Source organism: Salvia hispanica, chromosome 3 (assembly GCF_029641045.1).
Source record: "Salvia hispanica isolate PSC_SH4W2 chromosome 3, Shi_PSC_v1, whole genome shotgun sequence".
NCBI lineage: Eukaryota > Viridiplantae > Streptophyta > Magnoliopsida > Lamiales > Lamiaceae > Salvia > Salvia hispanica.
Genome location: NC_142694.1, coordinates 57,074,070 through 57,177,057, shown reverse-complemented (window position 1 = coordinate 57,177,057; position 102,988 = coordinate 57,074,070). Strand labels below are relative to the sequence as shown.

Genomic DNA, 102,988 nt, shown 5'->3' with positions numbered 1-102,988 from the left:
AAAGTGCATAAAACCAATAATAAAAATAGCTACTACTACAATTTAATTTACACCATATACCAATTTATATTTTGGATAATTCAAAAGCAAATTTGGCTGCTTAAGGCCCACATAATCTCTAATAATTGCAATTTTCATTTGTTGGATTTAGGGGTCTAAAATGTTGAAGCGACTATTGTTTATTTTATAAGTAATTAAATGCAATTCAGTCCTCACTTGCATTTGGTGTTCTCATTCATTTCTCTTGCAGAGTGAATTTATTTTTGTCACAACGAGTTTAAATGGTAGACTAAATACGGTAAAGAAAACTATTATACGGAGTACCTCATTGACTCATACTCCCCACCGTCCACAAAAAATAAAGCAATTAGTATATGGCACGGGTTTTAATGTAGAATTGGTAAAGTAAGAGAGAAGGAGAAAAAGTAAGTGAGAAGTAGTGTTAGTGGAATAATGTGTATGATTATTATTGTTGAAAAGTTTCCACAATTTGTTCTACTTTTTGTGGACGACAAAAATGATAAATGTGCTCTATTTTTTTGGACGGGGGAGTATATAGATTATTAAGTTTGCGTAGTGATTGAATCGATGAGTAAATGAGCAAGTTCGAATTTAATCTTGTTTATAGCGATAGATTTTAGTAGTAGTATATTGTAATATACTAATGGAGTTTGTTTGTATTGGCAAATTTTTCTTTCCTATATCAACAAAAAATAGATATTCATGTTTCTTGTTCCCTCACAAATTCATACTATATGAATCATCAATCTTTAAACAGAATATGATCATGATATGATATAAAAAACTACTACTCCATATATATAAAGCAAAAGATAAGGGATTTGGTGAAACAAACAAATTGGCCTCATGGGGTTGTATAGGGACACAACAAATTTGCCCCAACATCCCTCCCTAAGGGCAGCATACAATAATGTGGCCAACAATAAAGATATACTATTCATATTCTCCTTTACTACATTAAATAATAAAAATGTTTAATGTGATACCGAAACACATTTAAGAGTAACAGACTTGCTATTTCTATATTGCAAACCAGTTTAGAGATCTGCAAATATTCTATTGAGTGGATAAAGTCAAATACACTATGCTTTGTCCAATTAATGCAAAGCTAAACTATATGTAAGTAAACACAAAATTTGTCATACTAATAAATCATTGTTGGAAACTTGGAATAATATGATGACATACATGCCCTCTACTTAAGTTATCATAGATATCTAGAATGAGCTAGTTGTAGGAATTTCAAAACAAAACAAAACAAAGACAAGAACAAGGAAACATTGGAGGAATAAATAAGCTGGCAAAAAGATTTTGTGTGTGGCCCTAAGATTGCCATTTTTGTTAATGATTTGGAAGAAATAAGAATATACTACTGTACTCCATTTTACTAGCCAAAAGAAATGCTATAAATTACTATCATCTCTTGCAATTAAAAAGCCTGAAAATCAACGCAGCCAAAACACCAGTTCAGTTTAAATAACTCAAATTCATGTCCTTACTATAAATAGCTCTCATTGTAACGGTAAACACCCAAGTATTAAAAATTCTCTAGTGAAAAAATTGATATATGTACTTATTACACGTACTAGTACATATTAGATGGATATATGCATTAGTCACAAATGAATCAGGTCAACCTGGTAATTGCTCAATTTAATAAAGTTTAATTCGAACTTAATTTTTTTAGAAAACTTTTAATCCAATACAAACCTAGCCTACTACTTTCAAACACAAACACGAACCACATACAACATGATATAATATGGGTTGATATAATGCAATAAAAACAATATAACGACCCAAACACGATTAGTACTATAATTTATACAATTAAAACGTGAAACTAAACTATTAAACTTGAGTTTTAAATATAATTTATATTTAAGCCTGATTTACACAAACTAAGAGAATAAAACTAATGTCAGGCCGGAGTGTGGGGGCCGCCAAGGCAACGGAATCACCTTTAGCTGCAAAGAGAATAAAACTAATGTATAATTTGCCATAAAAATAATTTAAATATTACTAGTACTTAGTTTTTAATAGATTATTATCCGAACTCAACTAAAATTATTTGAATTTTATAATGGATCAACCCGATAAGGACACGACCACAATAACACTTAACTCAAATCCATTCATTTTGTTATCTTTGTATGTAGTAAAATCTTGAGGAAATGCCGACCTGACCCACAATATCAGGCAAGAATCATGATTATGAAAACTCCTAACCAAACAAACGAATCCTTCGTTTTTGAGACCAAATCCTTCCTTGGAATTGGAGTTTCTTCAATTTGGACCAACCCCAATTACTCTCTTTTTTTATGCTTTTAATTCCATCGTCTACTCATTTACTTTTTTTTATGTATTTGAACAATTGCGATAAAAAAAAGTTTTGGCCAGTATTTTATTTTAGTTGAATTTTAATATACGTTGCTATATGTGCAAATTAAAATATTCGAATTCGTAACCGTGTAGTATTATACATCTTTCATGTCTATATACGTGAACTCATATCAGCTTATTAATTATTGGAGTCATCATATGTTGGGAGAGTAATTTTATTGCAAAAATTGTTCGAAGATTGATTCGTACATGCACGTTGTTAAGGTAAAAAGATTCATAAGACATTAAAATTCTTTAATTATACAGTAAAAGCTATAATCAAAATAAAATTTAATACTAGTAATATTAACATTTAGAAATTAAAACCATCCATATTGATATGTTGATAGTACAAGCTCTTGCATAGTTTATTATTTGTTCAGCTGTCAATGTGCATTGAACATTTTTTTTGACGTTTCACTATTACTACTATACTATATAAATGATAAATTAGTTAAAACATAAAAGATCGATTATATTACCTAATTATTCGTAATACATACATATACAATTAATATTTTCTTGACTAGGTACATAGTTAAAATTATAAAAATTAACGAAAAACCAAAATATTTCAGAAAAAATATATGAGTACGTGTATATGTGCTACAATGTATAAAAATTAATGGAAAGAATCAAATGCATTTTTTTAAGGAAATATATGATGCATTGCCAAAAAACGCTTATTAATTTAACAATTTCAAGTTTGGTTGGAACTTGGAAGGCAGTATAAACCTATAGTTTATAACTAGAATAAATAAAACCATATTGTTAAGTCAATCGTATACATATAATTAAAGTATTAAGATTTCATGCACAAAGCATATCTAATAAAGAAAACAGCAATGGAGGAAGGTTCAAAGCATCTCATTTGTTGAACTTTGTTTATCATTTAAGAAATCAGTTAAACAGCTCATCTTAACATTTTTTTGTTTTGTTTTGGAACAATACGAAAATCCCAACTATACCATAAATTCTTTAATTAATTATGTGTTTGATACACGAAACATGTCTACTACGGTTATTGCGTGCGTGTGTTTGAGAGAGTTTTGTAAACTTTATTAATAATTAATTAGCTTGCTTGTGTTTGTTTAGCACCTCTTATTATGATTTCAAACTTCTTATATTTACTTGATTCGAATCTGAAGGTAAGGTAATTATTTTAGATCATGAGAGCTCGAAAATGAATGAATAGTACTTATTGATTAAATCTTGTGTTTTTTAGGCATTTTTATCTTTTCTTTATCATTCTTAGGGCTAATAGGTTAGTTCTCGGGTTTTGAGTATATCTAATTTCGACCCGATATCCACCATTTTTAAAATACGAGCTTGGATAATTGGTGTAGAGATTTTTCGAATTTTAGGTAACCGGTTATGGATTTGTTCATATGTGTTTATAGTTATAAAGGTGTGTGATCAAATACTAACTAAGTTACAGTAATAACTAATAAACTAATATCAATTTTGTATGTTAAAAAGATCAACAGAAAGACATAAATTTATCAATATTCTTATGCTGATAAACTTATGTGTTTGTGTTGATATTTAAATTTACATGTTGTATTGATATAGTTATGTCTTTGTGTTGATAATTTTAATACACTAAATTGGAAGTTATTAGTTATTATTGTAAATTAGTTATAAATATTTTTATTTAGGTTAGAGTCATAGGCTCACTGGTAAATTTATATAATCACTTCATTTTATCCACATGTTTAATAAAAAATCTTAAAAAGTTTATCCTAATATCTTTAGAGGATCAACTTATGTTAGAAGTTTCATTATTTTGAAATTTATTAGTAGTAGTATCTAATATCCATTATACATATGTATAATCATAGCTAGTATCATAAATTCATAATAATAAGAAATCTAACACACCAAAACTGAAGCTTGAACTTTTACAATAGTCAATTAGAATTTTGTTGGTTTTAATAACTCATATACTTTATCACAATATAATTTATATAAATAGAATAAATTTGAATATAAATAGAAGTGTGCTATTTTTATGGGATCGACGAAAATAAAAAAAAATTCTATTTTTATGAGACGGATGAAATACATTCATCGTACAAGGTGTTTGTAATTCTTTCTTGCTCTAAATTTCAACATTTCTCTATTTTTTTTTTACCTCAGAGTCATGACCTACAAAAGGAAAACTTACACAAAAGTTAACTCGGAGCAATCTTGCTTTTTTTCTTAGTCAACCTATTTAGTTTATGACATCAATGATAGACCACTCATAGTCTCACATTTTCTATAATCAGTCATTTTTTGTGTTTTTCATAAACTGACTAAAGTTGTTTGTGCTCTTAAGTGACGTTCGAGGAATTCTTGAAAACTTACGTTTATCGTGATATTCAATTTAATTCCCCACTATATTTTTATTTAATTTATGTTACTAATTTCACTAACTACGAAAATAATTGATATAAAATTAAGCATGGGCTTGCCACATATTTACCATTTCCCAAATATGGATCCAATAATATAGAGGATCATAATTTGTTATGGTGTACAAAATTTGAAGACATTAAAGGATCATAATTTGTTATACAAATTACAAAATTTGAAGACATTAAAAATGTTCAAGTTTGACTGGTGGATATATTTTGATTGATTTTGATTCGAGACTGGTTTCAACTTCATATTCTCTTTCTTTTGAATTTAAACTTTTAATATAAAACAAAAGGGATAGCAGCCATTAAAATCCTGGAATCTAGTCAAATTTAGATCTATTTCATAAGGTTTGAAAATGAAAAAATATAGTATCACGAAAGTTTCCATTTCTTCTCAATTATCTCATTTGCATATGTCTTTACTCATACCCAAAATCACGTTGTTTAGTCATAATAAGAAAGGAAAAATTATTTAAATGCAAAGAAAAAATACTTATTAGTATAATGAAAATGTCCTTTTGCACATCGCAAAATAGGTCATTTTGTACACAATTGAAACAATTGACAAAATTTAATTCTTTGTGACTACAACTTTGACTAAAATTTGCCAATTAAATAACAATTAATATCTCAAGAAAAAAAAAAAGAAAGAAAATTTTTGGAAAAGTAAAGAAAATCATTTTTGGATTTGTTAGACAAATTTTATCATGGGCCCTTCATTATGACAAATAAGTAAACTCGAGTCAATGAAATTTGTCTCATTAATTGTTAGTATAAATTTCAACAATTGAGGCACTAGACATAGTGCGGATGTGAATGACAGTTTGAAACAAAGAATTCAATTAAACTTATCAATCTGCCAATTCAAAAAGCTATCGGATTTCTAGATGGTCAAAGCTAAAATTTGAATCATAACTTTTCGACATATAGATTAAGAAATTGTGTTAAAAAATAGGAGAAAAGAATAAAGTAGGAAATATAAAAAAGGAATAAAATAGGTGATGGAATAGAGTAAAAATAATTGAATGTTTTTCTTTTTTATAAAAAAAAGGAAATGATTTAATTTAGTTGTGACATCCCAAAAGGAATAAGAACTCAATTTAGCTGAGACAAAGGAAGTGACTTAATACTACCTCCATTCCACAGTAGTGGAACCATTTCTCCATCTCGGAACGTTCCATCATAGTAGAGCCATTTCCCATTTAGCAAAGAGTAACATTTACTCCCCAAGTTACTTTATAGCGTCTCTTAATTTATTATCTCTACTTTTCTCTCTTTCTTTATTATCTTTTCACTTAATATATTTAATATCTCTTTCTTAATTTTCATGCTGAAAAGAAGCGATTCTACTACTCTGGAATGGAAGGAGTACATTTTAAGAAGGTATATTCACCTTTTTAGAAGGTAAATAAGAAATATATCTTCTCAGTTTATTTCTTCTCTATAAAAATATTTTTATTAATATTAGAAGGTTTATATTTTTAAAGAACATACTAAAAAAAATATTAATTTATATTTTTCATTGACTGAGTGAGTAGCAGTAGTTATAATTAATTAGTTTTGATTGTTTCATTTAGCAATTGTACTTTCACGTGAATAAAAGTAATATTCATTCTAAGTGTAATATTTTCTTTTCGGTACGAAATTTTATTTAATACTATTTTGTGAGTTAAGTGGAGAAAAAAAAATAAGAGTGATAAAAAAATAGAGAAACTAGTATTTCTATTTTAACAAATATGTCTTTTAGAGTGGGTTGGTCGGACCGTCGGATATCACATAAAAGAAAATGTATCACTCAAGATAGACGGATGGAGTATTGAAAATCTCTTAAATTATTGTGCCATGAATGTCAATTGACTGAAGTGTGACAAAACGACCCAAATACTACATTTTTCTGCGTGAGAATAAAACAGCAATAACGACTAAAATAGTAGTAGAATGGTATAAATTTCAAAAGCAATTTCACAAAAGATTTTGTTGGAAACAAAATGACAAAAGCAACATCAAGAGTCAAGACGGCTGAGAATTTCTTGTTAATACAATATCTCACGTATTTTGAGGTAATCCTATATTAATCAACAAAGCATTTCTTCATTGTCTATTTAAGGTGTCGAATTTTTATGATTAGCAACACCAACATCAATTAACTGAGAAAAATATGAAGGTGTGGTGTGATAAATTATACTCCTACTTTCATGATATAATTTTGCAACGGAACTATTACTCGTCATCTCTATCACTTCGAACAAACTCGATTCAACAACTAAATTAACTTTTAGCTTCACTTTTTTAGTCTTTAAATTTAAAAACTTAAATAGCCTCATATTTACCTAATCAAAAAATACACATAATAGAAGAAGCAAAGGCCACAGTGGTTAGTTATTTATTCTTAATTTTATTGGGCAAATGCACTTTCTTATTTAAATAACGTACGTAGTGATATTTTAAGTACGTATAACAAAACTAAGAGATATTATAAAAAACAGATATTTATCTGCACTAGACCAAAAAATTGATTTTATATTAAACCAGATAAAAACTAACTTTACTTTTTCTTCTTTTTCATGCAGTAAACAATCACTGGAATAGTATAAAAATTAAATAATTTTAAAAAAAACGGTGATTAGTTAATTTAGTTTAGAGAAAATTGTTAAAGCCCACGTTCAAAGATTTAATTTTTCCACTATTCTTTTTTCTTTCCAATCTGTATTGCTTGCCTTGCAGTTCAATTCCAAGCTGGAAGTATAATGCAACAAAATCTTTGGTAGAAATCTGGTCAGATCTTGCCTTGATATTGCTTCATTACAAAGCTCCTCTTTCCTTCCCATTTTCTATCCTTCCTCACCTCAAACTACACAACCAAAGCAAACAAAAACATTACTATTGCAAAACAAAGAAAAAGAACTAAACTTTCTATTTTCTTGAAGAAGAAAAAATCCCTTCTTCCTCTCCTCAATCTGCTGCAATTTCTTGTGAATTTTGGGAGTGGAAGGAAATGGGCATGGCAGCAGCAGATGACCAGTTTCATGTTCTTGCTGTTGATGACAGCTTGATTGACAGGAAGCTGATTGAGAGGCTGCTCAAGACATCTTCTTTCCAAGGTGTTTGTGTGTGTTTTTTAGTTTTCTTGGTTTTTTATTAAGAATTTGATGGTGGGGTGTAGTTTTTATGGATTTTTTTTTTTGTGAAAGTAAAAGAGATTTGATTTTGATTGTGGGAATTTGGTTGTGGCAGTTACCACAGTTGATTCTGGTAGCAAAGCTTTGGAATTTCTTGGTTGGCATGGAAGTGAGAGAAACATGTTCAATGAAACCTCTATTTCTCCCAAGAATCATCAGGTAGATGTTGCTATACCCTCCCCCACCACCACCACCCCCTAAATTATTACCTAAAAATCTCTTTTTTTTTTCTTTTTCAGGAAGTGGAAGTGAATCTTGTAATTACAGACTATTGTATGCCTGGGATGACAGGCTATGATTTGCTGAAGAAAATAAAGGTATTTTCTTTATTTCCTTTTCTTCTTTTGGTTACTAGATTGGAGCAATTTATCAATCAACAAATTCTCCATTTATAGGCCTCACAGAATAAAATAGTTTCTGACAAAAGATTTGAAGTTTCTTGAAAAGTTGTCTCCTTTTTCTTTTTATTGCCACTTTGATTCAACTGAATATGAATTTTTCCCAGAATCTTGCAAAGCCCTGTTAAATTTATGCAATGATTCTTGTTTTTCGCTCGTTTTCATACTATAAAAATTTGGACTCTGTCAATGCATGACACACACTATCTGAGATTTAAATTGTTATGAATTTATCAGCATTATTTAAAGGAAATTGTGTGTTGCCTACAAATTGACAGGAATCTGCATTTTTGAGAGATATACCAGTAGTCATCATGTCCTCTGAAAATGTCCCTTCAAGAATAACCAGGTAAATTACTACTAGTATATTATTATTATTATTATTATTATTATTATTATTATTATTATTATTATTATTATTATTATTATTATTATTATTATTATTATTATTAAGAACAAATTGTATAGCATATGATCTTAAATTAATAACAATTGGATTTAATTGTTGCAGATGTTTAGAAGAAGGAGCAGAGGAATTTTTCCTAAAACCAATGAAATTAGCAGATGTGAATAAATTGAGGCCTCATATGATGAGAACCAAATTCAAGAATGAAAATGGAAAGCCAGAAAAGGAGGAAAAGGAAGAAAATGAGGAGATTATTACAATAGGAGAAGCAGATTCAGACATGGAGCAGCTTCAGACAGCACAATCTTTGCAACAAAAGAACATCGACAATGACGACGACAACAACAACAAGAGAAAATCTATGGATGAAGGGCTTTCACCAGACAGAACTAGGCCCAGATACAGTGATCTAACTGTGATGTCCAATTAATCTTTCCTTTAATTTTTTTTATTATTTTGATAGTCGTTGGAAGGAATTATATCTCCGATCATGACGGTTAATTCCACCGATTAGACAATCTTAGGTTGTCGAATTAACCTTTGACATATATTTTTTTAGTAGTATGATGAAGAGATATAAATGTACATGGTTAAACACAAATTATGCAAGAATCTTACTTTGGAAAAAATTTGGATCCAATTTTTTTAATTGATAAATGAATATAAATTTAAAATTTCGTCATAGTAAATTTAAATCTGAAACATTGGACCTTAAGCATCAGCCACACTACTACTATGTCAATACACGCACACTAATACCCAAATCTTTATTTACTAATATATATTAGGGGAAATGACAGACCAAATAAGTACTAAGGAATTATGTATCACTATGTTTTTATTTGTTTTATGATACTATTTGGGGCTTTATGTTCATTTTTAGATGATTAAATTCAAGAAAACTATGTCAAGAAATTTGGCATCAAACCACTAGCTATGGATAACATGTTTTCTTTTTTAAGTTGGCATAAGATATGATATTTTTATTTTCATCGTATGGCTAATACCTTAAATTAAATTTATACAATAGTCAAATTATATTAATCCGAAGAAGGTGAATTTTTTGTGGCATTATAGCTATTTTTCCTATGCGGTTGGTTGTTTGTTAAGTTAATGTATGACTTAGATAATTTACACCATATAATATATACTACGGTGTTCGGTTTCCAAGATAAAATAATACCAAAATACAATCTAGGATTGAATTGTGAGATTATTTTAGTCATAGGAGGTTAGCTAAGACTAATTATCCCATTATTATCCATCTAGGATTGAGTTGTAGGATTGAATCTCATGAACCAAACACACTACTAATTTGATCTCAGATACAATCTTTCAAACCGAACACCTCCTACATGTTGGGATTAGTTTAGCTTTATCGGATCTTTTCTTGAAAGGGATATGTGATTAAATTTATTAAGTGCTTATTAAACAGTACGTTTAATATGCATCAATGTAAATTATTGTGAACCCTCAAATATCACTCATGAGTTTTAAGTCCTAGTATTATTTAGATCATTATATACGAGTACCTCAAAATTCTCTTTAACAAGAGATTTTGAGTTCAGTTCTATTTTTATTCATAGTGTATTGGTCCTATTATAACGCTAAGTGTTACTAGAATATAGTAATCACTTCTTCCCATCATAAGTGATTCATATTTCTTTTTGAGATGTCACATATCTAAGTTGAGTCATTTTTTTTAGTAATAGTAAAATAATAACACAATTGCGATCTTTTACCTTATTCTCTCCATTTCTCTACTTTATTTTCTCTACTATTTTATTCTTTTCACTTAGCCGTTAACACTCTTGGGATTATTTTTTCTTAAACCTCATGCCCAAAAGAACTGCATCGTTTATGAGGAGATGGAGGGAGTATATATTAATATTATCCTCTCTGAAAAACGAAGTACCTAATGATGAAATATGGAAGAATAATTATTGATGTTATATGGTACTTATAAGTGATGTTCTCAAAAAACAAGTCCAATGAAATACTATGGTTGAGGTGTATTGATATTTGATAATATTTGAGACTTGAGACTTGAGACTTGAGACAGGCAAGTATGCACAATGGACCTATGCTGGATCACTACGAAAGCCCACACATTTTGATCCAATATTCAAAGATCTCTATGCGTTGCTGACATTATTATTATTATTTCTGAAATAGATATCAAAATAATTTTGGATGCATGTCTATTTTCTGAACTGAGGCTGAGGGATTTGGGATTTGGGATTTGGTAAATTTCTCCCTTTCTCAATTTAGCATCAAATACTATTTTTTATACAAAAATTACCTTTCACTGTAATTGTTGCAAAAGCTATATATATAGAATGTTATTCCAATGGAGTGAATATCTCTTCAAAAAAAAGTACACTAAATATATGGAATATATCATTAATGTTGTTTCACTGAAAATCAATATACGGAATATATCATTAATGTTGTTTCATTGAAATCAATATACGGAATACACGGAACAAAAAAATACACATATTTTTAGTCATCCATTTTCATAATTTGTTTTGTCACTCGAACCCCCCAAATTTATAAATGATCTACTACTTCCTCCGTGCCCTATGTAGCAAGGACACTTTTTCTGGTCACAAGATTTAACAAAGATCGTATTTAGTGAGTTAAGTAAATAGATAATAAAGTAATAGAAAGATGAAGAGAAAATAAAATAAGAATGAGTATAGTAAGAAAAAAAAAGTTGTTTTTTGCTTAAAAAAGAAATGATTCAACTTCAATGAAAACTGAAAAGGGAATACGACTCATCTATAGAGGGACGGAAGAAGTATTTCGTATTCCCTAAATTAAGCTACAGAGGGACGGAGGAGTATTTCGTATTCCCTAAATCACTCTATTTAGAACATCTTCAACCATTTACACTAACCTCAAACTCATTTTAGTGTTAATGTCTCATCAAATATGATTTTACTCCCACCATTTACACTAAACTCAAACATAAAATAATATTCTCTATATTATGTTTTTTTTACTCATAATATTTGAAAACTTTTAGGTTTTGGTTTAGTGTAAATCTAAAAATAATTTTTTTAAAAAAAAACCAAAAATGGTATTGATTTTTGAGTACTATTACCTATCTCATTTTAGGTTTTAGTATACCTTTGGAGATGGTGTTAGCGAAAAACATCGATATTGTATATTCATTTACTTCCATCTAATCAACAATTTGCAAATTGCAGATAAAATAAGAAATAATGAAATATAAAGCAGATTATCAATTAAATCTTTAACAAATACCAACTTGCATAAAAAAGTTGTACATTATCAAGTAATAGTGGTACGTTAATTGGAAAGCATAGAATATGAATGAATTCTTGTCTAGCGATTGTCACTTTCCTTTATAGACGAATTTGTCTTATGCCAGAACAGTTGACCACGCATTGGGTTGTACCCTCCCCATCCGAAGTTGTACCTAATCCTGTCATCCCGAATTTCGCCCTGGAATTATTGGTTTTTTGGGGAAATGAATAAAAATAAATGGGACCGCGACCGATTGTGGATTTGTAGGATAGCCCTCCATCACTTTCTCTCTCTATCATTTCCCCTCTCTCGTTGTCGCTGCCGAAACAAACCTGTGAGCTGTGACAAAACCCCAACAAATTACAGGTGAAATCAACATTTTTGCTTTGTAAACTTATGATTATTTTCCCTATGTGTGAACTGATTTGTGTTTGTGCATTAGCTTTTGTGTTTAATCACGCAAGAATTTGTTTATATCAGTGTGATCTTGTGTTTTTCCGTGATCCCTTTTCTTCTCTGCCCTAAAACGGTGCCTATTTTTGGTGTGAGTGTGTATTTGTTTGAAGGGCTATTTTGATCTTGGTTAAAGATTGGATTTTTACGGGGAATTTTATGTGGGAGTGTTGTTTGGGAAAGAGGGCATGATTATATTGTGGATTTGGAGTGATTTATGTCTATGAAATGTTTGTGCTTGTTTTGAAGGAGCTGTTTTGAAACTTTCATTGTAGTTTAATTTTTTGTTTGATGGGAATTAGGCTTTTTGTGTTTACTTATGGCTGAGACAATGAGCTGATTGATATACTTATGATTTGTTATACCTGATTAATGGGAAGAGAAAACGAGACGAAAACCAGAAGGAATGCATGTCGAAGCATTCGAATTAAAGTCTTGTATAAAACCTCATTTTTGAGATGGTAACGGAGCCTATTACGTTGCTCGGAAAGTTAATTCAGTAAGTTAAGAGTAAAAACTGATTGGATTATGCCGAAATTGAAATACTTGTGATGAACGTAGAGCCTTTGCTTCCGGTGCAAAATTTTGGGCTTTCTCTTTGCATGAATTAGAGTTGGTTAGTGCTTCCGATTAAAACTAGAACAGGGAAAGAAACGCCCGAATGTTATTAAGTGCTTGATTAAGTTGTCTTGATTTAGTTAATTCTGTTTGAGAAAAGTTTACTGTTAGTCTGAGTTACTGAGCTGATTCATTTTTGGTAAGGGTTTGTCTTGCACGAACCACATAATGTAACGACTTTTCTTGTTGAATAAGAAATTCATGTATTGTCAGTGATATATATGTAGGCTTGTACGCGACGGATCTTCTCAGAACTCTGCGGCGTTGCTTATCCTGAATTGATAGGCCAAAGTTGGAACTTGCAAAATGTCAAATGGCGAAGTTAGAAAAGTCTCTCTACAGGACATACAATTGGTATGTTTTATGGTTATTTTTGTTTTGTATAAACTCATTATTTGTGTGTCACTTTTTTGGTAACTATAACTGTCTGGATTAGAAAATTCAGCTATTAGGTTAAAGATAAACATGATCCGAACTGTATGATGGGTGGTCCTGTGGAATCATTCCGCATTTATAGCGATGACCGAAAAGGAATAATGAATGTGGAATCATCCACGTCATCTAACGAGAAGGAATAATGATATGATAACCATCAAAGACATATACTTTACAAGCTACAGCATTTAATGTCTTTGTCGGCATTTTAAAGCACTGATTTGTCAAGAAAAAACAGAAAAATTCCTCATATTTGTAGATCTCGTGCGCCCCTTTATTGGGTTCTGGCATTTTGTATATTCATTTTCTGCCATATGTACTAAGCTCATATTCTGCACTCGTATCAGGTTCAGAACCTTATCGAAAGATGCCTTCAGCTTTACATGAGCGAGAGGGAAGTCGTGAATACATTGTTACACCAGGCAAAGATTGAGCCCGGCTTCACTGAACTTGGTGAGTTTAATGTCCTTATTTATTTGTGTATCCTATCTTAATCTGCCTATTTTTCGAGCCTTACATTTTGCTATCAACTAGTTCCGTTCAGCTGTTAATTTGTTTTCTCGGGAAAATTGTCTGTACCTTATTGACTAAAAATTGTCTCCTTCCAGTGTGGCAAAAACTCGAAGCAGAAAACCAGGAATTCTTCCGGGCGTATCATCTGATGCTGATTGTGAAGGACCAGATATTAAGATTCAATCAGTTGCTCGAGAAACAGGTTGAACTAATGCGTCAAGTATGCCAGACCGGAGTCGCTTCCATGTCTTTGTCGAATGGATCTCAGATGCATTCAAGTAATCTCTAGCCGTTCAAATGAATTTTAGCCATTACAATGAATTTTAGCCGTTACTATTCTCTTCTTGAACTTATGATAACGTTTCAATCATTTGAACCATAGTTTTGTTTCTTTGGATTTTATCCATAGTTTTGTTTTTTTGGATTAAAACGATACTTTATTGGTTTGGTTGATATATGAATTTTGTTCGCACATTTCGGCAGTGCACAACAACTCGACTTATCAGGTTCGACAGCCAACCGGGCCACCTATAAAGCCAGAAAACATTCACCAAACCATTACATTACCTAATGTCTACATTAACGGCAAGTCTGCCCTGCAACCTAGTATGCAAGTTCCAGTTAACATGTCAGAACACACTGGCCGGATGGACATGCCGGAAAACATGCTATTAGCTCAGAATTCCAGTTCCGGAATCGTGCAAGGAATGAACGGTGTGATGATCAAATCAGAGGGCGGCTTTGCAGGTGACTCTCACTTTATGTTTGGCGCGGACAACAATCTCATTGAACCTCGCAACGCCATTGGAGAAGCTTCCGCTTCACATTTCACTAGTGGTGAGCCGAACGAGTCCATGATGGACCAGGAGACGAGCTCATTTGGATTCTTGGGGCAGATACCGCGGAACTTCAGCCTTTCAGACTTGACAGCCGATTTTTCCAATAGCACGGGTATGCTCTCTGTCGCCCTGTCTCTTTAAAACACAATATCATGGAGCATGTTCAACGCCTCATCTACTATCTTGACCCATCCAGATATACTTGAGAGCTACTCGCGATCACCCTTTCTGGGCACAGAAGCGAGCTTCTTGGACCCTCAAATCAGAGGCGAACTACAAGGTGCTATTTTCTGCATCTGAATCTGTATTTGTCACTCGGAAAAATGGTTGATGTTTTAAAAAGCTATTCGTTCGTGCAGATGTTAGGAGACTGGACACCATATCAGAGGGGTTGAGTTATGACGACTTTGCCAGTGACTGAACCTCTCGAATTAACTAGCAAATTGGTACGAGCATGAACGAGTCTCTCATCTGTGCAAAATCGCAATAAAGTCGCTCCAGGGCGAGGTGCTTATTCGGATACAAGTTTTTGTAAATACATTATAAAATTAGAGAAGCTTGATAATTGCTGACTAATTAGAGGTATTGTTAGGTTATAATTGTAGTCTTTCATGCTGTTCTAGCCCTAGCCCCAAGGTTTGGGACATGCTGTGTGTGTGTTTCTAGATATCAAAATCATGTAAAAAACTTATGTCAACTGTAATTATTTGCATATCTGCAATTAGATGAACTTGGATTGGATAAAGCAACAGTTTCACCTTGAATAAATTGACAAAACTATATAAATAGCCTGAGACAGGCGAGCTATGCAGGCCCAGTTCGTAGGGCTTGTTCAAGATCAGCAATCAAGTCATTGACGTCCTCAATTCCGACAGATATGCGTATCAGATCCTCAGTCAGGCCTCGTTCCTCACGCACTGCTGCAGGTATGCTTGCGTGAGACATAAAGCAAGGCAAGCTGATGAGGGACTTGACACTTCCTGCAAGTTTAAAACGAACGATATTGTGCTAAGAAAATATTTACTACATAGGAATGCGACCAGCAAGTCGGATAATGAACTCAGAGCAAACTTACCAAAGCTCACAGTTATGCTGAAATACTTCGTTGTCTCAACGACGTGCTTGGAGAGCGCCAATGATCCTGTTAGGAAACTCAGCACGGATCCAGCGCCATTCGCCTGCATGATGTGTGAAAAATTTATTATTTTATATACTAAAAACAGATTATTTGTTGTAAATGCATAAGAATACAAACTTTTGTTGTAAATTCATAAAACAGATTATTTTGTTGTAAACTACAAGAATGCGCACTATTTACAATAGTATAGATATATACAGCTCATATTAGTACCTGAGAGTAATGCAAAGCTCGTCCCGGGTGATCGGGAAGACCAGCGTAAAAGACCTTTTTCACACGAGGGTGAGACCTGAGGAACTCAGCGATCTTTTGTGCGTTTTCCTGCATATTCGATGCCTCATGAGTTAAGCCACATAATAAACAATTTTCGAGTCAGAACTCAAGTTCATCTTACAACCTGTTGCTTTTCGACACGTAGAGCCATAGTTTTGATGCCTCTTAAACATAGCCAACAGTCGAATGGAGCTAACCCTGACCCCTCTGCATTCTGAATGAAATATAGTTCTTTCGCCAAGCTAACAAGCATCAAAAGAAGTGAATCTATCAATCAGTAACTCAAACTCTTCATAGGATGATTCAAATTAATATATTTCGATTTTTTTAGAAAGTTCGTAAGATGGTAACTATACGCGATTCATAGACGAACCTTTCTCCTTTAATAGCAAGCACACCAGCCATGAGGTCACTGTGACCAGCGATGAACTTTGTAGCTGAGTGCATCACGATATCTGAAAATTGATCGGACATGCTAAGGTTCACACATCCGTACGTTATCTGAAAAGGTTACTAAAGACCATGTATCATCATTACCTGCTCCGAGCTCTAAGGGTTGAGACAGTACGGGAGACATGATGCTGTTGTCCACCAATACGAGAGCCCCATGGGCATGTGCAAGCTCAGCAATTTTCTAAAACACAATTAGGAGAAGAGGCAAACAAATTGGCGATGATAATGAAAAACACAGTAAAAATGGATTTCGAAATTGAAGCTGCTTACACGAAGATCTGAGATCTGCTGGCGGGGGTTTGTTGGACTCTCCAACCACACGAGCTTTGTGCGAGGCGTAATTGCAGAAGCAACCTCTTCCAAATTTGTTGTATCTATACGCCTGCACCATATATATCTTTAAGAGTTGCAACCGAATGGCTGAAAAAATAGTTCATTTGAAGGAAATAACAATACTAACTTAACCACAACTCCAGATTTTGGAACTACTCGTGACAATAAGCGATCCGAACCACCATACATATCACCACCAGAAACAATCTCATCACCTGACATGACATAAATAAAAATGACAAAATTTCATATCCTAAGCATAATTTCAGCCGCTTCAAGTGCATCTCAAAAGCTCGAAACAGTTCAGCAAAATAAAATATGATAGAATGAATCTTGAATTACATATTCCAAGGAAATCATGATTACACATATGCCCCATGATGTACCTGTTCCAAGAAGACGAGTAACAGCTGCTAAAGCTGCCATTCCACTGGTGAAGCATAGTGCTCGATCAGCTTTGTCGAGCTTCGCGAGAAGGCTGTTAACAGACAATGAATGTTTAGACAATGGTAAAGACATAGAGTATTGATCATTGCTAAAAACGAGATCCTCCTTAAAGTTGAAACCTTTCTAGGGCATCTCGAGTAGGATTTCCACTTCTTGTATAATCATAAGCTCCACCTTCTGTAGCCGAAGGCTGTGGAAAACCAGAGTCCGTTGCAAAACAAAAACCAAAGATTTAAGTGACTAAATTTACTCATAATGTGAAGCCGAGAAATCTTATCAAATTCCCCTATCACTTTACAGAAGATCAACTAGATCTAAAAAGGTTGTAGCGAGAATTCACCTGCTTGAAAGTTGCTGTTTGGTAGAGAGGCGTGCTTAGAGCCTCATAAGGATCAAAGTCATTGGAAAAATTCATCAACATCGTGGAAACACTCGGTTCCACTTGATGACTTGTCTGTACGATTTCTTCATCTGTCACAAATGCATAATCTATATCGTAAAGATTTAAATGTATGTTTTCATAAAACAGCTAGAATATTTAATATACAGCTACCGTTTGTGCATTCGGCAGCAACTCCATCAACCAAAGCAGACGTGCAGACATCCATCTCTTTGTCTCTCGAGCACTTTAATTTAAGGATCTGCCCACCAACAGGAAAATTTACCTTCCTGAGCACTGCTGTTTTGTGCTCATTAAGCAATGGGAGATGACCACTGAGAAAACCCTAAAGACCAATCAAGTGCTATATCAGAATTAAACGCTAGTTTTGGAGCCAAGTAAAACCTCAGAAGGAGTAAGAACATGAACCAAACAATCTAATACGAACACATTCTGTCACATTTCACCAGCTTAGGCTACATCAAATAGTTGTATTTGTAACAAGTTCATCACTATTAGGATAAAAACTATACTATAAATTGAGCTTATAACAGTTCAATTACACATGAATAAGACTTCAATCTGTGTTACGACTTCCCATCCGGGGACTATTCATCTCACAATTCATTAAATTTTACCACCAAATATACAGGTTCAGAAACAGGCATTGCCATTACAAATTTTAGGACGTAGCTCTACAATTCTAACTCCCAAGAAATTCAGTTCTCCATACCAATCCCTAATTTGCATTGAACATGTAAAAGCTTGCTGCTACCATATAACTCAACCTAACGAATTTGGAAAATTTCACCAATATTTATCATAACCCTCAAATCAGAAAACGATCTAATTCAACTCATAATCTATTTCCAGAGCATCACAACCTTCAACTGAGAGCTCCAAAATTTCATAAATTGGTTGAATTCTTTTCATACAATCAAACAAAGATCCTTCCTTTTGTAGCGCCCAATACAAAAAGTGAAAAAAGAAAGAGAAGGGAAGAGCACTTATTGCAGTGACGATTAGCACATGCACGCACGCACAAAGGAACTCATTCAAGATGATCACACATTAACAAAAGCTGGATAACAAAAAAAAAAATACTTACATTTTGATCTATTTGGTTGTTTTGAAGAGTGGCGAAGAATGATCTGAGAGATGGAGTAGCAGCCGCCATAGTCGTCTCTTCAAAGAGAAACTGTGGACAAGTATGAAAAACATCTCATATACTATATGTATGAAAACTATTTAGAGATTGACTGGAAACAATTGAAGAAAAATCCAAATGAATTAAAGAGAAAATAGTAAATAGAATGTAGTGTGAGCTACTATAATCAAATGACAAATTTCAATAATAAAGATGAAGTAAAGTTAGACCTTGAAACCTTAATCTACCACTAGAAGCATGGAGTTGTTAATTTGGAGGAGAAGAAGAGGAATAATATATCAATAATCAAATTTGAGCAACAAGATTCCCCTCACTGTTTTCCAGCAAATGACAAAATGAGAATCCAGGTCTCAAACAAATGGCATTAAATCTATAATTATTGAATTGGATCTCAGTACTAGTACGCATGGGTAACAAGTTACGAAAATTCTACAACAAATTCAATCTATTTCTCAATAATAAAATTACATGGAAAGCCATTGCATACCTCGGGTAATTGAGGAAGAAGGCGTGGCCAGGGGCAAGCAGCAGAGCGAGAGAAAAAATGAGATGGTCAGCGACGGTGTTGAGAATGAGGCGGTAGGATTCTGTGATTTTGGCAATGGTGGAATAGTGATGATGAACAATGAATCAGCCACTATCCAGTTTGGACTCCAGTAAACCTAATTTCGTGTACCCAACGGGTTGACCCGCTAGCCCGACGAGGACTCACAAACTAAATGGAGTGTATATTTTTCATTTAGAGACTTATTTTATTCTAAATAAAATTTAAATAGTACTCCCTCCGTCCCACAAAAGATGTCACATTTGGGGACGACACGGGATTTTAGCTACAAAAAAATAATTTAATTTATAATTTTTAATACTAATAAAATAATCAAATCACAAATCAAAAGTAAATTTAGCTCCAAGTTATTTTGATAATTAAAATTTTAATTTTAATTTTATGATTAATATGTACTCCTTCCGTCCCATAATAATATACACTTCTGGTTAGACACGGGTTTTAATACACAATTGGTAAAGTAAGAGAGATGTAGAAAGAAAAAGTAAATTAAGTATTGTTAGTTATTTAATTCTCCTTTCGTCTGCTATTACTAGTCTCATTTCTTGGCGACGCGGGTTTTAAGAAATGTAAGGTAAAGAGGGTGGAAAAAAGTTAATAGAATATGGATTCCACTTGCATATATTAGTTTTAAATGAAATGTGAGTGGAATAAGATAGAATAATGTGGGACCCTAGTAATAGAGAATCGGGACTCCTATTTACGGACGGACTAAAATATTAAAACGAAACTCCTATTCGCAGACGGAAGGAGTATTTAATTAACATAAAGAGTGAACTTCAAAATTGGTCCTTGAAAAATAAGGTTTGCATGTTTTGGGTTCGTGAACTTGAAAAAATATCACCAAATATCTTTGAAAAATCATATTATTAAAATAGCAAGTCCTTCTCAACTTTCTTTTTGTCATTTCGCCCGTAACTCCTTGAAAGTTTGTTTAATCTATTGAGAACAGTTTTTGGTCCTCAAACTTTATCAAAATATTAAATGTTATGGACCAAAATTGATACATGATTCAAAATTGAGTCTTCTAGTTATATAAAAGTCATGTATTGTACTCCCTCCGTCCCAGAGAAACTGGCATACTTTGAAAATGGCACGGGATTTTAGGAGGTTTTGTTTTGTGTGTTAAATGAAGAGAGAAAATATAATTTTTATATTCATGTGAGAGAGAACTTTTTTCAAAAAGGGAAATGTGACATCTTTTGTGGGACAAACTAAAAAGGAAAGCGTGTCATCTTGTGGGACGGAGGGAGTACATAATACTATACTCCATCCGTCCATATAAAATAGTCTCATTTGTGGATAATACGAGTTTCTATGAGAAATTGGTAAGTAAGAGACGATAAGAAAAAATAGATAAAGTAAATGAGATATGGACAAAAAATAGGTAAAGTAAGGAAGAGAAGAAAACAAATGGACAACACATGAAAGAAAAACTTTTCACTTTTAGAGATGAGACTATTTTTTTTAGACATCTCAAAATTGCAATATAAAACAGAGACAGTAAAATAAGCAATACGGATTGTAATTATATGTAGCAGCATACATTAAAAAATGTAATGCATATTTTTCACTTATATCTATTTATATGCACATTGTATTTCCATACAGTGTTAGTGAATATATGATTCCACGTCATTAGTAACGTACAATAATGGTATAAGTTGTAAATAAAATGATGTGCATTAGTAATGTGTTATTTAACTATTCTAAAATTAAAAAGTTCATACTTTTCAGAGACCGATTAATAAGGAAATAATTCATACTTCCTCCATCCCAAGGTAGTTGGGGCATTTTATTGGGCATGAGATTTAAGAAATTGATTTGTTAAAGGTTAGAGTGGAGAGATGAAAGTAAGAGAAATGATAAACTAAGAGCGACGAATAAAGAGTAAAGTAAGAGATAGAATAAAGATTTTACCATAAAAAAAAATGACTCCACTATCATGGGTCAAACAAAACAGGAATACGATTCAACTACCTTAGTACTGAGGGAGTACTACTTTTTAGAGACGGATGAAGTATATTTGAAGTTAGATTTGAATTCCAAAAATATCAAAAAATTTAAATAAAGTACTGTCCTAAAAGAGTTCAAGGATAAAATAGGAGAATGACATGAAATGTGAATAATGATTTTTCAGAGACATGTAGTGATAATTTTTCAAGTTCATGGACTTAAAGCGTGTGAATCTCATTTTAAAAAAACCAATTTTGAAATTCACTCTAAAATAAAATAACTAGTATACTAACTTTAGTACTTCCTCCGTTCTATAGTAATAGAGTCATTTTGTCATTTTGGTACGTTCCATAGTAATAAAGTCATTTCCCTTTTGAGTAAAAGTCAACACATTTTTCTACACATACTTTACTCTCTCTTACTTTTTTCTCTATTCATCTCACTACCTTTTTCATTTTCCACTTTATTCTCCTTTTACTTAACTCACCTAACACAATTTTTTTTAATCTCCGTGCCGAAAAGTTTCGCCTCCATTACTATGGAACGGAGGGAGTACTTATTTTGAAACAAATTATCATCTGGAGTAGCTGGCGTCACCGATTCGGTACTCATCAACTCGTACACCCAACCCGACTCTGGATAGCATTTTCGAGCTATTTGGGGGATCAACTTGAGTGTGACCACCAAACAATACTCCAAACTACAAGCCAATGATATGTCGCTGATGACTAAGGAGGAGCTCCGAGTACATAACCTCATGACGTGCATACTCATGAAGAATATCTAAAAACATAACTTGTAGATTTTATTTTATTTTATTTTCTACGAAGTCGTAATTTTATTTTATTATCTATGAAGTCGTTTCGTGTTATGTATCGTATACTCATTCCAATTTTATGATTGAAATAATGAATAGTACTACAAATTAATGTAAGAGATGTAAAAAGAGTGTTTATTGTGTGAGTTGTGATTTGGTACAGAAAAAATAGAGAATGATAACATAGATAAAAATTGTGGCACAACGCGAAGCTCTTATTTAGAGCATCCACAATGGATGCCCTAGTGGAAGCGCTAGTGAGAGCCCTAGTGGTTGCTACGTCAGCATGTCTTATCTTTCTGCAATGGTGGAGCCCTAGTGCATGCCCTATCTCTTATCTACTTTTCATTTCAATTTTAAATCATTGTTTTTTAATTTTGTTTTTAATTACTATAAAATACCAAAATATATTATTTTAAACACCACAAATGCAAAAAAAAAAAAAAAAAATTACATTACTTAATTTAAAAGTGGAACTACATCATATTTAGCTAAAAAAAACTACATTAAAACTAAAATACTAAAAAAAAGAAAAAACCAAACTAGTCATCTAAATTCAACCTCTGGGCCAAATTCTTGATCATATTCTTAGTCCTCTGTCGGGCTTCCGGATCGGTTTCTTGACGAAGGCTGTTTTGGGCGTCAAGTATAAACCTATACTCAACCACCTCGCGGTAACCTCCGAACTCCTCGATCGCCCTGTCCATAAGCTGAACAGATGGAGGAGGTGCAGCCTGCGCGGGGGGGGGGGGCGCTGATCCAGACGCGCCCGCCTTCGCCTTCCCTTTGGCCTGGGCTTTGGCAGCCTTGGTACCAATGGGACGTCTAAAAGTAGACGTAGGCGTGCCGGAACTCCCTTCCGGCTCAGCGTTCAGATCCACAGGAGATGGGCCGTTGCTCGTGTAATCGTCAGCGGCGGTGTTCTTCGTCCGCTTCGGAGCCGAGGATCCAACCGGTATCCCTCCGTTGAACTTCCCCTTGTCCTTCAAGATCAGCCAAACATTGTACAACTTGAACTGCCCGAACTGTTGTTGGTACTCGGACAACGACTTGTTGAGGACATCCTCCATGCTCTCACCGCTAGCTCTTCCGTCCCTGTTCCTGTTGTAGATATAGCAGAAGTTGTTCATGTGGACCTTGATCCGATCCCAACACTTGCGCAGCTGAACCTTGGTCCGCTTGAACGCCCACTTCGGTTTCACCTCGTTGTAGCGTTCCTCAATGCGATCCCACATCCTGGCCGAAGTCTGGTTGTTGGAGGCTATCGAATCCTCTGATACATCGACCCAACATTGAGCCACCTTCAGGTACTCATCCAACTCGTAGTCAGTACGCCCTGTTGCGTACTCCTCGTTCGGCTCGTCGTGTGGGAGTGGGAGTGGGACTGGGACCGGGACCGGGACCGATGGCGCCTTTTCTTTCCGCGCCATCTTCTTCCTCCCTTTCTTCGGCGGCGGCCGCACAGGGGCAGGAGGTTGCCCACAACTAGGCTCTATATCCTCAACCCGATACTCCTCGGTGCCGAAGAACGGATCGAACTCAGAGTCGGAAACGAAAGTGGATCCTACAGATCCAGGCGTCTCAACCCGTTAGTCTTCGTGGCGGGGCCACCGGGCGCCGCCGCCGCCTCCTCCTCCTCCAAACATCGGCATATCGTCGTCGACATTATTCGGGCTCGGGTATTGACTCGGATCCATTGTTGAAAGTGTGGATATTGAGAGAATATAGAAGAGAAAGTGAAAGGTTTGGTGTGTGAAAAGTGAAGAAAATGGAGTATTTATAGTGGTTTAAATTAGAGTTAAATAATATTTAAAAAAAAAAAAATAGGGCTCGGGCTCGGGCTCGGGCGCGCCTCTGCAATGGGCGCCCGAGCTCACGCCCGATCGATCGGGCTCGGGATCGGTCGCGACTGAACTATCGGTCGCGCTCGGGCGTGACCGAGGGCTGCAATGGATGCCCGACCACGCCCAAGCCCGATCTCGGCCGATCGGGCATCCATTGTGGATGCTCTTAAAAAAATTTGTTGTGGCATTTTCATGACCTTGCTAATGTTATGTAACTTATGTTATTTGGTCATCATCCTCGCTCTCTTGCAAGTTGCAAATACTAATAATTATAGCATGTGCCAATTTTACTTGAAGGCTGACAGAAACAACAAAAACAAAGATAACTATTTTTAAATACAGAATGATGCTCTTTTTAGACGCACGTTTTACATATGATATGTAGACATATATGCGTGTGTAGATTGAAAAAGCAGAAAACGCAGGTGTACTCTATTAGCAAACAAATGATTTATGTATTGGTCGTTTACAACATGTGTAATAATAACCCACATAAAAAAAAATACTACTCCCTCTGTCCCAGCTAAGATGACACATTATTTTTTCGCATTTGTTTTAAAAAAATGATGATAAATAGTTAAAATAGAGAAAAAATAAAGTAAGTTAGAGAATATTGTAGAAGACACTATCTTCTTATTATCTTTTTTACTTTATTTTCTCTCAAATTTAACTATTTATTATCATTTTTTCAAAACACGTGAAAAAAATGACCGTGTCATCTTAGTTGGGACGAATGGATATATTATTTGGCAAAGGACGTGGTAATAATCTCAGTAAATGTCTAAGTCAACTCCACCAAATTTGTTATGTGGTGTCTATCAATTTTATTGCGTCACTTTACTTTGACGGAAACAATAACACAATAGTCTAATTGAAAATGAAATTCTATTATGTGAAAATTGAAAGGGAGCGTATGTGATACTTGGCCAATGAAAAAATACTCCATATTCAATGCAACAATTTTATCTAACAATAGTACTTCCTCCATCCCACAAAATATGTCACACTTTCTTTTTTAGTTTATCCCAAAAGATGTCACACTTTTGAAATTTTTTTTCTCTCACATGAATATAAAAATTATATTTTCTCTCTTCGTTTAATGAGTATTTAGTACTAATTATTAATGATTTAAATATTTTCAAGATTATAAAAATGAAAAATGGGAACATAATGAAGGGATCTCTGTTGATTTGCAATCAATAATTAATAGGTGCACTCAAGGCGACATAATCAATCTTTAATGATATTTTTGATATAACCGTCCACACAAAGCATGTGCCAAACGCGGATTTGGAGGTTTTAACCCGGTCCCACCATCACTCATCTCTGCCGTTGGATTCTCCCGCAACACGACAATATTATGTGACGTGGGACCAGCTCCTGCTCCTATGCCTATAATTCCAATCGTCTATCCACTTTTCGTCACCGCCCCTAAATGCAGCAGCATATAGTATCTTCGTCGAAAAAATAGAGATAGAAATATTTTTATTTAAATTTTATTTTTATTTTTAATGGAATAAATTAAAAAGAAAAATATTTTATTTTTAACGGGATTGAAAGATTACTTTTTTTTGGAGATCTAGCTTATTAATCCTAACGAGTTTTAAAAATTATATTAAATTATAGGAAATAAGGATAAAGTACTTTTTCCATTCTCTTAATTAAGGCAAAACTTTTCAACCTGTAGTTTAGAAAATGATAAAAAAGGAAAGAGAATAAAATAGAAAAGTGAATAATGTAGAAAGAATAAATAAGAAAGAGCAAAGTAAGATGAGAAAAGTATTACATAAGTAACGACTCAACTATGAGGGAGCTTTCCAAAATGAAGAAATGACTCAATTATAAGGGAACGAATGAAATAAGAAAATTAAAGAGAGAGTAAAGTATATGAGGAAATAAGGTACTCCCTCCGTCCCAAGATAAGTGACCTACTTCTTTTGGGCACGGGATTTAAGGAATGGTATTTAAATAGGTTAAAGTGGAGAGAGTAAAGTATGAGAGAGAGAAAAGTAGAGGAGAGAAGAGAGAATAAAGTCGGTGGAGAATAAAATAAGAGAGATGATTTTTTTGCTAAAAATGAAAATAAGTCACTTATAGTGGGACACCCTAAAAAGGAATACGAGTCACTTATCTTGAGACGGATGGAGTATAAGTGATTGAATGTATTATTTTTTTTAAAAAAAGTATACAAAATACGACTTAATTTAGTTGGAACGAAAAGTGTATTTGCTACCTTTTTATTTTCATTTAATTTATACATATAATCACTTTTTTTATACTTCAATTAAAATAACATACACAACCCCATAAGGTCCACTCCCTTAATATAGTGTACATTTATCTATATTGTTCATTCTCTAGGCCAAGTAGTCGGAGAAAATGAAATCACTCTCTCGATTCCTTATTAATTGTCCATTTTTGCTATATTTTTGTCCGTTTCTCATTAATTATCCATTTTCATTTTTATCATAATGGTAAGTAATATCACATTCTACTAACTTATTCCACTGATATTTTATTATAAAACTAATAAATAAAAGTGAGACTCATATTCCACTAACTCTTTAATCCACTTTCATTTACTTTTCTTAAAATCCGTGCCGGAATCAAAGTGGACAATTAATGGCGGATGGAAGGATTATTACTAGTGTTTCGAGTAGTAGAACTTAATAAAATTAGTTTTTTTGGCATATTTGGCCGAATTTATTTTACTCTATTTCGAAAAAGATTCGGCATATATTTTTAATTAATTTATTTATTTAAATACACTTTTAATTAATTAATTTATTTAAATACACTTTTAATTAATTAATTTATTTAAATACACTTTAAATTTGAATTAAAAGCGAATGCCGTGGTGCGTATGTCGATTGAAGGGTCAATCAGTGGTCAGGTTTGGCCTAACCCAAACCTAAGGCTTGTCATCCAAGCCGCTAGGCTCGGCATGTGTCTTCTTCCTCTCTTCGCCAATATTTATATCTCCAGTCTTCTCTTCTATCGTAGCAACTAGCAAGCCATAGCTCATCACGTGTAAGCCGAAAATTCGACGATTGTTTAGGATTTTTTCTCTGAAGGTACTGTTTATGGACTCAATTTTATTCAATTTTTTCGGTTTTTACTTTTTATCAGCTTTTACTACTTGGATTTAAGGTTCGCGTTTTTAAGCCCTTGACTGAGTAGATCTGGTTATCAGATGCTCGATCAATGATTTTTTTTAAAAAAAATTGTGAGCTATTTTCTCGGCTGGTATCGATTTGATGTAAATGCTCGTAGAATCATTGTTTTCCTATTGAAATTTAAATTTTTAGCGGCACGGTTTCAGATCATTGATTTCGATGTGGATAAAGTTTGAAAGGAAATTTATGTCAGTGAAATATCATTAGAAGAAATGCAGATGATGTTGCTTTGATTTAATCTCAAATTAGTTTCCAAAATTTTGCTGTTTCTGATATTTCTTATATTATCTGCTGGAGATTGGTGCGATTGTTTATGGATATGAGTTTGATTTTGCGATATTGAAATATTGAAACATACGATCTTCACAAAATACAAATTTAATTTCACATTTAAAGCAATTCACAATCGGTTCTTAAAGTGAGTGTTTGCTTTCTTCCTACGATTTCATTGTCTTCATTAAATCATGATAACAATATTCTTAAGTTTTCATATCTATTTGAATCTCAGGCGATTTTGATCTAGGAACTATATATGGCTCTTGTATCCGGAAGGAGGTCTTCGCTGAACCCGAACGCCCCGCTGTTCATCCCGGCTGCAGTGCAGCAAGTGGAGGACTTCTCGCCCGAGTGGTGGAACCTCGTCACCACCGCCACCTGGTTCAAGGATTACTGGCTGAGCCAGCACCAGGGGGAGGACATCTTCGTCGAGGAGACCGATGGGAACGATGTTGTTGGATTGTTGCCCGATAACTTTGACCTTGGTATCGACGAGGATATCCTAAACATGGAAGCACAGTTTGAGGAATTTCTCCACTCTGCCGAGGGCCAAGACTTCCATGGCAGCAAGGCTGCCATAGGAATCACTGATAATGGTATATATAATTCTTGATTGACACTCAGTTTACTATGATTCTTGATTGTGGATGTCTTATCTTGATTTGCACAAATCTTTTTCGTACTTGTTGGCATGTCACTATCACATTAGCTTTTGATCACGATTTTAAAAGGAGAAAAGCATCCATCACATTATATTTAGATGCATGCCCATCACCTAATCTTGACATAATGTTTTATGCCACTCCCATTTGAGGACTTTGTAAGCTTCACTTTACTTGATGGGCTTTGCTGAGGTGTTTGCTCCTGCATTCTTTTGATGTCGGAATGAGTAATTGTTGGTGATGTTTGTGATCAGGTTTTAGCAAGAATGCGACTCTGGTGAAGACTCTAAGCATGCCGAAGGAGAGGGGCTACATATTACCGCGGGAGGCGATGAAGTGGGAGAAGCCTGCGAAGATTGTGAGCCCAAAGTGCAGCCCTCGATTCATCCAGCAGCCTCGTTGAGATCCAAGGTTGGATTAGGTTGTTAGCTCTCAACAAAGCACCAGTGTATGTCTTTTGTGTAGCTTTTTTTAATTTCTGTATAGAGCAAGGTTTGGCTCTCCTTGTACTTATAGCCTTGTTCATATCCCTTGTTTTAGCTTTTGACTGTAATGAAAATTTAAACACAAAAAGAAGAAACTGATATTGTAAAAGCTCTACTTGTATTGAAGAAAAAAAAATTCCAAAAATTGTCATCTTCCAATATGTTCGAGTTTTGGTCAATCGCTACTAATCTCGATATATACTCCCCTTCATTAAATAATGTTCCATTTTGCTATTTTGGTGCTAGTATATATAAAGCGAGGTCCTATTCTATTAAATGGAATCCGTCCGCGAATAGAAGTACTGATTTATAATTACTATAAATGGTAACAAAGCCTCACATTCCTCTAACTTATTGCGGACGGAGGGAGTACTATATACTCCTATACTACATAAATGAAGAAGTACATAAGAATTTAGTAATGAATTGGGAACGAATTCCATTCCTTTATATTACTTGAATGTTACATTACAATTGAAGATGAATCGAATAAAGCAAAGAATCACTAACAAAATCTGTGGAGGGTTGAATTATCCCTTGTATTTATCATATGCCATGATTTTACTTTACTAATTCATAACCTCCGGCGAGAGATGCGGCGGCGTGAGATTGTCTAGCCAATCGCCATAAATGCGATTAATCTTCTTCGTTAGCTTCCACTTCGATATCCTCTTCTCTTCCACCGGAGCAACAGCCACCGCTGCACAGGGTGCTGGAAGTGGAGCCACGGAAGCTACTTTTCTCGCTGCATTTGTTGTAGCTTCTCCCTCATCAATCAAACCAGAACACCTCAAATCTATTTAAACATAAGATATACTAACATAGTTAAGAGTAAACCAACAAACAAAATCAAAACTTGAATCCCAAAATCAAAAAGATTAGAAGAAAACATTCCAAAACAGTTTATACCTGAGCTACCATGAGCAAAATGGCATCTTTCACCATAGTTACACTGCCCCATCTCCCATCTACTACAAATCCTCATCTTCCACCCGGCCGCCTGGTCAGCCTCACCCGCGCTCCCCATCACACCAATGCTGATAGCCAAGCTCTCCCTCTGCCCCGGCATCTCAACCTTGAGCTTCTTAGGCGGCCGTTCGTGCAAGAAATTGCATTTATCCCCATAAGGACACTCCTCCCCATTGTAGTACTTCTTGCATATCTTCATCCTATGTATCAACCTCTGATCATCGCCGCCCCTCTCCTTCTCCCTGATGATCTCCTGCCAATTCGGGGGCGGCTCGCGCAGATCCTCAGGGCCGTGCGCAAACGTGCATTGATCCCCGTTCCTGCAAGTCCCCTCCGTGAATTTCGCACAAATTCGAGTCTTGTAGAAAATGTGGCTCGTCCCCTTGTTGATGGGAGCGTTTGTTTGGTTCATTCTTTGATTCATTGGCTGGAAAGGGGGGAAATTTGGGGGATTTTCCGAAGCTCTTGGCCTTTTAGACTGATTGAATTGGGGAATTTGTTGTTGCTCGGAGCCGGTCCAGAACGGCGGCCAGTATGCGGCGGCGTTGCCGGAATATGGCGGTGATGCGAATGGATTCAGGGGTTGTGTGGGATCTGGAAAACTCATCCTGCTTATTTCCGGTGATCAAGATTGAATTTTTATTCAATCTCAAACAAATCAAATCCAAATTCTAATTGGAAACAAAACGAATGGAAAGTTAAAACTAACAACAGAAGAAAATGGAGAGATTATTGACATGCAGATTATGATAATTCAATTGGAAATAATCGATTGAATCGGAAAAAGAAATCCGATCACAGAAACTATACATAGGTAATCAAAAATCGAAACTTTTAGTTTGATTTTCAAATTGAATATGAAGCGGAAGAATAAATAACGAACCTTGATCCAATGAATGCCCCAAATTCGAACAAACTTTGATTTGAGAAAATAATATTTACAAAGCAAAATGAGTGATTATATATACAAATAAGAAAATAGAAGGGCGCCGCCACAAAACCTAAATCAATGAGGAAAATTAGATGAATATTAGTAGGAGAAGGAATCCCAAAACCCTAAGACAGCTAAAACCCCAAAACAGTTTCCTAGCAATAACCTTAATTACAAGGGGATTATTAAATTAAAACTGGGATAATAGTGGGCCCTTGAGACAAAATCCTAACTGCCAATTTTGATAAGAAAATTTATGATGTTTCTACGTGCCTTTATTTGATAGATTTGATTATCCAAATACAATTTCATACTAGTATTAAATTGTAGATATAATATTGGCCATTTTGTCAATAAAATCAAAGCATTATTACAAATCACGTCGATTTAGGGCACTAATGCGAAACCAAAAACTAAATTGCATATCATGGTCGCGCCACGAAGTTTTGGCGGTTTATTCATCGTCAATTATCCATTCCAGGTTGATGCTTAAGCATGCATCGATGCCTGCTCACTAACCTCTACACTCGCCATTTTTGGATCTGCAATGATTCATGCCCTAATACGAGTTTTATGTTGACTTTGATTTGATCATCGTCGATAGCAGGGTTAGAAGGGTATTGTTGATCCTCTCATATGAACAAAATTAGAGTTTCGTATTGTATCTACTCCTAATCCCTATTGTAAAGAAATTAGACTAAATTAGGATATTAGACTTTAATTAATTAATGTAGATAAAAAGATACAAACCCATGAGCCCAAAGCCAATGGTGTAGTTAATACATATTTCTATTGTAAAGAAATATGGATGAAGTTCAAACAAAGATTTCATTAAGTTGAAACAAAGATTTCCTAACTTTATTTGACTGAATTGCGTACCAAGGAATCGTTCGTGCATGGGATTAACGTTGCATGTGAATACCGAAAGCAGTGAATACCATGCAGGATTTGACTAATTGTGGAAAACAAGCTATGCAACAAAATAATCCCCTAACCGTTGTGCTTAAATGCTCAACATGCAATATATGTTATGAATCTAGATCTGTTTCATGTATGTTTTCTGTTGCATATGATTAAATGACTACATGAATATCTAGCAAAAGTGTGAGTCCAAGTCTCATGCCATGGCGCTTCTCCAGGGACGAATATAATACGGGCCAATCGGCCAAGTCACTGCTCTAGTAGGGGCTTGGTTGTTGCCGGATCCAATACCCACCCCTGCCTTGACCGCCCCCTGCATTGCATCTGCATTGTGAGAAAGAAAGCGATGGAAATATACTAAAATAAAAAAGATCGACATTTTTATTTGAATTGAGTAGTAATTACCCATTCCATCTAATTAGGAGTCTCATTTTTTTGCATGTTCGTTAATAAAAGTTTCAATTTACTTTGACGGCAAATAAATGGTAAGTATATCTCACATTTCACTAACCCTTTCCACCCTTTTCACTTACATTAAGTTATAAAACTAATACTCATCTCGTCCCATAAAAGTAAAGACATTTGTGATGACACGAGTTTTAATGCATAATTGGTAAAGTAAGATAAAAATAAAAATAAAAAGTAATTAAAATATTGTCAATAGAAAATTAGCTTCACCTTATTAGAACGAAAGTTACCAAAAATAGAAAAAGGTTATTTTATAGAACAGACCAAAATAAAAAAAAGCTCCACACTTTTATAAGACAAAGGAATAGTACTATATTTTATACAGTATATTTGTAGAATTCACGCCAAATTCAAATGACATTTATATTCGTGGATCATCCACGGTGGATGGTGGAGGGAAGGAGCATATGTTATTTAATTATTGGGCTTCGCCACTAATTAAAACTCAAATGCCCAGTCATGAAATAAATGTCAGCTCATTATTAGTTTTAGACCACCGTCTTTTATTGGAATGGAAAATATCTCATTCCCAGTTTTGTAATGAATTGGAATCATGCATTATATCATGGAAAATAACATACCAAAAAATTAAGAAATGTTGTTTAACTGTCAACATCAAAATGCTTCAAAAGTCCAAACAATAATAGCATTAATATGAGAATATTATTCGACCATTTCAAGATGGTGGTCGGTTAAAAATAGTTACTCATTTAACATTCCGTAAAAAGTTGTGAAGACATTATATATAAAATTAAATATTTTAATATTAATATTACTATTTTAAATTTCGGAGTCAACAAATTTAAAATCCTGGTTCCACCATGCGCTTCTCATAACTCATAAGTTCTTACATCCGTTCTTTAGTAGTTTTGTCAGAAGTCGAACGAGGTCTACATTCCAGTAACTCATTTCCCATTTTTCTTATTAAAGTCAAAGAATTTATTAAAATCTGTATTTAATCAAAATAAGACTATAAATGGCGGAAGGAAAGATTAGTAGTTAATACCTAGATATAGATATGTATCTATACATTTCTAGGTATTTGGTATCATAGTTACACTACCCTACAAGCCCTTTCTCTAAAGCCCATCTCGGTCTGACAGATTCAACGTCAAAATGAGTTGATATGTATCTCTTCAAATTCTTCGCATAGCAATATGCCTCTATTCATGAATCCAAAATATAAAATTTATCTCCTTCATACCTCTTCTTCCAATGCTCTTTCAATTCTTTCTCTCTTTCAATCAGAATATACTTTTCTTCCAGCGCTCTTCAAGCAAATCACAAACATTTGCAAATATTTCATCCGGTGAATGTTTATTAATGGTCAGATCTGCCTAGCGTGACATGTGTTAATTGGTTTGAGGATTAGCACAATAATTTCAGAAATATTTCTAGCGTGACATGAATTATCAGATCCCATATTTTCATGAATTTTCAGCAAGAATTTCTATTTTTTTTTATTAACACATATCTCCAATAATAGCTCCATATGCACTCATTTTAGGCTTCGAACCTTTTGACACCATCTCAATTTTCAACTCTGGTGCTTCCTCGACAAATTTTTCTCTAGAAAGAGAACAAATTAACTCATTGTATACTTATGCATTCGGCACATAACCATTTTGAGACATCTGGTCCAACAGAGACTTTGCTGCAAATGGTCTGATGTCATTACATAAAGCAAGTATCAAATAACAATATATGTATATATTGGTCTCATTAATTCCTTATGCGTTGTAATTGTTCATTGTATGTTTCTTTATTCCAACAATCGAGCTTTATTTATTCCCCAATTATGTAGTATTTATTTTGTTTATCATGGTAATTTTATTGTGAGTAACAAGAGTATTATAGAGGGAAGAAGGAGAATTTTTTTTACCTTTCAAAGAACAGTGCACAAGAACGAGCCTCCGTGAATATTACCGAGGGAAAAATGAGACAAAATTGGATGTTCTCCTTTTTTTCCCTCACGTAGAGTATATATAGGAAATAAACAGATTGATTTAGGTTTGGAGCGATAGACGTGAGAATAAGGAGGGAAAAAAGAGAGCGAAATCTTTTTGTTTCCTACGTCATATATGAATTTAGAAGATTTGATTAGGTCAATGCCAAAGGACAATATAGGAAATAAATGAATTTATTTAGGTCAAATTTGTCATTGAATATTTATTTCTGATTTCAAAACTTCCCTATCAAACAAAATGAGTTTATTAGAAAAAAATTAACTAGGGTATCGAACATGTGTTATTAAAATCATCTTTCCTAACTTGTTCTAAATCTTGGTCACTAACTAACCTAGGTATGTCCCACATCACTTATCATTCGAGTTAAGAGTGAACTACAAAACTAGTACCCAGAAATGGGGTTTGCACATCTTTAGTACCCAATATTTACAAAATCACATTTTCAGTCAAAAAGTTACATAAATCCCAAATTCAGTCCCGATATTTACTATTCTACCCTTTAGCCCTTGAGGGGTATATTTGTCCATTTACTTCGATTTGAAAACCAAACTTGTGATTTTTGAATGTTTATGTACTTTTTTAGTAATTTGTTAAGGACCAAAACCTTTGTGGTATTATTAAATTTTTATATATTATCCCAGAACAAATTATTTAAATCTTTTTAGTGATATTTAAAATTTAATTATTTAATCTTTGTAGTATTATTTAAATTATTGCATTACACTCGAAAAATTATTATGCATTTGTAGTATTATTTAGAAAATATTAAATGGTTATCTTTAAGCATTCATTTTTAGTGCTTGCTGGCAACAATAATTTACCATTTGTTAGATACCGTTCTTTCTACGTGAATCAAGTTGTAATTTGTTTTGACTTAAATTAATTGAATTATAGTTTATTTTATTTAAATGACTTTATTTAAATTATTGTTGAAATCAAGCATTAAACAAAAAATGAATGCTTTAAAAATAAACCATTCATATATTTTAAATAATACTACAAATACATATTAATATCCCGATTGTAATGCAATAATTTAAATAATACTACAAAGATTTAAATAATTTATTTTTAGATAACAATACAAAGATTTAAATAATTTATTTTCAGATAATATACAAAAATTTAATAACACCATAAAATTTTTTGGTCCTTAACAAATTACAAAGGAAATACATAAACATTCAAAAATCACAAGTTTGAGATTGGAACTAGATTTGAGATTTATGAAACTTTTTGACTGAAAATGTAATTTTGTAAATATTGGGTACTAAAAATGTGCAAACCCTATAAAATAGATACTAGTTTTATAGTTCACTCTATAATTAATAATCTCACATTAGAGTAAGGTTTTTTGCATTGCTTTAATAAACTTTATTATAGATAGGTTTCAATCTCCAACTTCCATTGTGATTTCAATATAGGACAAATAATTCTTTTATAGACAAGTTTTCAACTCCAATCCTCTTGTCATTTTAATGCGAGACAATTGGTTTATACTTAAAAAGGAAGTTTTTACTGCTTTATGTATATAAATTTGTTTGATTTCAACACAAAATCAAAACTTAATTTAGTGGTAAATGTGTCTTTAAAAGTCTTAGAGTGTCCACTATAGGGGAGCCGCGGCCGAGCCACGGGAGAGCCGCGAGCCGCGGCTCCCTATAGTGACTGGGGTGGGCAGCCGCGGCGGGGGGGGGGGGGGGGGGGTGGACGTGGGCGCGCCACGATCGTGGCCCGGCCGCGGCTCTTGGGCGGGAGCCGTGGCCCTCCTATTGTATTGGCCACGAGCCGCAGCTCTCCATATTTTTTGATTTTTTTTTTTTAAATTCTATAAGTATACACATTTTTTTACCTCATTCCTACACAAATTCTATAAATATACCCATTTTTAATTAAAATATACACAAAATGAAAAAAATAAATTATTTGGTGGCTTGGGCATGTCCACTATAGTGTAAAACATGGGCGTTGGTGGCCCGGCCACGATTTTATAGCTTGGCCACGTTTTGTGGCTTGGCTCGGCCATCTATAGTGGACACCCTTAAGGTCGTGGTTGGGCCTATGGATTACGTGTATAAGAAGAGAAAGGGGCACACTGACTAAGGAGAAAACCGTTAACGAAGCTGTTAGTACAATATCTCTGGCAAAAGCTGTTAGTACTTATACCTGTGTTAAGTACAAAACTTAGAAGCTAGATAAGCCTGCTCTGCAACTCTGTTTCCAGGGGATAAGCCTAAAAACAAGCCTTGACGTATGGGGATTGCCGAGGACGAAAAATCAGGGCGACGTGGTGGAGCATATCACTTGTACCAGCCGGTGAGGAGCCACCGAAGAAAGAAGCAAAATCCACAGCATATAGCCTGCATCAAGAATATCATCAACCGAGTTACCTGGAAAACCACTAGGAAACATATAGGATAACTAAGCGGTTGAATACCTGGAAAATTAAGAGCAGAATACAGAGGGACTTCTCTGATCTCCGCCCAAACTGCCGCAGAAATAAGTTGACAAGAGTTCCATCGTTGGTCCCTGTTAGTAGCCCAGTTTGGGGGTCGAACCTGGGAATGATGAAATAAATCAGAAATATACATGGAAGCTACTCAGAACTTTAAGCAACGAGACAAGCAACAGGAAACCTACTTCGGAAGTCGATGTCGTGGGCAAGGTATGATGCCAGCTAGCTGAGAGGGAGAGGAAAAAATGCATAGATCAATACATGTTCTTGTGTTTCATGTGAGAAGAGTAGAGAGAGAGAGAGAGAGAGCACCTGAGGAAGCGAAAGCAGAAAGTTCAAGACTTGTGGAGCGAAGAATATCAGCAGTGTTTCGCTGAAATTATCCAAATCAAAAGGAAATCTTAGTTCATTCACATCCTTATTGAATACACACAAACACATACTATCTGATGAACAGCTAAATGAACTGCAGTTGATTAAATTTCAAAATGAACAAACTTGTCGTACACACAACTTATAAAATCAAGCAATGATGTAAGGGTATAAGAGTCAGTGACACACCTAAAATGGCCTAAAATGCCGACAACAGCCATAGTCATTCCAGCAAAGTAAGTGTAAGTGTCCCCTACGAAAACTGAAGAGGGATACCTATGAAAAAGATGGAGACAGGGTTAGCACCTGAAGATGTCCAATTCTATGTTCAAAGACTACAAGCACCAGTACCAGTTAAAAGAAAGTAATGCTAAAGAAGTTGCAAGCAAGGGTTGCACAAGGTAAATGGAGAAAACATGTGCTTGCTTGTGTTCCAGATCAGTAGCTACCCCAATTTGCATGATGTTATGTATCAAGATCTGCAAAAGAAATATGTTAGATTCAATATGAGCACTTAAATTGGAATAATGAAGACAATTTTTTTGTCTTACAGCACAAGCAATAACGACTGTCTGTCCAACTTCGAGGCCATTAATACCCGCATGAATGTTAATTGAATTCGTGCAGAACACAGCCAACAACCCCATGTAGAGCTTATAAATCCACCCTAATAGCAATAAAGAAATGTTAGAGAGAAGGGAGCATGTGATACAGAATAGGCACGGCATCAATCAAGTCATGGAGTTGTTTATATAATCAAATGGTGAAAATCATGTAATATATCACCTAAATCTAAAATGTCCATTCCGACATATGGAACAAGTGGCTTTGGTATGATAATAGTTGTATGCCCAGCATAAGCCATCAACAATGGTAGAGCAGCGATAGATGGTAACACCAGTTTCCTGTCTTCAAAAGTACACGATAGGGGATAAGAATCTGCAGTATGGATCATTTTATAAATATAGCAGGAGAGACTTATAGAAAACTCACACTCTCCAAGGTACATCCAGGACGTCATCCACAAAACCAAGCAGAGTGATGAAGCAGATTGATGCTAGTGCAGCATTGTATTCGACTAGCCACTTAAAGAAAAAAGGAAACTGTCACTCTCACCAAAATTGGTGTATAAAACTCAGATAAAACAATGTGGAGAATGAAATGGGAAAGGGAATATTCAATTTATAGGAAAATGTAGACTGAAGAATAAAAAAATGTAAGATGCCATGAACTTTCATATTTTCACCACACATTACGTTGTGAAATGTCAAAGTTGAGTTGTAATTTATTGCTTGCTGGAGGATCTGCTTAAGTTATTTGTTTAGTTCAGACTTCATACTGCTTTTCTTATATAAATCCGACTCAACTCCAGACAGACTATTTTCGAACCAAAAAATGCATCTACCAAACAGGATCTGGCACTCATTCTGCATGTGTCTGTCAAGCATAAGCATCAAAATCTATGTGGTACTTTTCACTAACCATGTACAAGCATTCCTATGCCATAAGGACTATAATGTTTTATAAACCTCCATATTATAAATTTATCCCTGTTATTCAAACTAGATGATGTGTGGTTAAATCTAGATACAACTGCCTATAGTAGCTTCGACTACTTGATTAATATAATTTCACCCTGTACTCATTCTAATCATGTCTATTGACTATATTCTCCCTTGTCCCAGGTCATGCATTACTGCTATGGTGCTACCAGCATCAGGGTCACAATAATAGGGATTTCTGGAAGTTCTACTATCTCATCTCTGCAAAGGATTATTGTCACTTCGCACAGAATTTTCTTCACTTCCATTCTAAGTTCTGATAGCATATTAAATGTATACTGAACATTCAAAGGACTAAATCAGACTACAGAGACGACAGAACTTGTATATGGCGCCTAATTAACATTACTGGGAAATTAGATTGTTTATATGCTTTACATTAAGGTATTGGTATAAGAGTAGAAATGCAATAAAAACTTACATTAGAATCTGCGGTGAGGTTGAAATATTGAAACAAGATAGCGACGGCTAGGAAAACTATAGCAACAACTATGCCCAACGATTCAGGCCTGCATCACATTAAAAACAAGTAATTTGATCACCAAAATCTATAACAAGTAAAACAAGAGAATCCAACATACAGTAGTACATAAGGCAATTCCAAACCTTTTCAAAATCTGCGGAGTAATATCTCAGTACATAGCAATTAGTCACTCGTCCAAATCAAATTCATGAAACAATTGGGAATAATCCATATTTCTATAGCACGAATGTAATAGATATGCAGAGAATCTAATCTGAATTGGGAAATTAGCGCATAATTTAGGGAAAATAAACAACAAAAGCTGCTCTAAACATCACATTTCAGCTCGAACATTGACTAAACCCTGAAATCGCAATCCATAAGTGAAATTCACAGCATTTTAGGGAGAATTATGATTTAAAGCAAATAAAACTTACACTTTAATGGATCCATCAGGGGTGCCCTTCTTGTTAATATCATACCCAAACAAATTCCTCCTCAGCACATACTTGGAGGCCACGGGGATCATTTTAACCGTGATTAGGAAGCCTATGCCGCTGACGAAAGCACTGATCAGGATCGATCGTTTAATCTCATAATCGATCCTGTAGTGTGTGAAAATCAAGTAAAAATAGGGAATCGAGAATATGAGAAAGAATTTGAGGATTGTGGCCAATTTTGCCGGTCGAATTGGGGGTTCCGCCGCCGGTGTCTCGGACTTAGGCTTCTCCGGGGCGGGCTCCGTAGTTTTTACTGTTGTTGATGTAGCTCGCTTCCTAGCTGCCATTGCTACGCCGGCTCTCACACTCTCTCTCTCTCTTCCCCTCTCTCTCTAGATATTTATATATGTGTATATCGACACGTATATCTCAGCGAGTAACGTTTATACACGTAGGATTTGTTTGTCATAAATGGCCCCACTGGAGATGAGGTGGCATCTCACGCAATAAGGTGTTGTACCATAGCTCAAATTTTGAACTTAACATGGAGGGAGAAAAACAGACTAGTAGTAATCAGACTCAATTAAAACATCAAATCAAGTGTTATTAAACTAAATGAACTTTCAACATTTTTGGATTCCCTGAATTTTTATTTTTAGATGTAAATTTTGTTAAAGGTTAGAGCACTCCCAATGGAGGTGGCGAATTCTCGGCGATAAATCGCCGATTATCGCCGAATTATCGCCGGCCATTGTGGCGAAGTCGGCGATAATTCGGCGATAATGTTACCGTTGCTTCGCCGAGTGGCGATTTATCGCCGGATTATCGCCGAGCGATCGCCGGCCACTGTGGGCGACGCTCGGCGATAATCGGCGATTTTTAAAATTTTTTTTTTTTTTTTTGGCCGAACGGCTATTTTATCCCACCCCTATAAATATTTCATCCTCTTCCTCCATTCATCACCCACAAACTTCATTCACACAAATTTTCAATCTTTTTTCTCTCCATCTTTATTAAATGAGTTCTGATTCATCGTCTCGTGCTCAGTCCGACGAGGAAATATCACATTCTTCTTCCGAAGAAGAGGTACCTCCCGCTCCCACCGGATGGGATGTAGCGGGTTTCGCCAACAACCCAATCAACAACTATATCTCCCGCTGCATACAAAGCGAGATCGCTCGAATGCAGCAGCCACCCCCCCAACGGCCAATCCGCCGGCGGCGCCGATACATCCCTCGCAACCACACTGGTGCGCACGATCGGCTGTTCGCCGATTATTTCGCGGAGGAACCACGTTATCCGGCAGATGTATTTCGTCGCCGGTTCAGAATGCGCCGCTCCCTCTTCCTGCGCATTGTTAATGCGTTGTCCGCGCGTTACCCCGAGTTCCGGCTCCAGCGAGACGCAGCAGGGAAGCCCGGACTATCGCCCCTACAGAAATGCACTGTTGCCATCCGGCAGTTGGCATATGGAGGGTCCGCCGACATGTTCGATGAGTATCTGCAATGCGGCGAGACGACTGGCAACGAGTGCCTGAAGAATTTCTGTCAGGGCGTGCGAGAGATATTTGGGGAGCACTACCTTCGCTCGCCGGACGCAGCTGACTGCCAGTTCCTACTGGATTGGCACTGGAGGACCCACGGCTTTCCGGGGATGCTCGGCAGCATCGACTGTATGCACTGGCAGTGGAAGAACTGCCCAACCGCGTGGCGAGGCCAGTTTACTACCGGCTACAAAGGTACGCATCCCACCATCATTCTTGAAGCCGTTGCCGACCAACGGCTTTGGATTTGGCATGCTTATTTTGGTATAGCCGGGTCGAACAACGACCTAAATGTTCTCAATTCCTCGCCCCTTTTCAACGAGCGGATCAACGGATTAGGCCCCTCCATCGAATTCACGGCCAATGGCAATGTGCATAACATGGGGTACTACCTGGCTGACGGCATCTATCCGCAATGGCCCGTGTTTCTGAAGACGATCAGATGCCCACTCGGAGATAGAAGAAGGTATTTTGCCCGAGCGCAAGAGTCTGCGCGCAAGGATGTGGAGAGGGCATTTGGGGTGCTCCAATCGCGATTTGCACTGGTAAAGGGTCCGACGCGCTTTTTCTACCAGGGGGATATTGCCGATATCATGTATGCGTGCATCATCATGCATAACATGATCATCGAAGATGAACACGAAGGCGTCCTCGACGTCACCAACGACCCAAGTGTTGCATCATCGAGTCACGGTGTCTCAACCGAGTCCGCCCGCCAGGGTGTACCGCACAACGAACATGAACGGTTCCAGGCGTTCATGGACATACACCAGAAGGAGGCCCATCAAGCACTACAACACGATATCATCGAAGAATTGTGGGCAAATAGAAACCGCGCCCACCGCCCTTGAATTTTTTTTTCTTTGAATTTTTTTTTTGATTTTTTATTTCCATTCGTGTACTTTTTTTTTTTTTAATTTTCTTCGTTGTAATGTGTACCCGTGTTTAATACAACGAACTTTATTACTATTTATTTGATTTATCTTTATAAATTAAATAAGCTAGCTTTATTATATATAAAAATAAAACAATTAAATTAGTGATGATGTAAAAATGAAATGTTGAGTTAGGGAGAAATAAGGGAGAAATAAGGGAGAAACCATTGTAGGGGTTGGCTAAAAACTGGGGATAAAATGTGATGCTGATGTGGCGCTGATGTGGCAGGAGTTAGGGAGAAATAAGGGAGAAATAAGGGAACTCCATTGGGAGTGCTCTTAGTGAGCGTCATTCGCATTAGTTAACTTGTCAATTCTTAGAAAGAAAACTTTTTCGCAACTTATATATGCTTTAAGAGCACTCCCAATGCACTCGGCGTTAAATCCGGCGTTTTATCGCCGAAAATTCGCCGGCAATGGGGAGGAATCGGCGATAATCCGACGTTAATTCGGTAGAATTAACGCCGAATCCCGAAAATTCGCCGGATTATCGCCGACCACTGTGGGCGATAATCCGGCGATAAAAGTAGTTTTTTTTTTTTTAAATTTCCCCCCCTATAAATTTAAAATTTAATAATTAATTTAAAATAATTTCCCCCCTATTTTTTTTTTAATTTTCGTCGTTGTAATTTTTTACTCGTGTTTAATACAACGAACTTTATTACTATTATTTGTCTTGTCTTATAAATTAGCTAGCTTTATTATATACAAAAATAAAACAATTAAATTAGTAATGATGTAAAAATGAAATGTTGAGTTAGGGAGAAATAAGGGAGAAACCATTGGAGCAATTGGCTAAAAGTTGGCTAAAAACTGGGGATAAATTTTGGTGCTGATGTGGCAGGAGTTAGGGAGAAATAAGTGAGTTTTTAGGGAGAGCATTGGAAGTGCTCTAACCACTTATTCTGAAGGTTATGATTAACCTTGGGAAACGAACGACATTTGAGTGGTATAACATTGAAAGAATCTAAATATGAAATAAGTCTTTTGTGCTATTTGCTGAGAGACGAGATCTCAGTGATTTATCGTTTCTTAACCATTGTTACTATACATTGAGCATAAGATAATAATTGAGAACCACTTGGACTAATTTTAGTAGTAAAAGAGTTGATAAAATTAAGAGAACTCTCCTACTAGCTTTTTTAGTAGTAAAAGAGTTGATAAAATTAAGAGAATTCTCCTACTAACTGTATAATGTATACATACATCAAATAACCTCACATCTCTATCATCTCAAGCGGTTGGCTACACAAAACATCTCGACCTAAATAGAATGAATTCTCAACATCAAAATACTACACAAAATTCACATTTAACACAAGCATTGCTCTAGGGGTGTGCACGGACTGAATCAGACTGAGACACAAATCCGGTCGTCGGGTTGTCGTTCCAGCGCCCATCTCCCCACGCGTCTCTTGTGTCGGTTCCCACGTAGTTACTATAACAATGATTAGCATAGTTCCAACTCCAATCACCTCCCCATTGCCTGCTCCCGTTGTTGTATTGCCACGTGTCGTTGGAGTAGCCTTGCCATCCGTTGTTATGATACCCCGACCACCCAGATGGGCCCCGCTCGTTCCATGGATCGAGATAATTAGTGGATGAACAAGCAGCCGGAGCAACGAAGTTCTCTTCCCAATCACCCCAGCCTACGGTAGCAAAAACATTGTCCGGAATGGCAGAATCGCCAAAGATCACGACAGGGTCGTGATACTGATCTTCCTCTGTCTGGGGACTCGCGGCCAGGCTCACGACATCTGGCAACAGCAGCTCGGGATCATTGTCTGAATCCCAATTGATCTTGTCAATGTAAAGATCGGGATCAGGCAGTGACACGTGACAGGATAAGCCGTTTTTGTTGGCCCAGTACCGTTTCTTGGCGTTGCTGAATGCTTCCTCGCCTGCAGAGTCGTTCCACTCCATCACCTTGTCGTATAAGTGCATAAATCTCTTCATCTGCAGTAATGTCTCCCAGTCCATCGATCCAACCACTTTGCAGAACTCTTTCTCCCACGCGGGGATCTTAGGCTGCCAATACCCTGCAGAGAGCAGTAGCGCGGAAAAGCAAATCAAACACAAGAGAGGACTCGAAGCAACAGCACATAGAAATTGCAAAGAAGCTCAATAAACAAGAACTATTTCACGGAAACATCCACTGATAAATACTTAAGTGGGAGAAATAAAACGTAAGTAACAAACGTGTATGGAATCGATTAAGCAGCACAAAGACAATCAGTTAGAAGCTATGCTGATACAGACATCTATGCTATTAGCATCCAGTCGACAATACACCAAAAGATAGATGACAAATAATCTTATAGAAACAAAAGGAACGGGATATGAGTAACAAACGTGTATGGAATCAATTAAGCCGCACAGAGACAACCAGTTAGAAGCTAATGCTGATATAGACATCGATCCTATTGCCATCTCGTCAACAATACACCAAAAAAATGACAAATAATCTTATAGAAGCAAGCAAAATCACGCGAGTCGATCAAGAAGCATTGTACTAATTCACACTGGACAAGTAACTTAACTACCAACTCATTCCCATTCCTGCAAACTCGAACGATTAAGCTTGCAACTTTCCCACTTTCCCATCACGAAACGTATTATCGCTCGTGCTAAAAACCATACAAATAACTACTCATTACATCATCTAATGCTGCATTAGCCATTAGGCCTAATCTCTATCATGACCTAAGATGAACAAGAAGAACAGAACAACACCACATTTAGAAAATAAACAACCAAACCACAGCCAAAACAAAAAGGCCTAAAACAATGAGACAAAAAAAAAAGTAAAATAAAATGAAAATTGAGCAAGACTCCAAACACCGTCAAAGCATCAAATTCTGCAATCGACAAAAAAAACCCATTTTTTCAACAATTGTGGAAAAATTCAAGGTAGAAAAATTCAGGCCATTGCAAAAACAAACAGTGAAAATAGCTATTAATTCAATAAAAAATAGTAACAATTAATAAAGAATTTCAGATATACCACGCGGCGGCTTCTTGCTTTGTGATCTTCTCTGGCTAGCCCTCCTTCTACCCTCCATGATCACAATCTCTGGGGAAAAAAGCAACCAAGAAATCAAGTTAGTAAATTTAGCATAAAAATAGGGAAAAAGGAGAAAAATCAGAAGCAAAAACAAGAAAAGGAAAGCGTTGATTTGGGAGGGGAGATTGTGGTAAAGCATACAATTTGGGAACTGGGTTTAGTCGATGAGCTTTTGTGACAGTCACTATTTGAAGAAAACAAAGGGGAGAATAAAGAAGAATATTTTTTTTGTCTTGGAAGGGTAAGAAATCAGAGAGGAACAGAGATTTAATTGTAATGGAGTTTTTGAAGGTAGGTTTGGTTTGGGCAGTGAGCATAAATAGAAATACTTTAACAAAATGTTCTAACTTTGATGATAGGCATAAAAAGGAAAATGTAAATTATGTCATCCAATTAAGGATGCTTCTCTGTCTCTCTCTCTCACACACACACACACACATTTGCCGTTGCGACAATTGGTGGTTTTGATTCTAAAAAATTCAACTTTGCTTCAATTACTATTTTATTTAATGCTCATGTGTTTTCGACTCACATCGTAGTACGTACGACGTAAATTTGTTGGATTAAATTTGACTCATAAAAATAGTCTCATTTAGAGGCCTATCTTTATTTCCTATTTTCATGTTATTATTTTATTCATATAGTAGTTTATTTAGCCTATCCAACCTCTCATCTTATTTTCACATCAATATTATTTTTATATTTCATTTTTAATTTTTTATTCAAATAAAATAATAAACAAAATAAATTATAAAATAACATAGTACTTAATTTTAAAACAAAAGAAACATCTTACATTTAAAAAAAAACAGAATAAATAAAAAACATACTTAATTGTTGGGTTCTGTTGGTGTATGTGTTTCCAATACTTTCCATCGCTGGAATTCTGCGAAAGAATTATCAGAATTCATAGTCTAAAGAGAGGAAAAGAGATATAGAGTGAGAATAAAGGAGTGAATGTATATAATAGGGCGTGGGCGTGGAGGTATACGTAGAGGGTCAAAAATATTTTTTTTTTGAAATATCGATCATCGGCCCTATCATCACAATGAGGGCCGTTAATCGGCCCTATGAGATCAGCTAGGGCCGACTAATTGGGCATTTGGGGGGCAGGTGGCCCGTTGATCGGCTGCTCTTCAACAATGAGGGGCCGGTGGGGATTGGGGGGGGGGGGGGGAATCATGAGCTCGGGTGACTGTCCCCCCATTGCAAATGCTCTAATGGACGTCACGAGTAATGAGAATCAGTAAAGTAAGAGCATCCACAACCCTATCTCCATTCTATCTCCAATTTGATCTCATCTCTACACTATACATGAGCCCCACATTACTTTTTACTAAAGAGATAGCACCTAAAACCCTCCATCTCCAATCTATCTCATCTCTTCACTATTCACGGGTCCCACCATCTCATTTCAATTTTATTTTTTTTCCAAATAAATTTAATTTAAATTGAGACAAAATATTATTTTTAAAACAACACTCCGTATTCATATATTTTATAGAAAAAATATGAAATTTATCATTCATATATTCATATAATTGGTATAAAAAAATTTATGTGGTGAATAAGGTATTTGAGGTATTTATATAAGAGTTTAGGACAATTGGCAATAAAAATAATTTTTTTAAGAAAACGGCCATAAAACTTTTAACATTTGAGGAGATGGGAAAATTTTATTAATTATGGTATTTTTTTTTTTTTGGGGGGGGGGGGAGGGGAGCTTGCTCGATAATATCTCCCCCCAAGAGATTTGTTCGAGACCAATTGGTTGCAACCCAGTTTCTTAGTCGGGTTGCGGATGCTCTAAGAGAGATTTGAAGAAAAAACAAGTAAGTATGAGAGAGGAGAAAAAGTGGCTAAAATATGAGTGAAATTTTTTCCCTTTTTGGAATATTAAAATAAGTTGTAGTTATGATGGGAGGATGCTTGTAATTGGACGAAATAAGACTACATCTCTTGCAATTAGAGGTGCTCAAGGTTTACGGTTCCGAACCGAAACCATGAGAATTTATCCGAACCGAAACCGTCGATTTTAGAACCGTGATTCGGTTCAGGTTCAAAAATTTCTGAACCGAAACCATGCCAGAACCGTCGGTTCCTGACCGGAACAGCAAAAAACCGCCGAAAAACTGTGAGACCTAGCCGGAACCGCAAAAAAAGGCCAAAAACCAGCGGTTCAAAACCGTGAAAAATCGTTAAAAACCGTCGAAAAACCACCGATTCAAAACTATTTTATGACCAAAGTAATTGAGATTCACTCGAGTTAATGATTTTTTCAAGCCGAGCTCCTCATAATATAAAGAATATTCTTAGAATTTTGAGTTTAATATAAATGATTTAAGTAAAATAAATGTTTGATGTGATATTTATATTAATATAAATTTGATTTTAACGTAAACGATGGAAGATGCTTTGGTACATCCCAAAAGCTACATATGCTAATCATGAGATGGATAGGGAGAGAAATTAATAAGCAAACTTGCGTAATGTGTTATAGAAACTTGAAGAAATCAAACACAATACACTTTTCATTACACATTTTATGCAATAAAAGATACTTGATATTTAGGGACATTATTAGGAAGAAAGATTCCCCAATGCTTCTCAAGTTCAGGAGTTTTCTGATTCTCATCAATGAGATCAAAAATGTAAGTGTCCAAAGGCTTCCTTGGCCTTCTAGGAGTTCCCCTTCTGACACTCTTGTACAAATTTGAGTTATAAGCGAATGCATTGGATACGGTAGTCGCTGTCCCTCCGGCCGAGGGCCACCCCGTCTCCGTCACCACAACCTTGAGGCTCTGCCCACCGGCCTTCTCGAGTGCCGCGTGGACCGAGTCGACCATGGCATGGAATAAGTTTTGGTATTTGTATGGTCCATCCCTAACCACAACCGATTTAGAAGTAAACAATGCATAGTCTAAAGGAATATTGGTGGGGTCACTAGCATATGCAAAATATGGATACACATCAATTAGAAAAGAGCTATGTGTTTTGAGAAGAAATTTGATAATTGGATCGATGAAGGATTCGCGGAATTCGGGTCGGAATGCCCCGGCCGATGGAGGGTAGGATACCCCGATAACCGACATGCTTAGGACAGCGGAGACCTTGATTCTCCGAAGCCTGGCCGTGGCCAGGGCATCGGAGATGCGTTGCATGGTTGTCGGAATGTAGGGTGCGATGTTGGGGTTGTCCGATGGGTTCATCTCGTTTCCCACGGAAATGTAGCGGAAGTTGACGTATTGGTACTTGCGGATGTTGTTTTGGATCCAAGATGTGGCGACAGATGGATCTGTCGCGATGCCTTGGATCTCGTCATTGGGCACCCCAACGATGACGGAGATGTTGGTGCCTTGAAGTGCTTCGAGAATTGCTGGATTAGGGTTGTATAGTCGAATGTTACCAATGTTGTTACCCTTGATTAGATTGACGATTTCTCTTGGTGGTCGTAGATTGTCGCCAAGGGTGCCATAGCACACTCCTGTTCTAGCATCTAAATTCATTTACCAAAAAAAAATTAATTAGTAGTTTATTTGATTTTTCTATAGAAGTTGAGAAAGGGATAATCATAAACCTGCCGTGTGGATGCAAAGCAAGGCTATTGCCATTAGCATAAGGTGTTGTTTTGATGATCTCTTCATTGTGACTAGAATTAACTAAAATTATTTGTGACCACTTATTTATAGTGTTTGAGAAAGGGTGGAGCCTCATTTTAAAGACCATTAAAGTTTATTTATTATACTTTGCCATTTCTTAATCGTGGATATTTACATTGGATACGTAGCCACATTGTCAAATGAGTTTTTTAGAAAAGAAGTTGACCAATTAAGTAAATATTAATTCACAATGAATGTATCGATATCCTTATACCGTTATTTTAACTTCATCAATTAATAGTTCTCCAATTCTGTCTTAAATTTATTCATATTCTTATACCGTTATTTCCTAAATTTTTTTCTTTCATTTTGATTTTCCTTTTTTGCTTTGTTACTTGTTTTATTTTTTATGTTTTTATTATCTGAATTAATTTTAATGTTAAGTACTAAATATCCTCTTAATTACTAAACTATATGGCAGCATCCCTATTCTTTACGCATCAACTCATAAGTTCAATATTCTTTATTTCATTATAAATGAACTATATTTTTTTTAAGCATCAATTCTCAATTAGGTAATTGAAATCAACAAAATTAATTTGTAATTATATTAACTTGGAAATAAGTCCATTTTAAGCGTATGGTGATTATATAATATAGTAGTAGTAGTAGTAGTATATATAATGTTGCATCTTGATAGTCCAAGTGTGTTTTTAGGTACAATGAATCTTGATTAAATTAGAAATAGATATAATAGTTAGAAAATTGGAGTATTATTTATTTAAATAAAATAACACTTTTTGCATTTATTTTTCTATCAGTTATATGATTAATGTAACAACAAAATAACTGTGAAGCATTTATAAGGGTAAAACAAATATCGATTTATTTGAAATTTCAATCTCCTAGAGTGAGTAATTGAATCTAAAATCAAGTGATACCACCAAGGCCTCTTGTTTTTTCACTTAATATAACATGAACGAGTCAATTAATTCATTTAATACAAAAACCTATTCTATAAAGATGAAAAAATCGAGACGCAATTAGTTACGTTGAATTTAAAAAAAAATAATAACAATAATTTAAGAGGCAAACGAAAGCGTTCCTAAATTAAAGATAAATTAACTTAGGAACGCTTCCATTTGCATGATCTAGTTAAGACACCAACACCAAGAACGATTTCTGAAGTATTTGTGGTATATTTAGAAACACAAATTAATGTCCTTATTTTGCATTAAAAAAGTTCCTTAGCAGTGTATTTGTTAATGATTATTTGTATTAAATAAGTATACTTATTGAAATGTTAATATATGGTTTGCCTGACGGCTCCATAGCTTTAATGATTTCCAGTTGATATGTGGTATTATTTCATTCGTCCGCCAATAGGATTTCTATTTTTTTCATTTTAGACTGTCCGCGAATAGGAGTTTCGATTGATTAATATTTCCACTCATTTTCCTAATAAGATTAAATAATATTTTAAAATTCATATTGAGTCAAAAAAATTCTTTTATTCATGAATGAAAGGAATAGAATTCTACTTAGTGGTTTATATATAGGCATTTTGTTGATTAGTTATAGTGTTCTTGATATTTTGTACTACTAATATTTAGAATATTAAAATAAGCTGTAGTTATGATTGTAGGATGTCTTGCAATGGGAGAATGGCTGCAATTTTTTTATAATTTGAGAATTACAATATTGAAACTACAGTAGTGTTTGAGAATTATCGGGTCCCATGTCTGCAATCCTTTCAATTCCATCCACAAACCCTCCCACCATATCCACGTTCAAGAATCTCGACTTCTGCTCAACCATGGCGGAGCTCAAGCAGCACCACGCCCAAATCGTCAAGCTCGGCCTCTCCTCCGACAACGACGCCATGGGACGCGTCATCAAGTTCTCCGCCCTCTCACAATCCGGTGACTTGCATTATGCACTCAAGGTGTTCGCTTCTTTGCCCCAACCAGATGCTTTTATCTACAACACCATCTTCAGAGGCTATTTACACGCACAATTGCACACACACTGCATCTCCCTCTACTCCCACATGCTCCAAAACTCCGTCACTCCGAATAACTACTCCTTCCCTCCCGTTATCCGAGCCTGCGCTGCTGCTGCCGGAGGCAGAAGGCAGGTGCACGCGCACGTGATCAAATTCGGATTCTCTCGAGACTCGTATTGCCAGAACAATTTGATTCGGATGTATGTCGGTTTCGATGAATTGGACGAGGCGAGGAGGGTTTTTGATGGCATGGAGAGAAAGGACGACGTTTCTTGGACGACGATGATCAGTGGCTACTCGCAATGGGGATGTTTGGACGAAGCGCTGCGTGTTTTTGAGATGATGGCTACCAAGAACTCAACTGCGTGGAATGCTGTGATCGCAGCTCATGTGCAGAACAACAGATTTCATGATGCATTCGAGCTCTTTGATAGAATGATGGAGGAAAATGTGGAGATGGATAGCTTCGTTGCTGCTAGTATGCTCGCAGCTTGCACGGGGCTTGGCGCATTGGAGCGAGGCGAGTGGATACATGAGCGGATGGAGAGTAGGGGGATCAGGATAGACGCGAAGCTGGCAACGACGCTCATGGATATGTATTGCAAATGTGGGCGTTTGGACAAGGCTGTTGAGGTATTTGATGGGTTGCGTATCAAGGGGGTTTCGTCGTGGAACTGTATGATCGGAGGGTTTGCAATGCATGGACGAGGCAGGGATGCGATTGAGCTTCTGAGGAGGATGGAGGCGGGGGCGGAGAGGCCGGATCATGTGACGTTTGTGAATGTTCTTGCAGCTTGTGCGCACTCGGGTATGGTGGAGGAGGGGAGACGTTACTTCTCTTACATGACTGAGGCCTATGGCATCACTCCGAGGATGGAGCATTACGGCTGCTTGGTGGATCTGCTGGGGCGCGCGGGGTTGTTGGATGAGGCTAGGAGGGTTATAGATGAGATGCCAATGAGCCCAGATGTTGGAGTGTTGGGAGCCCTTCTCGGGGCTTGTAGGATCCACGGGAATCTTGAAATGGCGGAGGAGGTAGGGCATCGGGTGATTGAGCTAGAGCCAGGGAACAGTGGGAGATACGTGCTGCTGGCAAATCTATACGCGAAGGAAGGGAGACTGGAGGACGTGGCGAGGGTTAGGAAGTTGATGAATGATCGAGGGGTGAAGAAGGTGGCCGGATCTTCCACGATCGAACTAGCTGGTAGAGTGTGTGAGTTTGTGGCCGGCGGTAGGGCTCACCCCGAGGCTCGAGAGATATATGCCAAAGTCGGGGAGATTGTGTGTAGGATTAGGGATTTTGGGTATGTGACAGATAGTGAGGGAATGTTGTATGAAGTAGGTGATGAGGAGAGTGAGAATCCATTGCACTACCATAGCGAGAAGCTGGCTATTGCATATGGGTTGCTGAAGACCAAACCCGGTGACACGATTCGTGTCACGAAGAATTTGCGTGTGTGTAAAGATTGCCACGAGGCGAGTAAGCTCATCTCGGAAGCGTATGATCGAGAGATAATCGTGAGGGATCGGAATCGATTCCACCATTTCAAAGGGGGAGTTTGTTCGTGCAACGACTACTGGTGACCACCGTAGATGGGACGAGAAACGAGATCCTATGTTCGAGAAATAGTGCATATCAGTCTAATTCAAATGAATAGCTCAAATATTGCTATTGTTCTTCCTACTCAAACTGATAAAGAAGATAAAATTTTATACCAATACAGCTAACATAGCTAACATCCTAACAAAAAATTAGGAGAATGAATAATAGAGAACATATGCTTGTAATGTGGGGTAAAGGCTTTGCAAAAGTTACCAGGAACCTAATTCTTAGAAAGCTCCTGGCTGCGCTTTGCAGCAGCGACGACCGCATTCATCAGAATGCCTCGAAAGCCTGCTTTTTCCAGCTCGTGAATCCCGGCTATGGTCGTGCCACCAGGAGACGCCACGTCATCTTTGAGCTGGCCGGGGTGTTTGCCCGTGCTTGTTGCCATTGATGCTGCTCCCAGTACCTGAACGATATTCAGATTGAGGCCGGGAGACTCGGGTCAGCCACTTTTGGCAAAGCAAAAAAAAATTGAATCCCCATATTAATTTACCATTTGAGAAGCCAGACCAAGTGAGAGCTCACGAGGTAGACCGGCAGCCACGCCTCCATCGGCTAAAGCTTCAATCGCCAAGAAGATGTATGCTGGTCCACTAGCACTGCAAGCCAACAAAAGATCTCGACAATCTCAAGGCCGCGATACACCAACACGTAACCAGTTCATACACGAGTACCTCAGGCCGGTAATAGCATCAAACAACTTCTCCTGAGCTGTCCAAACTTTGCCAATTGCTCCAAATAAATTACTGATTAATTCCCCATCTTCCTTGGTTGCTGCATCCCCTAGAGTAATAACTGTGTAGATAACTTTTATTTAGAATGGACGTATACACTTGCACGATACAGAGACAGAGAGAGACGAGGAGAAAGATATACCAGACGCAGCTACACCAACAGCAGCTGGGGTGTTGGGCATTACCCTAATGAATCGACTGTGACCTGCCCACTCCTGAAAACGTGTCAAACGATACGCAGGTAAAGCTCGTTATAGTTTATATACAAGTACAATAATCTAGCTCAGCAGTAAACTATACGAACCTGCAAATCTTTTAGCTTGACTCCAGCGACAACCGACACTAAAAGCTGCTTCTCTGAAAGAAGTGGCCTTAACTGCATCACCACGTCTTTCACTACATATTCGAACAACACAAGGAAACAGAGAGATTAGAGGAGCAGGTTAGAGGAGCAGGTAACGGAAATGAAAGTGGATATCAATCAGCTAGCTACCAATTCAGAGAAATTACCAACTTGAGGTTTCACAGAGAATATAACTACATCGCTATCTTGGACTACCTGTTTTTCAGATATTGCCAAAAACAGAATAGAGTTACGACATTTCACTCTCCCGTTCAAGAAAATGAAGGGCAACGTGGAAAAACACAAAAAATTCAAGCACAAGAGCGAGAACCTGACTATTCTGATCAAAGACTTTGACTCCAAATGATTCAAAGACTGAACGCCTCGCGCCAAGATGAGCAGTCCGGACTTGGGAAGCCGGCAAAACGCCTGAACTGACGACACCTCTGGCAATGCTCTCCGCCATTTTCCCAGCTCCAATGAAACCAACCTTGCACGATTCAGTCGGAATTGGCATAATGTTGGCCATTCTGGCTATGATCAAAGCAAAACCAACCTAAAACCTAAAATGTCACAAAAATAGGGAAAAAGTCATGAAAATCATAGCACTATTAAAAGGAATGTGAATCATGAAACATTACATTGGATTCAATATGCCATAAAGAAAACATCAAAACCTATGCCAGCCACCAAATCAAAGCATTCACAACTCACATCCATTACAATAAACACAAGTAGTTTCTTACTATCTTGCTTATCATTAAGTCACTAACTAAAGCTAGAGAATTGTAGAGACAGTTTAAGACCAACATAAACTCCTATGCTATTAATTGCTCATAAAAACCTAACTTTTATTCTGCACTAAACATTTTAGAACAAATAAAACCTCAATCTTGAATACTCCACAATTGAGAAAAAAAGGAGATCTTGAATAGAATAATGACAAAAGGGATGGATAAAATGGACATCAGTGTAGAGCAAGGTCAAGGCAGTGATTCGTTTTTGCAGCGTAAGAGATTGAATAAAAATTCAACTGCCAATATGCGTAATTGCAATAATACTTACCTCAGAAAAAGGGAAATCAAGAATAGATAGATACCCTTTTAATTTTGTAGGGCTATGGACAGCCTTTGAGCGCCCACAACCAGCGTTTTAGCTCCGGCGGGAGAGGGTGACTTAGGTGAGTTATGGAGTGTGAAGTTGTCACTCTGTGTATGAACATTTCGGTTTATATTTAGGTAAAGTGTAAACTACAAAAATAGTCCCTGAACTATGTGTTTATCTCGCTAATGAATCCTGAACTTTAAAAATATCTCCAGACAACCCTGGACTAAGCGTTTATCTCGAAAATGGTCATTTTTCACTGTTTCGTGACGAAAATACCCTTTTGGGAGGTTTGGGCAATTTGGTCTTTTTACATTTTAAATCTGATATTATTTCAGTTATGTACTAAATCTGATATTATTTCAAAATTTTATCATTCTTCTTCCCTTTTGGCATCTTTCACTTTGTTTCTTTATTTCAATATTAGATTTAATTTTATAAAATTAAATTTTAAATTTTAATTTTTAAATATCAATAAATTTTTTTAATTAATAAAATTACTATTAAATAACAAATTAATAGTTTTAATCCATATTTGATAGTGTCTAATATTTAATCAATAAGGTACGACGACGCTTTAGTTTTAATCAATATTTAATAGTTTTAATCATAAATAGATCATATAACACGATTTAGTCAACTTCATAATATTTTTAGTCAAATTCTCCTATACATTAGATGTATATTTATTTCGGAATAAATCGTGTTATATGATCTATTTATGATTAAAACTATTAAATATTGATTAAATCTAAGGTTTCGTCGTACCTTATTGATTAAATATTAGATACTATAAAATATTGATTAAAACTATTAATTTGTTATTAATAGTAATTTTAATAATTAAATTTTTTTATTGATATTTAAAAATAAAAATTTAAAATTTAATTTTATAAAATTAAATCTAATATTGAAATAAAGAAACAAAGTGAAGGATGACAAAACGGAAGAAAAATGATAATTTTGAAATAATATCAGATTTAGTACATAACTGAAATAATATCAGATTTAAAATATAAAAATACCAAATTGCCTAAACCTCCCAAAACCCCCTAAAAGGGTACTTTCGTCACGAAACAGTGAAAAATGATCATTTTCGAGATAAACGCTTAGTCCAGGGTTGTCTGGAAATATTTTTAAAATCCAGGATTCATTGGCGAGATAAACGCATAGTCCAGAGATTATTTTTGTAGTTCACTCTTAGGTAAATTTGGATCGAAAACTCAAGAACTCCACCCGTCAATATGCACCTAATAATTTTCGAAATGAATTTAGAAAACCAAAAATACCGGATGATTAAAATATCACTATCATTAATTACAAGTTTGTACTATTATTTTGGTTTTCCATAAAAAAAATATATAAACTCATCCAAAAATAAAAAAAAAAATTCATATTACTACTTTTATATTTCTACTTATTTACCATTTATAACTTATATTTAATTTTTTTTATGTTACTTTATTCTCTTTTTTCTTTATACTCCCTCCGTTTTTTAAAAATAACAACTTTTTCCATTGTAGTCTGTTCTTTAAAAATAGCAACTTTCAAACTTTCTATTTTAGGAAATCTTTATACCCCTAAATATCAATTAATTTACTACTTATACAATTACAATTAATGACTTAAAGTGGATCTCATGATCTACTAACATTAATTCCATTATTTTTTTCTCTCCCTCTCTCAACTTTATCAATTTTTCTCTTTCTCTTTTTTACTTTACCATTTCCCCCTTCTCTCTCATACTTTATCAAATTGTGCATTAAAATTCGTGCAGTTTCAAAGTTCCCTATTTTTAGAAAATAGAGGGAGTAAAACAGTTAAATATATATGGGACAATAGTTTAACGCAAAACAGAATATGAAAACAGTCTCCACTCCCGGCTCTTAAAAATTGGCCTTTCACATAATCACAATACTTTAGCAAAGTAATCGAAAATTAAAAAAAAAATTGAAAACTTTATTCAAATTTTTTTGTGTAGTATAAATACTTTAATATACTGTATTGTAAGCACAAAATTCCACAAAAGAATTACCAAAAATAATAGCCTATGATATATAAACGCATAATATTGTTCAGTACATGTCATTTTCCTTAATGTGTTGATACTTGATAGCTCCTAATTGGCTAACTAACATAAAAACAAAACTAGTTTTCTCTTGTTTGTTGTGAACAGATGAATCAATTCTTGCCAGTGTTCGGTGGAAGTATGATGAAAGGGATTGATTCCAGTAATTCAATTCATTTAGCATTGGGATCTACTCCCTCTCCCTCTGTCCCACCGCGATATGAATTCTCTTTGATTTGAACATGGATTTTAAATATAAAGAAAACTAAATTGAATAAGTTAGTGGAACGTTGAATCTACGTATATGTAGTTTTATAATAAAATGTGGGTGAAATAAGTTAATGAAGAGCGTGGTTTATTTACTACCATTTATAGTAGAAGTGTAATACAACTTTTATTTGGAGACATACTAAAACAACAAAATAAGAATTTTATTTTGGAATGGAGGGACTTCTAACAATAAGACTGTAACAATTTAATAAATTGAGAGTTCAAAATTTTGAGTAAAATATTTCCATGAAAAATAATTTATCTTATACTCCCTCCGTTCGTGAATAGGAGCCTCACGGTTTTAAGAATTTTAAGAAAGTGGGTGGAAGAAAATCAGTGGAATATGGATCCAACTTGAATATATTAATTTTAAATGATATGTGAGTGGAGTAGGTTAGTGGAATGTGTGGCCTCTTTGCCATTTATAGTAATTATGAACCAGAACTCTTATTCACGGACGAACCAAAAAGTAAAAACGAGACTCCTATTCGCGAACAGAGGGAGTAGTATTTAGCGCAATATTCCGTCCATCTCAAGCTATTTAAATTGTTTCTTTTGATCATGAAATTTAAAAATACACTAAAATCAAATTAACTATTATAAAATGAAATAAACAATACTATTAAAAGTGCATCAAATGAAAATAATATTCACGGATTATATTTGCATAATAATGCACTATGTAGCATAGCATTTGTCTTTTTCCTAACTCGACATATTTTAGTTGAAACTGTGTAAAAAGATAAAGGAGATGGAACATTTGAGGATTGATAGCTAGCTAGCATAAAGAGGAACATCAATTAGGATTAGTACTCATCGAATAAAGAAACGATAGCATGCTTCTCTAGCAAAATAAAATTTGAACACAAATATATCCACCTCGTCCTCATGTCATGAGAAAGAAACAAGCACGAATCTTCCTCTTCAAAAGAATCAGTCAAATAGTAATTGTCTATAAATATATGCTCAAATCTAATCTACACATATACAAATTAGAAATAGAGAGAAAATGGCAGAATTGTTCGTGAAGCAGGCAAAGGAGTATTCAGAGAGCCGACCAACTTACCCTCAACAATTATTCGATTTCATCGCTTCTAAAACCCCTTCCCACAATCTCGCCTGGGATGTCGGAACCGGCACTGGCCAAGCCGCCCTGTCCGTAAGTATTTACTGAGAGAAATTCATGAGTTTTATTCTAAATTGAAAGAGAGATCATGAGATTTATACACTGATTTCAGTTTTTTTTACACCGAAGCGAAATAGTGTTCGAGTTTCAACTTTCAATTGGCATCACTTACTTCCCCTCTCTCTTTGCTTTTTTCTCATACCACAAATTGTCAATAATTATATACTAAGTGTATGTTTAATAGGGAAGACAACTTATCCATTGATGAAATTCTATATATAAAAATGACATATTTATTCATAGAATTCTATTACTAGTTGAGTTATCTGCCCTATCAAACATACACTAATTGTGATCATCGATCAGCTGGCTGCGATCTACAACAACGTCATCGCCACTGACACGAGCCCAGCGCAGCTCGAATTGGCGGCGCCGCACCCGAACATAACCTACCGCTGCACCACCGCGGCCGTCACCACGGACGAGCTCCAGACGAAGGTGGGCTCGCAGTCCACCTTCGATCTCGTGGCGGTCGCGCAAGCCATGCACTGGTTCGATCGCCCGGCCTTCTACGACCGGGCCAAATGGCTCCTCAAGAAGCCAGGCGGCGTCCTCGCCGCTTGGTGCTACACCACCCCTGAGGTGGACGCCGCCGTCGACGCTGTCTTCCATCAATTCTACACCGTGGATTCCCGACCGTACTGGGACTCCGCCCGAGGGCTGGTGGACCGGAAGTATGAGACGGTCGAGTTCCCATTTGAACCGGTGGATGGGCTCGACCACACTGGGCCGGTCCGGTTCAACGCGGAGAAAGAGATGGATTTGGAGGGCTTTTTCACGTATTTGAGGTCTTGGTCAGCGTATCAGACAGCGAAGGAGAAGGGGGTGGAGCTGCTCACCGGCGATGTGGTAGACCGGTTCACTACAGCCTGGTCCGGAGATGGAGTGACCCGGAAAACCGTAGTTTTCCCGGTCTACCTCAGGATAGGGAAGGTCGGTTCATCATGATTCAACAAAGCCGAAATTTGGTTATTTCAGTATTTGGTTTTTGAGGAATAAAAATGTTGTGCGATTAACATAAAATTAAATTAATGAAATTGGTGTCTTGTTTCAGGAAATTGTGATTGGTTTTGTAAGTAAAAGCGGTACAAAATAGAATTGCATAAACTAAACAAATGTTACTATTCCATATCAATTCTAATTTGAATTGTTCAGTTAAAATTGACTAATACGCTTTGAAGATAAAATTCATAGGATAGGATCAATTTTCATTAAAGCTTTGTTATTAGTTAGACTTTCTATCACTCATTACATGATAAATAAAGAGAAAAAATATCCCATTAAAGCCTTTGCCTGTTTTACCTTTGTCACACTGCCAATTATTACGATGACACACAAAAAATTTCTAAAATGAACTGCTATTTTAGCTATATATAACCAGCAAATTATTACTATCAGTTATACCAAATAAACACGGTTATTTAATTACTCCCAAATGCTACTACCAAACAATACAAGTAGTACTGTAATAAAGAGTTGGTCAAAGATTGTAGTGGACTTATTGGCATGTGGCTATAAAGAAAGCAGAAGACAAATCTTGTTTCTCTACTTTGACCAACTACACTAGATGAACCTTCCCCAATAATGAACAATGACATTGCACCCAACTACTACTATATTATCTAACACATGCTTGACATTAATCTAACTCTTCAAATCTAACACAAACACACACGGAGAGTATGGCAGATTTGTTGATCAAGCAGAGCTCCGGGGATAATCCTAGTTATCAGTCAAAACAGTATTCTGGGGGAAGGCCTAATTACCCAGAAGAACTCTTTCATTTCATTGCTTCCAATACACCCTCTCATGAACTAGCATGGGATGCCGGCACCGGCACTGGCCAAGCAGCCTGCTCAGTTAGTCCTCTCTCTCTCTCTGTCTCCTTTTCCTGTGTGTGTGTTGGGTTAGAGTTCTAAATGCATGCTTCATTTATGTGAACAGTTGGCCAAGTTTTACAAGAATGTGATAGCAACAGACATAAGCCCAAAGCAACTAGAATTTGCAGCAAAGCTACCAAACATAACATACCAATGCACTTCCCCAGGCATGTCCATGGATGAGCTCCAAGAGAAGATTGGATCAGAATCCACTTTCGATTTGGTCACCGTAGCTCAAGCAATGCACTGGTTCCACCTCCCTACGTTCTACCAACAGGTGAAGTGGCTTCTGAAGAAGCCCAACGGGGTGATCGCTGCATGGTGTTACACCACACCGGAAGTTAACCCTACAGTTGACTCATTGTTCCAAAGGTTTTACAACATTGATGCTGGACCTTACTGGAAATCTGGTCCATCCGTGGAATCACCTCGTGAAGTGGTGGACCAGAAGTACACAACCATTGATTTCCCATTTGAGCCAGTAGACGGACTGGACCACAGTGGACCGTTTCGGTTTGACACAGAGAAAGTTATGGATATGGAGGGCTATTTCACATACTTGAGGTCCTGGTCTTCGTATGTAACTGCTAAAGAAAAAGGTGTGGAGTTGCTCTCAGACAGTGTGGTGGAAGAGTTCAGGAGGGCCTGGAATGAAGATGGCAAAATGCAAAAGACTGTAATTTTTCCTATTTACTTAAGGATGGGGAAAGTATGTTAAGCAACATATGTATTTCATATGCATTTATACATGTATACGACGAGCAATTGAACATGTTACCTGAATAATTTCAACGTGGACATGTAGCTGGTCGATGTGGTGCTTGTGCATGATGTTCATTCCTGTAATAAAGCTGTTATGTTTTGATTGCAAATTTCTGGAATAAGAAATTTATCCAGCTGCTCCTCATTCTTGTCATCCATGTTTTCAACATTGCCATCATAAACAAAAAACAAGTTTCAGAAGTCATTCTATGCCTTTTAATCAGATAATCACTAAAATCAAAAGAACAGTAAAGAGTGTGTTATGGAGAAATGAAAATGCCAAAGATGTCAAATAAGAGAATGCTCGATTATGTTACTGAGAAATAAAACATGGCCATGACGATACCGGATGAGTTTTCATCCTTGTTGGTCCTGATAAGTTGAATAGCAAGTCAAACTTTGCTTATAATGTGAAATGTATTTTTTCATAGATTTTCTCTATATAATTTATGGGCTATCTAGATACCTATATGTGAAATACTGAACTGTTCGTATAATTTGCACAATATACCTCAAACCATCAAGAAATCACAAAAGGATCTACAAAGAACCCCATAAGAAAGAAGTCGAGCTCAAAACAAACTCAGCCTTAAATCTTAATCACATCATCCCTCAGAAGAAGCAAGAGCAGACTGCAAGAAACTTCTTCCGCCGCAGCATGCTGCCTCTTCTTATCCTCAATAGACAATGCAGCCAAAGTCTTGTCCTGGATGAAATAGAAACCCATGATCAATCTATAATAGCTAGAATTATGCAGGGAGAAAAAAATGATAAGAGGGAAAAGGAAACTACAGGAGGCAAGTCTTGGTAGCTTCTCAATGTCTCGAGGATTAGTTTTGTTTTCTTCTCCAAGTCCTTCCTGTGCGCAGCCCTTTCCACTAACACACTATGACACTACTATCCGAGCTATAGCTCACGCGATTGAGCATTGTCTGGGAAAAATATATTGGAACTGAAGTTCATGATTCTCGTTCTGTTTTACTAGCTAATGGGCATTCCACAAATTAATAAATTGCAGAAAATAGTAGTATTAAAGTGCACCTACATATTTACATACTCCTTCTGTCTATTAAAAATGAAACGTTTTCCTTTTTAGGTTGTCCTATTAAAAATGAAACATTTCCTAAAATAGAAATAACTTTATCTCTACTTTTCCCTCTCTCTTCTTTAACTCACAAAACAACACTGCATAAAATCCCGTCCCGAAAAGCAAACGTTTCATATTTATTGGGAAGGAGGGGAGTACTATATATCTTGAGAAGTGAGAACACAAGACACTACATTAACCCATTTGAAAGAGGCCCGGTATCACCTACCATACCTTGTAATTAAAATACTGTTGTAGATATTGTCTCTCTTTTGATTCCATTATCGCCAAGTTCGTCTTCCAGTGTTCCACTTGAGCTTCACAAGGAGGTACGTCATCTTCCATTTGTGCAAGTGTTATGAAAAGAAAACGATATGAAGCACAATAAGCTTGACTTGCTGATCAGATAAAAAAAACTTGCTGATCATATAAAAAAAAACTTGCAGATCCACCTTATCAAGTATGTCAATCGTGCAATCGCCTTCCGAGTATAGTCAAGAAGTTCTTTGGACTCCTGTTAGACTTTGGCCCTCTTCTCTTCTACTGCTGTTTTTCTCAGAGATTGATCCGCCATTTCTACAGGAAAACTAAAGCATTTCTCGTAAGTTGGTAGCTCCTTATAAGATTATGGGTAAACACAAGTGTAAAAACCCACCTACTGAGTTCAGTATGCCAAATATTCAATAGATTAGCGACACCGGCAAGTACTTGGGCAGATGATACCACATTTGCCGGTAAACTCTCGTGAACCAATCCAACATGCTCTAGTATCTATCTTACCCTAACAGCTGCAATCAGCCAATCATATAAGGTGAACAAGACACAGCACAAAAACAATGAGGTCCACACAAACATAATGAAGTTAACAGTTATTTATGAAAAACGAGTTGCAGATGTGGCAATCCAGATGCATTAGTAGTACTCCCTCTGTTCCACGGAATTGAGCCATTTCATGTTCTGTGGTCGTTTTAGAAAAATGATAGTTAAAAGTAGAGCAAGAGTAAAGTAGAGAAGAGTATTCTCTACATTGTTCTCTCTTTAAATTTACTTTCTGTGTCTAAATTTGAACTTCAGGCCAAACCTTCATCAAAAAAAACAAAACAGTTAAAGAACAGATAAAGAAAATCCAGGAATTCAATAATCACACACTAGAACCATGAAAATGGGTTCCGAAACAGGACATTAAAATTGTAATTATGGTACAAAAACACACCAATTTTATAGTAATTTCTATGCTAACCTATTAGATTTTCCTAATTCCGTTTCCCCAAATACACATTGGGGAAATACATTGAAAACTAAACCTTCATCAAGTGAGTCCTCAAATTGAACTGGAAAATCAAGCAACTAAAACACAAAGAAAGCAGAAAACCTAGTCTTTCCCATAAATGGGATGGAATAGAAAGAAATCTGAAAGGCAACGTAAAAGCTGAACCTTAATTGAATAACAATACAATAAGAATTCAAAATTACACAATGGTGCACTATATACATAAAAAATACCTGAAAATGAAGGAGATCGCCGGCCGGCTAATGATCTGGACTAGAGAATGTGAAGCTATCTTTCATTAAATTGCAATTTTCGCCTTCACGTCTTTGTATTTTGGCCATTCACACTTGAACTATTGATTAGCTAACGCTTATTAATCCCACAGTCCATTTCCGTTTTTCTTCACATCACATTTTATCGTTCAGCTCATCTTCGACAGATCTTTCTCATTCCCACACACTATTTTCTAGGAGTATATTATTGATGTTTATTAAATAAAATAAATAACAAAATAAAATTATTAGTAAAAGTTATTCTCTCGTTCGCGTAAATAGGAGTCACGTTTGGTGTGTACATGAATTTTAAGAATTCTAAAAAATAGTGGGTTGCAATGGCGGATCCAGAAAGGTCAAAGGTCGATAATAATGTTTTTCGGCAGTCCTCGGTGGACCGTCGGTGGCTGGTCGGAGATGTTATATGTGATGTCCTATTAGCATGATTGGCATTGAGAGAGAGGTAAGATTGGGACAAAACTTGGGACAAGCCAATAAGTAAAACGTTTTATTTCTAACTTTAGAAACTCCTTTTTCTCTTTAACAAGATAGGACCCATTTTTCATTTACAAAATTTTAAAATCCTTTTCTGTCTATCACACCTTACTTTATCAATTATATATTAAAATTTATGTCAAATCAAATATCATACTCCCTCCGTCCCAAGGTATTAGACCAACTTTCCTTTTTGGGATGTCCCAACATATTAGACTCATTTCTTTTTTTAGCAAAAAGCATCTATCTTATTTTATTTTCCACCTACTTTTTTCTCTCTTATCTCCCCTACTTTTTCCCTCTCTCATACTTTACTCTCTCCACTTTAACTATTTAAATATCAATTCCTTAAATCATGTGCCCAAAAGAAGTGAGTCTAATACTCCGGGACGGAGGGAGTACATGTTTTTGAGACAAAGAGAGTAATTAGTAGTACTACAAAGTTGAAAAAAGAAAATAGTAGTGGTAATTTTCTTATAGAAAAAGTAAAATATCATCAATATTAATACTAAAATTATGCTACAGTTTCTCGCTCAATTTCAATTGTTCTAATTTCTAAAGGCTTGATTTAATATTGGAAATATTATTATTAAAAATACTATAAGATGAATGTAAAGTGGGCTTTAAGTTACTCCCTCCGTCCCCCATTAGCAGTAACAGTTTGACCGGACACAAATTTTAAGAAATGTAAAAAAAAATTGGTTGAAAAATTAGTGAAATGTGGGACCCACTTTTTTATATTGGTTTTATAATAAAATGTGAATGAAGTGAGTTAGTGAAATGTGGGACCTACTATCATTTATGGTAAAAACGAAGTGTAACTCTTTTAATCGGGGACAGATCGAAATGGAAAAGTGTGACTTTTAATCGGGAATGGAGGGAGTAATTTGTAAGATATGGAAACCGAAAAGTAAACCCTTCTTTCTTGTCCGCACGCCGCCGAGAGCTTGATATTGAGAATGGGGCAGAAGTGAGGAGACTGTGGGGTCGGCGGCCGATTGAGGGCGTTTTCCGGCGACTCTTTGGGGTCGGTCGACTCCACGCGACACCACCTAGCTCCGCCGCTGACAAACTCTCCTTCCGTCCAACAAATGCTCGCTAAGCTCCTCCGGCAACCCAGAGTCGCCGCCGTCAAGCGTTCCCTCTTCTCCACCCTTCAACTTCCACCACCACCTCTTCAAAACTCCGCCCTCAAATCCCTAGTCCTCTCCCATTATCGCCACGGCAAATTCCACAGCCTCCTCCAAAACGTCGTCGCTTCTCCCTCCCTCCTCCTCACCGCCTGCCACAATCTCCGCAACCACCATGCCTCCGACTCGCCGCTCACTCTCGATTCCCTCTCGACTCACTACTTCTCCCTGCAAGACCTCTCCTCTCAGCTCTCCAACAACTCGCTCGACGTCCAATCGTGCTGCGTTTCCGTCTCCCCCCAATCGCGGAAAGGTGAAGCCCTAATTTTGCCCAATCTAAAGCTCAAAGTTGTACTCGAAGCAATTAGGATTGTACTTGAAGTCATTTACGATGACAGGTTCGTCACATTCTGCTACGGCGGCCGCGCGAATATGGGCCGCCACACCGCAATTAGGTATTTGAAGAGTTCGGTGGAGAATCCTAGCTGGTGGTTTACTGTTAAATTCGATGATCAGTTGTTTCAATCTAGACATGTTGATAACCTGTGCTTGATACTAGGGCAGAAAATTGATGATTGCGATTTGCTTGATTTGATAAGAAGGTTATTCGATTGCAGAGTAGTTTCTGTCAATTTGGGGGGAATATGTTCAGGCAGAGGGCTGCCGCAAGAATGTGCATTGAGTTCGATCTTGATTAATGTCTACCTCAATGGATTTGATAAGGAAATTCAAGAAATACGCCTCAAAACGAATGAGCAGAATCCCAGGTTCAACGAAACCGAGCTTGCTGGCTCTGACTCGATTTTTCATAAGCCGTTGAAGGTTTTTGCTGTCCGGTATTTAGATGAGATATTGATAATAACAAATGGTAGTAAGATGATGACGATGGATTTGAAGAAGAGGGTTGTAAGGTTTCTAGATGAGGAGTTGGATTTGAAGGTGGATAGACAGGTAACCGTTATTCACAGTGCGGTTTCTGAAAAGATTGAGTTCATGGGGATGGAGCTTCAGGCCGTTGCGCCTTCAGTCATCCGACCAAGAAAGTCACAGAAGGCGATTAGGGCGCATAAGAAGCATCTAAGGCAGAAGCAAGTCAGGCTAATGGAGTTGAAAAATGCAAGAGAGAGGACTAGGAAGAAGCTGGGGATGAAGTTATTGAGCCATGTGTTTAAGAAGTTGAAGCAAAGCAATGGATTCAAATTTGATTTCCAGATAGAGGATGAAGTGAGGCAGATTTTCAGCACTTGGGCTGATGAAGTGGTGCAGGAGTATTCAACATCTGTGGATGAGAGATGGGAATGGCATCGGATGCTATCAGCCGGGGACTTCCTCTCCTTGAGGAGGATTAGGGATCAGCTGCCACATGAGCTTGTTGATGCATATGACAACTTCCAACTGCAAGTGGACAAGCATTTGAAGCCGGTGAAAGCCAAGAGGGAATTGGAGGAAGAAGTGAGAAGGCGAGAGGAAGAAGAGGAAGAGAGTTATGCTCGAAGAACAGTTGAGGATTTGACGAGGCGGTGCATCAAAGTTGAGGCACCCATTGAACTTCTAAAGAAGGCAGTCAAGATGGTAGGGTTTACAAACCAAATGGGTCGGCCAAGGCCTCTCAGTTTGCTCACGGTTCTTGAAGATATCGACATTATCAAGTGGTACGCTGGGGTGGGCAGAAGATGGCTGGATTTCTACTGCTGCTGTCACAACTTCAAGAAAGTTAAGATTATCATAAGCTATCATCTTAGATTCTCTTGCATCCTAACTTTAGCAGAGAAGCACGAAGCCACCAAGCGCGCAGCTATGGGCCATTTCACCAAGGATTTGAAGGTATCCTATGCTGATGGAACTGAACAAGTGTACTTTCCTTCAGAAAGGGAGATCATAATGATGGGAGATAGAAATCTCTCCGATCCTAAGCCTGTAGACGGCGCTCTGACAATGGCGTTGATCAGGTTGGCCTCGTATGAGCCTCATCACCGATGCACTGCTCACTTCTGCAGCAGATCAGACACGGCGTTTTACAGGATTCATCTACTGCAGAACCATCTCGATGTGGATCCATTAGATGAGAAATCTTGGGTTCGTGGAATGGGCGCGATCCATGACTGTCTAGAGAGGAAATGTGCTCCTCTGTGTGATCACCACATTAGTGAATTATACATGGGAAGATTGACTCTGCAAGATCTTGATTGCACTGCTTTTGTAGATGTAGACTGATTGTACAGTTCAGACTTAAAACGAGCATTTTGCACTGCCGAGATAATAGCAAAAGGCTGTGGGGTAATTGAGGTATGACTGGATGATCATATTGTAGCTTTGGTTTTCATGATTCTTATCTTCTTGCAGTGAAGTGTTGATGCAAAGTACTTTTCATTAATCTACTTTTATGCAGTTTCACTTATTTGTTGCGGTAATAACTTTGTATTTTATGAGCTGGCTGTTAGTTTTTGCACTACAAGGAAATTTAGAAACTTGCAGCACAACTAGGAGAATGGTTGGTGAAACCAGGATCTGTATTTATTTAGTTAAGAAAAGAAGGGAATCTAGAAAAATAAAATGAGATTCTAGTTATTTTAGTATCTTTCTTGTCCAAGTTCAGTGTCTTCATTCTTTGTTGTTTTGTATGGTTTTGTAGTAGAGTGCTTTCTGGTGTTGAGTATTAGATTAGAGGTAGGAGGTGTGTTTACCATGATAGCAATTTAATTTATTTTCCATAAAAATTAAAGTGAAGGCATGCAACGCTTATATAGTAAAATGGCATACCATTTGGATGATTGACCGATATGCTCTCATGCGCCATACATGTCTAGCCAAATTGTTTCACTGGAATTGGTGATTCCTATATCCTGTATAGTTCATGATGAAACCAATCACCAAAAGTATGCAAAGTGTAGCCCCTTATGTATTGTTCAGTTAACCGTCTGTCTTTTGTTCTGATTGGTTACTGTACAACATGGAATGTGTGACTTTAGAGTTCAATCTGACCCAGATGATACCTTTTTTAATGTTGTAATTAAAGAGTTTCATACCTGTTTTTTTATCAGAGCTTGTTAGCTTTGGGCACCACCTTTCAGTTAACACATATCCTAAATAACGTGTTTTGCTTCCATCAGGTTGCTAAAGAAGCCTCTTTCATGAAGCTCAGAGAGTCAAACCTGAAGCTCATATAGCATTTGTTTCTTCCCATGAAGATCAAGAAATTCCAGAGGTATGAGCCTATAGAACAGATCCTGTTCAAGTAAGGTCTTGACAGCTATTCTCTACTACCTATTTTAAATATATGTGGTTTACTATCTATAAATTCGATGTGGGATAATGAGTTTTTGTGCTAAATTGTTTCACTCTGTCAAATATTGTTGTGATTCTTTTCCTTCTATGGCCTTGTAGTTTATTGTTGTTTCCATATTGTGGGGGCTGAGGAAGAATCCGATGAGGGTGAATACACGAACTGGCACTCGAGTTTCTTTATCCGGTGGTTCTTGAACGCTGCATTCTGCATTCGGAGGCTTCGCAGGATGCTCAGCAAAAATTAAGTAAATAAGATTTAAAAAAAGAAGAGAAGTCTGTCAGACAGCTGACCAGCCATCCCAGATGGAAATGGAGTCCATCCAAGAACGTTCATCTACTGCACAGTGTCCAGAAACTGGACCACCGCGCTGTTAATCACGCTCAGGCTGGGCAGTCATGGCTCATGGTCCAAGCATGGTTTCCTGTCTCCTTAGAAATCAAGGATACAGAAGTACGAGCCTATAGAACAGATCCTGTTCAAGTAAGGTCGTTATAGCTATGCTTTACTACCTCTTTTAAATGTGTGGTCTAGTTTATAAAAATCCAATGTGGGATGAATATTTGTTCTAAATAGTTTCATTGTGTTAAAGATTGTTGTGATTCTTTTCGTTTTATGATCTTTTAGTTTATCGTTGTTTCCATTTTGTGGGGGCTAATGAAGACTCTGATGAGGGCAAACACACAAACTTACATTGTTGTGTTTTAGAACCCTAAAAAGCTTAACCTTGGACTTGCTTGATTTCGATGAAGTTATGTAACTGCTCTGGTTTGTAATGCTTCGTCCCTTGTCTTTGTGTTATGGAATGAAGTAATCTGTGTATGATCTTATACTTGCAGTTGTATTTAGGAATAGAGTTAATCCTACTTATCGAACAACACCATTAAGGATACCAGAGACGGGGATGAATTTATGCCTGTTGAGATATAATGAATACATTCCTTCCATTACTTGACATTTCTTATATCAAGGAGCTGCTTCCCGAGAATTCTATGAGTTTAGCTAGCCATAGACAAATAACTTGAAACAAATGAAGGAAAAGGCATGGTAAAGATAAAACAAAATGGAGAAATTTATCGTCTTCTTCTTCCTTGAATTCTTGATCCTTCTTGCTTGATTTGATTCTCGAACTCTTGTATGAATAGTGGGTGAATTATGTGAGTAGTATAAGCTTATGAAGTGTTTCAAGATTGTCCAAAGATGAGACAAAGGTCCTCAAAATCGAGCTTTAGGTTGAGAAGAGATCGAACTTTAAAATGTAAGATATCAGGTCAAATCTCGCCAACTGCAATATTTCAGCGTGTCACCGTGGATCTTCTGTTCCCTCGGTGCAATCCAACGAGTTGTTGGGTTGGATTCGTGCGAAGTCAGCGGGATCTTCTGGTTCCTCGGTGGCATTCAATCGGGTCATTAGGTTCCCACCCTTTCGAAGTCAGTGATTCACTGGCTTTTCTTGGTTCTTTGTGGGGCTGGCAGGTCGTGCAGATTGAGTCGTTATCGGATCAATCCAATATCGACTCAGCACAATAAGGCTAAACCTAAACTCAACCCAACCCAAACTCAACCCAAAATCTTTAGATTCTTATTGAGTCCACCCAATAAAGAACCAAACCCATTAATTTCGTCGGATTCATATTGGATCAAAAATTGTCAGCCATAGTCCTTTCAACAAGCTTCGAGATGTTTGCTAAGTTGATCTCTTGCGAATTAAGCTTGGCATTGGGTAGCATTCTTTCATCTTTTTAATTTCAAACTTTTGTGCTGGACCTATTTATGTTTTTTATTTCTATAGAATCTCAATGGAATGGTCAAAAGGGAAATGATATGCTACACATTTTATTTGAGTTCATTACGTGAGTATCGCGTTCGTTCATCCCATATTTAGCATTGTTTGTTTCAATTTATATATTTAATTTAATTATAAATTATAAAAAAATGATACTGAAAATTTTAATATAATGTAACATCCGTACGGATCATTTTGTATTTTTTAATATTATTACTTCCTTTGTGTCAGAAATCCAGTTGCCAGTGTTATTTGTCACTGTAATATTTTGAATAGTAGGGGCATTATTTCTTTTTTATTATGATATTGTTTGGTAAAGTAATAAATATATCCTGATCTCCGTAGAGCTAGGTAATAATATCTTATTGTACACGCCAACATATGGCATAATAAGAAAACCACTTTTTATCTGGTCCCAATTTTGGCTGAAAATAATTTGGCCATTCATTTTCCACAGTGGAAGTTAGCAGAGTGGGCCTATGATAAATAATTTATATTTCAAAATTTCCTATACTAGCTAAATATATAGTAACTTATTACACAAACAATCCTACTTAGAACGGAAGGAATACTAAGTGAAAAGTGAAAACTGTTCTATTCCACTTTTTGGGTGCATAAATAAGAAATTTACTTTAGAACGCTTCCTAAAATTAATGGTTCTAGTAACACTTAACATTTTGTGTACGTAAATTGGCCTAGGGAATAGTAATCCTAAATAGGGGTGGGAATATGGATATCGGGTATTGGGTTTACCCGTACCCGACCCGATATCTGCCGGGTATTGGATACCCAATATCCAATTTTATTGGATTGGGTATGGGATTGGGTATTGAAATTTAAGATAAATCGGGTATTGGGTAACCCGAATGGATATTGGATATTACCCGAATATCCAATTTATTATTTAAAGCAATTTTTAAATTATGTTTAGTTATCCAAGCTCTCAAGTTTTACATATTGCATAACTAACTCATGCGGTTTTTATATTTTAGTTAATTATTTTGACTTTTGACTTTTATTATTGGTTGCTTCAACTATTTAATTAAATGCATAACTTTTATTATTTTACTTACAAATTACATAACCAATCCCCATAAATATAATCACATACTTTAAAATAAAAATGACCCATTTTTTTTATAGTTTTATACTACAAAATAAATGCAACTTAAAAATATTAGTCAATTTAAATATTTCTATATTTATATTAATATATAAAATTTAATTTTTTTTATTAGTTAGTGGAGTATTACTTATTAACACATGTAAAAATTCGGGTATTTGGGTATCTGATACATCGAGTATGGATACCCGGGGCGGGTATTGGAGTACCCGAAAATATATTGGGTCGGGTTTTGGATAGACATGTAGATGATTTTCAGGTTTGAGTATCCGATTTTTTCGGGTCGGGTATCCACGAATACCCGTATTCCCAACCCTAATCCTAAAGCCAAAAGATCTCGATTTTAAGTCCATCATTACCCAATCTTTAAATTTTTGTTCACTTGTTTACCAAAAATAATATGCACAAATCATATATGCATGGACTCCAATATTAATTAATTTATGTTGACAAAGTTATTTATTTTAAGGTGCATTTCTATCATCATCACGTAAATAAACAATATTTATTTTCAGGGGAATTGATACGGAGTACTCCCTCTGTCCCAAGGAAGATGACCCCTTTCTTGGGCGGTACGAGATTTTATGCAACTTTATTTTGTGTATTAAGTGGAGAGAGTAAAGTAAGAGGGAGGGAATAAAGTAGAGATAAATGGATTTCCATTTTGAATAATGGGTCATCTTGATTGGGACAAACTAAAAAGGAAAGTGAGTCATTTTTAATGGGACGAAGGGAGTACTAAATTACTAATAGAATATGAATTAAAAAGAATTAATTGACTAATGGGGACATCAATTCTACCTATACATATCATTTTCAGAATGTTTCCGGTGACCAGCTTAAAAAAAATACTCCATTCACCATTAGGAGTTGCATTCCTTGACAACATGAGTTTTAAGAAATGTTTAAAAAGTGAGTGGAAAAAAGTTAGTGAAATAGAGGTCTTACTTATTAGTTTTAAATAAATGTGAATGGAATGAGTCAGTGGAAGTTGAGATCCTATTACCATTTATTTATGGTGAAAAATGGAACTTCTATTAATTTTAAATGAAACGTGAATAGAATGGGTACTCCATATCATGTACTCTATTAAAATTGAGAGCCATCAGCCATGTATATTGCATTAGTGCATTATGATGGTTGTTATAAATCGTTAATTTCTCCAATTTTCTGGTATGAATTTAATAGGAAGTAAACATTATAACTGAATACACAGTAATTATATGTGTACCTTAATGTACAACTTGAATTTTGGATTATATTTATTGAACGACAATCTCATTTAGAAGTTAGAGATGCATGTAATTTCGTATGTAACACAAAAATTAACTATCCCTACATAACTACGTACATTGGATAGGAATGAGAAGCCTCAAAATGTTTAGTTTCTCCCCATACTATTTCTTCTTTATTTTGTAGAAATTAATTGGTCAAGCCCTTCAATCCTTTTTTTTGCAAAGTTTTTAGAAAATATATAAAATAACAATAAAAATGCTACAGTGATTCTCACCATTTCTACCCTGGAGTACTTCATTAATTAAAGTTTGTCCTTGACCATTGACCTAAATTATCGCTAAATCATACTCCTACATGTGACCTAATTAAACCCAAAAAAGAAAAAAACAGAAAAAAATAGCAACTTCATTCATATACATGTACTCACATTGCAAAGCAATTAGGTATTAGACCAAGGACTAACCTCAGAATTATTTTCCCCATTTTCATCTCACTCTTTTAATACTACTCATTTGTTTCACAATTCCGGAATTCCCGTACTACACTGTCCATAAACACATGAATTTTATTGCATAATTGGTAAATTAATAGAGAGATAACAAAAATATGGTGAAAATAATGGTACTATTTATAAATGGTGAGATCTACATTTAAAATGATATATATGGTTAATATTTGTTTAAAATTTTCCATATTTAGAATTCATATAATTTTGATAGACACAAACATAGTAAAATTAGTCTATTTTGTTTTGTGGACGAAGGTAATAATATTACTACCTTCGTCCCATAAATATTGTCGATCCGGCACGAGTTTTATGAAATGTAATGAAAAGTGAGTTGAAAAAGATAGTGGCTTGTGTGTCTTACTATTATATACTCCCTCCGTTCCTTCATAGTTGAGGCGGAACTTTTCGGCACAGAGTTTAAGAAATGAATGTTGAGTGTGTTAAATAAATAGATAAAAAAGTAAGAAAGAGAAAAAGGTAGAGAGAATAAAGTAAAAAGTGAATAAAGTAGAGAGAATAAAGTAAGAGAGAGTAAAGTAAGAAAGAGGAAAAAGTTACTATATATGGAAATGACTCAACTATGAGGGAACTTCCCGAAATGGAAAAATAACTCAATTATGAAGGAACGGAGAGAGTATTAGTTTTATAATAAAATGTGAGTACGAATGAGTCAGTGGAATATGAGATCCACTTCTAAAAATATTAAAAAGTAAAATGTGACAAACTTTGAGAAACAGACAAAAATTAAAAAATGAGACAAACTTTAGAGACTAGTAAAATCATTTCTCTCTACTTGTGTGTTGAAATATCTTGTCACACAGCAGCACCCTTGACATAATTCCTTACTAGAAATAGCAACAGTAGAATCATCATTCAGAAACTTGCATGATCTGATGAGAATGAATAATAGCATGATCTGAAACCAGTCAAATCTCTCCTATTCAACAAATTTCCCCATCTGGCATCTACAGCAAAAAAACAGTAACCAAACATGAACCCTCACGAATCCACAACATCTCTCTCTCTAGACTACCTCAACCTCCTCCTCAACGGCCAACCCTTCAGCGACGTCACCTTCTGCGTCGACGGCCGCCTCTTCCACGCTCACCGCTGCATTTTAGCCGCCCGCAGCCCCTTCTTCCGCAAATTCTTCTGCGGCCCGGACTCGGCCCGCCAGCTCATACCCGTCAACTCTGTCGGCCACGAGGTTTTCCTTCTCCTGCTTCAGTACTTGTACACTGGGCAACTCTCGGTTGTACCTCCCAAACACTGCTCCTCCGCCCTCGATCTCGCCCTCGACACCCTCGCCGCCGCCCGATCCTTCGGCGTCGATCAGCTCGCTTTCCTCACTCAGGTTGATTCCAATCATTCAAATTCGATTTTCCCCCAAAATTGGAAAAACACAAAACCTAATTTCAATTTTGCAGAAGCAATTAGCGAGCATGGTGGAGAAAGCTTCAATCGAAGATGTGATGAAAGTCCTAATCGCTTCCAGAAATCACGACATGCAGCAACTCTGGAGCACCTGCTCTCGCCTCGTCGCGAGATCGGGGCTGCCGCCGGAGATCCTGGCCAAGCACCTCCCGATCGACGCCGTCGCCGAGATCGAAGACCTCCGCCTCAGATCCTCCTTCTCCCGCCGCCCTATTCTCCTCCTCGAGGAGGAGAAGATCCGGCGGATGCGCCGCGCGCTAGATGCCTCCGACGTGGATCTCGTGAAGCTGATGGTGATGGGAGAAGGCCTCAATCTCGACGAGGCTCTCGCGCTACACTACGCGGTGGAGAATTGCAGCCGAGAAGTGGTGAAAGCGCTGCTCGAGCTCGGCGCCGCCGATGTGGATCTGCGCGCAGGGCCCGCGGGGAAGACGCCGCTCCAAATCGCGGCCGAGATGGTGTCGCCGGACATGGTGGCGGTGCTGCTCGACCACCACGCAGATCCGACGTGCCGCACCGCCGACGGCGTGACGCCGCTGGATGTGCTCCGAACCCTAACTTCTGATTTCCTGTTCAAAGGCGCGGCCCCTGGATCGAATCACGTCGAGCCGAATAAATTGAGGCTTTGCCTCGAGCTCGTGCAGTCGGCGGTTATGGTGGTTGCTAGAGAGGACGGGAGCGCGGCGGAGGCGCCGTGCTCCGCCGCGATTTTCCCCCAAATTAGTTATCATCACTATTGACTATTGACGCTCCCTATCTGTGATAGAATATGGTGATGAACAAAAACCATGCATGGAGGAAAATTAATTGATTAACTTTAGTTTAATTTTAGTGTTTTAAGAAATATAATGGAAAATAAGTTGAAAAAGTTAAGTGGATTGTGGGTTCTTTTATATATTAATTTTATAATAAAGTATAAATAAAAATGAATTAGTGGAATATGAGATCCACCACAAAAAATGACAAAAGTGAAATGAGATAAATTTTGGGGGACACAAAAATGGAAAATGAGATAATTTTCTGGGACGGAGGTAGTATATAGGAGTATCACTGCATTTCCCTTTTTGACTTTTTTAATTATATTATTACTGTGCTTTGGGTTCACTAAAAAACATAATACTTTTTCTTGAGAATTGAGATACTTCTTTTTGACACATAGTTTAAAAGTAACGTGTTAAGTGGATGATATATAAAGTAAAAGAGACAAAGAGAGAATAAAGTAGGAGTGATGATTAATTTTTGCCAAAAACAGAAATGACTCAATTATGCTGGAACTTCCAAAAATAGAAAAAATACTCTATTAACATAGAATGAAGGGAGTATTTTTAGGGACACAAAAATTGAGATGCCAATTACTGACGTATGAATTTTTTTAAAAATAACCATAATTTAGGATGCTAAAGAAAACGTTCTTAAGTTGTCAGCAAATTATCTTAATCTTTTGCATTTTTTTAGAACGTTTCTATTTGTGTCTCCTAATATTAGTTTGAACAATAACAATAAGGATATTTTATAAAACATCATTCATATAATTAGACACACAAATTAACTTCTTTAATAGCATAAAAAGTGTGGATTAAAAAGTGTGGTAACATTTTTTTTTTAAAAATAGTGCTGCATGAATTTAAAATGGTCAATTTTATTTCAACGTCAAAGTGATTAGTATTCTCTATAATTAAAAAGGCTAACTCTGGATTGATGAAACAATACGTAATGATGGACTGAACATTCTTGATTTGAGATTTCTATGTAAGTATTGTCACTTTTGGATAAGAGTTCCAGAAATCGAAATTTGAGATGTCGCAAACACTTGAGCCTTGTCAATTCATTCTCTTTTTCTTGGTAGATAAAAATATAATTACTCAAAGAGTACATTCAATAATTTTTTATCCATGTATTTATGAAAAAGTACTTTACTTATCTATACATATTTATTTCAATTCAGTCATTGCACCTATATTAATTTATATTAGCAGAAATAATTGTGTAGAACAATTAGTTTTTGTTTCTCTCTCATATTTATGTGAAAATATATGGTAATTAATTGTTTCATGGTCTCGTAGTTATCCTAAACATTTTATAATGGCACATTAATATGGTATATCTGATAAACTATTTCGTTTTTTTTCCATTTATCTGACTTTGTATATGACATGTTAATATTTGATAAACGATAGTTTGGGTTGATTCATTTTATATCTTCCACGAGTGCAGGAATAATAATAACTTGGGTGAATTTGTTCACTTCGAAAGCATTATTTTGTTGCATGAATTAATAATAATGCAGGCAGCACTCATATGGAGTAGTATTTTATTATGTCAGCATATTTAATTATCTTTCTATCCCTGTCAGTTCGGATTTATAACATCAATATGTTTATCTATTTTTTATATACATATTATTAGTTCTCATTCAGAATGAAACCATAGAATTCTGTGCAAACTATTACATTTGGGCAAAATCACTCACTTCAACAGTTTACAAATTATAGTGTAAGAATAAAGAAAGAAATGAGTGGCTACAAAATGAAACGACCATGTTACACTCGAGCTGGCAAAAATTATATACGTAAAAGTTAGATTTTCTAAATTTTGTTGAGGTAGTTTGGTAATGAAAGTTTTGCACAACAATTTGCATCACCTCTACCAATATACTTTTAACAATTTTAGACACATAAATAATGGACATTTAACACACTTATATAGTTATATTTGGAGTGGAAACATAAAATATTACTCAATGAAATATAATGAGAAACCATGGAAGTTTTGACAGATGGAGTTCTAATTTTAATGTCACTTTCCCTACACAATTCAATTGTAATTGTAATCCAAAAGGAAAAAAAAGAAGGAATGACAAGATTAGGTATAAATGATTTTGGCCTAATTTGTTGTCAGCCAAATATAAAATGGTTATGACAACTAGCTAGGTTTATAACCCTATATATGTAGGAAATTGATTGGAGTAAATCGAAGATCAAGACTTTGAGAACTCTATATATGTAGGAAATTGATTGGAGTAAATAATGTACCGTCCCTTTCAAACTTATAGTGTTCTCTTTTAATTTGTAGATTGATTTATCATTAAATTATGTTTTAATAAGCCACTAGTACTTAGTGATCTTGGAAATTAATGATTATTTCAATCTAGGGAAGTTAATGATACTATACTAGGTCGTCCTTGTGCACATTTAATTCACTTTTCTAAATTAATTAAGCAACTTTATAGTTTAGGTTGGATCTATTATAGTTTTTTTCATGAAAATAAATTTAAAGGTCATATTACGGTGGATTCTTGGACTCTGAATCCTCAAACCGGGACCTTGCATTATTTCTCCGGCATGTGTATCTATGTTGATTTTGTCATTTGAACAAAACACGTGTAGAACTTCAACAGATTAAAACTTGAAATGAATGAATAACAGATTCGTTGTTTGGCTAGCTATAATTACTATTACATATATATATATATATATATATATATATATATATATATATATATATATATATATATATTCCTTCCGTCCCATTAAATATGCAACATTTGTTTTTCGGCACAAGATTTTAGATAGTGTTGTTTTGTGAGTTAATGAAGAGAGAGTAAAGTAAGAGAGAAGAAAAAGTAGAGAGAGTATTAATGTTTTCATTTTTAGAAATGTTTCATTTTTAATGGGACAAACTAAAAAGGAAAACGTTTCATTTTTAATGGGACAAGGTAGTAGTTGTTAGGCAGAAATCTTTTACAGTTGTTTCCAGACAAAATCCAAGAAACACTGTGACCAGTATTCTTTTAATTAAAGGCTACCTAAAACACAACAAAAAATTTCTGTTTGTTTAATTATTTTGTCTGCTTAATGGGATATCTTTATTCTTTCTCTTCACATTCCTTTTTATATTCTTACCCATTTCCATGTTTTAAAGGTTCCTCTTCTTGTAAAAAATCATTATATGGTTTCATTCAACTATTGTGGTTAAGTAAAAAATACTACTACAATTAAACAGTTGGGCCTTGAAAAAGAATGACGCAATATTTCTTATATATGGTCGGAAATTTTAGGTTATATAGTACGTACCGTGTCTACCATACTTTAAAATCATAATATTAAATCATTTTTGCAACATTTACATAATTGTGTGACTAATTAGAATTAGATGAGGCTGGTGAATTCTAGGCTAATTCTTTTTTACAACCAACCCATTTATAAGGTGTAAAGCCCATAGACTAGTCCATTCCAACCTAAATAAAATCAAGAAAAAATTATGCGATGAGTTTGCATATATAGGAGTATATTATACTACCTCCGTCCCTGAAAATTTATCTCATTTTTCCATTTCCGTTCGTCCGCCAAAATTTGTCCCATTTCACTTTTATCATTTTTAGTAGTAGACCTCATATTCCACTAACTCATTCCTATTCACATTTTATTATAAAACTAATATATAAAAGTAGGACTCACAATCCACTAACTTTTTCAACTCAATTTCCATTACATTTCTTAAAATCCGTGTCGGGTCAAAGTGGGACAAATTTTGGGGGACGGAGACAGTATTTGAACAAGAATAATAATTTTATGATATACGCATATTTGTGAGCTCATACGGTTTTTAATAGGCCTACTTATTCGGCTGGTTCCGGTTCTAACCGGACCGGTTGACCGATTTTAAATTTTCATAAATTCTAGAACCAGAACTAGAACCGTCCGGTTAAGAACCGATCGATTCTAGTTCCGAACCGGAACCGATGAGTAAATTTAATCCGAATTTATATATACTCCCTCCGTCCCATTAAAGATGACTCACTTTCCTTTTTGGTTTGTTACAACCAAGATGACCCATTACTTAAAATAGAAACCCCTTTATCTCTACTTTATCCTTCTCTCTTACTTTACTCTCTCCATTTAACACACAAAATAAAGTTGCATAAAATCTCGTGCCGCCCAAGAAAGGGGTCGTGTTCCTTGGGACGGAGGGAGTATAATTTTAAATGGTTCAATACTAAAAAAATAATAATCCAATGTCTAAAAATATAACAAATAATGCTTCAAATAAATACACAGAAAATACGAACCAACAATACAATAATATTCATATATGGATAAGAGTGATGCCAAGTGTAGTAGGTCGGACTAGTTTGTGTTAGCAATTTTTTAATAAAAAAATAGGAGTTCTAAACTTTAGCAATTTTTTTTTAAATAAGTTTTAAAATTGAATTACATTTTTCCTTTTTTGGCTAAACAAATATTCAAAGGAATTTATAATACTAATTGATCTTGTTGTGACTTTTTGGTTTATAACGGAACAATTAATAAATTATTTACAAACAGGTTAAAATCATATGTTAAATGAATTGTTACATAAATTTGTTATAAAGTTAAATTTGAAATGATATTGTATTTGTATAAGTTCATTTGGAAATTAGAACAAACTTATGATGTCCTACTCATTGTAGTTAGTTTATAAAAAATGGATTGAGGAAATAATTGTAGATTCAAAGTATTACAATTTAAATACTTTAGAAATAAAGCTCGCAAATCTAACACTGTTAAAATCTATAAATCACTCAATGTTTCAAACTATTTTACTTTAATTCAAAATTAATTTAATTAAATTAGATTTATTAGCATATTAAAATATAAAAAATAAAATTGAATTATAATTCGGTTCCGGTTCGGAACCGGAACCGATTTTATTTAAAAAGTTGGAACCGGTTCCGGTTCCGGTTCCTAATTAACCGGCCGGTTTGGAATCGGTTCCGGTTACTCGATTAACCGACCGGTTCCGGTTCCAATTCCGATTAACCGCGAAACGGAGAACCGTTTAAGCACCCCTAGTTTTTAATTATGATTTTAATTTTTTTATAACTATATTTATAATGTACCCTCATGCAATATTTATTTATATCACTCTCCCTACTTATTTCCTCTCTCTTACTTTATTCTTTCTATTTTATCCATAAAATAATACTACATACAATCTCATGCTGAATTAGAAAGGGAAATTGGTCTCTAAAATCATGAACTTTACCTAAAATTTGGTATTTCCCATAAACTTTGAAATTGGTATATAATATCACGAACTTTGCATTTTGTTTGGTATTTCCCAAACTCACTCAAATAAGATGTTTTCATCAAAATCTTATTTAACGTAGGCAACCGTGATATGTTTTATAATATTTTGAACCACTTTTTAAGTTCATAACATGTAGGATAAAAAGTTACGTTGAAAATCACGTTGATTTAATTGTGTGAATTATGATGAAAAAGCCTCGTAAGTTAGTCAAATATAGTAATAGATATCCGTGGGAAATACCAAACAAAATGCAAAGTTCGTGATATTATATACCAATTTCAAAGTTCATGGAAAATACCAAATTTTAGACAAAGCTCATGATTTTAGAGACCAATTTCCCAATTAGAAATGCTCGACTAATTAGAATGAGATGGAATGAGTAATATATAAATGTGATTTTCATAATTAAGATTTGATTTTCAAATTCTAAAATCAATTTTTTTTTATGATATTTATCGAAAATAGCTAGATTCATGCTAAAAAGTCCACCGCATAGAATATCATAAATTTTAAAATTAATGAATAGTATATCAATCCTTATATCATAACCCATATATCTTCAGAATGAGATCCCCTGCTATGGTGGGGTGCACAGGTTGTTCCTCACACCCCATTATTATATTGTGTGAGGAACAACAGCCCCTGATATGCACCCCACAATAGCAGGGATCCCAACCCTATATCTTCACCTCTAAGAAACTGTCACGCTGGGGTGGCCGCATTCACCGATCGGCATTTTCCTCACAATAGGCATTGATTAGCGCTTTATCGTGAACGCTCTAATTTCTTTCTTTTCAAGAATTCATAGAGGATTTTTTTTTTTAAAATAAAAATCTTCTCGTTTTCTACAAATTTTAACTAAGACTTCTTGCTTTCCATATTTTTATTTCAACTGCGAGATTATATATATATTTGAAAACCCTATCGAGGTATCATGTACATACAAACTTTTATAAATAGACGCAGGAAAATGGTTGAAAGCTGAACTAACTCCGCGTGAACACCCACTGCTAAACAAATAAATATTCAAGAATGTTGATGATATCATATAGAATTTAGTTAGACTTATATATAGTTCAAGAGAAATCTAGACAACGTAAATCCTAACCAAAAGCGGAAATGATCAATCACCCCACCAATCAAAGAAGCCCAAATGTACCATAATTCCTCAAAATGATACTATTATAAGTCAAATAATTTTATCAAAACCATAACACACCTCATATTTTCTTGACCAAAAATAATATAAAGTGATCAGGTTTCTAGACAAGTATAGAAAGGAGTACTTTATTCCCGAATACTTGATCATATTCACTGCATTCATATATACTAATACTGGTTTGTGATAAATGCACATAAATCATCACTTTTATTGGCAACATAGATAGGTCTTCTTTGTTTCTCAACATCGCACACCTTCCTCATATCTTAGCTTCAAGTTTGAACTTCCAAGAATGCAAAACCAATCCAATGAACCTCCTCTAGGTCTCTTTCTATATCTCTCTGTGTGTGTCTCTCTCCATACACACACACGCGCGTGTGGGCGTATTAATAGTGAGTAGTAACTTATTGATGAAAATTTGTTAGTAATAGAGAAACTTGGTTTGCAGGTTACCCTACTGCGAACAATCCTCCAACAAAAAAGGAGAAGATGAAGTGCTGGCCAAGAACAAAACCAAAAGGAGATAGGGGATTTCTTGAAGGATGGTATGGAGTTTCTTTTCCCTCATATTCTAACAATATAGAGAGGGATATAACTATGTTATAGTATTACCAAATCTGCTCTAATTTGTACTCCATATTGATTCCATAATTCTTTTGTTTTCTGCAGCCTCTTTGCTCTGTGTTGCTGCTGGCTTTGTGAGATGTGCTTTGATTAAACACTTTGAAGAATCTAAATTTTATGCCTAGCTATATACTCCCCTTTTTATTGTGAATGTCATTTCCCTCACTTTGTAATGGTTAGCTATTGGCTTTGAGAATATTAATTTATTTGGTTGTATGTTTTGCCCATCTTTCATACTTGGGTAAGTAAATTGTCTGGAAATGTCGTTTACTATTTGTGTGAAATCTGAATAATCATTTTATTGTGCTTTATATTGGCACAGAGTCACCAGTCTTGTTCACAAAAAATAAAAGAATAAAAGAGAAGAGGGTTCAGTTTGATATTACATTCAATCATATTTTGTCAAGCATATCCAAAAGAAAGAACATGTAATATCCATAACAAAAACAAGATTTACTGCTAAATGGTCAGCATATATTCATATACATAGGGGGCCACCATATTAACAAAATCCACACCCATAGAGCAGTATAATAAGCCGAACAGACGCACCAGAGCGTGCATTACACAAACACAACGAGAGATCATACCACTAAGAACTACCTTCTCTGGATGACCACCCCATGTCATACCTCCCATATGAATAAGCCGTGGAAGGGACCTCCATTAAATGCATGGGATCTGGTTCGATGCCATAATCTGTCAGCGGTCTGTGTTCCAGGATATCGTCATGTTGTTGAACAAACTCGGGGATCTCGACCTGTCCCTTCTTTATGTCGTGCCAGAGATACTGAAGGCGGCTTACATATTTGATTTTCCAGTATAGTCTATAATTAGACACAAAGACCACAGTGAGTATATATTTGCTAGTAGTTTCATGGAAAATCAAAGTTGAAGAATTCGAATACAATCACAAGGGAGAATGTTGATCCGATGAATGAGTACTGACAGCATTTTCGTCCCATTTTTCTATTTTCGTCCGTCCCACAAAATTTGTCCCGTTTCACTTTTTACCATTTTTGTTAGTGGACCCCATATTCCACTAACACATTCCTACTCACATTTTACTATAAAACTAATATATAAAAGTAGGACCCACATTCCACTAACTTTTTCAACTCACTTTTCATTACATTTTTTAAAACCCGTGCCTGGTCAAAGTGAGACAATCTTTGCGGGACAGAGGGAGTACATATCATCTATTATGCAGTATGCAAGAATCCAAGAACACCAACATCTCTCTACATATCCATCAAGCTTTTAAATATAGAATCGGAGAAATTTGAGAGAAGACTTGGGTTGTAAATTATAGCCGAGCCAACACAGATTTTTGGCAACAATAACTAATATAGCTATTAGCTAAGAGTTACAATCAGATGGGATTTCAACCATATTCCTCAATGCCATCCATGGTTTTATAGATACTACACTGTAATGAATTGAGTAAAGAAGTACGAAAGAAGTGAACTAACCCTCCACTTAAAAGAAGTCTCCCAAGAGTGGCAAAGACAAGTCTTGATCGAAGTCCTGGATGAATGAAGTAGACAACCTGAAGCCTGTCTTTGTATTCATCAGGTAGTTCCTCATATATCCACCGAAGCATTGTAAGACCAGGTGAGTTGTCCTCTTTCTGCACAGTACTATGCATGTATACAATGCAGAAAGGGCCTTCATCCATCTCTGTCAAAATCTTATGGAAGACATACTTCTTAAGCCTTTCTCCCGGTATGACAAGAGCTGCATTTACAGAGAACAACGGCAACACATATCACCAATGATGTGAATAAACTAAATGAAACAATTCACTGCTTACGCCTTGAAAAGAAGTATAGACTTATATTGATTCTTTGTAAATTTGCAATCCAATCATCAGTCTTCTGATTGTTTTAAGGCTAATCACAGCATAATGTACTTATCTGTATGACTAATTAGCTCTACAATAATCAGTCAATGTAATTCCAAGTAATCTATATTGATCATTTGGCCAGAGAAGCCATGATCGTCTCTCCAGCAATATACGAGAATCAATTCAACCGAATGTCCAATGAAATTATCTCAATCAATTTTGGCAGTAAAAATCCAAACAATGCATTCATCTCTGTGGAAGTAATCATATCACCAGTATTCAATTCTTCCCAAACTAGATAATCATCTAACGCAGCTAAAAAATTTGTATACTGGTATAAACCGTAATGGAATGAATTGAGACATTTTCCCCCTTTCTCCATTCATCAACAAGTACAATAAACAAATTCCATAGCTGACGATACAATTAACCTAAAAATAGCGGCGAAAAACCCTAAAACTAAGAAATTGAATTTTCATGGATAATAGTGAGAATTACCGGGAAAATACTTTCCAACGATGCGGAAGATACGGTTGCCGGACTTATCAGAGCCATTTTCGCGGCGGAAGAAGCTGAGGGAATCGAGGTCGGAAAAATCGTCGGAGGGAAAATTGGAAGGGCAGTCGTGCCAATTGTCTTCTTCCGGCGGCGGGTTGGATAGAAAGGGTCGGGCGTCGATGCCTAGATCCGACGCCAGAACCATCACAGAGAAATCATCCGACGACGGATTTCCCATTGCCTCACACACTCACACACTCACACACACACACACTCTCCGTTGCTTTTAATTAGTCAAACTATACGAGATTTCATTTTCAAGATATTATTATGAAAAACTTACCAGAAAATAATGACTACAAAAGGAGTACTATTTTGTACTTTCAGTTATTAATTTTTGTATTTATATTATTTTAAAATATAATTATTAATTTATGTAATTTTTATTGTGTTTTTAATTTAAATTATTAATTGTGATATAATAATTAATTATGTACAGTATATTTATTATATGGGTTTTGAATGTTCTGGCGTGGGAAGAGAGCATCCATTGTGGGAATTGTGGTCTCAGACACTTCAATCCTTATTAGTTACGACTTATGCACTTACTATAAATAAAATTTAAATTTAAAATAATAAATAATTCACACGTAAAGTACATAAACATATTATATAATTTAAAAAAAAACATTTACCAACATCTATTAAAAATAATTCCATATACATACATCAAACGTATCAATTGCGCACGATTATTTGTAGCTATATTAATTTTTCGTAACAAAATAAAAAAAAATGCTACCTTAGATGATGTCCATTTAACGTCTCTATAATTCAAAGGATAATAAAATGTTCAAAACATAATAAAAGGCACAAATGTGCAAATATGATGCATGTTTTGGGTCATGGATGTCACAATTTTCTCCCCTTTAAAAATTTTGTCCGCAAAATTCATTCCTCTCTATGTTAACGTACTCAAAGAAATTGATAATCCGTAAATAAATGTGGATAGTTCTTTCTTATCTTTTCCTCTGTTTCCCAAGTCGACTTTTCGACTATGTGATTTTGCCAAATAACTTTTACTATTGTGGATACTCTTAGACTCTTAGCTTTGTGGTTTGAGATATGATAGATATAAAAAGAGATCATATTGAATTGACGACATGGGGAACTGGTAGAAGACATCCATAGTGAAAAGGAATATTAGTTCAATTCGAATAGGATAGACTGGCTCGATTAATCTGCTAAAACTAGAGGGTTATAGTCGAAAAATTACAACATGATTAAAAATTGGGCTAGCCCCGTTTAGGCTGAAGGATTAAACGGGTTAGGCTGCACAAAAATAAAAATTTTCACTTATTCTTTTTTTATCATGTGTCATATACCCTTTCGTTCGAATCATTTCTCCACATTTTCTTGTTCGTTTCTCTCTGAAAAATATACTTTTGTGAAAGATGTGCGAAAGTTTATAACCGTAACAAATTAAAAAGGAAACAGATAAATAAAAATTTTCTATATCAGTAAATGCTTAAGAAATAATTATATAATTCCTTATTTTCTTACATATCTAATACTTTTTCTCATATCCATCTTAGTATATTTTTATTTTTATTTTATTTTTAGTTATAGTAAGTATAGTTTTACTTACACAGTTGATTTTATTGATTATGTGAATATGTATATATTATTTATAAGAAATATAGAATCTTTTTACAGTTAATAAATAAAAATGATAATTAATTAATAGTCAGCCTGCTGGGCTAACCTAAAATCCGAACATTTAGGGTTATGGTTGTAAAATTTAATCTAATAAAAATATTCTAGCCCGATTAGTCTATAGTCTAAGTAGGATTGGTCCGATTGACATCCCTAATCGTGGATGTGGTGTCTTAAAATATAATTTTTTTGTCATTTTAATTTATATTCAACTATTATTCATTCTGTTTTGGAATTTTGGTCTCTTTTACCACATTATTATCTCTTATATGTTTCCTCCACTATATTAATTTATTTACATAAAAATCTATGCATGATTCACACATTTATGAGCAGTGGCGGAGCCAGAATTTTTTCGATGGGGGGCCCAAATTTCTAATTGATAATTTTCCAGAGCCGATAAGGAATAGCCGCATAAACAATAGAGGGATCATTAAGAGGAACAAATAGATAGTGAAAATAATTAAAACATGGACAATAAAAACTAGTATGAATATATTTGAAGACTAAGTCAATGTGAATTATTTTCTTAAATTATGAAAATATTAATGTGTGAAATTCATTACATGAATTACTTTTTGTGAGATAATCAACAAAACCTATAAATAAAAATTAAAGATGCTAGTATTATAGGAGTATGTATTTACATATGGGGATGATAATATTTTTAATTCATAGATTAAAATTAGAAAATGAAAGAAAATAATGATACGGTATGTTATTTCATATTTTTTGAGGTTAAGGAATAACTTTTTCTTCTTAGATATATATATATATATATATATATATATATATATTATTTTAAATTTTTTAATGATAGAGAATAAATATAAATATTCTATAATAATATTATAGCATAATAGGGTATTAAACATTAAAGAGGAATATAAAAAGCTTTACAAAAAATGAAAGCAAAGAAGCTGGGCCTGAAGGGAGTCGAACTCAGGATCTTTCGTTTGAAAGACTTAGAATGAAACCAACTGAGCTAGAGAGATAATTGGAATATATCGTATAGATATATTAAATATAATAATAATCCAAATGGGTGAGGGGCCCAAGGGCCCCCCTGGGCCCAGCGTGGCTCCGCCACTGTTTATGAGCCATTTATAGTTAAATAGTACAATACTCATATACGTGCCTTAATTTTCACTATTAAATATACTCATGTAATAAATATGTACCTTAATTTTCACTTACCAACACATTTACTCAATATTAGTAGTATTAAAATTAATGCAAAAAGGAACTGTCATTTTTTTAAGGGATGAAGAGATTACGTTTAAAATATTTATGACGCTATTTTATCAACAGAATAGGATATTTCCATGCTTGGATTGAGATTCACTCGAGTTATTGAGTTTTTCAAGCCGAGCTCCGCATAATATAGAGAATATTTTTATAATTTTAAATTTAGTATAAATAATTTAAGTAAAATAAATATTTGATATGATATTTATATTAAAATAAATTTAATTTTAATATAAATGATGGAAGATGCTCTTACACCCCAAAAGCTACATATGCTAATTAATCATGAGATGGATAGGGGGAAGAAATTAATAAGCAAAATTGCATAATGTGATATAGAAACTTGAAGAAATCAATCACATTGCATAATATGTTATAGAAACTTGAAGAAATCAAACACAATACACTTTTCGTTATACATTTTATGGAGTAAAAGATACTTGATATTTAGGGACATTATTAGGAAGAAAGATTCCCCAATGCTTCTCAAGTTCAGGAGTTTTTTGATTCTCATCAATGAGCCCAAAAATGTAAGTGTCCAAAGTCTTCCTTGGCCTTCTAGGGGTTCCCCTTTTCACACTCTTGAACAAATGTGAGTTATAATCGAATGCATTGGATACGGTAGTCCCCGTCCCTCCGGCCGTGGGCCACCCTGTCTCGGTCACCACAACCTTGAGGCTGGGCCCACCGGCCTTCTCGAGAGCTGCGTGGACCGAGTCGACCATGGCATGGAATAAGTTTTGGTATTGGTATGGTCCATCCCTAAGCAAAACCGATTTAGAAGTAAATAATGCATAGTCTAAAGGAATATTGGTGGGGTCACTAGCATATGCAAAATATGGATACACATCAATTAGAAAATCACTATGTGTTTTGAGAAGAAATTTGATAATTGGATCGATGAAGGATTCGCGGAATTCGGGTCGAAATGCCCCGGCCGAAGGAGGGTAGGATACTCCGATAACCGACATGCTTAGGACCGCGGAGACCTTGATTCTCCGAAGCCTGACCGCGGCCAGGGCATCGGAGATGCGTTGCATGGCTGTCGGTATGTAGGGTGCGATGTTGGGGTTGTCGGCCGGGTTCATCTCATTTCCAACGGAAATGTAGCGGAAGTTGACGTATTGGTATTTGCGGATGTTGTTTTGGACCCAAGATGTCGCGACAGATGGATCTGTCGCGATACCTTGGATCTCGTCGTTGGGCACCCCAACGATGACGGAGATTTTGGTGCCTTGAAGTGCTTCGAGGATTGTCGGATTAGGGTTGTATAATCGAATGTGACCAATGTTGTTACTCTTGATTAGATTAACGATTTCTCTTGGTGGTCGTAGATTGTCGCCAAGGGTGCCATAGCACACTCCCGTTCTAGCATCTAAATTCATTAACCCATAAAAAAAGCAAGAATTACTACTTATTTTATTTGATTTTTCTATAAAAGTTGAGAAAGGGATTAACCTGCAGTGTGGATGCAAAGCAAGGCAATTGCCATTAGCATAAGGTGTTGCTTTGATGATCTCTTCATTGTGACAAATTAATTGAAATATTCTCGAGACCACTGATTTATAGTCTCATTTTAAAGACCATTAAAGTTTAGTTATTATATTTGCCATTTCTTAATCGTGGATATTTACATTGGATATGTAGCCACATTGTCAAATGAGTTTTTTAGGAAAATAAGTTGACCAATTAAGTAAATATTAATTTCACAATGAATATATCGATATTCTTATAGTAAGTTATACCGTTATTTTAGACTTCATCAATTAATAGCTCTCCATTTTTGTCTTACATTTACTATTTATTTAGGGGACGACGTACCTACTTTGGTTCTTTCGTTTTGCTTTTCCTTTTTTTGCTCTGTTACTTGTTTTATTTTTTATGTTTTCTTATCAATTTAGTTAATTATTATCTGAATTAATTTTAATGTTACGTACTAAATATCCTCTTAATACTACTAACTATACGCGGGGTTAATTTCTCAATTACTAAACTATATGGCAGCATCCCTATTCTTTACGCATCAACTCATAAGTTCAATATTCTTTATTTCATTATGAATGAACTAAATTTAATATATTTTAAGCAATAATTCACAATTAGGTAATTGAATCAACAAAATTAATTTGTAATTATATTTAAAACTTGCAAATAAGTCCATTTTAAGCTAAGCGTATGGTGATTAATACTACTCCATATATATCATGTTGTACCTTGATGGTCCAAGTGTATTTTTAGGTAAAAATAGATAGAATAGTTAGCAAGTACGTTTTTTTTAGAAATATCTAAATAAAATAACACCTTTTGCATTTATATTTAGATCAGTTATATGATTAATGTAAAAACAAAATAACTGTGAAGCATTTATAAGGGTAAAATAAAACAGATATCGACCTTGTACTTGCATAATAATCAGCAATGAATTAATGGCTTATCATAATCCGAATTCAATTTCAATGCTATAACCACGTTAGTATATACTCCCTCCGTCTGCGAATAAGAGTTCCGTTTTTTCCATTTTAGTCCGTCCGCGAATAAGAGTCCCGATTCACTTTTACCATAAATGGTAATATGGTGTCACCTTCCACTAACTCATTCCAATCACATTTCATTTAAAACTAATATATACAAGTGGGATCCCTATTTCACTAATTTTTTTCCATCTACTTTTCTTAACATTTCTTAAAATCCGTGCTGTCCATAAATGAGACTCCTAATGGTAGACGGAGGGAGTATCACATAGGTTAGCTAAGATACGCATAACATCAAACTAATGGTAAAAAAAAGAGAAAAAAAAACCTATTTTGGGAGCCTATATAATAGAATCACCCCAAAGGTGAAAAACCCCAGTACATGTGATTTCACGTTAGCAATTATCGTCCGCAGTTAAGAGCATCCATAATGGAATGGACGATAGCCCGCCCGATGCATCGTCTGCCTCATTGTCCACCACTGTAACATGATGGATGCTTCGTCCGCGCCCTATGCGTTGTCGGCGGACGAAGCAACGCATTTTCTATTTTTTTTATAGTTTCTTATCTATATATACCTCATTTCTCATTCCATTTTTCACACCGATCTTTCTCTTCCATCTCTCAATTCTCTTTACCAATCTTTCTCACGCTAAAAATGAATCCCGATGACGACTAGAGTACCTCGGAGGGCATTACTCGGGCCTTATTCGATTGCGTTCATGAGGCTACGACGGATTGCTTGGCCGAAATGGGGCGCGAGCGTGAAGCGGCGAAGCAGGTCCAGAGGCTAATTCGACGTCGGACCTTTGTCCCCAGCGAGCACGACTTAGCTCACCAACGTCTGTTCGCAGACTATTTTTCCGAGGAACCTCGGTGGGGCCTGGTGTTTTTTCTCCGCATTGTTCCGATATCGAGAAGATAGCATCGGCAAACCCCGACTTACGCCGTTGCAGAAGTGCACGGTTGCTCTCCAGCAGTTGGCCTACGGCACCATGACGGACATGTTCGACGAGTACCTTCACATCGAGGAGACATCTGGCCGCGAGTGCCTGAAGAAATTTTGTCGGGGAGTTGTGGAGGCTTTTTGCAACACATATTTGCGAAGGCCGATCGCTGACGATTGCCAGGCCCTGATGAACATGCATGAGAAGGTGCACGACTTTCGTGGAATGCTAGGTAGCATAGATTGTATGCACTGAGAGTGGAAGAATTGCCCAATAGCGTGGAGAGGCCAGCCACCCGACTATGATCCTCGAAGCCATCGCTGACCATCGGCTCTAGATCTGGCATGCTTACTTCTGTGTGGCGGGATCGAACAATGACATCAACGTCCTGAACACATCGTATCTCTTCACCGAGCAATGCAATGACAACGGCCTGACCATCGAGTTCACTGCAAACGGACGCCGGCATCATATGGGGTACTACTTGGCCGATGACATATACCCGAGGTGGCCTGTTTTTTTGAAGATGATCAGCTTCCCAACGGATCAGTAGAGAGCTTTGTTTGCGCAACGGCAGGAGGCTGCGCGAAAGGATGTGGAGCGGGCATTTGGTGTGCTCCAATCGCGTTGGGCAATAGTGAAAGATCCAGCGCGTTTCTGGTACAAGGAAGTCATCGCCGATGTCATGTATGCGCGCATCATCTTGCATAACATGATATTCAAAAACGAAGGTGCAAGAGTCACCGATTGGGGCGATGATGAAGCTGGATCTAGCTTCGGCTCGGCGACCCCGCCCCACGTTCGAGGATTACCGATGAGCTACAATGAGATTCTAGCGGCACAGGCCTCAATGTGCAACCAACAAGACCATGCTCGACTCATGTCCGACATGGTTGAAGAAATTTGGGCACGTAATCGTCGCTGAAATTGTAGTTTTTTTAAGTATTTTGTATTGTACTCTTTCAACTTTCAATAAAATGAAGTTTTTTTTAAAAAAAATTTGTATTTCGTATTTCGTATTTGGGCACGTAACCACCCCCTAAAAATTGCGTCCTACTGCAAGTGGATGGGTAGGAGGATAAAATGTTGATGTGGCGGAGGATAGGGCGCCCTATAGCGTGGGCTATAGGGCGCCCCATTGTGGATGCTCTAAATGTCTCATATTTGATCGGCACGAGTTTTATGAAATTGTTTGACTTTATGAAGTAAAGCGGGTAGAAAAGTTGCTGGAATGTGAGACCTACTTTAATATATTGATTTTATAATAAAATGGGAGTGGAATGAGTTATTAGAATATTTGGTCCACTTACCAAATATGGTAGAAGTGAAATGAGATATTTATTGGCGGATGGACAAAAAAGAAAAAATGAGACATTTTATGACGGACAGAGGGAGTATTAAAGTTTCAGTCAATCGGTGTCAAGCCAACTTCAAATTGGACTAAATTTGAGTATTAGTACATGGATTATACAGAAAGAAAGTACTCCCTCCGTCACAAGGAAGATGACCCTTCCTTGGGCGGCACGAGAATTTATACAATTTTATTTTGTGTGTGAAGTGGAGAAAGTAAAGTAAGAGAGAAGAAATAAAGTAGAGAGAGATGTGTTTCCATTTTTAGTAAAGAGTCATCTTAGTTGAGACAAACCAAAAAAGAAAGTGAATCATCTTTAATGGAATAGAGAGAGTACTAGTACATGGATTTATAGCTAATTAAGTCTCTATTTTACCAACAAAAAATAATACATCCCCAGTCTCATACGAATATACACTTTTGATTGGGCATGAGTTTTAATGCACAATTGATAAAGTAAGAGAAGTAGAAAGAAAAAGTAATTAAAGTATTGTTAGTGGATAATGGATCTCATCTTATTAGAGAGAAAAAAATTCTAAATTTAGAAAGTGCATATTTTTATGGGACGAACTAAAAAAGTGCATATTCTTGTAAGTATAGGATTAAGAGAATACTAATTATACATTTGCGTGTCTAAACATTTTAAGCTCACCAAGCTGGAGTTAAAGAAGATTTTTACAAAAATAAAATGGATGGTTTGCAAAAGTACAAGTCTATAAAGTAAAATTTGGACGGTAAGGAAAGAGTTCTAAGTCTGTAAAGTATTATCTTCGTCCTATAGTAGATGTCAAGTCACATTTGGGGATTGATACGGGATTTTAGAATGTGTTGTTTTGTGTGGTAAGTGGAAAGAGAAAATAATATATTTATATTAATGTGAGAGAGAATTTTTTCCATGAAAGAAAATGTGATATCTACACACAAACTAAAAAAGAAAGTGTGACGTCTGTTATGGAACGGAGGGAGTATAATTTTGGCCCCAATCAGTTAGTAGTAAACAACATCATAATTTTGTAAAACAATAGTGTTTGGGCCAAAAATCAACATGGGGTGACAATTTGATGGCTCGAATCAAATAGATAAAAATTAATAACTAGTGCCCTTTCAACAGTCAACACCCAAAGTGGCTTCGCAAGTTGTTTAATTATATATGAGTAGTATCGATCATTAGATATAGTATTTCATTTATAGGCAAAAAAATGAAATGTAGTTTACATTTATTAATGATGAATTCAAAATCCAGATCTTGCGCATTCTTGTTTAAGCTTATCATAGCCACAAGAAAGTAAAATATATGATGTGACAAAAAATTAATCGTAAAGAAGATGTTTGACAGCTAATTGTTGATTTGTAACAACATATATATGATCACTTTTAAAGTTTTACCCTTAATCATAATTTATATCTTCTCGCTCTATTCTTGAATTTTGAGGAATACATTTGAACGCGTAGCTAAACTTTTGTCTCGGCCTAAATTCAAGAAACATAATCATAGATTTTGCCACTATATTTACAACTTGTTAGTAATGCCATTTCTAAATTTCTTTGGGCTCATCATAGTTATAGACAAACATGACCTACGACTATGGTTTAAGTTTTTGTAGGATTTTCAATTTCATTCCAATTTTAGGAAAATTGTTACTCCCTCGTCCGTCGTTAGGAGTTTCGGTTTACCATTTTAGTCCATCATCCATTAGGAGTTCTAGTTCACTTTTATTATAAATGATAGATAAACTCCATTTTCCATTGTCTCATTCCACTCACATTCTATCATAAAATTAATAGAGTACTATATTAACATGGGTCTCAAATTCCACTATAGTTTCTCACTTACTTTCTTTTACATTTCTTAAAATGTGCCGCACTCAAATTGAAACTCCTAATGGTCGACGGATCAGAGGAAGTAAAAAAAAGTGTTTATCAATGTAATCAATCTCATGAAAAATGTCTTCTAGAAATTTTTTTAAAACTTTTCCCTCGCTAATGCAAGATGATCAAATATACTTTCTCTCATTCTAGTAAATAGAATCAAATTTTACCATATACTAGAATTATATTTATGACTATCACTACTAAATCATTTTTGAGTAAATTAATTATTTAAATCTTGATAGTACGAACGATAAAAACGAGACTTTTCTAAGATATTTAAACAAAACTAACAAGAATGTTAGCATTGGACAACAGAATTCATTTGGTAAAAGTTAAGACAACGACACAATTGACATGATGATGGGAGTAGCATTTACTAAGATTGTCTGCCGCCTTCTAATGTTTCCTACTTTCATTAATCAATATTTTGATAATGCCTTCTTCGATTTTTATTCAATTTAATTAATGTAATGTGCTTTGGAGAGTCTTGCGTTATGGAACACTGGTGAATTTTCTACTATTTTTTCAAATTAAAAAAAGGCCTATCCCACACAAAAAAGTGAAAATTTTGCAAATATTGATTTAGCTTAAATATTATAATCATATAAAAGCCTTAAATAATATATTTCGAAAATGGTAATATATTGAAAAAAATCATGCATGGGAAAATAAAATGAATGGCCTCTATGATATCACGTATCAAAATCTTTTCTAGATTCCACAAAATTGGAGAATTCGGACTTCAACAAAAACAATTACACACAATCACACATTAATTATTGTTCAAAAAGTAGTGAATGAGATTTTATATCTCACATCTTCATTTCATTTTTTATTTTTTGATTTTGTGGCGTAATATCATATATATGCTATATATAAAGTCATACATACTCGTAACCAAAATATATAACGACTTGTTATTGTATTAGAAATCAATGAATCTATTCTAAAAAAAATTATCAAATCAAATATAAAAATTGTGTATGCGATCAATTAATTAAGTTTTGACATGTCCAATATTTTATATTTTGTGAGAATAACATATTAAAATAAAAACAGTTCGAAAAAATTGTCCATAAACAATATGTATACTATAGTTCTTCTATTCTATAAACTTTTCTTATTGTAGAAATTAGTAATTGTGTTTTCTAATACATATAAAAATGCCTTTATAGATATTAGATTTTTTATATATAGAAATAATAAATATGATAAATAAATAGATATTAGATTTTTTACACATGAAAAATAGAGGAAAATATTATCACACTAATAACTTTAATATTATCATGAATTGGAACACGCCCTTTATCTATTAAAAACTTAGAACCATACTTCTCTAATGTTTGAAGCAATCGTAAATTAATCAATAATCCTCAAATATATTAACGAACACATTAATTTGATTAATTTCAACCCGTTACCTTCTAATTGTGAACATAGTCACTCCACCAATTAAATCTATGTAACGTTGCACGCTATATTTCCAATAATGGGAATCGGCACTATAAATTGTGACGTGCAATCAAATCATTCTTCAGAAATAGAAACATCACGAGAGATGGAATGATAAATTTTCTACAACTTGCATATAATTCCGATTTAATGGAAATATGAAAGATGCAAATATAAAGACTCATTATGCTAGCCTATTCTTTTCCTAAAATGGGACTTCGCGGAAGATTGTGATTGATAAGAAAGTTTCCAAAATCTAAAACAGATTGGAATCACAGCCACAAACAATTAGTACTACATGATTTTGCCTCTTAACATGTAGGTTTGGGCAACCAATATTTCTTGCCTTTAATTTTTAAGTATTTCATTATTAATATTAACGACAAATCACAACTCAATTCAAAACTTTAACTTTTCTAATTCTAATTAATAGAATACTCGTTGGAATCACCTTATATGGGTAACTAAGTAGTATCTCGAATAAAAAATATGTAACATCACTCATGCAGTGGCGGATCCACTAAGGAACAAAGGGATACAACTGTACCTTAAAAATAAGATATTAGTAGTATTACAAGTAGCTTTCCTAGCCCAGCAGAAGATTCTTCCTTTAGGCTTTAGCAATTGTGTACAACTCGAATTTTTAAGATTTCTCTTTCAATTTTTTTAAAGTTTATTTTAGTCTCTTCAAATTTTACTCTTTGAGTCTATTTTCTTTTTTATAATCAAAAGACTCAACCGAGACACAGTGAGCAAGCAAACAAAAATAAAACAATCCAAAATACCAGAAGTCTAAAGTCAAAGCTAAACTAACAACCAACCAAACAAAGGCACACAGACCTCTTTGAGTCTATTTTATAATCCGTTTTATGTATTTTAATAATCTTATAAAAGATTATGCATTTATTTTATTTCATTTCAAATTAATTAATTCTCTTATAATATATTCTAATTGTTTTTAATGGATTTCTTTTCCTTCTCTTCTAACGCCCTTATTTTGTACTGCTATATTTCTACTTCAAATTCATCTTATACACTTTATTTATAAAACAATTCCTAATCTTATAAAGCATTATGTATTTTTATTATTTTCTAATGTATTAAGTATTATTTTTTGTTTTAAATTCTTCTATTGTATTTTATTTTTTTTATATTCTATTTGTTTAAATAATTGAAACATTTCTGAGATAAGCTAAAAAGGATGATTTATTAGTAAAAGTAATACACGCAATAAAAATGATTTATTAGTAAAGAGAACACATTCTACAAATGCTAAAACAATTTATCTATAATATACTCTTTATTTTGAATAATGAAAGTCAGTTCAGTAGTAGTAACACTAAATTAAAAAAAATTCACATTTATATACAATGAATATCTTAGTTAAAAATAAGATACAAATTTTAATTGAGAGAACAAATTAAAGAGATGAAAAAAGATCAATATTTTGAAACATCAAATCGCTATAATTATTTATCTCACTCCAAAACAAAAATTCAGTTGGATCCGCCGCAACCATGTATTATGTGTTGATATTTAATAACTTCAAATTAATGGTTCGACTATTGATTGAGTCCCATATAATTATAAATTTAAAGGTAGGAGGTCTTTTGGAATAATCCAAAAATAAATTTGTGAGAGCTTGATCTAAAACGAATAACATACTAATGTGGAATTCAGGGGCGGTACGTGTGATTGAGAGTTTAAAGTGCGTTGATTTGTTTTAGAGTTGGTGGGATACAGAGTTGTTATTTAGTTAGTGTTGTCTTAAAGAGTATAAATAGAATGATATTAGAATGGTTGATTTGTTTTAGAGTTGGTGTGATACAGAGTTGTTATTTAGTTAGTGTTGTCTTAAAGAGTATAAATAGAAGAGTGAACTACAAAAATGGTCCCTGGACTATGGGTTTATCTCGCCCATAGTCCCTGGACTTTAAAAATATCGCCAGTAGTCTCTGGACTAAGGGTTTATCTCGAAATTGGTCCTTTTGGCTTTTTTTGGTACGAAAATACCCTTTGATATTATTTTGGGGGGTTTGGGCAATTTGGTCTTTTTACACTTTTAACATTTTAAATCTGATATTATTTCAGCTATGTACTAACTTTGATATTATTTCAAATTTATCATCCTTTTTCCCTTTTGTCATCCTTCACTTTGTTTCTTTATTTCAATATTAGATTTAATTTTACAAAATTTTAAATTTTAATTTTTAAATATCAATAATTTTTTTTAATTATAAAAATTATTAAATAGCAAAAATTATTAGTTATAATCAATATTTGATAGTGTATAGTACTATGTAATCAATAAGGTATGACAACGCCTTAGTTTTAATCAATATTTAATACAGTAGCTTTAATCATAAATAAATTATATAACACAATTTATTCTGAAATAAATATGCATCTAATGTAAGACTAATATAATTTTCGTTTATTAATTTGAAAACAATCAAAATTTACTAGAAAATTTCAACAAAAATACTCCTATATAAAATTTTTAGTAGGATCAAATTTTTAGTCAACTTCATAATATTTAATCACAAGCAATTATAACAACCGAACGGAGGCTAAATAGAATAACTCTTATTTTTTCATCATGATTAATATTATTTTTCTGTACTTCTTCAATTCAATTGAATATTATATTAAATAAAAAAAATTAATAGTTTTAATCAATATTTATAGTGTCCATGAATTAATAGTTTTCATTAAATTATTAAATTTAGTTTTATAAAATTAAATCTAATATTGAAATAAAAAAAAACAAATTCAGTGAAGGATAACAAAATGGAAGAAGAATGATAATTTTGAAATAATATCAAAGTTAGTACACATAACTAAGATAATATCAGATTTAAAATGTAAGAGTGTAAAAAGACTAAATTGCCCAAACCCCCCAAAATAATATCAAAGGGTATTTTCGTACCAAAAAAAGCCAAAAGGACCAATTTCGAGATAAATCCTTAGTCCAGAGACTACTGGCGATATTTTTAAAGTCCAGGGACTATGGGCGAGATAAACCCATAGTCCAGGGACCATTTTTGTAGTTCACTCTAAATAGAATGATATTAGAATGATATGATATATTTTTTCAAAAATTTAACCAATATACATAACCATACCAACACTTCAAAAAGCGTACTTATTGTTTGTGTTCCAACTAAAATTAGAGGACGCAAATGGAAGCGTCCTAAAAAAACAAAAGATTAAATTAATTTGTCCTTCATTTAGAAACGCTTTCTTTTGGGTCCTAATCAATTGTTGTTACTTTTTAAAACTCACGAATTTTATCTCCTTACAAAACAAGTTTTTTTTAGTGTCAGTTAAGTAATTTGTGGTATAATTATTGTCAATAGTTCAAATGTTTTATTGATATTATTGAAACTTTAGGACGATATACAAATAGTTTCGAAAATACTCTTTACAATTTTACTTAAGTAAAACAGTGTGTGTATTTGCAGATTTATCAAGTGATAATTTGGCGAATCTAGCGTGTGTATTTGGATGTGGATCGATCATGAGTTCTAATGTGACAACTTAATTGATCAGCCACTTAAATTTTGATTTATTAGTTGGAGTAAAATTTTTTAATATTTTATCAACTAAATCGCGATTTATCATTTATGGACATAAAATAACATCAACCAAACTAAATCATATCAGATCTCTAATAATAATCATGTTCCTCTATAGAATGAAAATAATGAAACAACCTATACAAAGAAGGAAAGTAGAAATAATAATAATAATGAGAGTTCGAACTCAGCACTTCAAACAATATTGTCTAAGCTCCTTGTAACTAGGACAAAGATTTGAACTAATAAAACATCATAATACCTTTGTATTAGTATTGCCAGACAAAAAATTCACATTAAGAGGACTTGGTTTAGTTAATGTCCATTAATATCATATGCATGAAACATGGCCTAATTTAAAATTTTTAAAAACTATTTGCCTCTTGTAATTCAATTATTCAATTAAGTGCTTTAAAATACTTGTCGACCACTTGAGTTTCTTTAACAAATATATTTAATCCGATCGGAACCCTTCATCAATTTGACTGAATGATTAATCTCAAGATCAAGTGCACTGTGTATTTTGAAAGTTCACAAAGGGTTCAGTCCCATAAAAAAAAATAACAAAAACAAATATAAACAACATCTAGCATCTAACTCATAAAATCAAACCTAACCAAGAAAGAAATAACAAAGTAAACATAAAAGCCTATGGGAAAAGGAGAAACCCAACAATTTGGAAAGTAGCAAACAGATCCATGCAAACAAGCATCTTACCCTATGGTCCAACTTCTAAGAGCATCTCCAATGGGAGAGCTAAATGAAGAGGTAAACTAATATAACTACAATATTTATATTTTTTAATAAAAAATCATTCTCCAAGGGGAGAGGTATTTGAGAAGGTATTATACCTTTTTCCCATTTTGAAGAGGTATCTTTACCTCCACATCCATGGAGAGATAAAATCTCATACCTACCATATTTGCCTTCTTTTCATGAAAAACCCTTCTCCAAGGAAAAAAAGTATTTGAAAAGGTATTACACTTTATATTTTTAATGCATTTTATACTATTATTTTATTTTTAAAAAATAATTTACCTTTCCTTATACCTTTTCCCTTTGGAATGTGTTACTCCCTCCGTCCCAGATAATTCGTTCCAGTTTTCTATTTCGGTCAGTCCCACATAATTTGTCCCATTTCACTTTTACCATTTTTGGTAGTGGACCCATATTCCACTAACTTATTCCTACTAACATTTTATTATAAAACTAATATATAAAGGTAGGACCCACATTTCACTAACATTTCCAACCCACTTTTCATTACAATTCTTAAAACTCGTGCCCGGTCAAAGTGACCCGAATTATCCGGGACGGAGGGAGTACTTTTTAGAAGGGTATATTTCACTTTATAAGAAGGTAAATGTATGATATACCTTTTCTACATACCTTCTCCTCTTCGAGATGTTCTAAGATCATTCAAGTTGTTGGTAAAGGACTCCGTTGGGATGGTGAAATTCAGACACCAACTTTTAATTCATAATTGAAGGCGCCAGATAAGTCTTATATTTCGAGCTTCCAATTCAGTTCCAATCCTTAAAAATGACCTTATTCCGAATATTTCAAATTGACAAAGCAATGACATAAAGCTCCAAGGCTTTTTTTTTTATCAAACTTGAATAGAAGAGTGTTCATGTAAGCAATGAAGCAAGCCATTGGTTCCTTGGGCCATGCAAAAAGAGATATTCAATCGCCATTAATACCAAAGACCACGAGAGACTATATGGCTAAAAATGATATGCTTCGGGCTCTCTGACTCTTCTTCACATAAGCACACTTAGGCCATCCGCAACGCTATCTCTTATCCGTCTCTTAATCGTCTCATCTCTTCACTATTCATGGGCCCCACTGTACTTTTCAGCTCATCTCTTAGCTAAGAGACAGCACCTGCAACCTCCATCTCTTAACTATCTCTTAACCATCTCTTAATTATTCATTCAATTTCATTTTTTATTTTTAATTCCAACAAATTCAATTAATAAAAAACACACTTCATTATAAATAAAATAAAATAAAATTACAATTTAAAATACCTAAAAAAATAAAAAAGACATAATTAAAAAACTAGAAATTAAAAATTGCACACTTAAACTCAAATAAAAAAAAATGGAGGCAAAGAACCAGAAGAAGGAGTTCTCTAGTGACGATCATCTAATGGTTGCCAAATTTTGCCCAAATGTGTTCCATTAGATCCTCCTGGAGTTGGGCGTGGGCGGTAGAATCACGTGTTCTTGCCCGAATAGACAACCGCTCTTGCAAAGACGGATGCACTCCCGTTCGAGGCGGACTACTTGCGGTTGAGCTTCCCGGGGTTTCAGGGTCGAACCAATTTCCTGCCTCAGGTCCTTCGTCGGCGACAATCATGTTGTGCAAGATTATGCACGTATACATGATGTCGACCATATTCTCCATAAACCACTGTCGAGCCGGGGCTTTGATAATGTTCCATCGAGCTTGGAGAACCCCGAACGCTCTCTCCACATCCTTGCGAGCAGACTCTTGCTTCTGCGCAAAAAGAGACTGTTTTTCGTCCGTAGGCCTGTTGAACGTCTTCACGAAGGTTGGCCACTTCGGATAGATGTCATCGGCAAGATAGTACCCCATTTTATACTGGCGATTGTTAGCGACGAAGTTGATGGCCGGCGCTTTACCATTCAGAACTTCAGCGAAGAGGTCGGAGTTGTTGAGCACGTTGATGTCGTTGTTCGAGCCGGGGACCCCGAAATACGCATGCCAAATCCATAGCCGGTAGTCGGCGACGGCCTCGAGTATAACGGTGGGGTGGGTGCCTTTGTGGCTGCTCGTGTATGACCCCTTCAACGCCACAGGGCAATTCTTCCATTGCCAATGCATGCAATCGACACTCCCGAGCATCCCGGGGAATCCGTGCACTTGTTCGTGAAGACGGAGCAGAAACTGACAATCTGCGGTGGTTGGCTTCTTCAGAAATTCGGCGGTGAAGGCTGCCCGGACGCCTTTGCAGAAGTTCAACAAACAAAGTCGCCCAGTGGATTCTCCGACGTGCAGGTATTCGTCGAACGCATCCGCCGTTTGTCCAGTAGCAAGCTGACGGATCGCCGCAGTACATTTCTGGAGCGTCGTGTGGCTAGGACGACCAACAGCGTCGAACCCTTCTCTGAAGAACTCTTCCCGTGCCGCCAATGTATTCGCGATATGCAAAAATAGCGGGCGTGACATACGGAAACGGCGACGGAAGTAGATATCTCCCCACACCGGGTTCGGACTGAAGTAATCACGTTCCAGCCTTGCGGCGGCTTCCTCCCGGTTACGGTGGATGTATGTCCGGCGTCGCCTAGGAGGCGCGGCGGCTTCCTCCTCCCTACGTCGATCTGCTTCTAGCGATTCTTCCATTATTCGACGCATTTGCTCAAATGGATCCATAATTGATTAAATTTGGGAGAAGAAAAAAATAAAGGAATGATTTTATAGAAGTGATTGGAGAGAAAAGAAAGAGAGATGAGAGAATAGATGTGTGTTTGTGTGTAAAATGGAGAATGGAGAAGAGTATATATAGAATATATATAAAAAAAAAAAATTAAAAATATGACCGTTCAACGGTAATATTACCGTTTTTTATTTTAATTATTTTTTTTTTTTTTGAAAAATCTGATTTTTTAAAAAAAGAAATTGAATTATGACGTCATAAATCCGACGCCCACTCGCGGGTCGGCGAGTGGGCGTCACGCCAGCAGCCCGCGCGCGCCACGTGGCGCCGGGCGCGTGTCTCGCGAGCTCGAGGCTTGCCTCGCCGGGACGCGTCGGGCGTCGAGACATCTCGTCTCGTCGAGACGAGACGGGAGCCGCAACGCTGTCTCGATGCCGTCTCGTCTCGTCGAGACGAGACCGAGTCCACAACGAGGCAGCGTTGCGGATGCTCTTATCATCTTGAGTTCTGGAGTACAAAATCTGCGAAGCCTAACCTCGACGTTGAGTCTTCCCTGAATGAGAAACCAAACATATAAGAT

General features: G+C 35.4%; 14 protein-coding genes, 2 long non-coding RNA genes, 1 other non-coding gene and 2 pseudogenes across 32 annotated transcripts; 9 read left to right on the top strand and 10 right to left on the bottom strand.

The window, feature by feature from the left end:
- The first annotated feature begins 7,462 nt into the window (after positions 1-7,462).
- LOC125215113 (two-component response regulator ARR8-like) lies at positions 7,463-9,389 on the top strand. The gene is made up of 5 exons (XM_048116434.2): positions 7,463-7,906; positions 8,040-8,143; positions 8,224-8,301; positions 8,661-8,731; positions 8,894-9,389. The coding sequence occupies exons 1-5, from the start codon at positions 7,801-7,803 to the stop codon at positions 9,216-9,218; spliced, it is 684 nt and encodes a 227-aa protein (XP_047972391.2). The 5' UTR covers positions 7,463-7,800; the 3' UTR covers positions 9,219-9,389.
- Positions 9,390-12,312: 2,923 nt separating this feature from the next.
- Positions 12,313-15,667, top strand: LOC125213450 (histidine-tRNA ligase). 4 transcript variants are annotated; one of them, XM_048114008.2, is made up of 7 exons: positions 12,313-12,430; positions 13,363-13,489; positions 13,918-14,023; positions 14,179-14,361; positions 14,567-15,034; positions 15,119-15,202; positions 15,282-15,667. In XM_048114008.2, the coding sequence occupies exons 2-7, from the start codon at positions 13,442-13,444 to the stop codon at positions 15,341-15,343; spliced, it is 951 nt and encodes a 316-aa protein (XP_047969965.2). In that variant the 5' UTR covers positions 12,313-12,430; positions 13,363-13,441; the 3' UTR covers positions 15,344-15,667. The 4 variants fall into 4 exon arrangements, with proteins under 4 accessions (XP_047969965.2, XP_047969966.2, XP_088924572.1 ...); XM_048114009.2 differs by having other exon boundaries at positions 12,335-12,430; positions 13,349-13,489; XM_089068446.1 differs by lacking the exon at positions 12,313-12,430 and adding an exon at positions 12,439-13,016.
- Positions 15,603-19,799, bottom strand: LOC125213449 (cystathionine beta-lyase, chloroplastic-like). Of its 2 annotated transcripts, none has more exons than XM_048114007.2 (14): positions 19,601-19,799; positions 19,054-19,143; positions 18,120-18,309; positions 17,907-18,037; positions 17,686-17,756; positions 17,506-17,597; positions 17,247-17,334; positions 17,057-17,168; positions 16,871-16,967; positions 16,707-16,788; positions 16,458-16,575; positions 16,274-16,381; positions 15,998-16,100; positions 15,603-15,902 (listed from the first exon to the last, which is right to left on the bottom strand). In XM_048114007.2, the coding sequence occupies exons 3-14, from the start codon at positions 18,172-18,174 to the stop codon at positions 15,727-15,729; spliced, it is 1,233 nt and encodes a 410-aa protein (XP_047969964.2). In that variant the 5' UTR covers positions 18,175-18,309; positions 19,054-19,143; positions 19,601-19,799; the 3' UTR covers positions 15,603-15,726. The 2 variants fall into 2 exon arrangements, with proteins under 2 accessions (XP_047969964.2, XP_047969963.2); XM_048114006.2 differs by having other exon boundaries at positions 18,120-18,291.
- A 7,412-nt stretch (positions 19,800-27,211) lies between these two features.
- On the top strand, positions 27,212-29,055 carry LOC125213891 (protein EARLY RESPONSIVE TO DEHYDRATION 15-like). The gene is made up of 3 exons (XM_048114677.2): positions 27,212-27,369; positions 27,980-28,343; positions 28,664-29,055. The coding sequence occupies exons 2-3, from the start codon at positions 28,004-28,006 to the stop codon at positions 28,810-28,812; spliced, it is 489 nt and encodes a 162-aa protein (XP_047970634.1). The 5' UTR covers positions 27,212-27,369; positions 27,980-28,003; the 3' UTR covers positions 28,813-29,055.
- A 253-nt stretch (positions 29,056-29,308) lies between these two features.
- Positions 29,309-30,924, bottom strand: LOC125213890 (zinc finger CCCH domain-containing protein 39-like). Of its 2 annotated transcripts, none has more exons than XM_048114675.2 (3): positions 30,747-30,924; positions 29,804-30,534; positions 29,309-29,690 (listed from the first exon to the last, which is right to left on the bottom strand). In XM_048114675.2, the coding sequence occupies exons 2-3, from the start codon at positions 30,468-30,470 to the stop codon at positions 29,464-29,466; spliced, it is 894 nt and encodes a 297-aa protein (XP_047970632.1). In that variant the 5' UTR covers positions 30,471-30,534; positions 30,747-30,924; the 3' UTR covers positions 29,309-29,463. The 2 variants fall into 2 exon arrangements, with proteins under 2 accessions (XP_047970632.1, XP_047970633.1); XM_048114676.2 differs by having other exon boundaries at positions 29,804-30,471.
- Positions 30,925-36,225: 5,301 nt separating this feature from the next.
- LOC125211811 (uncharacterized) lies at positions 36,226-39,840 on the bottom strand. The gene is made up of 11 exons (XM_048111747.2): positions 39,440-39,840; positions 38,961-39,048; positions 37,971-38,062; positions 37,764-37,882; positions 37,529-37,644; positions 37,329-37,456; positions 37,167-37,253; positions 36,918-36,978; positions 36,791-36,831; positions 36,588-36,708; positions 36,226-36,510 (listed from the first exon to the last, which is right to left on the bottom strand). The coding sequence occupies exons 1-11, from the start codon at positions 39,787-39,789 to the stop codon at positions 36,451-36,453; spliced, it is 1,263 nt and encodes a 420-aa protein (XP_047967704.1). The 5' UTR covers positions 39,790-39,840; the 3' UTR covers positions 36,226-36,450.
- Positions 39,841-43,031: 3,191 nt separating this feature from the next.
- Positions 43,032-45,354, bottom strand: LOC125211554 (uncharacterized). Its single transcript, XM_048111407.2, has 3 exons — positions 45,126-45,354; positions 44,925-44,993; positions 43,032-43,959 (listed from the first exon to the last, which is right to left on the bottom strand). The coding sequence occupies exons 2-3, from the start codon at positions 44,980-44,982 to the stop codon at positions 43,250-43,252; spliced, it is 768 nt and encodes a 255-aa protein (XP_047967364.1). The 5' UTR covers positions 44,983-44,993; positions 45,126-45,354; the 3' UTR covers positions 43,032-43,249.
- Positions 45,355-47,495: 2,141 nt separating this feature from the next.
- Positions 47,496-48,490, bottom strand: LOC125210443 (glucan endo-1,3-beta-glucosidase, basic isoform pseudogene; annotated as a pseudogene).
- A 1,744-nt stretch (positions 48,491-50,234) lies between these two features.
- LOC125216689 (pentatricopeptide repeat-containing protein At5g66520-like) lies at positions 50,235-52,272 on the top strand. The gene has a single exon (XM_048118448.2). The coding sequence runs from the start codon at positions 50,322-50,324 to the stop codon at positions 52,170-52,172; it is 1,851 nt and encodes a 616-aa protein (XP_047974405.2). The 5' UTR covers positions 50,235-50,321; the 3' UTR covers positions 52,173-52,272.
- Positions 52,207-54,467, bottom strand: LOC125216690 (pyrroline-5-carboxylate reductase-like). Of its 3 annotated transcripts, none has more exons than XM_048118450.2 (8): positions 54,337-54,467; positions 53,603-53,834; positions 53,439-53,487; positions 53,233-53,324; positions 53,071-53,143; positions 52,869-52,989; positions 52,688-52,793; positions 52,207-52,600 (listed from the first exon to the last, which is right to left on the bottom strand). In XM_048118450.2, exons 2-8 carry the CDS (start codon positions 53,798-53,800, stop codon positions 52,412-52,414), a joined length of 828 nt encoding a protein of 275 aa, XP_047974407.1. In that variant the 5' UTR covers positions 53,801-53,834; positions 54,337-54,467; the 3' UTR covers positions 52,207-52,411. The 3 variants fall into 3 exon arrangements, with proteins under 3 accessions (XP_047974407.1, XP_047974406.1, XP_088925181.1); XM_048118449.2 differs by having other exon boundaries at positions 54,371-54,462; XM_089069055.1 differs by lacking the exon at positions 54,337-54,467 and adding an exon at positions 54,158-54,294.
- Positions 54,468-57,591: 3,124 nt separating this feature from the next.
- LOC125212307 (uncharacterized) lies at positions 57,592-58,957 on the top strand. The gene is made up of 2 exons (XM_048112433.2): positions 57,592-57,872; positions 58,206-58,957. Exons 1-2 carry the CDS (start codon positions 57,723-57,725, stop codon positions 58,845-58,847), a joined length of 792 nt encoding a protein of 263 aa, XP_047968390.2. The 5' UTR covers positions 57,592-57,722; the 3' UTR covers positions 58,848-58,957.
- A 418-nt stretch (positions 58,958-59,375) lies between these two features.
- Positions 59,376-63,379, bottom strand: LOC125210442 (uncharacterized). Of its 7 annotated transcripts, XR_016136602.1 has the most exons (9): positions 63,132-63,378; positions 62,284-62,709; positions 62,081-62,215; positions 61,863-61,966; positions 61,334-61,473; positions 61,053-61,247; positions 60,558-60,688; positions 59,931-60,424; positions 59,376-59,790 (listed from the first exon to the last, which is right to left on the bottom strand). It is a non-coding gene; the product is annotated as an uncharacterized LOC125210442 (long non-coding RNA). The 7 variants fall into 7 exon arrangements; XR_016136601.1 differs by having other exon boundaries at positions 60,558-61,247; positions 63,132-63,379; XR_016136605.1 differs by having other exon boundaries at positions 60,558-61,247; positions 62,081-62,204; positions 63,132-63,379.
- LOC125215922 (uncharacterized) lies at positions 59,582-60,686 on the top strand. Its single transcript, XM_048117505.2, has 2 exons — positions 59,582-59,758; positions 59,844-60,686. Exons 1-2 carry the CDS (start codon positions 59,582-59,584, stop codon positions 60,495-60,497), a joined length of 831 nt encoding a protein of 276 aa, XP_047973462.2. The 3' UTR covers positions 60,498-60,686.
- A 1,200-nt stretch (positions 63,380-64,579) lies between the features above and the next one.
- LOC125215921 (RNA-directed DNA polymerase (reverse transcriptase)) lies at positions 64,580-68,694 on the top strand. 3 transcript variants are annotated; one of them, XM_048117501.2, is made up of 3 exons: positions 64,580-67,081; positions 67,906-68,000; positions 68,180-68,694. In XM_048117501.2, exon 1 carries the CDS (start codon positions 64,757-64,759, stop codon positions 67,007-67,009), a length of 2,253 nt encoding a protein of 750 aa, XP_047973458.2. In that variant the 5' UTR covers positions 64,580-64,756; the 3' UTR covers positions 67,010-67,081; positions 67,906-68,000; positions 68,180-68,694. The 3 variants fall into 3 exon arrangements, with proteins under 3 accessions (XP_047973458.2, XP_047973461.2, XP_047973460.2); XM_048117504.2 differs by having other exon boundaries at positions 67,906-68,030; XM_048117503.2 differs by having other exon boundaries at positions 67,906-68,035.
- On the bottom strand, positions 68,353-68,571 carry LOC125217269 (small nucleolar RNA U3). The gene has a single exon (XR_016137459.1). It is a non-coding gene; the product is annotated as a small nucleolar RNA U3 (small nucleolar RNA).
- A 4,854-nt stretch (positions 68,695-73,548) lies between the features above and the next one.
- On the top strand, positions 73,549-75,058 carry LOC125216072 (BTB/POZ domain and ankyrin repeat-containing protein NBCL-like). Its single transcript, XM_048117689.2, has 2 exons — positions 73,549-74,085; positions 74,159-75,058. The coding sequence occupies exons 1-2, from the start codon at positions 73,723-73,725 to the stop codon at positions 74,903-74,905; spliced, it is 1,110 nt and encodes a 369-aa protein (XP_047973646.2). The 5' UTR covers positions 73,549-73,722; the 3' UTR covers positions 74,906-75,058.
- Positions 75,059-81,526: 6,468 nt separating this feature from the next.
- LOC148931123 (uncharacterized) lies at positions 81,527-82,236 on the top strand. The gene is made up of 3 exons (XR_016137251.1): positions 81,527-81,719; positions 81,845-81,941; positions 82,066-82,236. It is a non-coding gene; the product is annotated as an uncharacterized LOC148931123 (long non-coding RNA).
- Positions 82,237-82,452: 216 nt separating this feature from the next.
- Positions 82,453-84,675, bottom strand: LOC125211674 (SEC14 cytosolic factor family protein / phosphoglyceride transfer family protein). The gene is made up of 3 exons (XM_048111567.2): positions 84,365-84,675; positions 83,493-83,757; positions 82,453-82,847 (listed from the first exon to the last, which is right to left on the bottom strand). Exons 1-3 carry the CDS (start codon positions 84,600-84,602, stop codon positions 82,613-82,615), a joined length of 738 nt encoding a protein of 245 aa, XP_047967524.2. The 5' UTR covers positions 84,603-84,675; the 3' UTR covers positions 82,453-82,612.
- A 3,067-nt stretch (positions 84,676-87,742) lies between these two features.
- On the bottom strand, positions 87,743-91,215 carry LOC125210441 (glucan endo-1,3-beta-glucosidase, basic isoform pseudogene; annotated as a pseudogene).
- Positions 91,216-102,988: the final 11,773 nt, after the last annotated feature.

Coding starts and splice junctions, on each gene's coding strand:
- LOC125215921 (XM_048117501.2), top strand. CDS start 64,757: ATGCTCGCTAAGCTCCTCCGGCAACCCAGAGTCGCCGCCGTCAAGCGT.
- LOC125211674 (XM_048111567.2), bottom strand. CDS start 84,602: ATGGGAAATCCGTCGTCGGATGATTTCTCTGTGATGGTTCTGGCGTCG. Junction 83,758..84,364: donor CGTTGGAAAGTATTTTCCCG/GTAATTCTCACT, acceptor CTGTAAATGCAG/CTCTTGTCATACCGGGAGAA. Junction 82,848..83,492: donor AGACTTCTTTTAAGTGGAGG/GTTAGTTCACTT, acceptor GTCTAATTATAG/ACTATACTGGAAAATCAAAT.
- LOC125213449 (XM_048114006.2), bottom strand. CDS start 19,122: ATGGCGGCTGCTACTCCATCTCTCAGATCATTCTTCGCCACTCTTCAA. Junction 17,169..17,246: donor AAATCTGGAGTTGTGGTTAA/GTTAGTATTGTT, acceptor TATATGGTGCAG/GCGTATAGATACAACAAATT. Junction 16,576..16,706: donor CTTGCTATTAAAGGAGAAAG/GTTCGTCTATGA, acceptor GATGCTTGTTAG/CTTGGCGAAAGAACTATATT.
- LOC125211811 (XM_048111747.2), bottom strand. CDS start 39,789: ATGGCAGCTAGGAAGCGAGCTACATCAACAACAGTAAAAACTACGGAG. Junction 38,063..38,960: donor ACCTCACCGCAGATTCTAAT/GTAAGTTTTTAT, acceptor TTTTTCTTTAAG/TGGCTAGTCGAATACAATGC. Junction 36,511..36,587: donor TTCTGCTCTTAATTTTCCAG/GTATTCAACCGC, acceptor TTCTTGATGCAG/GCTATATGCTGTGGATTTTG.
- LOC125216690 (XM_048118450.2), bottom strand. CDS start 53,800: ATGGCCAACATTATGCCAATTCCGACTGAATCGTGCAAGGTTGGTTTC. Junction 53,488..53,602: donor TCTTTGATCAGAATAGTCAG/GTTCTCGCTCTT, acceptor TCTGAAAAACAG/GTAGTCCAAGATAGCGATGT. Junction 53,325..53,438: donor CTCTGTGAAACCTCAAGTTG/GTAATTTCTCTG, acceptor TCGAATATGTAG/TGAAAGACGTGGTGATGCAG.
- LOC125215113 (XM_048116434.2), top strand. CDS start 7,801: ATGGGCATGGCAGCAGCAGATGACCAGTTTCATGTTCTTGCTGTTGAT. Junction 7,907..8,039: donor CAAGACATCTTCTTTCCAAG/GTGTTTGTGTGT, acceptor TGGTTGTGGCAG/TTACCACAGTTGATTCTGGT. Junction 8,302..8,660: donor ATTTGCTGAAGAAAATAAAG/GTATTTTCTTTA, acceptor ACAAATTGACAG/GAATCTGCATTTTTGAGAGA.
- LOC125213890 (XM_048114675.2), bottom strand. CDS start 30,470: ATGAGTTTTCCAGATCCCACACAACCCCTGAATCCATTCGCATCACCG. Junction 29,691..29,803: donor TTTTGCTCATGGTAGCTCAG/GTATAAACTGTT, acceptor ATGTTTAAATAG/ATTTGAGGTGTTCTGGTTTG.
- LOC125212307 (XM_048112433.2), top strand. CDS start 57,723: ATGGCAGAATTGTTCGTGAAGCAGGCAAAGGAGTATTCAGAGAGCCGA. Junction 57,873..58,205: donor CTGGCCAAGCCGCCCTGTCC/GTAAGTATTTAC, acceptor ATCATCGATCAG/CTGGCTGCGATCTACAACAA.
- LOC125215922 (XM_048117505.2), top strand. CDS start 59,582: ATGGCAGATTTGTTGATCAAGCAGAGCTCCGGGGATAATCCTAGTTAT. Junction 59,759..59,843: donor CTGGCCAAGCAGCCTGCTCA/GTTAGTCCTCTC, acceptor TTATGTGAACAG/TTGGCCAAGTTTTACAAGAA.
- LOC125213891 (XM_048114677.2), top strand. CDS start 28,004: ATGGCTCTTGTATCCGGAAGGAGGTCTTCGCTGAACCCGAACGCCCCG. Junction 28,344..28,663: donor CATAGGAATCACTGATAATG/GTATATATAATT, acceptor GTTTGTGATCAG/GTTTTAGCAAGAATGCGACT.
- LOC125213450 (XM_048114008.2), top strand. CDS start 13,442: ATGTCAAATGGCGAAGTTAGAAAAGTCTCTCTACAGGACATACAATTG. Junction 14,024..14,178: donor GCCCGGCTTCACTGAACTTG/GTGAGTTTAATG, acceptor GTCTCCTTCCAG/TGTGGCAAAAACTCGAAGCA. Junction 15,203..15,281: donor AATCAGAGGCGAACTACAAG/GTGCTATTTTCT, acceptor TCGTTCGTGCAG/ATGTTAGGAGACTGGACACC.
- LOC125211554 (XM_048111407.2), bottom strand. CDS start 44,982: ATGGAGGGTAGAAGGAGGGCTAGCCAGAGAAGATCACAAAGCAAGAAG. Junction 43,960..44,924: donor AAGCAAGAAGCCGCCGCGTG/GTATATCTGAAA, acceptor TGCTCTCTGCAG/GGTATTGGCAGCCTAAGATC.
- LOC125216072 (XM_048117689.2), top strand. CDS start 73,723: ATGAACCCTCACGAATCCACAACATCTCTCTCTCTAGACTACCTCAAC. Junction 74,086..74,158: donor AGCTCGCTTTCCTCACTCAG/GTTGATTCCAAT, acceptor TCAATTTTGCAG/AAGCAATTAGCGAGCATGGT.
- LOC125216689 (XM_048118448.2), top strand. CDS start 50,322: ATGTCTGCAATCCTTTCAATTCCATCCACAAACCCTCCCACCATATCC.